We start from the raw sequence: 144179 nt of genomic DNA, 5'->3' as shown, positions 1-144179 counted from the left end.
AAAAGCTTCAATACATCTCTCTGCTGTCGTGAGCATGTGATACAACAGCCATACAACACAATTGCTTTGATTTGTGTCCTTGGTTGTTTCTGATAATTAATTTCCCTCCTTTGGCTCTGCTGTGATCTTCGTGTACCTGCAGTATATCTTGCTGTGCCACTATCCTGATATGGAAGCCATTCATCCCCTTATTAGGTCAGGGGATGAATGGTGAGGTCACTACACCTGATAGAGCAGCATTGGCAGTGTGGTTTGTGCATGACAAGAGAGCATTTATTGAATGTATGTTATTACTCAGGACAGTCACATTAATAATTGTCAATCTGTATTCCAGAGGGAAACACAGAAAGAATAGCGATTGAACAAGTGATGCAATGAAGGATTAATATCTGGAGTTATCCTGAGGAATTAATTATGAAAGAGCGTGCAGCTATTTTCTGAGAATAAAGACAAACTGAGCTTCATAATTGATAACAACCACGCTAAAAGATTAATAATTTTACTATGATAGAACCCTGATCTCTGGTGTTTGGCTTTAGGAGAGGCTGCTTGTTTAGGAGACACTTTGGATTTCACTCAACTCTTTTTCTGAGATTAATTTACAATACAAATCTATGTCGTCTTATTATTTTCTTATTGTAGCCCAGCTTTTTGATATTATTTGGCCATATTATATGGATGTATTTTCAAAATACAAGCAGAATATTTAGCTTATTGGTACTTTACTTGGGTGTTTGAGCTTCTGCATGATCATGCATTTACAAAGTTTGACTCCAGTAGGACGTTTTCCTCTGCTAGGGGGAACATTTCTCTGTGCTCATTTTAAATGTGAGTTTAAGAGCTGGTAAGTACGAGCATCATTTTATGACCTCACGAGTGGAAGCCAATCATAATCCTGGTAAAATGAACAAAAGCGAGTTTTGATAACAAAAAGATGGCAGCAAAAAAAACCCCATGCAAACCATGCAATTTACACAAGTGTGATGTGGAATCTTGAAAACTGCAGTGACGGCAGAATGGATTCTTCAGAGAAGTAGAAGACATCTTGAGAAGTTAAACTGCTGAAATCAACTACATTTGCATGTTCATGCATTCTGGAAGTTTTAATGAGGTACAATTCAATTTTAAGGAATTTAACAAGGTTTGTAATGTCGCTTTGTATTGTGGAAAATGCACAAACACAAGGTATTACTTCATTACAGAGTATTTTCATGAATACTAAATATATGGTGCCACTTTTCTTTTCACCTAAAAGTTAAGTTGGAGCAGTAATAATGCAGTAAATGTTGAGTTACTCTGAGAAATGAATGCATTATGAAACCCACGTATAGAGTATCAAATATTCTCACACAACCTTTGATAAACATGCAAGTCAATGTAGTTATGCATTGTGCAAATGCATGGGTAGGTCTACCGACTGTAACCCGGTGACATCAACTGTCATGTCAAACACCTTCAGTGTCTGCAAAGGAATATACAGTATGTACTACCTTACTGTGTACATTTACTGTAGCAAGATCTAGCCTGCTAATATCATCCTGTCTCTGTATAATCACTCCACCATCCAAGCAGTGTGTGTGGTGTGATTTCACATGTAATACCCTCTTGTGTTCACACATGTCAGGCAAGCAGAAACTCCTCCCAGGAGAAAGCCTAACAATAACCCTGTCTATCAGTGCAAGTAGACAACATCACTTCATAGGCACAAGTTCAACTCTTTATGTACATGGAAAGTGCCATGGCAGGGCCAACTGCTGTATAGGCAAACCAAGAAAAGCTAAATAATAAAGCTTGTCCAAAATGAATATGGACATCCGATCAAGACCTGGACTTTGTAACATGAAATGAAAACTGAACCTTGGTGCCGACATAAGGTTTCACTTACTTTTGTTTTGATACTTTGGTCTTTTTTCTACATGGGAGCAGAGGGAAGACAATGATGAAAGGCTAAAACATGTCCAACCATCTTTATTTATTCTGCCTGCTAGAGTTGCTGCTTTCATTCATTTTTACTTTGTGAAGTATGTTTTCAGGCTGCACTTTAAAAAAAAAAAGAAGAAAAAAATGTACTTTCCTTTTTTTTCCTTTGAGTCAGCTTTTCAAATCGAGAGCCAAATATTGCTGAAAGATTAATTGCATACAGCTAAACTTGTTTGTCTCTTTTTTAATCTTCAGATCAAAAGATAATAAAAAAAGATTCAACCGTATCATCTCTCGCAACCTTGTGGCTGTACTTTCAAATCCAACATGAACTTGGATGTGCTCTTTGAGACATAATGCATCATCCCAAAGGACTTGAATCATTCGATCGTTAAAGGATTGTAATAAATGCTTTCTGTTATTTACATGACCATGGGATTCTGAATAAAATCTGACCGGGCCTATATGTCAACTTATATACATCCTCATGTCTTATTCAGAAATACCACTGCAGAGACAGAACGAGGATTCACACAAATACTAACAGCAAGGGGGATGTAAGCAATGCAAAATATAATAATTTGTCCGGTTTTTCATTCAACCTTTCGGCCCTTTTTTAAGAGACAGATATGTTCTGGCTTCATTACAAGGCATGTCAAAGCAGTCATGTTAAGAGCCACAACGTTTACTCAGGGTGCCATGATAATTATCTATGCTATGGGGTCATTTCACAGCCTCTGGCTATCAAATTCCAAAATATGGAGACAGAAAGAGAGCGAGAGATCAAAAGAAAGAGAGAGAAAGAGCATTCTACAAGACTGTACCGTGGCACCTTAACTTTCACTTTGTGGAAGTGGCTGTGGATGTTTTTCATACAAGGTATATTACATTAGGGCTTTGAGGAGATGACAGGGAGGATTTCACAACACAATTCAAATTCATCAGAGAAACTTCGGTCTCTTTTGTTGATGTGTCAGCCAAGATAGAAGTTGTGTTTTGTTGCGAGACTGTAAAATAGTTCTGGCAGGTGTTTCCTGCCTCCTTTCGTTGACTTCAAGCTAATTACTTAAAAGTGCAGCAGACATTCACTTTTGTTGCAGCTTCCCAACTTCCGAGGGAATTTAAATACATCATAAGGCCCCGAGCAATCAAATCTGGACAGATGACACCGAAAACAAAATACTGCAGAAAAGTGAGTCTGAGCACAAGCCCTGCGATGTAAAAGTTTTAAAAAGAATTGAAGGAAGAAGTTTCAAAGCCCCCTGGTTTGTAGTCCTAATCCAGGATGAGGTGAATTTGAAATCAATTATGAACTCAGTGGGATTATTGACAGATACCACCTAATCATTACAGCATGTGAACAAAACGACTTTTCTTGGGAACTTCCATTAATTTAGCTGAAATGGAACAGTGTGCAGCAGCCCCGCAAAGCCATGTCTGGATCGATGAAAAGGAACCACAGTACAATCCCAATTGATCCCCTCTGCTGAAATACACCAGAAGGCACCGTTACGGTACAGAACGTGTTCGATTAGATTCCACAAATCCTTCACACAACTATGAGAGATCAACAGAGAGCATGTGTGATAAACAATAATGCCCTACTGGCATTTCTGAATTCACTCTGGGAATATAGTATGTTGTTTTATATGTGCTGTGGGTGTTTGTGTGTGTGAATACATGGAATTTTTTATTTGTAATGAGAAGTCATTTTTAGGAGATGGTGACATCTGGCATTTGTGCCAGATGTCGTTCATGGTTCCAAAGACCAGCCATAGTCACACTTAAACACACCCATTTACATTATACCATGATCTATGGCCTTAACATTTTTTATTTCTGAATTTGATCGCTTGTCTGACATAAATCCAAATTACCGTTTGTTGTATTTAGAAAATAGAGAAAATAGCGTGGTTTCTGTGTTTGTCAGTTTCCCACTTGGCACGACTACTTCTTCAGCGTTTGACTGTAAAAGAATCCAAATGAGCCCAATCAAAAAAAACACATCACAGGTGAGGCCAACAGCCTGAAGCCAATGCAGGCCTGTTCTGATACAGTCTGATATAGCAACCACTGGAGCGAATCCAGCCTGTGTTGTGTATCCTGCGACAGCCGCTGAGCACAGATAAAGATGCGTGTGGTCAAACGTGCAGACGTTGATCTGATGCTCCTGTCTCTATGAACAAGCGTCCAGCCATCCAAACAGCCGCATGCTGTGTATGGAAGAGTGGAGAGATCAATGCTAATGAAGCTCTCTGCATGAGCCATTTTATATTGAATAAAGATCCCCGATGAAGATTTTGGTCATTTTTCCCCATTGTTGTCAATCGTGTAGTTTGAGATACAATGGGGAAGCACGCCATTTTACTGAGTGACACTTGTAGCCTGGACCGCGAGATGGGGGAATCAATAAATGAGGAAGAACAGCAGAGAGGGCTGTTTAAGATCCCGATCACATAGTCCGGTGATATTGTAAACCCATAGACTCAGAAAGGCCATACAGGGGCCAACAAATCTTCATTCTCAAACCAAAACAAAGATAATTACAAAGCTCTATTTTAATTGCAGGTGATACATTACCTCTAGTCTCGAGACATTTTTTTTAATCTCTTCTCCAATTAGCTAACTTACTGCTTTTAACAGAGAAAACTTTGTTGAATTTGAATTAAAAGCCTTTGTAGGCTGTGTCAGAGGCCAGTCACTGATGTTGCAGTTCCCTGTGATTACTGATGAGGGTTGATAGAATTAACAGATTACCTCCAACCCTGTCTCTGTCTGTTTATGAGTGCGCATGCAAATGTACTTTGCCTCAGGCGTGTTTCATTATGTGCGTGAAGACGTGACTGTGTTTACCCATAAAAAAAACCCATCAAAACCCAACATCAGGTACCATAAAGCACACGTCTCCTTGTTATTGAAGATACTGTGGAGACACGATGGTGAGGGGAAGTAAATTCTAGTGAACACTGTGAATCATCTCAGAGGTTTATTGCCACTTCATGGTGATTAAAATGCCAAAAGGATGACTCTCAATGCCACATGATGAGGAAGAAAATCACTTCCTTCTTGAGAGATAGTCACCACGAGCATCAGTTACCACTTTCTATTCAAATTCATCTTTATATTGAAAAATATAACGGGGTATTTTTATTACATATGTCCATGTTATCCTTAGTACCATAATAACCTCCTTAAATTATGGGTGTGACTCCCGTTTATTCATTTCAGTGAACCTGCCTTCTCAAACTGCTTTTTTTGTTTCAATTTATCAAAAACACCGAAAAAACGTAAAAGACAGATTCATGTTTCAGTGTTGGAATCATAGTTCCCTGATTGGAATAGGCTTGATTCATTACAATCATGGATCAAATAGCAGATGTACATTTTACCAGCCAAAACCATTTTAATGAAATGTACAATATTTTAATTTGAATGAAAATGCACAGGTATTCTCATATGGTTTTCTTTTATAAAAAATACAAATGTTCTTACGGTTACATACATGACAGCAATATCTTAAAGGCCACTCTTTAAAAGAATGGCTGCTACATTTCATAATTTGCTAGCTTAATGTGGTAGCAAATATGAAGGAGAGGTTGGTTGACTTTCATTTTTAAATACTTTTAAATAGACTTTTAAATAGACAGAAATGCAAACACTTTTAGCTGAACAAATTTGCAACAAAACACAGCAATATAATAGGAAATCACTGCAGACAAAATGTGGACATTCATGCAAAATCTTTCTAGAGTGTTTGGTTGGCATACCCAACAAAGCAAATAAGGCATTCCAGTCGGATCAGAAGCAAAGAAAAAAAGTCTAAAAAAATGTACATCAGTTTTTCTAGTAAGGTATCAAGTCATTGGTGTCCATGCTCAGTTCATCCAAGAATCCAGAGCCACAAATTAGAAAAGTTCAAGTGGTGGCAAGTAAAGATACAATCGTCCATTTTGACTAAAGGAAAGATGGAGGTCCTTGTATCACAAATGATGGTGCTTTAGTTGTGGTTGGAAAAGTATTGTGTTTAAGAGTCATCATCGGTTTGTATGACATGGAAGAGGGTGACATTAAATATTACCTGGTGTCCGTTATTCCAGGCATACAGTGCTCTCTCTTTGGCGTTGTAGTCGAGCATGGAGATATGAAAGTACTGGTTGTGGAAAGGAATGTCTATGTATTCGTAGCTTGAAGTCTTCGTAGAGTAAGAGTAGTAAACTTTTGCCCCTGACAGGTGAGAGTTAGTGATATAGAGCGTCCCACAGATCATGAATGATTCACCCGCATTCCTTTTGGAGTATTCGGTGTTCCAAGTCTTCAGTACCTGCAGGGTGTCAGGATCTATCTGGGAGAGGACGACATTTCCAGCGTTTTGATTGGTCGCGTAAACAACCCACATTCCCAGTTCGTCAGCCATGACATCAATGTCGGAGTATCCCCCCCATGTATATGGGTACATGTTGTGGAAGCCGGCGAACTCCAAAGCCCGCTGAGCCAGCACGCTGCCTGTCTCGAAGCTGTACTTGACAATAATGTTGCTCTGGTACTTGTTGTAGTAAAGCGATCCATTGTAGACAATGTGATTGGTTCCCTCCCATTTAAATGGGAGGCTGTAGGTTCGGGAAACCACACCTGCTACAAAGTCGTCCATAGTCTTGAACTCACGCACAATCTTGCTGTTAGTGTAACTGTCCATATACCAAACCTACATCAGAGAAGATGGAGAGAATGGGCGGTGAGAAACAGCCGACATCTAATACAACCATCAAAATAAACTATTTCCAACCTCTAAATTATATATATTTTTTAAATGTATGTAATTCTCTTGCATAATGCAGAAATGCATTTCAAATGTGTGCAATTTTGGAACATCATTACAGATTAGCAGAAATCAAACCCACTCCATGAAACAGACAATCCCATCTTTAGCTGACATTCTAAAATCACAACACAAATATACACTGTACACACTGCACAGCCCCAGAAAGCAGCCCCCTACTTTCATAACTCACCCTGTTGTTTCTGGTTAATGCTGCAGGATCAGTCATCCATGCCCCAAACCGGGTTCCAGATGTCTTTATTGTAACAGGTCCAGTGATTTTCATTAATTTCCCACAAGCTGTTAATAAAGAAATGCAGCGATAAGATGTGCTGTGGTGGTTTTGGTCTCAAACTAGAATTCTCAAGCCAATTTCATGCCTGTGCCACCAGAGAGTGTGCCCTCTGTGCATACTAACATGGGACTGGCAGTGAGCTGCTTTATTTAACTTGAAGCATAATGGTGCAACTGCTGTTTGTAGTTTCAAGCAGCACAGCTTTCTCATGCCTAGCCCATATCGTTTCCTTTAATGCGCCTCAAGATTATCTATATACGGACCTCACATGTCTTACCATCAAAATCTTTTTTTTTGCGAGCTTCTTCATGTAATGTGTAACACTTGGTTTGAGCACAATAAACGAACATTTTTTGGAACAAAAATTAAATAAAATACTTCACTTACTAGATTTATTTACCACAATATGCACCTTTCATACAAACTTAACCAGTGCCACCCACTCGCATTCAAAACTAAAAACATAAAATATAAAGTCAACATATTTTTATATATCGCTATAAAAAGCCCCCCCCCCTCTCCCCTTCTCCCCCACACCCCATTTCAAAATAAAAGCCCCAGAGAGTGAATTCTAACTGAACTGCTTGTGATGAAGCCTGTCATTTAATAACCTCTGTTTATGTGTGTCAAACAATATGATTATGTCTCCTCTCCCCCTCCCTCCCCCACCCAGCCCCACCCTTTCAAAATAAAAGCCCCATGGATTAACTGTATGTAAACATTAAGCTCAAAATGAGGCTTTTTTGTTGAAATAATGAATGCTCTTACAAATACTGCAACAACTACTACTGCTGCTAATATTTCTAGTATTACTACTACTACTATTGCTGCTACTACTTCTACTACAACTTTTGCTGTTGCTATTACTAGTGCTATTACTGCTACCATCAATATTATTACTACCACTACTGCTATTACTACCACTACTACTATTACTTATACTACAACTGCTACTACTGCTATTCATGCTACTACCAGTACTAATACTACTACAGCTATTAGTACGACTGCTACTAGTACTACTGCTACTGCTACTTCAAATACTGCCATTACTTTTACGACTACTACTGTTATATTAAATACTACGACCACTACCACAGCTATTACTACTACTACTGATACTAGGCTACTACTTCTTCTAAATACTAATACTTCTTCTAAATACTAATACTTCTACTACTAATGATACTTATACTACAACTACGACTTCTACTACTACTATTACATATATCACTACTGCTACTACTACTACTTATTCTAATCCTACTAATACTTCTACGACTAATAATACTTCTACTTCAACTACAACTTCTACTACTATTACTACAAATATCACTACTTCTGAAATTTGTTTAAGCTACAGAAATTGTTCAAATATCAAAATGTTCAGCTCTTTCAAGAGAGGGGTGCTTTGACTTTTCATATTTGTAATCTTTAAACTTTTTGAATTAAGCTTTTTGCAATTTTCTTTTGAACTTTGGATTTCTTTTGGATCTCTACGGAGAAAATCTTCAAATCCTGTTAAACTTCTTCAACTTTCAAAGCCTTCTTCTTCCTCATACTTTTAGCTACAGACACCATAGTTAGACATTTCAACTAGAAGGTTTTTCAGCAGTGCAGTTTAAATGCTTTCGGGCTTCAACATTTTTCAGACAGATAGTCTCCCATTTCTTAATTTTCAGCAATTTTTTCAAAATTAATTTCAGCTTTCAGCATTCCAACGCATTTTCAGCAGGAAATGCATTTTCTAGTTTTGATATCTGACCCTGAAATTATGGTTGACACGAATGATGGACAATGTTGTTGGCATGTTGCATGGTTGTTTTGCTGTATTTTGTTTTTGTTTAATTTATCTATTTGTTTAAATGTATTTGTTCCTGGTCTTTTTTGCCAGGTGCATGAATTGCTAGTATTATTTCTTTACTTGTTTGGGATTTGTTTTTCTTTGCAACAAAAAAAAAACACCTTAAAATATTTAAGTATCAAAAAAAAAGATTTTAGAACATCTTAATGTTTGAAGAGCTGAAGGCTGTCAACACACCAAACAGTCCACAAGAACAAAAACAAATTGCTTCTTTTCTTTAATGGCATGGGATTGAGGTGAAAACACAATTTCATTGAACACATTTTTTAAAAAGGAGCATATTTTTGGTATGAGATGTAACACAACAGAGAAAAGCATTACAGCAACTAAAACTGGGATTCTAATAGTCACCTGCTGTACACAGGTGAAGTCTAATGAACACTGGTCATACTAGTTTGTGGTCTTATACTTCGTAACTACAAGGAAGTCAGGCTACAGAGTTGTCTTTTAACATCTACATTTCTCCTTTGGTTATTTTCTTCAGCAGCAGCAGCAACAGCCGTATACAATGAGGACATAAGACTATTATGATGGTGATGTAGTTTCAATTCATGAAATCATGCAACCGCTATTGTAACGCCACTAGTAATATTTATTCACCAGTACCATTGCCAGCACTATCCCTAATAAGACACTAGAAATCACTGCACACTCACACAGGCAGTGTTCACCACTTACTTAGTTTGCCCATACAGCTGCGGAGCCTGCTGTCCAGTCGTAGGACCCGCTGATAGAGCTCATCGTAGTCAAAGGCCCCAAGCTCCTCCTGGATACCTGTCAGCACTGCTGATAGGTTCCTGATCTCCTCCTTGAACTGGGAAATGAGCGCAGCATCCATCTTGTACTGCTCCAGTACAGGGATCAAGGGCTTCAGCTCGTCCATCTTGTCCTTAAGCTCCTGCAGAAGTGACAGTGACAGAATGGAAAACAGAGAGAGGCAGTACAATGTAAATAGGTGCGGTGGTCAGGGACAAACAAAACTACAGTTTGTTTGACAGAGGAGCAAGCCCCGCACATATTAAGTATTTTCTATCAAAAGAATACAATGCCATACGTACCCACTGTGGAGACTGTGCCACTGGTGACTGATTAGGAATTAAACACGTATCCCTTGTTGCTTCAGTGCTCTTTATATAATGTTAGGATATGTAGTCCCAAGAGACAGTAAGTGAACAGTGTTATTCATCAGGAGAAAGCAGACTGACCTTGTGCTGTATGAAGCACCGAATGGAACTATTAGCCAACCATGAAGAAATTAGATTTTCATTATTTATCCATGCATTTACCCTTTCAACTTGTGATAAACCACAATTATCCAGCATGTATTTACAAGGTTAACGAAAACATATCGATTCCTGTGTTTAACTATTTGTTCTTAAACCATGGCTTTATCTCATTCTTGCCATGCTGGTGGTTGTTCCACACAGTTCTCATTCAGTGTCTTGCAACTTGCCACATCAGAGATATCCCTACTCCCATACCAGCTGTCCAGTGCAATCCACACAGGCCAACTGCAGCAGGAAGACAGCTTCTGAAATAACCGGAGATTGCAAGCGCTTTCTGAATTAGAGAGCTTCTTTTGTGGTGTATGTATTCTTTATTTTCATCCACAGACAAAAGGTCTGCACGCTGACAAAGAAGTTATATAGGCTCCTCAGCTCTTATCCTGGCTATTCTCAACAGCTCAAATAGCAGGGACTATTATTAGCACTGACATAAAGGATGAGGAGACTTGATGACACCTTCATGGCAGGGCAGTAACTATGATTACTATGGTTTTAGGGGGATGTGTGCCGTTCTGTTTCTTGGCCAGGAGCAGTGACTTTCAGAAGTTGCCTTCAGACAGAGCCAGTCTGGTAGTTTCCCCCATTTCCAGTCTTTATGCTGAGCTAAGCTAACCAGCTGCTATAGCTGTAGTCTCATATTTACCATGAAGACATTGAGAGAGGTATCGATCCTCTCAAAAAGAAGTGTCATGGCATTTGTGAAATGAATGTCGCATGAAAACGTTTCAGCTAAATATCGAGAAACTAAGAAAAGATCGCTTGAACATTTGATTAAACCAGGCAGTGATTAAACGAGAGTGAAGAATACCTGGAAGTTTCGGGCGATGATGGATTTCCTGTCATCCTCAATCTGTCTGAACTTGGTCCTCAGGCCCTTCATCTGGTTTTCCATCTTGATGACATATTGGAAATCCCTCTGAGTGCGCAGGTTCAGCACCTCAATGGACTGAGACATGTTCTGCACCTAGAATAAAACAATGATCAAAAATCACCCCAAACAGGGTTAGTCGTCACAAATCAACATTTAGCAGTATAGTATAGTGTAGTTTAGTATAGCATAGTATAGTATAAACTTGACATGTGAAGTGAGGATGACTTCCTCTCGCTTCTTTGTTTTCGCTGCAACAAATTGAAAGACACTTTCATGTGTTTTCCCTGGCGAGGCTGTGTGTTGCCTGAATGTGTGACGGGCTAATTTTGAAAAGGAACAAACGCATTACACTCCTCAAAAGAACAATAAAGCTTGCAGAGCTTTATCCCTTCGTAATTCCCATCTTTAACAGAAGAGTGTGTGCTTCTGTGTGCTCATGCTGCACTGGGGTGGTATAAATCCCCTTTTATATATGTGCTTACCTTCTCTAGTAGCTGGCGGAGCTGTCTGCTCTTGGCATCTCTGGAGCACAGGCTCTGTTCTGGTGCCACCACTGTGCAGATGCAGCGCCCGTCAGCATCCTGGGCCGAGCTGTACACCTGCCAGCCCTCCTTTGGGCCGATAGTCTGCAAGCACAAATATATACGCAGTAAGATTAGATCGATATTTTAGATCATGTTTTGTATGTATTATCATTGAGTTCATATTTATGTGACACCTGTTCTCTTTGGAAAGCTGGTAACCTTAAGTAATTCTCAGCGTAGCAACAACGATATGCTGCTACATATGCGTCCACTTTGAAAAAACCTATACAGACAATGCCAGTGCTTTAGGATATACACCTAAAGCACATATACATACATTTAACAAAAGGTTATGGAAGACTTTTTTTAGGTTGAGGGAAGTCAAGCCTTCTCTCAGGTCTGGATCGTGGACAAAATGTATAGACATGTGACTGCCTCCACTCTAAAACACCTGTAGGCTGTCTGCCATTAAACTTGCAGATTTCTAACAGGTGAAACATTGTACTTAGTATTACATGTTGTGTTGATATGTTGCCTGGTCTTCTGTCTGTTAGAAGGGATTGACAAGTGCATGTCTTTGTTAACAAAGTCCTGATCCTCACTGTTTGGATGCGAAGCTTTCACAGCCTACCTGGACAAGCGGAACAGATATCCCTTCATGTTTTAATGGTTGTAGTCACAGCTATGTGAGACAACACTACAGTGGATGTGCCATCATCAACCAAGCTTGTTTTGTACCACGACCTGTAACCCCACAGAGTACGACATGTTCCTTGGCCTTTTAAATAATGTTCATGCTGGGTTACCACTGTAGCTAGTCAGCTATTAGTCAAACATGCTAACATCTACAGAACACATCCTTACACTGTGTTTTACGCCTTGTGTTTTTGGTTTCAAAAAGACCCATAAAAAGGCACCACCCTCAAACCCTTTATATTCAGAGTATCGCTCTTCATTCAGACTTCAACATGTGGCTTGACAGACCTGCTTTGCCAGCTTGGGAGGGGTTTTAGTATGTGGTCAATCTTGTGCAGTGCATTATTTTTCATAACGGCATGGGTCCGAGTACAATATTTATAATATGCCCATTTAAAACCAATCAAAATCGTAGTTTTGTTTATTTATGCGGTTCTTTTGACAATACAGTGTCTTTCTCAAACTCTAGCTTTAGTTATTTTCCTGTTACTATATTTCACAGTCACACCGCTATGTTAAAACTGCGGGGTTACGTAAAGACAATGCACAACATCTTTCCATTCAGAATCAAGTGTTCTCCATTTACATTACACAGTGCACTTTAAAAACTTCAGACATAAACTTTGAGTAACTTCAAGTAGTTTTTCTCAATTATTCATAGGAACTGTGGCCATGCACTCTCTAGCAATAGAGAGATTTAGCTGACGCTTCAATCAAGCAAAAACAGACAAACAGGCCTGAAGATGCTTTTGTACTCGTATAAACATTTATGTTCTTTGTCACCAAGGACTTTAATGGTAAGCCTGGACATCCACTATAACCCGAGTGACATATCTTAAGAAAAGGAAGAAGTAAGTTAGGAAGAAGGGGGGTTTATGAACAAGTGGAATAGTTAAAGAGGTGGTTATGAAGGAAAACGGTATGCTGAAAAAAACCCCCATGAAAACAGGACAATGCTGACAAAAACCAGGACTTGACTGTCAATTAGGGGGAAAGAGATAGAGGTAGGAGAGTATGTATACAGGCACGTCACGACAGAGAAATACGAAGGCAGCAAGCATAAGATGATGAGATGGGGTGAGGAATAAACAGGAAGGGTGCCAACGTGTACTGAGGAGAAAAGGATGGAAGACAGAAGTTAAAAAAATAGGAAAATATATGGCATTGACAGAACAGTCCATCTCACCGATGCTTACCTATTCAAAATCGATTAAAAATCACTTATTAATGCATGACGGCACAGACATAAAAGGGTGGTTCCATACAAGCACCGACTAGGCATTAGTTATTTAATTGGGCCAAATGACTAGTTTATCACACACAAGGAGCAACATGTTTTACCTTGTCTAGTTCAACAACATTCTATTTCACTCATGAAACTATGTTGTTGATGAGACAAAGACAAATTTTTCAATATGCTCTATCTCTCGCTACGTTAGATAGAAGAAGATCAGACCCCTAGGCTACAATGGTTTCACAGAGATTCACACCAAAGTCTGGTCATTAATCATCCTCACAAAACAGCATACAGCAGCTCAAAGCTCCCCCAGCCGCTCGGCAGAAGAGTTTTCTTCTCTGCACAGGCATGACTTACACACACACACACACACACACACACACACACACACACACACACACACACACACACACACACACACACACACACACACACACACACACACACACACACACACACACACACACACACACACATGCATGAGTGGTTACAAACAGTATGTTCTGCACACAGACACATAACAAGTTGCCAAGACACATGTTGGGGTCTGACCATATGGCTTCAACATGTGCTGTGGACAAAGAGAATCAGGCCTTCCCTTTTTCAAGCAAAGGTTTCATCCTGATTTGTAGTTTGATGAGAGCAAACCTCCTGTGAAGGAATTTCACACTAGGGTGTGAATTTCCCCCCCCCCCCAAAAAAACTATGGTTCCTGAAGTCACCTGAATGCACCGCTGCAATATCATTGGCCGAGGGCCAAGAGACCCCAGGACCCCTGTGGTTCAACCACTGTTCTACAAAACTGTCTGTAACTCACACCTCCTTGCTTTTTCCACCAATCCCTCTGGGGTAGCAGGAGGCACGCAAACGCTCTCTTCGCCCTGGGACCCGTCCTTGGACATATGAAGATCCAGCTTTCCCCGCCAGTGCGACGCTGGCCACGCAGGCCACGAGGAAGCAACGGCCTTCTCCCCTCCTCAAACCCTGACAGGTCACAAAGCCATTTCGCTGGTCGAAACAGCGTGTTTTCTTTTTCTGAGTTAAGGCCCCTTTACCCCGCCGAGACGAATCCCTCCCACGACCCGTCTCCGCTTCTTTTTCTTTTTGTGCACACAACCCGGCGAAGGAGCACGACTAAGCCTCCCTCCTTCTCCGACAATTACCGGAAAGACGGACGGACCACGCCGTCTTAGCCGAAGCGAGGAGAGATCACATCTGCGTTTGCTCCAGAGCCACGCCAACGGACCGAAGCCGCACCAGCAAAAGCTGTGCGAGACACAGCGCCTGCTGCAAGGCCGCGCTGCAAGCAGCCCCCTCCCTTTCTGACGAGGAAAAAGGACAACTTCCCCACGAACACTTTTCCCTTGCAACGACGCATCTAAAAGTAAGGTTCATGGTATCTGGGCATAGCTTAGCTTAAATTAACGTAAATTTAATTCAGGTCATTTATTTATACGTTGATATTCCCGTGTTTTTGTGTGTTTAAGTTACTGTCGAGCTGAGTGAGCTGAGGTGCGTGGCTTATCACAGCATAAGTTACCGGCAGTTCAAAGACGACAGCGGTATACTTATGCGTGATAGAACCAGCAAACTCAGGCTCCCTACAACATCGCACGCCGAAGTGTGATTCACGTCGAGTTCTCGCTCCTTTTTCCTTTTCTTCCTCTCACGTAACACGCACACACAGCTCCTATCTCTGCCCCTGGGGAAACCCCGTTCAAACGATCGCCTCACATCACACGTGTGCATCGGCACACGTGATTACATACAGAAGTCTCACCGCCATTTTGTCCGAGTCACTCGACTCCGCCATCTGGTGGTAGTTTAGCTGTAGTATCTTAAGGCCCCTCCCCTTTTGTCCACGTCACTCGACGCCGCCATCTTTGTAGTCTTTAGCAGTAGCTGTAAGACCCCCCTTCCTTTTCACCCACAGACCCACACACATGCACACACACACACATACACACACACTGATATACACCCTCACCCATTTTATTATTTTCTTTAGGTATTAGGCATATAAAATTGTATGATAACGTTTGTTGGTTGCAATATTAATTGATTTGATCATTTACTCTTTTGATTTAATAAACTCTTATACTTTAAGGAGCAGTCGTCTGTGATTACTTGTGCATGTGTATGTAATAAAACTGTATGTAGTAGCCTGTGCTCTAACTTAAAACCTTCACTGTCACTGAATGTACAGTCATACGCAGACTATTGACATGATGAGTGACTACTAATTATGAGACTTAGTTTTATCGTTTGGTTATTGGTCCCTGTTCGCAGGGTGGTGCCCCGTTGTTATTAATAATCATTAATAATTGTTACATACATTAATAATTCTGTTAATGTCAATAATTCAGTTTCTTAAATGCTGATAACCCAAACACGCTCCTTTACGTTCCCAACACACATTTGTGTTTTCTCTGTAATTCTCTTCTTGATCTAGTCTTTCTTGGCCATGGTTAGACTGATGATCATTTTAAGGCTACTGTATATGCAGTAGTCATCAATACCTTTGAAGAGAAGTTTCCAACAGACAATATTTTGCGTCAATATTCAATATGTAAACCAGAAAACAACAGCCAGATGTATCACTCCTCCATGTTTTATCAAAAAAGGGATCCTGTGGTTATCTGGCCACTAGCACAATCAGCACTAAGATGCAGCAACGCTTCTATAACTCATACCAGATTTATTACGTCAATCAAGAATTTACATTTATTTTGACTAGGCTGTAAACTAATAATTTCCCTGGTGGTTTTAGAAGTGTCTTCTTTAAAAAATGACACATAATAACGTGTTTCATTGCAGCCAACCAGGGTTCCCGTCAGTAAGTCCGGCGGAAGTTGACTCCCTGCTGGGGTCTAAGCATTGGGGAGATGATTTTTTAAATCTAAAATTATACAAGTAGCAAACTCCTCAGTGTATAGTGTGTGTAGCGTAACGTTAGCGAGTGTGCAGTTGAAAGAGGGAGAGACGATGAGTATGCAGTGACAGCGCTTTACTACAAACCAATTGTTTGTTATGGCATCCACCCAACATCGAACAGGGTTATCTGATATTGACCCGTTATTTGACAAACAGGCCTCTATTTCCCAATGATTGAATACAACTTACCGACTAAAAGATTGTAAGACAGTCCAATAGCCACTAATAATGAATGATCATGACTTTATTACTTTTATTGCTGCACACAAGGTCAGTCTCACTTATTGAAGCCAAGAGTGACATTTACAGTACACTATATCATGACTGTATTGGTCATCTGGCCAACTGTTACCTCTCCATGGTGGCGTGATTATACATCTATCTATATAACACAGGATACACTGTAATAGGCTGAGGAAATGTAATGTTACTTTAAGTTTTTGATACGATTGTGTCTGTGCATGCTGTACTAAGATCTTCTCTGGCCAGATTTGTGTTGTAATATACTTATATATTCAAGTAAGGACAACTGGGGTTCATAGAGTTATTCTTTTAACTCTCAGTGACGACTGCCTTGAAGCACAACTTTTCCACACCAGGACTGGAGGTATTCTTAACATAATCTGACGTGGACAGGCCACAGGTCTATTGTTTTGTGTTGTGTGACTGTCGGGTTTATTGCAGGACTAGTGCTTGACTTAGCCTAATATTGCTAAAAGGTTACTAAAATATGCTGTTGATAAATGTCTATATTAGTAGCATGTGTAGCCTGTGTACTCCTGTAATACTGTATTTGCTGTAGCTAATTGTAGTCTGATTGGAAGAAAGCTTTTTTTAATCGTTGTTTTACCACAGTCTAAAATAGCTTGGCAACCTTATCATCAATATTCATGGTCCCCAGACGATGAATCAGTTACTTTGGTGATCACCCATCTGAAAGAACTGAACTTGTATCTTGTCTCCGAGTTGTGCTTTTGGGCTCTAGTATCTGTAATCCTTACACAAATACCTACAAAACTTGTGTCATTCCCTTAAAAATAAAAAAAGATTTATATATATATATATATATACAAACAGCTAGCAGCCTATACGCCAAAGGTCTTTCCTTTACTCTGACTCTTTACAGCAGGTATCTCTTCCATCTCCAGTCTCCAATCGCAAGTATGCACAGATCTACTGGCTAAGTTTAGATTTTTTTGCACCAGTCTGTTGCAAAATAACCACAGAAACGTCTGTTCTTATGTGTACATCAAACAAATCATTTTGATTCATAGTTGTACAGTTTGTAATGTGGAGTTAAGAGTATGCACGGTTCCATCAATTAAAAACGTCTCTCCGCAGCCAGCTCCCTGAGGCCCATCCCTTACTGCCAGTCCTCTCCTGTGTCTCCATCCAAACCACCTGGTAACCAGGGCAACTCTGCATACGTCATTTTCTTTTCAATGAGTCTGTCCAAAATGTTGCCTGCAGCTCTGCATTTTCAACTGGTAGATATGCGGCCGTGATAGGCAACACAATTAAAAGGAGATTGTTTGTGTTACATTTCACAGTATAATTCCAAGAAACAAAAGATCATTATTTGTAAAAAAGCAATTTATTTGTGGCTCACTATCAGGATCAGGAGATAAAGCAGGCAACTTTCAAAGATTGTCAGCAAGTGTTTGCTGTTCTAAACACTGAAGATGAAGTATATCATTTATGAAATAAGATTGGTAGACTTGCCAACCTGTTACAACCTGTAATAGTTGGACTTCCTCATTGCCAGTAAGTACAAGTATTGAAGATGTTAGATTAAAATAGAAGATGTATATACATTTTCTTGGAATTAAAAATCATAAATCTGAGTAATAAACCTATTATATTGTCATTTGTTAAGTTCCATCAGCAATGACCAGCCACCACTGTTGCTCACAGCTGACATGCTGTACAAACGTGGACTTGATTTTCCAAATCTTGGATCACTTGGTAAAAACATGCAGAGTCAACAGCACCCACAAAGCATAAACAACAATTTTAATGAATTTCTCCGTGTGGAAGGTTTCCTCCTCTTCCCAGCAGGCAGGTATCCGGCCAATTACACACCTAATTTAATCCATTTTGCTGTTTTTTATTCTGCCATCAACATCTGTTTTACTTTGCCTATTTCACACTTAATAATTTCTTAGTCCTCGTCAACCTTTCGTGTGATTGAGGAAAACTCGGAGGGGGTTGATGAGCGAGTGAATGGATAGGTGAATATGGGTAAAATGGTTAAGACCGAGTTAGTGAATGATGTCAGGGAGACTTAGCTGCAGTCATCAGATCCGAATCACTTGCTTTGCCCTCATCCGTGACCGTGAGACATTATGATTACAGTTTTAAAAACACCGGTGAAAGAGGAGGAATATTAGGTCAGGTTGCTTCCTGCTTTACATTTTCATGCACATTATCAGTTCAAAGTAAATATCTTTGTTTTGTCTCTGTCATCTTGTCTTTTTTGCGTTGCATGCATTTTAGTTATTTTTTAACCATTTTAGATAAATGAGTTCTGAGGATAATCCAATTGACTTGCTATGTATACTTAAGAATTTTTCTACACTCGTCATTTTTCCTACACTTAACTACAGTAACATTTCTATAAAATCACAACACATCTAACTTGAAAGAATATATTTTTGCTGCAAAACTAGTTGGACTCTAGCAGATGAACTATTCTGTTTAGTGCTCAGTGAATTTGTTTTAGCCACTGCCAAGATTCACAGCAAGTCCATATACTGTAGATGACTGTCTGACCGTAAATATATCCGCGCCCTGCTGAGCATGGCCTTGGTCTCTTAAACTTATTTTGTTGGGTCTCATGATTGCTGATTCCATTTGCGATACTGTACCCCCCAGAGGAATACCACAGGTGAGATGTGAGGCTGCAGTGGCAGAAATCAATGTGTTATAGATACAGTCTAGATAAACAGCTTGAGAGGTATCCAAACACCCCAAGCATCATCTGGAGCTGCAGACAGGCAACAAATGGACACAAATAGTCTAATTCTAGGTAGCCATTATTATCGTTTTGCCAATGGAGTGTAACATATGCTAGTGCAAGCTTACTCTCAGAAGGCCATTCCTCAAGTGGCACCTTCCTCCCCACAGCTGTCAGACAAACTGGTGGATGGAGCTATAAGGTGATAGACTGAAAAACATCTCTTATAAGTCATTCATGCTTTTACAACTTCACTCACTTACATCATCTGTTTAGATCTTTAAAGCAGTTACCAGACAGGATAAACAAACGTGTTGGGAATTAGTCATGCATCTACTTTGCTTTGCATCGACCTGCTTTCAACTCAGCAGGTTAGAATACTGTATTGTGTGATATTAAAACTTAAAAAAAACAGCCCTATTAGTACATTTACAGACAAATCCATGTGTCAGTGATGCCGATAAAGCTACATCTTATATCACAGTTAGGCTGCCGTCCTGCCTGCCGCAAGACAGAGACCTAAACAGATGCTATCTATCCAGTCATCTATCAACCTGTCCAAACAAAATGCCGCCAGGGTATTGGAGGCAAGTGAAGTGGAATGCGCATGTCAGTTCTGTAACTGATGATCATACTGCTTAAATGAGTTAACATTTTAGCTCTAATGGCAGGGGAAAATAAACTTGTATGTGCAGCCAGCTCTGTAACCAGACTGATGCTGACATCCCAGACAGACAGCTGTGACAAATGGTAACACCGCTAAACACAGGCAACAGCGTTCCTGGCAACTATGAACCCGAGACCATGAAGGTTCCAGTAAGATACTGACAAAGAGCTGGTGCATACTATGGAGGGAAAGAGGGAGGGGTAAAATACAGCGAAAGAAAATGCCATCGCTTCTCTCAAATATGACTGTGATGAAAGGCGTGCAGGGAGATTAATTTCCTCGAGGTGTTCCCCCTTCTTGCCCATTTTGACCCCAGCAGAGAGAAGATTGAATAGATAATCCTGCAGGAGCTCGGCACATTCTGCCCTACAGTCCCTGAATGAGGTACAACATTATCTCGTTCCCATCCTTGTGCTTCTTCTCTAGGGTGTGCTTCAGTGAGTCTTCTAGCTGAACAAGACGACACGTCAGTCATGAGCACCACGGAGGATGATAATGAAACAGTCATCAAACATTATCGGTGAAGTAAAGCCAGTGGACATTTTCGGGCCACACTGAATGCTACATACACAAGCAGAATACTAAGCAGCTGTGACATTGCTCTGACGTAAATCTGTTTCTCAATATGCTGAAATTAAGTCAGGTTAAAAATGTCTCAAATGATGATGGGTAGTAGAGGCAGTAAGTCAGTGTTACCAAAATGAAAACCTCGGATTAGTAAAATAAGTATGGTGTATTTGATGACATTTTACAGCACCCTCATCTTCAGTATTACTCTTTTGGGATTCTCTTCACAGGAGGAGGCCCTGTAATTGGGATTTTTACTACTCTCAGGTGTCTTCCCACAAGCCCTAAAAACTGCAGTTATTAAACCGCTCCTAAAGAAGGCTAGTTTAGACTCCGCAACGATGAAAAATTATAGGCCAATATCAAACCTCCCATTTTTAAGTAAAATAATTGAAAAAGCGGTTTTCCAACAGCTGACCAACTTCTTGGCCGTAAATAACTGCTTTGATGTTTTCCAGTCAGGCTTTCGACAGCACCACAGTACTGAAACTGCTCTTGTTAAGGTTTTCAACGACATCCACTTAAACATAGACAATGGCAGAAGTTCAGTCTTAGTGTTACTGGATCTCAGTGCTGCATTCGACACGGTCGACCATGCCATACTCCTAGAAAGACTAAACATCTGGGTGGGACTCTCTGGCACAGCACTTAACTGGTTTGAATCCTACTTGAAGGACCGAGAATACTTTGTGTCTGTGGCTGATTACACATCAGAGCTGACTAAAATTACATGTGGTGTTCCCCAAGGTTCAATACTGGGGCCTCTTCTGTTCAACATCTACATGCTTCCACTAGCTCAGATTATGGAAAGCAACAAAGTGTGTTATCATAATTATGCAGACGACACACAAATCTACATAACTATGTCACCAGGGGACTATAATCCCATACAAGGGCTGGGTAACTGCATTGAACAAATCAACAACTGGATGTGCCAGAATTTTCTTCAATTAAACAAAGATAAAACAGAAGTAATTGTTTTTGGTACCAAGGATGAACAAATGAAAATCACCGCTCAGCTTCAGTCACTGATGTTAAAACCCACAAACCAAGCCAGAAATCTAGGTGTAGTTATGGATTCAGACCTCAACCTGAACAGCCATATCAAGACAATTACAAAATCAGCCTACTATCACCTGAAGAATATATCAAGGATTAGAGGACTTATGTCTCAACAGGATTTGGAAAAACTTGTCCACGCATTTATCTTCAGTAGACTGGACTACTGTAATGGTGTGTTTACAGGTCTCTGTAAAAAGTCCGTCAGAAAGCTGCAGCTGATTCAGAATGCTGCAGCTCGAGTCCTCACTAAGACCAGGAGGGTGGATCATATCACCCCAGTTCTGATGTCTTTGCACTGGCTTCCTGTCCAACAAAGAATTGACTTTAAAATCCTACTGTTGGTTTACAAAGCACTGAATGGTTTAGGGCCAAAATACATCTGTGATCTGCTGCTACCTTATGAGCCATCCCGACCCCTCAGGTCGTCTGGGACCGGTCTACTATCTGTTCCCAGAGTCAGAACTAAACATGGAGAAGCAGCGTTCAGTTTTTCTGCTCCACATATCTGGAACAAAGTCCCAGAAAGCTGCAGGTCTGCTGAGACCCTCAGCTCATTTAAATCAAGATTGAAGACTTTTCTGTTTGCTGCTGCCTTTAATTGAACCACATTCAATTAATATATTAATCAATTTCCTGCATTTCTGCATTTTACTACTGTATTTTATTTCTTACACTGTTCTTAATTGCTGTTAAATCTCCTTTTCTTTTGCCTTATGTTTTGATGCTTTTAATGGTTTTAAAAGGACTGCACAATATATCGCCATTTCCTCCGGGACCGAGTTCGTGCAAGGCGTACACTATAAAACGCAGATCGGCAGAGATCTTTTCCAGACGTGGTTTGTGTGCGAGTAATTGCAGAATTGCGGCAGTGTATGGTTGATTGCGTGCAGCGCAATGTCTCAGGGAGACATCGATTCAAATTTAGAAAGTGTACAATATGTCGCCATTTCCTCCGGGACCAAGTTCGTGCAAGGCGTACACTATAAAACGCAGATTGGCAGAGATCTTTTCCAGACGTGGTTTGTGTGCGAGTAATTGCAGAATTGCGGCAGTGTATGGTTGATTGCGTACAGCGTAATGTCTCAGGGAGACATCGATTATTGTTTCAATGTATGTTTTAAATCGCCTTTACTTTTTACTACTGAATTTTATTTCTTACACTGTTTCTTTAATTGTTTTTAAATCTCCTTTTCTTTTGCCTTATGTTTTGATGCTTTTAATGGTTTTATGTGAAGCACTTTGAATTACCTTGTTGTTGAAATGTGCTATACAAATAAACTTGCCTTGCCTTGCCTTGCCTTGCCTTGCCTTATTATGTTGGTAAATCTAGTGGAGCAGAGTACCGGGATAAGAACCCTTCTTCAATTGAAGCCCAAATCAAATCTATGTCATCAACATGCGCACGTCTCAGCAGCTTTTCGGGGTAAGTGTTTGTAAAGTGAGAGTATGGTCATTAGTATTACGTGAGAAAAAAAAGTTTTCTGAATCATGGAAATGAAAGTTACGAATGTAACTACGGTTCTATGAATCCTGGATGACCGCCAGAGGCAGTGCTTCACACTGGATATCTTCCGTCTCGCGCATGCGCAGGTCAAATATTTATATCAACAAAGTCACGTGTGACCTCGGATGACCCCCGTCATCTATAAGTTCCGGTGTCATCCTGAGCTCAGTCCTATGGAATCTTCTCGCGAGTTCATGGGATTCCGAGTCACCAAGAACTCTGGCGGTCATCCAGGATTCATAGAACCGTAGTTACATTCGTAACTTTCGTTCTATTTCATCCTTACTGACCGCCAGAGGCAGTGCTTCACACTGGATGACTTATACCAAAAGAGTCACGAGGAAGCACAGTAACTACCTCGTATAGCTCCGGCAGAGAAAATTGGCCAAAGAACCCTCCCCAGTGGGTGAGGGTTGGCAACGTTAACTCTGTAGTGTTTGGTGAATGTGGTCGGTGATGCCCATGAGGCCGCAGCACATATATCCCCCACAGGCACACCACTCAGGCTTGCCCTTGGTGTGGAGACACTCTTGGTAGTGACCCTTCACCCCGGATGGCCAAGCGCAGCCGCTTGCCTTGTATGTATAGGCAATGGCCTCCACTATCCAGTGGGACAGGTGCTGTTTTTTTTAAAAGGAGCACAGCCCTTCTTAGGCTCACCATAACTGACTATGCAGGCGTATGCAGGCGGTGGCTTCCACATAAGCTCTGAGGGCCCACACTGGGCACAGCAGCCTTGACCTCTCCTCTCCCAATGACGTGGGACGTGGGTAGGGTTGTATAGGTAGCGGTCCGGCCTCTCAGCAGGACGCCGAGGCCTGTGGCGGCTACTAGGGTAAGCTGGAGGCTGAGAAAACGGCCTTGTGGTGCCAAAGTGGGACCCCTAGGTCTGGGGGTGCAGGCATGTCCCTGCAAAGACCAGAGAACTGCTGCCTGGTCTGGCTAGCTGTAACAGATCGCTGAAGCGCCCGTATAGCAGCTTCAGCAGGTTCTACTGGGACAGTACGGAGGGTCCTCCTACATGTCTCAGATAGGGGTGACTGCGCCAGCCAAACCTGGCAGCGAGTCTGAACCAGGGTGGACATCATACGTCCAAGTTCGCTCGACATGAGCGCAAACGCCTGAAATGAAGCATCACTGAGCGGAAGCGTCGAAGTAGCCTGCTGCAGAGAATCTGCGAGGGAAAGCATGAGGTGGGAGAGGGAGTTGTCGATATGGTGCACAGCGCTGCTGTGTCATAAGCCCTGGATAGCAGGTCATCTTTGACCCGACATTGGGTCGAGGGCACCTGGCATCGGGCCTCAGAGTCTCCTCGGGGGAAACTATGATGGACGCAATAGTCGTCAAACTGGCTGGCATACGTGCAAGGCCAGATTTGCCACCTCCTGCATGGTCTGATGTAAGGCGGGAGAGAGCCCTGGTGTCTCCAGCATGCACGCAACTCCCTCAGATATTCCTCGGAGGGAGGAACAGAAAAGGTGGTGAGGGCGGGAAGGGAACGGTGTGTTCGCCGTTCGGACATCGAGCCCCGGACTGGTGGACGCCCCTATCAAGGAAAGAGGACTGAGCTCAGGATGACACTGGAACTTATCGACGACGGGGGTCATCCGAGGTCACACGTGACTTTGTTGATATAAATATTCGACCTGCGCATGCGCGAGCCAGAAGATATCCAGTGTGAAGCACTGCCTCTGGCGGTCAGTCAGGAAATAGAAAGGACATTCCTGCCACATTAATGTCACGGAACCTGCAGATTGTTCAAAAAAAAAAAAAAAAAGATTGCGGCAAAGTTAGTTCACTTGATTATTTCTTCTAACCTTTGAATTTTCTCCTTCTAATTATGCTCTGCAGTGGTGTCAGTAAGGGGACGTTGAAGCTGCGCCTGCAGACTCTTATAGACACTTCAACCTCCATTCTGATGTAGAAGCAGAAGAGTGTGCGGAAAATAACAATGCATAAATTAAGGATCTATGTGTTCACACTGGTTTGGTATCAGCGGGGCAATAAGCAATCATCGCAATTAGAGGATCTACTAGGATAAAACCGTCAGAGGAATACTTCAAACTCTTCGATACCATTTCATTAGTATGTGCAGTGTATTCCATGACAGTCCTTATATGTTATATGGCAATTTATTTGCAGTAATTACTTAAACTTATGTCCTATATTTTTACTTCAGTGAATGATTTTGTGTTTCTTAGAATACCTTTCAGCAACTTTAAGAGTGCCTTGTTGCTTCAAATGTGAGCATGTTATATAGAAACTCACAGGAGCTAGCTGGCTAACTAGTATATGGACTCTTTGCTGCACTGTATGAGTGGTGAACATGTGTGCAAAATTATGAGACAAGAAAGAAGCACTCTTTTGGGTTTGAAGATCAGACACCAAAACCGGATGCTTACAATTAACATTTAAGGCTGGTATTGACCTCCACTGTACAGCAGCTGCACTGGAAATCTACAATTGACCGTTCGTACAATGCTATATATATATATATATATATATATATATATATATATATATATATATATATATATATATATATATATATATATATACACACACACACATTTGTGGAGGGTGGTTTTCTAGCCTTTCAAAAAACAAAAATACAAGAGCGAAGATGCAAATGGATCAGAGAGATAAAGATAAGAGAGTGTGTTCATCTCATCTAACCCAGGCTGCCATTTTTAGAATGCATGGCTTCCAATCTTAATGCCTATAACGAAGTATTGACTTCCAATGAGCACATCAGCTAGTGTGTCAGCTAAGCAGCCAAGGCTTAACAAGCTGTACAATGCAATAAAAAATAAATGTGATGTTATTTTAATGTCTTCTACAAACATCAACCCCTGAGGATGCTGACTTTTTGCAGTTTTAGCATCAATTGTTTTGTATCATGTATGTAACCATCAAAATGATTATATACACACCATTTACAAGATTCTCGTTCTAAAACGAGTAAGCTAAAGCTGATCAGATCTGCCAAGTTGTCACTTCAGCCGTGAAAACTGATGGTTGCCTGCTACACAACAAGAATCAAGTAACAATTGTCTCCAAAATGTAGATTTTATTAATTTTGAGTGGTAAATTTGCCTCCAGATATAAGTGTATATTGCATATAAACTGTGCGAGAATGAAAGGCTTAGCAATAGGACTAAGAAAAGAAAAAACTTAAAATACAATATAGCCACATTGCAAGTATTCTTGTGGTATACTTTAAGTTTGGGAACCTACATTAAACTCAAACTAAACTCTGCTCTAGTAATTCATCTGCCTCTGCTAGTAAGAAATTAACAAGCAGGCCCATAATCATCTCGCTGGTTGAATGAGTCCAGTATCAATTTATTGGGACCACAAACGTCTTCCACTCCTCTCCAGTCCAGCCTTTCAGCTCTCATCCAGCGATATGCACGTGATATGGGCTCCGCTTGGGCTGTAATTACTGTAATCATGAGGGTAACAGAGGGAGAGGGTCGTAACTGTGCCCCCGGTAGTTTCAACATCATGTCTCAACTCCTGTAATTATGGCTTAGACTATTATTAACTGAGCTGCATTCTCCCAGAGGAGTGAAAAAGAGCTCAAAACAGGGGAAAGTCACTTTAAAGACTCATAATCATCGTATATGAAAAGACAGCGATTTTAAGCATTTCATAATGACACACATTAGTATAATCTCTGTTCATGTATATCCTTTTAGATAGAATAGTATGGACTTGACGCCAGAAAAGGGCAAAACGGCACGAAGCATGCAAGAACAGAGGACTGTTCAGATGTGCTTATTTGTCACTGTCAGTACTTGGACATCTTATTACTAATCAACAGGATTAATTCACTTGCCTGACAAACATAAGCTCAATTGAATTATTCATAAAATGTTCCTTCCCCACATACCTAACAACTGACATCCTAAAGCACGTCTTTAAAGAAAGTGACAGCAAACTCATTAGAACCTCACACAGACTCAAACCGTCTACCATCTGTCTAAGGCCGAGCAGAAAGCGCCATATATTTACCCTGCTGCTGCTATAAACAATTCACATCCATCATCGGTGGACTCTCTTTATTTCCAGTCCATCAGCTCTGACTACAGCGTCACAACTAATGGCTTTGCTGGCAGTCTTGTGGCTGGCTGTTTGCTTTGTTTGTGTCGACACATATGCTTTTAGAGGGTGTCATCTTTAATTTGGCCTCCGGTGTAAACGGTGATGTGAAATATGAAATGGTTGTGCGCATGTGTAGGTGTTCGCCTACAGCATCTCTCATCTTTTAATATGGCATCTGTGGCAGACAAATTCGAGCCTGAGTGCATCATCCGCGAAAATGCTAATGCAGGCTGGAAAAGAGTCTCAAATAAGCAGAAACAGCATCAGCTCCTGGCAGACGACACCTTCAGCTCAACACACAATCATCTATGAGAACGCCTTTTTATGTTTCAGATGATTAATGATCAACAGGACGTCCTATTGATGAGAGGACTAAACATTTTTCTCCGCGACCTTTGCAGCTGTGATCATATTTTAGGTCGTATTTTGATCACACACGATCAAAGCATGAAACATTTCAACAGAAGCTGAGGCTGAAAACTGTTAGGTGGTAAATTGGCAAAAGTTACATTTAGATTACAAGTGGATCGGACTTTGTGTGTGAGTGCGACTGCAAGTGTGTGTGTGTGTGTATGCCACCTACTCACTGTGGCTAACAAAGGGCAAGTGCCTACACAAAGCTCCATCCCACTGGCATTGGAACATAATCCCCAAGAGAAACTGCTTCAAAACATCCACATGATTCACTGTTACTCCAGTTTTGTTCAACGCGGCCATGCACATCATTTGTTTTTTATCCACCTATATTGAGGAGAATTAAGGTTTGCTAGGAACCTGTTTGCTGTTACTAACCAGTTGTTACTTCGTATCCCAGGGAACAACATGGCACCATTACTGTAAGCACAAAGCCCTGTCCTAACAATACATAGGTTTAGCATAGCTGAAATACATTAAGCCCCTCTACAGTATATCTACTGCTTCATTTCATTATTAATAAAAACACATTGAGTTGCAAATGTAAAGTCATGACTGCTGGTGTAACTGAATTTCAAATGAGCATACTGGAGATACTGTCTGTATGTGATACTGTAGGTACTGTGATACTGGAAATACGACTTTGGCAGCTTATTTCAGACTGGCATCAACAGGTCATAACAAAGAGTTATAATGAAAGACGATATTGAAAAACACAAATTAACGTGATTCAACCTAAAATCACAAAAAACAATGTTACCATTAGCTGTGATGATTAAGGAAAGATAGGTCTAGTGAATTTTAAGTAGGCAGTTGAATTCTGGCAGCGGTCTGACGTCAGACTGCTGGAGTCTATTAAGTCTCTCTCTCTCTCCTCCAATCAATACGTCCTCCAGGTGCAGGATATAATGTGTAATCATAACACACAAATTCCAGTCATCATTTTGATCATGATGAGAGTAACACATTGCCGTTAGCAGTCACTGTGTAATTACCCGGCTCGCACAGACCATAAGGGAAAACTAAATATGCAAATATTTCATTTTCTCACAAAGGCTCCTTTGGGATTGGTAGTGTACAATGCAGAGGTAATATCTGCCAGGATCATGCCACACTACAGCATAGGGGATTCCATACCATTCACCCCAACTTTAGAAAGTTCATCCAGAATAGATCTGTTTTAACAGGTTATTTATATATTTTGTGTTGCTAAACCGAACCTATGGGGGAAAAAACAAAAAGAGACATTGACTTACATACCAAGAGGCAGAGGCTGCCACCCCCTACTCTAATGAACAAAGCCTTGTGTACAACGTCTGACACCCTGTGAGTGACAGCTTAATCATTTCAAGCTTAGTGTATTACTGTAAAAGGTTTGCCTTCCCAGATCTTTTTAAACACTGACGCAGAAGGCAGCGTACTGGCAATTTGCATGCAGGTCTTGCTCCAGCCATATCACATATTCCTCAATGGCAGCGGTGTATTCTATTGATTTCATCAAAACCGATGAAAGATAGAAACTGAACTGAATGACAGTCATCAGAGGTAACCAGGGGTAACACTGCAGAAATGCATTTCTAAAATGTAAAGAGGATGACAGTAGATATCGAAAGCTTTCTGTTAACACAACGCTGTGCACCAGGGATGCACATGTCTGCAAAGATTATTCTCATTTCTGGTCAATGTATACATTACACTTTCACTGAATTGCTTAACCTATAAAGTGTTGAGAATAACAAAACTGCATCAAAATGCCTTTTCTGTAAGACCACCAGTCACAAAAAAAATGAATAATTGGAAATCATAAGAAACTGAAAAAGCAGCAAGACCTTGGTCTGAAAACGACAAACTGATTCATCACCTAATTGTTTAAGGATCAAGGATCTCAACATATAAAGAAGTATCTGGTATTGGGTGTACTCGCCTCAGCATCATTGCGCTCTGCTTAAAAAGGTTCAGACAACTGCATGCTGGTATGAAATGATAATATAATGATGAAATGATAATGATTTCTCCCATCCTGTGGGTTGCTGCATAGCAAGAGAGCTTGTGTGGTGAAGTGTCAGCACCAGAAGGCAGACAGCTCCACACCCTCACCACCAGAAGACCCAGAGTCACATATTGATTCCTCCATTCATCATAAGGGACTTTGAAATGAGTTGTCCTTAAGTCACAGTTATTCCAGCTTGCCCTGAACACTACAAATCACTGTCCATGCAATTCCCTCAAATTTACTTTATGCGATTTGCACAAAGATAAAGCAAATGCTGACAGGAACAGGAACACCGTATTTAATTCAGACAGAAGAGACTGTCCTCGGTGGACAACGAGTTTTTTCCTCTGAGACGGAGTCTTAGGCATCACCATGTGTTAAAAACAATCAATAGCCTGTGCTGAAATGATTGTCTTGCCCAATGCAGTTGCTCTCACAACACATATCTTAGAAATAAAAGATGATCCACAAGTGGGCAAGATGGGTGCATAATAGGCTAAAAGTGATTCCACAAAGGCATTGTGTTTCAGCATAAATCATACCTCAGAAATTACAATTAACGCAATGATATTGAGGGAAAGTAAGACGCAGATTCGATGTTCTGCCTTTTATATGCAGAATACAGTACTTTACATTTTTTTCTTAGAAATAAATGCAATGAAAAGCGGGAGTTAAATGTGTTCTTGGTTGTCAGAAAAACATGATTTCTGATATAACAGCATTTAAATACCTTCCTGAATGAATGGGGTCGATTTGCCAATTCGCCATACACATGATCGAACGCACTGCGTTTTCAAAAAGTTTTAGAATTGATTCATGTCGTTTCAGCCCACCTTTGTGGAGGAGCGCGGCATGCATACTGATTAGCCTACTCCTATTATATTTTTAAATCATTATTATCATGGAAATAAATGCAGCTTGGTGAATTACACCTACACCGAAGTGAAGTGCATGCTGTGGATTTGTGAAGCTCTTTAAAATATTGTCCAACCAGCTTTATATTACTGGTGGTAAAAGAAGCAAGATTAAACTGTGGGACTTTTGAGTGACGTTTGGCATGACATCTTCCGTAAAATAAACTGACACGTATCGGGGCGAGGGTTAGTCCACACTGGATAGATATAGGCTACCGGGTGAAGCCTATGTCCTAAAACCCGAGTGAAATACAGCCGAAAATAGTGAGCAACGATTATAGCAAGGCTCTGATATGAAACAAGTGGCAGTAAGCGATTATAAAATAACATGCAATAAGAAACTCACCAGAGAGGGGTATAATCCGAAGATGGTGAGGGAGAGGACGGGGTACAGAACGCTCAACAGGACCCGCATGATTACGGGCTCCTGGCAGCCACTTTTCTCCAAGGCGCAGTCCTTTACCATAGAGCTTCTGTCCTCTTGTTCACCTTACCACCTTACCACTGTAGTCGAGCCACAGAGAGAGCGCTCCGTCGGCGGCACAGGGTCCACACGTTCACCGGCATCACACCCACCGCTCCGTCAAGCACAGCCGAGAAAAAAAAAAAGTTTTGAGCGAGTGGGAAATATTCAAATATTTTAGTTCCAGCAGACTGCGGGGGAGGCGCACCAAGGGTGGATGTGTCGTCACTCGATGGGTTTATCTATCTACCCACCCATCTGTAGCATCTTTCTACAGTATCATCTTTCTCTGCCTATCCAACACCATGACACTGGGATTTTGATGCCCTTCATATTCACCTTCAGATTTTGTACAGTTGTCTTTTAAAGATTCTGCCAAAAAATGCAGGTGTGTGTGTCAGTCATTTCGCTTCTACTCAAATTGCTATGCATAGATGATAACACAACAAAAAAAACTAACAGCATTGTATCATAAGGAACTAATGGGCTAAATTCCATCAAAACAGAGTGTTTTTGAACGTGTATCCATGAACAAATAGTTTGCATTTGCACAAATGACTGCTGTTGGTGCAGGCCTTTGACACTTAAAAAGTCTCATTGATAAAGTGTTCATGTTACAATGGGCATTGTGCTGGCAGAGATTCAGAGCAGGTGCTTCGTGGATATGAACTTGCTCGACAATCTCATAGGTGCTTTCCCACTTGCTTCTCTTTCGCTCGTCTACAGTGTACTACCTTTAAGGAAATCAGGAAACAAGCAGATGGGAAGGAGGTGCAGCAACAACAAAGACCTGATAAGACTGTGGTGTCTCGCATTGTCTCTAAACAGAGAGGGAAGCAATTGAGGGAGCCTGGTTCTTTATGACTCTCATTCAGAGCTCGAGCTGAGCTCGGCATTTACAATGCCGACGGGTGGGTTCTGCACACATCTGTGGTTACCCTCATACTGTATAGTTTCATCAGTGGAGCAGCAGTGGGGAGATGAGATGCCAGTGCGGGCTGGTGTGAAGATGCATGTCTCTGGAAAAGCAGTGGTACAATGCCATGAGATGCATTGCTGCTGGCAGTTGTATTCAGTTGAAGTCTTGATAATCTGGTCATCAGCTGTGTGACATTTTGTCCTGGGGGTTCTCACACTGTGTCATGAAGAAGAATCTCTCCACAAATCTATCACAGCAGCAATGTATTTCTTACTTTCTGGCCTTTAGCTCCTTTATATTCAGTTACACGTCTATCAAAACATAGATCCACTCAACCTTTACATTGAGAAAGTGGGCTGAATGTTCTTCTGTCACCGGGCATGATGGAGGACTCAAACACAGACCAGACCAGAAGTAGAGTGAAACATGGTTTAATGAATACTTTAATGAGAACAGGACACTTACAAGAACACACAGGGAACCCACGGACGAGACAAGAGACGAGGGGGGAAATCCAGCAGGACGAGGCAGTATACTGCTGTCATAGTTTAAAGCGGGGAATGAAACTGCTCTTCAATACACAACTTTAAGCACTGCTTACCAATGAGCTCCTCAGAGCAATTTGTTTGAAGAGTAAACTTTGACACTGAAAAGGAAGCAGGCTTACATCAGTGTTTGCATGCTAATTAGACAAGTGTGACCTCGGATTTGGGTGAAATGATAAAAGGAATTTAAATCTAATCTACAAAGTAGATTAGAAAAAAAAACACCCAGGAGTGATGCAATGCCTATTCACACCAGTATAATGGAGTCTTAAGGGAGCAAGTTTTAATAGAGCTAGTTCAGACGGTTAAGTTGGAGTAATTCAAATCAAACAGACCTTCTACTGGAGGAGATGTAGACACTTAATTCTATATTATTTTGGATGATCATATTTGTGAACTGCAAGTTCTGCTATTGGTTGTATGTAATGCAGTTAAAATACAGTAATGTGTATTTATATATATGAATAATACATGTATGGCATGGTGCTATTTGTTTTATTATTAATCTCATCTCTGCTCATCTACACCTTGAAACTGATCAAAACTCTCTCCTTGTCATACCTCTTGTCTGGTGTCCTTGTCTCTTTTTTGGGGTTTATTAAAGTCTGTAAAAAAACAACAGAACTGAGATGTGTAATGTAACAATTATTTAAACGGACGCGTATACACAACGCCATATCCTGTGCACAATGTTGAATTGTTTGCAGGTGTCTGAATTTACCAGATTATCAGGTGCAAAGGTTTATCATGCATCCCTGAGGGATAAGCATGAGTGTATGTGAGTTGTGGCATGTCTGTCTGCATTTATTTACCCTGAGGTCATTTAATGAGTAGTCTGGGGGCTACGGATGCATCATGTGGTGGTAAATTAGAGTCTTGGTAAACAACATCTACCAACACTAACCACAGCGTTGTCGTCCAATGGCTTTCGTCCAAATTGTAGAACTCCCTTTAGCATTAGCTAAGCATGAAGGACTCTTTTTTATCATCTCATAACTGGCAAGAATTCACAAAGTTGTGGGGAGCAATGAGCAGCAGTCCAAATACTGTTGTTGTCACCATAACCTTTGCCTACCCTACATTTGGATTCCCATCTCCAACGCTAGTCGCTTCTGTTAAATAAGATCTGTGACACTTTAAAGAATATTTACATACCTCCTGAGGTAGCCAGTATCTGCAAAGAGACTTACAAGAAGCAGACAGTGAACACGGCTTCTGTTCACCGTGTTTTTGAATGGATTTCATCCACATTCAGCTTGTTCAAGTTAAGGTTAACCTCACCTTCACATCAGACCCTCTGAAGCATGCCACAGTAACTGAAAAAATATGTAAACAGTGTGATTTGGGATGTTGACATAATGGTTCACAAACAAAAACAGACAATAAATAATCAATTCTGTGTAGCTTTTGTTATTTCATGGCAGAACTGCAGAAGCATCAGACTTTTTCCAACAAATGTATTTTGAGAAAATCAGCAAAAGAAAATGCAAATAAATGCCAGTTTCCATCAACGACCATTATGTGATTATTAGGAGTTGGTTGAAAACTACCATACCATAGAAGAAGAGGGCGCAACACGATGGCATAATTATAAGACCGCAGTCAAATCTCAAACTGTAGAAAACACAAAGGAAATATGACATTGAGAAGTGTTGGTTTTGTGTATTGATGTGAGGAAGGCTGCATCAGATCTGTGTGGATCAATGAGTAGACTGCTTTAATCTGCCGCTATTTGTCATCTCTTCCGTAGAGCTTCCATATCAGTGGATATTAAGGTCACATGTTTCTTGTGTGTCATCATTTATTCGTTAGATCTTTTTCCATTGCAGTTTGTCGATTTTTTTGCTTTTATAATTTTTAGCAGTTGTAGAAACATTTAATATGTGAATTGAAAATGCGCATAAAAACAGTTGGATGGAAATACACCAGATGGTGAGACATAATAAAAGTTACAGACCCATGCTATATGTGAAATATTTGTGTTGTACTGAAGAATTATCTGCAAAACCAATTCTACAACCAACAGCAGTACCAATTAAGACCGTAATGACAAATTACAAAAGGTGGAAAAAGTAAGATTGTCTAAAAAGCAACATCAAAGATCAAATGTTCAGAAGAAAAAAATTAAAGGTCCAGAGTGCTCGGAAGTTCAAACAAGTATAACGAAGGTGGGGGACACACAAGTTTGAAAGAAAAGAAAGGTCCAAGGCACTCTTGTGACAAAAAGTTAAAAACACTTTAATCAGATGGCTTTTTCATGGTGAAACGCATGTACATGTTAAGATAGAGCTGGGTTATGACCCAGGCAAAGCAACACCAATAGCCTTATTCAGAGAATTCATTCTTAAGATTTTGTTTCTTCCATTTTTTGTCTTATTTTCAGTGTGTTTTTCTGTCAAATCGCAAGAAACACACAACAAAACATCTGAGAGCTTGAGCAATAAGCAACCTGACTGTAACGTGCCAAAGCCTCAACAAAGGAAAAGGAACAATAACTCCACCCAATCCCAGTCACAATCAAATCACTTCTTATCCAAGCATTGCTAATATACAGCTCGCCTCCACCAACATCAAACGCAGAACAAATTCCACAGAAAAACTGACCACTAACCCACATACAGAGAACAATGCACAAACAAATGTTTCTTGTGATATTATGGCAAAAAATTAAGCAAGAGTTAAGAGTCCCTTCAGGATGCCCCTTCAGATAAGTAAGGGTGTCATGTGCTGCAAGCTTTTGGCAGAAGGTCACACCATGGCAGCACTTGTACAAACCAGAGGCAATCAAAGAAGCACCTGGGGGGCACTTGGACTTTGAGGGGGTTTGATTTAAGGATTGCACTGGAGTGCAACTAAGTGCATCTTTTCTGTGACATGAAGCAAGGCAATACTCCCATAGGAAACATACTCTGGGCCAATGAATGATTTTGAAGGGGTAGTTTCCTCAGAGTAACATTTTAAAGTAATATGCTGCAGTATAAAATGGTGGAACAAAAAACAAAGCACAGATGAAACTCTACCTGTCATGCAGCCGACGCTCTTCAACATTATTGCTGATAGCTACAGATAATACAGAATAAAGCAATACAACTTTTCCACAGACTTCCATATTACATCACCTGTCATTACAAACGCATCATAAATGGCACTTGGGTCATAAGACAAAAACGTCAAGCACAAGGACTGAAATGCATCAAGACAATAATGAACAACCATCCACTCAGAAAACCACAGAAGAAGCACAGTTAACACAAACACACACAGAATGTTCCCTACAATGGCAGTAAACTCAAACAAACACCGACCACATCGATATGTGCAACAGATATATGTACAGTATGTGATAGTGTATGTCCTGTTATAACACATATACTTGTTTCAGTTAGAAATGCATTGATCATTACAGATATGTATTTCATGGACACTTTGGTTTCCTGAGCCCCTCTCTTCTTCCTCTGCTACCATAAGAGACAATAGTTTCCACAGCTCCTAGAAAAAGATATGCATGTGTTTCATGTGTTTCATGTCATAGCTTGACAGCATGGACAGACCAATATCCAATTTTGAATTAAAATTGTTCCCATTCGTGCTTACTCTACTCTTTTGTCTGTCTTCTCTGTTCCACAGTTACTTTCCTGCCCTTTTGCTGTTGCTCTATCGTCCTTCCTCTGTCATTCCCTCTGCTGTGATATTCCTTTTCCATTCTCCCGCTTGTTCTTTTCTGTCATTAGTTGCTCAGCAACATCAAGTGGTATTTGGTGGCACAGAAAAACAATGGAGGGGAAGAAACGTGAGGGGTCTTTTGCCATTCTGCAGTAGCTGGTGGATCTGAAAAGCACATGGTCCTTTGAGTGGGCCTATACCACGGCTGTCATTCACTGATTAAATAGTTCTGCTTCATGCCTTTATTCAAAATAATACATTGTATTTTAAATGGAGCTAATTAATGGTACCTTGTGGACGTCTTGCCAACGTGTGGTGCTTATTCTACAGTGCAAGACGTTCTTACTATATGAGCACAGTAATCTGTAAAAGGCTGTAAAGCATCATGAAAGAAAAAAAGACAACTTCTCGCTGATAATGGGACCTGCTCAGGTTGAAGGTGGGTGGAAACATGCTGCAATTATGTGATGTTGCCTGACTCCATATATCAATAAGGCAGGGTGCGCTCCGAACCGTGGTTTTCAACAATATATGCCTACTTTGGCCTTTGGCCCTGTGGCATGTAAATCAAATACCACGTCTCCCAGGATCATTCACAATACTGAGCAATTTAATACATATTTGACATGTCTTATTATAGCAGCTGAACCCAAATGATACTACTGTACTGTCTCTGTCAACACGTGAAAGCTGTGAATTCTGAATGAATGACAATATAGTAAAAGATGTGTAATCACAGAATATTCCTTCATGGAAGAAGTTATAATTGTAGAAAATGACTGTACATTACACAATTTAATAAGCCCTTGTATTGCTTATGTTACGATGAGTTATACATTTATTATTAAATGTTCAACATTTTAACATAACATACAACTATTAGTGAAGACTTAAGCCTCGGCCTGAGACTATACTGTCCCATCTTTCATGTCAACTGCTCTGGTGTGTCTTCTGCTCAGGTCTCTTATCTCTCCATGATACTGATTTGTCATGAAAAACTCTGTGCTGCACAATCTGTCAACCTTCTTGCATGACTCAGAAGACCTGGGGAAATGTCAGCTTGCCCATGCTGAACCACAGCTGAATCATAGTGCTCGAGTATGTTCAGGTTTAGCAAAAGTTCATTACAAAACTGTTTTGTATTGAAGCTATACTTTCAGCCTTCAATAACACTCACTGACTCTGATTCCCTGACTCATAGGCAGCAGTTAATGGCCCAATATTGTAAAAGGCAGTAAGGAGGATAACTGTTTCCCACCCACAAAAATGCTAATTTACTTGTCTGTACTATCATCACCAGCCCTCATGTTCTCTCCACCTACACTTTTTAAATCAAAAGCTGGATGCAACAAGTTGAGGCCTATTCTTTGATGATTATTGTCTGTCTGGGAGGCCAGAGGGAATCAACAACCGATGAAGAAGTAAATAGAAAGAGGCTCACAACAGACACATTTCATTCCAAAATGACTGCTGGCATATATTGATTATCACATGCTGATGAAGGCTAAAGGTTTTCATTAAGATTTAAGCTAATTTTTCAGAGCTGATATTTGTAAATTTATAATAATAATAATAATAATGATACATTTTATTTATAGAGTGCTTTTCAAGATACTCAAAGACACTTTACAAACATTAAAATCATCATAAAAAAGCTATACACTAAAAACATAGAACACACAACATTCGTCACACATTAAAAGCAGTTCTGAAGAGGTGAGAAGCACTTTCATCTTCATATGGAGACTAAGATCACAATGCAGAGAGCAGTGCAATCAACAAGGTGACCTTTCAAATTGTTATTGACATCTACTCTTCATGTTCATCAAAACTCATCTCTTTTGTATACTCTTGTGCTGATTTGCTGAATATTTGTTCTGACGCTATTGAATTGTAGTTTAACATAAATCACTTAAATGCTAACTGTGGTATTTATCAACCTGGACCCTATTTTCCCATGTTTTATGCCTAAGTGACTAATGGGGACAACAGCTTTTGAAATTGGTCCAGTATTGAGGGAGAACGCTGCAGACGGCAGCCATCTAAACAGGCTGCAATATCACTCGGGGCAACTCCTCACCTTCAATTTACATCCACTGAAAGTGCTTGTTTTTGCTCCCGACAGGTTCAGATTGTCTGGCAAGACCATGGAAAGCACTGTACAAAGAAATAAAACATTTTTCTGTTCCTTTTGCTTGATCCGGTCCGTTTGTTGTGTGTGTCTTGCTGGGAGAAGTCTCTGTTGGAAATCTTGTGTTCTGTCCTTACTAAGTGTTGTCCCCATTAATGCATACTCAGCTATACAGACAGCTAGAAACTCTCCAAATCAAGGTCCAATTCGATGTGTTGTATTTGGCAATTTAATAGGATTCAGTGTAAAACGATGGACAAAAGAGCAAGGCTATACAAAAGAAAATGCTCCATCACAACACAAAGTAAAATAAAGCTGAACTTAAGTCTTTAACCACAACATACAAATACAGGACCACGCTATGTTATAGGAGAATTACAAGGTAAGTCTGTAAATCCAAAGAATGACCATTTCCTCATGTCAGTAATACAATCAGATTTTACTGTACTGAATAACAAAATACGGTCAATCATACCTGGCTAAAGACGATAAATGTTCTAACAAATGATGATACATCCATGTCACTTTTATGCAATTAAACGATGCTACTGAAAGAAGATGCCATGTATAAACTGTGAAGGTGAGAATGACATTAGATTGTGGCCAGCAGTAACATGTGACTACCTCAGGTAGGATATAGAGAAGAAGTGAAGGACTTCCTGTTTCCAGGTTCATCAAAAGAAACTACACAAAATAACCACAAGTGGGTGACAAATGCAATTCTGAATAGATCTGGCTCCAGAACCCTGCCCACCTGGCATCAGGGTTATTTATTTGATTATACCAGTAACCTCAGCCATGTGTGAGCTTGAGGAACATTGCATAAAGCATCAGACTGTGTGTGTGGTGATGATCATCCACTCCCAGCTGCTTCCTATGTGCAAGGAGGTAGTTGTCCACTTGCTTTTTCCTGCAACCTCTGCAGTCAATCTGAAGTTATCTGCAGTCGCCTATAAAATTGGTTCCCCAGTCATATCTCAGCTATTTAACAGGCCCCCTAATTCTGAAGAAGCGTCTAAGAGCCTTAATGAAGCTGGATGAATCCATAAATTCAATGACCTCCGTGTGTATGGTGCACATGCTCATGCACATGAAGATGATTGCCCAGCTCTAACCGTTTGCCAGGCCTCCAGGTCAAATAAGCTTGTAAATAGCAAACCACGTCGTGTTAAGGGCTTTTCAGGAGCAGAAACTTAATAGGTCAGTGTGTAAGTGTAGCAAGGTCCCATCCATTCCTCTGCGCTGGGGAACAATTTTAGGCCGTCATCAACATAGCAATGTCAATGCACAAAGTTTGGAGGGAGTCAAGATGATTCTATCTTATTTGACGTGAAAACTTGTGACTTCTTGAGGGAATGGCCGTCATCCCAGCTATTGCCTCTGTCATAAAGCACATGAGGACCCCAAATAAAGTGGTTTTGAGGTATTGGCCCTGTTGCAGCAACTCATTCATTGCTATGCTCTTGATCTGTGGGCTTGAGTTGAAGACAATCCTCCTCCTTGCTTTTCCCAAAGCTTTGGAAATACCAATACTCTTTATTAGCCTCTGGTGGAGGAGCTGGCTCGACATGGTCATGTCTGAATATGTCCTCCATGAAGTCCACAAAATGGTGTTTCATCTCCAGATTTCTATTCAGGGTCCGACGGAGCGACATCAGTCGGCTGAGGGCTTGTTCTCTATCTTCTTCTACTATCTACTCTCTAAGGAAGATTCCCTTCTTGCAAGGCCAAAAGTAACTGGGTTTTTCAGGACATTATACTTTAACTCATTGACAGTTGTCTGCCTTGGTGGACCCCACCAAGGCAGACAGCAGTCAACTATGACTAGATCCAGTCGCTGGGCATAGGGTGCATTGTGATGCACATTGCACTGGCTGAGCACTTTGTGTACACAGATGATGTGTCTGTCAAATAATCGTAGAATTTCAACAGAAAAATCAAGAGGAGGAATCTTGTCAGCTCTCCAGCCCACAGGATGTCTTTCCTTTTTTTGGGAATAAAGTTGCACATAAGGATTGGCAGTGGTAGGTGAAGTACGCATTAGCTGACTCCACCGTGAATCCAGTGGCCCTCCTTCTAGCCGTTTTTGAAACTCTATGCATGTTTTGAGGGTGTAGGCAGGCAGAAGTGTCCCTCTAGATGTCAAGCATGTCAAAGAATGTTTGACATCATTGCTTTGATTATCTAGTACCACATATGTCGTCATCTTTTGCTCAAGGTGCCCCTTCAAGTAATGTTGAGATTGTCCTAAAGGATTTCCCTTGACGACTCTCACCACAGACCCCTGTACATCTGGAGTGTGTTCTGTTTGCTCCTCATGTTGTTCCGCAGCAGGTGCATTGAAACTAGCAGCCCAAGGTGCTGGTCCTACATGTAGTGTTGAGATGTGTCAGTCACTGCATTATGAGCAGCGGGTGACAGCTGTACACTGCTTAGCCCGGTGTGTTGTCGAAGCATTTATAGCAAATTAAGTTCTCTGTAAGGAAGCTCCTTCGATCTGCAAGACATTTTTCTTGAAAAACTTGTGACTTCTTGAGGGAATGGCTTCTCTTGTGGAGAGGACACTGCTTATCTGCATACATGACAGACCCTTTAGGGGAGTCTGTGGAGGAGGGGTTTCTACTTCAGATGTACTGACCACTATGGGTTTGGCTTTCCATCGTTTGGATGAACACCTGTCACCTTTGAACACAGCTAAACTGAAGGTAAGGAAAGCATGAAGTCTTTGAGGAACAAGAAATGGGTTATGGAACATGGTGCTCCCTCCTATACAGAGACTCCTCCGAGTCATCCACTGTTCCAAGATGTTTTTGGGCAGTTTCTCCAGAATAGGGTTTATTCCCTTTGCTGTATCTAGAAAGCTGAGTGGTAAATAACCTTCATGCTTTGCCTCTTCGATTTCTAGAAGCAGATCTCCAAATTCTTGAAACCTCTAATAATCTCTGTTTGATAGCCTTGGAAATTGGTCCAATCCATTGAAGAGAGAAGCTTCAATCGCCTACGGAGAGCCATGCACTTGTTCACCAAAGTTAGTATATCCCATAGCCCAGCCACTTAATGAGCAAGTCCATTTATTATGTTCCATATGTTTGTGATTTAGTCCTTCTACCGCATTGTTAAAGTTTACAGGATAGATAACTAGCAGTCTGGTTATCAAGCACTTTCAGAACAGTTTTGACAAGATCTTGACGTGCCAGATGTACACTATGTCAGATACACCTGGGGCCTCTGATAGGGAGCGAAGCTGGTTTACTGAGTTTGTGTTATTGTGTATATGTTCGGACATAATCACCAGTATGACATACTGACTGCTTCGGTGATGGAGAGCGACACACTTCTCTAAATCTGCAGCCTCAGCTTCACACTAATCTTAGCATGCATTCAATGTAGCCTTTATGCTTGCTTTTTCCACTTGCATAGCTATGTGACGCTTTGCATAGTTCGCTCGTGTGGGTGCAGCTTCCGCTTTGGCACGAGCTTGAGCAAGAGCTACACTGGTTGAAGACCTACTTTGAGTGCTGTGAAGATGAGGATGTCTCCAGAACATCTTGTATCACATACACATTATCGAATCACGTATTCAGCCATGACATAGACATTATATTATTTTATTTTACATTATTACTAAGCTATGCTGTCTGTACTTTAACACAACAAACTCTCACACAAACACCGGTGTCACATGACAAAATAACAAACGTTTTATTTCTCTGTAGGGTAATTTCCGTAATGTTGTCAGACATATACAACAACTATCTGAGCCAACAGTGGCAAAAACTAAAACTTTAAGTGGATGAATATTGAAAGAGAGGAGTTGCACCAAGCGGTTACATTGCATCCTGTTTAGCTCCTGACGTCTACAGTATACTCCCTCAATACTGGACCAGTTTAAAATATTGTTCCAATTGTCACATAGACACAAAAACATGGTACATAGGCCAAATGAAAGGATTGGACAGGCTTAATACAGTGCTGTGACAGCCACGGATACTGGTTTCTTTCTTTTTTGATATATTGATTTCTGTCAGGCTGTTTAGAGAATTTCTAAAAATAAAACAAAGCTGTTTTTGAAGGAGATTACAAAGCCGAGCTTTAATTTTTAGAACTAGGGATTTCATTTATAACAGGAGCAACAGCAACTGAAGGATAGGCCTACCTGTTCATCAGTTTTAATGTTCTTGTTAAGGAGGAAACGCCTCTGAAACAACAATTACAACTGAAACTTTAGAACATTGAAAATAAACTCAAATGAAACAGAAACAAGTATTGGCGAGTTCATGTAGAATTCATGCCGTTACCCCGAAGGTGGTTACGTTTTAATTGGATCGAAAACAAAAAAGAGACCCAATCACAGCTAGCAAATCAACTGTGTCAGGATATTTCTCCCACTCTATGGAAGTCGGTCCTGTATGTGCCACTTTAGTGGCTGATGTTATATTCCTCATTATACTTGTCTGTACTGCAAGAAACAACAACAACACATTGAAAGAGCAACACTGATTCTGTATTTGCATGTCTTCTGCATGGGTCATCAACTGCTGAGGATCCTGAATTTCTGCCTAGACATCTACTGTTTCCTCAACCTTAGTCTTTTGACACAATATCATATAACAGCTATGAAGCCATCATGTTCATAGATAGGACCTCTGGGTTCTTGTCTTATTAGGTAGCTGGAAACATTTAAATGTCAGACAGAGACAGCATTGTCAACCAACTCATTATTAAGCGTACCCTATCTAATGTCGGGCTATAGCTGACAAAATCAGCTTGAGGCAGTTGTCATTTCAGCTGACAAAATCAACAGCAGGAAAGAAATGATGAGCCTTCCTTTGTTTGAAATCAACCACCCATTGATTCCAAAATGACTATGAATTTAAGTTGTAAACCACAAATGTACCCAAACGGATTGAACAGGCATAGCAATTTCTTATAGGAAAATTGAGTGTAATTCTCAGAGAATGTTTAGTTTGTTGTGTCAGGGTCCGGTGGCCCGTCCTTTCACTGATCCCATGCGGTTCACTGCAGCTTAATACAGGACACTGACTCGTCATCTTCCCAGTGGTTACCCCCATGTCTCTCCTCCCTTTCAGCCTGCCCTGGCATGCATACAATGCAAACTTGGTTCAGGAGGATAGAGTGTGCAGTGGCCTCTCTTCATTATGTCAAGGCATCGAGCACACACATTCTCGCTGAGCCTGTGTGTCTGTGTGATCATGGTGAGGGTCAATTCATTCTTTTCAAAGGAGAGACGTGCTGCGACTCCTCCTTCAACAGAGCCTTACAGATGTAAAATGACCCCTGAAATGTGTCATTAAAGTGCAGCCTGGCAGGCTCATGGTCAAATGCTCAATATCTTTCAATTGACCTCTGTGCAGCTGAAGCTTTCAGTTTACCACCGTCCCTGAGCGGTTTAATTTCCGGTCTCAATGGGAATTGCCTCCCTAGTTTTTCACATTTAAAAGCAGAAATATTCTCTGCTTCTGTCAGCAATCTTCATTTACTGGAATTTATTGTCAATAGATGCAGTTACAGTCAGAGGTAGAGGGCTCTGCCTTTTTCTTCAGCTGTCTTTCATCAAAATGAGCCGAAGTGATCAGGCTGTTCAATGAAATTCACAATGGATGTGAAGAGTCTTGAAGGCTGGTACAAAAATGAGTCCTTATTCCAGAACATAATGTCCTCTAAACTCGTTTTTTCTCATCACATAAACAGATTTAGCCTTTTGTTTTGATACTGCAGAGTGAAGCAGCCATATAGTAATGTAGTATTGAATAAGTTATTATTTCAGAATTGATGCAAAGGTCACCTGTTCTGCAGATCAACAAGATTTCAATGAATTAAAAAACATGTAATGGGAACCAGGAATGCTTATCATTTTTCACAGTGGCAAAAAATAAGGGTCTCGACATAATGTGAGAGCTCCAGCACGACGACAGCACTTTGCCGGCGTATAGTTTCTTCCCAAATGAAAATGCCAATCTCCCAAGTAGAATATTTTCCATCTCTGAGTGTGACAGGACTTCAAATGGTTGTGATGCGAGTAAGGCTGTAGAGGAGATGTGGGCTAAATAGCAAATCCATCAGAGGCAGGTCGATAGGTGTGACCTTGTACAGAACAATCTTTCTAACTTGTCTCGAAGGGAACACATTTCTCATGACTGTGACAACAGAGCAGCATAATTCTAGGAGGAAACAGTGGACGGGATTGTCATGGCTTTCCCTCATTCTTGTCGGCTACACGGTGGTGTCTTTAACTTGAGTAAACGTGCCAATACTACTCAGGACAAATATTCAAGAAGTATTCAAAACAATACTGAAGTAGAATTTTTAGCAAAATGTACTTAAAAAACTGTATAAAATATAAAGTAATCATTATGCAACGGCCCCTTGGATGGCTATAGTATGACTACATTGTTCATACTGATGCATCAAAGCACAAATAGCGTTTTACTGTTGTGCTGTAGCTGGTTGAGGTTCTAATATAGCTCAGTTAGTATCGTGGTTCCAGCACTTTGGTAAAATGGGAAATCTCTCTTTAGTGAAACGGCTCAAACCTTTTGAACATCGAAATTGTTGTGCTCGTCTGCTCGTGCTCTCTGTCTGTGTGCATGACACTCTGAGAACGCGCAGCTTGGGGGGCCTAATCGTTTTGGCCCAAAAGAGACGGGTCTATGAAGCAGTTTAGCCAATTGCTGATTCAAGATATAAATGAGTGACATACAATTTAGCCAATCAGCGCCCTCAAATAGATTCAGAGTGGGGCCAGAACGATCAGACCCCCCTCGCTGCGCGTTCTCGTCAGGAGAAGTCTCTACAGGCGAGCACTCCTCCTCCAAGACCCGTTTGAGAGGAGAACTTTGGTGGAGATTCTGCAGCCAAAGAGCTGATATCAGATCAGCCTGACCTCACAATCAGACAGCAGACTCGCGGGAAAGGGAAGCAGTACATGCGAAGCTTCTGTACTAGCTGTACACCAGACAGGTTTGACTAGCTGGATGACGTTATGCTAATTTATTTAGCTTTTTAAAACAACGGGACGGATCCAGCACGGACAGTTACGGGAGTGAGGGATGAGGAGGTAAGGAAACATGAGAACACCAGGGTAGGGAGTGAGGGATGAGGAGGTAAGGAAACATGAGAACACCAGGGTAGGGAGTGAGGGATGAGGAGGTAAGGAAACATGAGAACACCAGGACACACATGGAGAACTCTGTCAAGCTACATATTCGACAAAGTGAACATCTTTTCTTCTACATAGCTGTCCTCAGTCTCATCTGCTTAACTTGGTCATGGAGGCATCAACATGTAATAGAGATGTTAAATTAACAGTGAAAACTCATCATAGCTTAATTTAACATCAGTATTCATAATTACACTTCATGTTTACTTCTCCTGATCTTTACCTCCTATAACAAGGTCCATAGGGGCATCTCAATAAATGAACATGTTATATTATATTATATTATATAAGTGTTATTTACTGATTGTTTTCGTGTTGGAATAAATGTTAAATATTTAACTGCCAAGTAGTAATGCGTGTTTGATACTTACATTTTTTTTGCATTAAATCATACTGGGATGTTTGCTGAAATTGATAGGATGGCCCTACCTAGAACATGTTCCACCAGCCGCCACTGTAGGAGAGGTTGAATGAGCTGGGAAACTGTAAGACCGTGTTGTTACCAGACCAACCAGGATTTAGCTCCACTACTCATGAAGTTTACTAATTAAAGTTATCTTGCCTAACACTGACAAAAGACAGAGAGCAACAAAAGAAGAAATGGAGAATTGGAATTTTACACGCATGCACATTATGCAGTGGTAATTGCCCAACCAACTATTAGAATCAGCATTTTTAAAGAATTAATAATTCACTGAATCAATTTTTCAGCCGGAAACACAATGACAGCAAAAGTCTGCTTCAAAGTCCTTAACTCAATGTTTTTTCTTTCATAATACACCCACGCCAGGGTGGTGCCAGTACAACCAAAGCAGTCTTATTGAATAATGATTAAAAGAAAGACATTAAGGTGTTGCTTTATTTGTATGCAGCTATTATTTATTATTGTCAGATTTGTCCAACATTACGAATTGATTGTTAGTGAAAACATAGAGACTTATCCCTTTCTACTGTTGCTTCCTTCTCCTCGAGTTCTATTTTCCTGAGATCCACTCTTAACCTTTCGAGTAAAGAAATGGCTTTTGGAAAAGTCTTCCTGTTAAATGTTTTAACAGGTGCTGCCAAGATCTATTGTGCAGTGTTTTCCCCGCCCCGAGAGATTTGACTCCCTTGTCCTTGGCTGGTAAACACAATCTTCACGCTTGTCCCTTACCTGCTATTTAAGAGCTCACCGGCTCGCTACCTCCCAGGAGATGCACCAGAATTTATTGGTAGGGAGGTCAGAGCGCCTGTTGTCCTGTTTGGGATTCAATGCCATGCGCAGATACAACACCTCCTGCACAGGATGGGAGAGTGGGGAACGGTGCTCATCTGAACTTATTCAAATGAGAGTCTGTCTTTGAAGCATTTCATGGGGTGAGCTTTGTTATGGGTCCCTGTGGATGTGCTGTTGACAGTCTCTCCGGTTTTCTAATGAGGGGAGCCTTGGCATGTGCCTCGGGGCTTGTTCACAATCACTTGCTGTGCGTCTCTGATCACTGCCTCCACTTCTTTATATTCCATTTCAAATATGGCCTTAAAGTCCACTTGAGGATTTTGTAAGGCAAACACAGAGCAAGACCGGATGCGCTAGGTGCCGTCATTTTGTCCACTGAATCATTAATGTCAGGCCAAGGTTTTTCTACAAGGATGCTCTGAGACTGACTGATGCCTGGAGTCCAGTCTGACTGAAACAATGCATTCAGAAAACTCTTTCCTGACAGTCACTATCTGTCACAGGATTACCACTTCAGGGACTGATAAATATTTCTCAGTGATGTACAGGAAGAGTTGATACCAATGATAAACAATCAGGGAACCATTATTGCATAAGTGTATTGGTACTTTTTGCTCTGGCTTTCTTCTGAAAGGAATAGTTCAACATGTTGGGAAATACGCTCATTAGCTCAATTTCCAAGAGTTAGATGAGAAGATTGACACCACTGTTGTGTCTGTCCTTTAAATCTGAATCTGTGAGAAGCTCAGGCAGCAGAAAGACTAGAATCAGAGGGAAACAGGTAGCCTGAAAATTGACCAGAGATACTCCCTGTAAAACAATTACCATGATGTACCTGCACTTTGGTTTTTGTACGAAATAAACACATGAGATACAACATGTTGATTAGTGAACTTCAGAATAAAACAGGAAACAAACAAAGATCATAAAAAAACACCAAACAAGAAAGCAAACAATTCCCTACAGTCCCTTTAAGGAGCAGGGTGTCCAAGAAATAAGACACAAAGACCCACAGAGTAAATTAGATAAGCCACTCAGACTAGAGATAATCAAAAAAAAAGAAAAGAAAAACTGTTCATCACAAAGGTAACCAAACAGCTTCAACATATAATACCTGCAAAGACATTTAGTGTTACGCACTCACATTTAAAGGGTAAGATTATTATTAAAGGGTAATTGTTAATCAAAACTCTAATTTATTTTGTGTTTATTTAGACTCCGCAACGATGAAAAATTATAGGCCAATATCAAACCTTCCATTTTTAAGTAAAATAATTGAAAAAGCGGTTTTCCAACAGCTGACCAACTTCTTGGCCGTAAATAACTGCTTTGATGTTTTCCAGTCAGGCTTTCGACAGCACCACAGCACTGAAACTGCTCTTGTTAAGGTTTTCAACGACATCCACTTAAACATAGACAATGGCAGAAGTTCAGTCTTAGTGTTACTGGATCTCAGTGCTGCATTCGACACGGTCGACCATGCCATACTCCTAGAAAGACTAAACATCTGGGTGGGACTCTCTGGCACAGCACTTAACTGGTTTGAATCCTACTTGAAGGATAGAGAATACTTTGTGTCTGTAGCTGATTACACATCAGAGCTGACTAAAATGACATGTGGTGTTCCCCAAGGTTCAATACTGGGGCCTCTTCTGTTCAACATCTACATGCTTCCACTAGCTCAGATTATGGAACGCAACAAAGTGTGTTATCATAACTATGCAGACGACACACAAATCTACATAACGATGTCACCAGGGGACTATAATCCCATACAAGGGCTGGGTAACTGCATTGAACAAATAAACATCTGGATGTGCCAGAATTTTCTTCAATTAAACAAAGATAAAACAGAAGTAATTGTTTTTGGTACCAAGGATGAACAATTGAAAATCACCGCTCAGCTTCAGTCACTGATGTTAAAACCCACAAACCAAGCCAGAAATCTAGGTGTAGTTATGGATTCAGACCTCAACCTGAACAGCCATATCAAGACAATTACAAAATCAGCCTACTATCACCTGAAGAATATATCAAGGATTAGAGGACTTATGTCTCAACAGGATTTGGAAAAACTTGTCCACGCATTTATCTTCAGCAGACTGGACTACTGTAACGGTGTGTTTACAGGTCTCTGTAAAAAGTCCGTCAGAAAGCTGCAGCTGATTCAGAACGCTGCAGCTCGAGTCCTCACTAAGACCAGGAGGGTGGATCATATCACCCCAGTTCTGATGTATTTGCACTGGCTTCCTGTCCAACAAAGAATTGACTTTAAAATCCTACTGTTGGTTTACAAAGCACTGAATGGTTTAGGGCCAAAATACATCTCTGATCTGCTGCTGCCTTACGAACCATCCCGACCCCTCAGGTCGTCTGGGACCGGTCTACTATCTGTTCCCAGAGTCAGAACTAAACATGGAGAAGCAGCGTTCAGTTTTGCTGCTCCACATATCTGGAACAAAGTCCCAGAAAGCTGCAGGTCTGCTGAGACCCTCAGCTCATTTAAATCAAGATTGAAGACTTTTCTGTTTGCTGCTGCCTTTAATTGAACCACATTCAATTAATATATTAATCAATTTCCTGCATTTCTGCATTTTACTATTGCATTTTATTTCTTACACTGTTCTTAATTGCTGTTAAATCTCCTTTTCGCCTTATGTTTTGATGCTTTTAATGGTTTTAAAAGGACTGCACAATATATCGCCATTTCCTCCGGGACCGAGTTCGTGCAAGGCGTACACTATAAAACGCAGATCGGCAGAGATCTTTTCCTGACGTGGTTTGTGTGCGAGTAATTGCAGAATTGCGGCAGTGTATGGTTGATTGCGTGCAGCGTAATGTCTCAGGGAGACATGTGAAAATTACCTTATCAAGACATCAAGTCTCCGGACACCAGGATTGTGGGTAGCGTCCAGTGAAAAAACATGATATCTCTGCTTAGAGTATCCTCGACGGAGTTTCTGTACGAGAGCGCAAATCTTGAGTTAACCGATGAATCGTCGATAACGGGCGAAGTTTAAAAGAAAGTAGCAGAGGACAGGTCCAGAGCAGAGGCCTTGCCTACTTCAATTATTGTTTCAATGTATGTTTTAAATCTCCTCTACTTTTTATGACTGAATTTGATTTCTTACACTGTTTCTTTAATTGTTTTTAAATCTCCTTTTCTTTTGCCTTATGTTTTGATGCTTTTAATGGTTTTATGTGAAGCACTTTGAATTACCTTGTTGTTGAAATGTGCTATACAAATAAACTTGCCTTGCCTTGCCTTACGCTAATGCTGATACTGAGTATTTGCTCTGACTCTATTGGAGTGGAGTTTATCAGAAAAAAAGGGTAACTTTGGTAATTTTTCTTCATGGAACCCTATTTTTCCATAATGTTTGTGTCTAACTGACAAATGGGGAAAGCATTTTTGAAATTGGTCCAGTATTGAAGGATTATGCTGCAGACGTCAGCCGGTAAACACGGCGTAATGTAATCGCTCAGGGCAACTCCACACCCTCAATTTACATCCACTGAAAGTGCTTGTTTTTGTTATTCTAAGTGTCTGACAAAGTCATGGAAAGAACCCCAGAGAGAAATACAACATCTTTCATTGCCTTTCGCTTCCTGTTTTGGACTTGTTGACGGAGGACAACGTTGGAATCGTGTGTGAGAGTTAGAGAGAGGAGTGCCACATGACATAATGTTTTCAGAGTTTGTTGTTTTCCAGTACAGAAAGCACTTTTAATGTCATGGCTGAATATATGGCTGATTTCAACAATGTGGATGCAATGCCAGATTTCAGGAAGAGACTTTTAAATGAGACTAACTAATAGATCGGATCAAGTGAAAAAGTAAAGGAATCCGTTGTATTTCTTTGTGGGGTCCTTTCCATAATGTTCTCAGACACTTATAATTGGTATCTGAGACGGTCAGTGGCAAAAACAAGCACTGTTACTGGACGTAAATTGAGGTTGTGGAGTTGCCCTGAGCAACATTGCAGCCTGTTTAGCAGCTGCCGTCTGCTGAAATGTGATGGATCTCACACAGATCATAGTCAACAACATTTAGATCATTTGATGAATGTGCACACATTGATAATGATACAATTTATATTATATTATAGTACAAAATAAAATTATCCAAGCAACTAACTAACTAGATCGTATTATTCTACTTCATGACATACAGAAGAAAGCACACTTCATAGACTTGTAGAATTTACAATTCTTCAGAGTTCTGTTTAATGCTTTAGAGGTATTGAGTGAAGACTGTCAGGACTTTTTTTTCTTGATATACAGAGATATTAAGTTAACTGAATTCATCTCGTCACTTCCTCACAGATAAAGGTTGATTTGTGCTAAGGTGAAGGTGTTTTTTTTCAATTCAAAACCAAAGCTCAGGTGAGTGATTTACCAAGAGGGAGACTGTTTATGCAAAATTGCATGTTCACTTAAATCCTAGAAAATGTTTGACGGGCTTTCATCCACTGTTTAGCTGATGGTGCCCCCTGAATGGGAGGAAAATGTTAAGGTGACAGTAACGCTGTTTTTGTCGTCTACCTCACATTTCGGTTTTCTCTTGGCAGGAGTTCAGAACTTGTTTGGATTCTTTTTTAAGGTTTTGTGAGAAAGGTATATAAATAAATGATTTTCCAGTTGCCTGGTTAGAGCCCTGCGCCTGTACAGTCCGAGATCAGATATGTGACACTAACATAAACAAATGTAAATTTCAAATGTTCTGAAAGTAATTTCAGCTCTCGGGCTCCCGACAGCAGTTGATCGGTAACACCAGGACGCTGGGGTTGCTAATTAAGTGAATCACAAAAATAGCTGAGAGCATGTTACATCCACGGTTTGCTAAGAATGGATGTGATGGTAACGGAGCGGTTGGAGTCAAGAAGTAAGATCATTCCCTGGTGTTTCCAGCCAGTCAGTGTGTTGAGCAGATTCCCCAGGTTCCTTTCTGAGGACTGCGTGTAGCTGAGAGCTATGTCCGTGCTTTAAAATGATTGCCACTATATCCCTATCTGTGCTGACCGAGCACTCTGCCTGCATGTTTAATGCACTGCTTTGGGTTGGAGAGTCTTTTTGGAACACTGAAAATGAAGTGTACATGTGGAGGCGATAACCCATCTGTCACGTAGAGATGCTGTGCATGCTCTGCAGCAAATGTGAGGAGAGATCAAGTATGGATGATTTTAAATGTGGTACCCTACATCAGTGCATTTGTGATGGGATTATAAACGTAGCACAAAAAGTTGGGAAATTTGTTTTTGGTAGATTATTTCTTTGTTGTAACAATGCTTCTTGGCAATCCATCTTATATCGTTGGAAAGCCTGTTTATTTCCCTTTTAAATGGTGCCACATTAACAAGGAACATACATTTGTGGGATGAGCAGCAGAGGTGAGTATGTGGGTTGCGCCCATGACTGCACTGTGACTACGTCTGAAAAATAAAACTTCTAAAACTTTGCACAAACTGTGTCTGTTTGAGTTCATTGAGGAAGATTTTAGAGAAGATCTTAAGTATCAAACATGACCTTTCATGATTAAAGACTACTTTATTACTTATTACTCGTATTTTTTTAACTAAGCAATCAATCTACTTCCTGTTTACACCGGCACCCACCCGCATGCCCAGTGTACGTGAAGAGTCACGTGATGTTTGTTTTCAGGCGTTTTAGTCTAACGATGCTGAAACGCTGTGTGGACGGAGATCGTTTTCAGTATGGATGTAGACTTATTTGTGTTTCTTTGTATTCTACATACAAAGTGGTATTTTCTTTGTTTTCCTTTTATTTTGCTTTTCCATTGTAAGTTTTCTTCCATTTACGTATGTGAAGCTGTAATACATCTATTCATAAGTCACTAAAACCCTATTCTTATGTCACAATGTCAGACACATTTTGACCTACGTTTGTAAAATCAACTTTGACCTGAGACACTTTCTGTCAAAAGGCCTGACACTCACTCTCCGGGTGATGAAATGGGAGTGTGACTGTCCCTTGGTGGGTCCGAATGGAGGATTGCTGCTGTCAGATGGGTATCCTAACTTAAAGCCCACTGTGACGGTCGGGGCCCTGTGTGGTCCCTCGGGTGCTGCATAATGTTTTCACATCCTCTGATCCAGAAGATGGTGCAATTTGGACAGCCATAAATGGGTTTTTTTTCTCTCTCTCTTCTGTTGTCGGGGCAACTGGGAGCGCTGCTGAAGACTGCATGGCCCTGGGAGTGATGTCCTTATAATAATTTACATACGGAACACTCAACTAAAACAGTCACTGACGATATAAAAGAGGCCGATAAGGTCAGGAGTTTGAAAAAGTACAAACTGAAAAAAATGTGTTTGTGTCAAGTTTGGACTAACCTCCTATGTCAGGTTGGTCACTGTCATCTGGATGATAGCCGTTGAAGACCGGATATAATATGTGAGAAAGACAGCTACTGGAGACACCAGAGAGAGCTGGATTGGATGGGTGTTTGCCTCTTGACATTTTAATGCGGCATCTTTCAAGAAGCCTATCTTTCCCATTTGTTGCTAACAGGCTATTTTATGCACCATCCTTCTGAGCAATCGTCAGTCAATCAAACAGTGGTGGTGTGATGATTTTTTCTCCATTGATTTACAATTAATAAAGAGGGCATTTCTTCAAGTTGATATCTTTGTCTGTTCAGCTGTGGCTTCTACTTCCTCTTCTTCTGTTCTTGCTTTATTTATTCTAAATAATCCAGAATGGTACAAGAAAATCACTTCCTGCGTGCTGACACTTATTTGTATGATAATGTAGGAGATTATTACTATGATCTTCCACAACAAGCTTGATTGCTTCATTTAAATAAATTGTATGTCCTGAATATGTAAAAAGAACTATTAAGGATGCACGTAGTGTAATCTTCAGAGACGAAGACCGTATTTACTCAAAAGCTTGTTGTAACATGAGTGTGGGGCTGAATTCTCCTCTGAAGCCATGGGGAGGTTTTCGTGATTGTTTTCTCTGTGTTCGGTTCCACGTGAGTATTCTCTTTGGTCGTTTCTCCAAAGAAAGAAAGATGAAAGGAAATTCCAAAGTCCATTGCTTTTGCTCAGCACAGACTTGTCAGTTGTTATTATGTGGATTTGTTTTGTACTCTTCGAAGAGAAAATAAAAGGTTTAGCGGTGGTCAATCCTTTGAGGTGACACAGCCCATCGCTTACATTTCTTCCAAGGAGCCTGAGGAGGACTGAACACTAATTAGGTCTCTTTTTTCCCCCCTCATAATTTCAAGGAGAGACGAGGAGTTGCAAGATTGCAGCGCTCTGGGTGTAACAACCAGCACAGGTTTAAAAGATTCATAATTAGAAACACTGTGGACACTCAGGATGAATCCAAAGAAATCTTGAAGATAGAGGGGCAGAGATGAAAACGTGAAGCAGTTGTTTGACATTTCAGTGAATTCGCTCATTCACTTTCTTGCCGAGAGTTGGATGAAAGATTAATACCACTTGCCTGTCTGTTCACTACATAGGCCTATGAAGCTACAGCAGCTGGTTAGCTTAGAATGGGGAAACAGCCGGAGGGTAACAAAATTTGCCTTCTAAAGCTTACTAATTACTCTACCAATTTATGTATCGGTTGTTTGATTCGTACAGAAACTGGCAAGCAAAAATAACAATTATTTTCATGACAGAGACTATGTGGACTAGTTTTGGCTCGGAGCAGTTACCAAGCAACCAGCAGGGATTACAGGAAATTACTGGTCCCATCCTGGAAAATGTGGTATGCCAAATTGTTTTTCTGAGGATGGCAAAATCACGAATCTCCCTACTGTGCCTCTGATTGGCTACTACTGTTGGTTGGTTAGGTTAAGGCATGAGGAGTGACATTGGTTCGGGTTAGGTTAAGAATATAAAGAATACCAGGATAAGCCAATCAGTGGCAAAGAAGGGCGGGTTATACCTTTGCCATTTTAGAAAAACAAAATATAGAGTCTGGCACACAACTCCCTGAAAATGATAAATTGTTGTTTTCACTCTTTGGTTTTTTTATGCTTTAAACAAAAAATATATGGAGTGCCTTGGTAGCCAAGTATTTACGGCGTGCATATAATGGCAACATCCCGGTTTAAATCCCTCCATGGGACAGTCCTCCATCAAAAATAAGATGAAAAATGCCCAAAAGATCTTTAAAAAACAAACAAGATGCAATGTGTTAATTAGAGAGTTTTACAGGTGCTGGTACGATGTTTTTGTGACCTTTGAACAGAAGCAGGCAAGATATTAGATAAGCTAACCAGCCGCTGGCTGTAGCTTCATAATACTGTACAAACATGAGAGGACGCTAACGTTTGGCAAGGATTAGAATAAGAGTATTTCTCAAAATGTAAAACTTTTGCTTTAAGTTTTCAATTCTGCCCCTTTACCCTTAAAATGTCATTGATTTTTTCCCGAAAGTGTTGACAGTATGTTAAATCATTGAGCTTCAGAGGTGCTGGTAGGCCCTGTCTTACCTTAAGACAGAGTCAGGCTCGTTATTATTAGCAGTTTTAGACTTCATGCTAAGATAAGCCAACCACTAGATATCTACTGGTCAGATGGGAGTGGTGTCACATCTCTATGTGAACAAGGCTCCCTTCCTGTGCTTTGCCGCAGACAACAAACTCTTTCCCAAACTCTTTTTGTCAGACACAATTTCCCAATTGTCTCACTCAGAAGTCACACATGCTGTTTTTCTTTGAGGAAACAATCAAAACACTCACAGGTAATTGGAAGGTGATGAAGACAAATCCCACATCGCTCTATCGTCAAATTGAAATTCAGATTTGGTTTGAAAGGTTTTTGTCATAGAAAAGAATTCCCATTTGTCACACATAGGCAAAGATTACTGTGCTAAAAAAACCTTCCAACTCTAAAGGAGTCTCCCTCCATTCTGTATAATAAGCCTTTATATTTACCACTATCTGAATAAAAACAAACACATATTCAGTGGCGTTAAAGGGCTTTGTGTGTGTGTGCTTCTTAGGCAAACACAGTGAGCTGTACCTCAAGTCCACAGCCATACCTTCTCAGAATGGAAATAAGAAAATATAGGAACATTTAAATAGGGAGGTCTTTTTTTTCGTTCTTTCTATGACAAACAAAAGGAGGCATTTTATTCACGTCTCCATTCATGTACTCCGAATGAGAAGAACCTAATGTCAGAGTCTTTGTTGAAGTAACAGATCTTTGATTTAAAGCAGTTGACATGTACAGTAGGTAGATCTACTCCAAAGTCCTCTTACACAAACCATTGAGACATTCAGCTCACTGTTGTTTAGAATCCAGTTTTTAATATTTAAATGAACTATAAAAAGCACATTAAAACATTTTCTCATTGTAGTTACAAAAAAATGGGTCACCTAAAGGGCTTCTCATTGCATTCACAGAAGGATTTGAACAGTGGATGTCTAACAGTTAACGTATTTCTCTGTTTAAAAAAAATCCCCACCCAAATATATAAACTTAATTGCTTAACCAAGGTATATACAGGGCATAACATCCTTGCATCTTACAGGTTATCAAGAAAGTTTGAGGTATACAACCAAAATAAAAAGCCTGTCAGAAAAATAAACGGGAAAAAACAACAAATAGAATTAAATAAAGGAAAAATTAATGCCATGATTGCTTCCTACTAGCACAGGATCACAACATTAGTGGGAGATGTTGTGGGATACGTGCTGCTGTGATACTTCCAGCTGTTTCACCCACGGTCACAAGGGCAAAACTGCAAATAACCTCAAGCTTTGGACTATCAATATATACAAAGGGAATACAGTCTAATTTAGCAATAGAGAATTGTTTGAATGCTCACTTTATTTGCTTTATGACAAATACACAGTATGTGTTGAACACAAAATATCATTATCAATTTATTTGATTGGATGATGTCTTTAACTTACACTGTATATCTTTGAACCAACATTGAAATTAAAGAGCCGGAAGCAGAATCTGATACACATGCAAGTTTTGAAAGTGGATTCAGAAATAACAGTATTGTACAAAATAATAATTACAGTATTTTTTTTCATATAATTATCAAAATACACCTTCTTTCTTAGCACCTCTTTATATTTTTGTGTGTTTTGAACAAGCACCATTGTAGTCGTTTTCATACAGCACCTGGAGAATCCAGAGAGGAGGTCTGTTTCCCCTTATGTCGCCTGACCTCCTCTTGGTTACCTCTGATTCACCCTCCTCTGCCACGCGTTTAATGTCCTTCACCTTTGCTTCATAACGTGGTTAAGTCATGTGGTTCGAGCCCTACAAGGGCAGCAAGTATTTTCCTGGGTTACACGTACATACATGGAAAGACATGTTTGCTACACCATCTCTTATTCAAAACTTGCATGTGGCATAGAAAAGGGTGGGGGGCTAGAAATGGGGTTTGGTGGTACCCAAAACATCTCAACTTGACTCTCTTTGCTTTCCCCATCAAGTCCTTTTTTTTTCTTTTTTCATTTTTATTTAGCCAAGGAAGCAGATGGGTCCAACTTCAAACCCAAACTTCTGGTTAGGGTCCCCAAAGTCAGTCAACATGACATCGATGATGGGAACCTGATCGATTTTGGGAGTATTAATCTCCATCACAGTCTTTCCATAGCCCTTCCTCGTCTGCAACAAGAGAGACACAGAGAGACAGAGGAACCAATTAGACATGCAAATCCAAAAGCACACATACTGTCACATGTTTCTAACTGCACAAAACACTTTTTCTGTGTGTTCATGCTGATCATTAGGTCAGTCCACTTCCTTTAGACCTGAGCTACTGGGAAAACGTTGCTAATGTGTCTGAGAAGAGTCGGGCTTTTCGAAGGCATCAGCTGTCATCAGCTACAATAATAGCTTCCTGCTCTTCCTTGTTTCACCACAATTGTGATACCATTTCAGGATAAATCGGTCTAGGGCAGGGGTGCCCAATACGTCGATCGCGGAGGTCGTGCGGGTAGATGGCATGCCATTCAAAATAAATGAGATGTCCGCATGGCATTTGCCACTTGATGTTCTAACACACGGGTCACCACGTATGCGCGGTCAACCGCGCGAGCTACTGCAAAACTCCGGCGAGCTAATTAGTTAGCCTTCCAATGTATTTCTACTAAAGAAGCTGCAGCGCCATGATTTGGGAAACTTCCAAAACCTGCCGTCAGAACTGGAGACTCAGCGGAAGGCGTGTGCGTAACTTGACAGTGCGCGCTGCACAGAGCAGGTTGACAGTCTGTCAGAGTTTGACAAACACTTTCCAGACTTTGCTTTACTCGAGCCAGTTGCTACACTTATGTGCTGCACATTTCGGGAAGATATTGAGGTTGATTTACTCGCATCAAAAATGTCAACGCTGTTTCACCTGAACTCGTCTGGAGTGGAGGATGAGATCCTGACACTGCAAGCTGACATTCAGCTGAAGTCCAGGGCTCATGGACAGTTTCCTCACAGAGGAAAAGTCCCCAAACATGAGGAAATGTGATACCTTTCTGACTGCATTATTCAGCTCTACTCATTTATGTGAGTCAGCCTTTTCCCACATGAAGAACATTAAGTCATACACCGTTCCACCATGACTGATGATCATTTGAAGTCTGCTTGAGGCGGATACCAGCAGCTACTGTCCGGACTGTGCAACTCTGGCCAATCCCATTCAGTGCAAGTCATCAGAGTAAGGTAATGACCAACAATGTACAGAATTGTATTGTGCCATAAGGGTTCATGCAGTTATGCAAGGTACGCCAACATATATTGTAAATATAAAGTATACTCATATATATATATATATATATCTATATATATCTATATATATATAGATATATATATACATATTCAGCATTTTTAATGTTGGTAGATCATTTTGACTTGGTTATTTTAAAAGTAGCTCGCAAGCCGAAAAAGTGTGGGCACCCCTGGTCTAGGGCTTACCGCACAACCGTCAGAGAGGGTCTTGATGTAAGGGTTATTGTCATAGGACATCTCCTCATCGTTGGCACCCAGGAAGCGCAGCGCCTTGTCGTAGCTGTCGCTGGTGGCGTCGTGCCACGCCACAGACTGGTGGCAGCTGTAGGTGAAGTTTTGCCTGGCAGAGGCTGTCAGTAGTCTGAGGAAGGTCATCTGTACCATGTTTATTGAGTTTCCATCCACGTCAACATAGGAAAACTGTTGGTGGGCAAAGAGAGAGTAAGAGGTCAAAGGAAAGAAGCAAACATGGCTCCAAACTTTTTACTTAACAGTTGGATTTATTCATTTGTTTAATGAAAAATATAATAAAAAAATACAAGCAATATAAGAAAAGAGATGTGTAAAAATATGGAGAAAAAGAAATACTGCTACTTGTATTATTACTCATAATAATAAAATAATAATAATACAGCAATTAGAAGACAAAACATTAAAAGAAAGTGACAAAATACCACAATGCTCTCTAATCTCCGAAAACTATCGGAGCAAATTTCCAAGGCTAGTGGCTAATAGTTACAAGGTAACATTAACCCTGTGCAGTCAGAGGATTTCTACACTTAGGCATCAGTTAGTCTTGTGGTACTTTAAGTATCACATTGTCAACATCATCTAATTACTGTATTATATCTGGAGTCGTCCTCATTAGATTGACTGGCAGTATAGAAAACATGAGTATAGCACTGTTTGTTAAAATAGTTGGTCTCCATGTAAAGTACAGTCAGAAAACAGGGTTTTCAAAAGGCTCTGAAAGTTGTGCAGAATACACAGCACGCAAGATACATTTATACATCATTGTATTCTTTTTTGTGTGGTCATTAAATACCACATATACAGCACTTTGTGCAACAGTATACTCTTCTACTTTTCTATCTCTTTTAACGAAGCTTGAATCTAGAGCAACAAGAGGTCTACGGAACACACATGTCTGAATATGTACTTTGAAAGAGCCACCAGGAGATGTACTGTGCTGTGTAATGTTCTGTCACAGTCGGTCTTTTAAAGTCTTCTCTTTGTTGAAACACATCAGCATGACATGTTTGATGGAGCAGGGCAAACTTGTTTCTTTCATTTCTGACTACAAGAACTAGTAGCTGATGTTTACGGAGATGATTCTATCTGTTCAAGGGCAGAGAGAGGTCTACTGGAATGTTAAAACACTGAGGCATTCTGCTTGAAGCCTCTGTAATGTTGTATCGATGCTCTCTTCTTTGTATAGAACAGGCTAAGAATTGTAATGAGTTGTAATGGCAATAACTGAAAATGAGGCACTAGTTCAAAAGGCTGTAGATTATTTCAACTAAAAGCCAATCTGTGCATTCTCTCTGCTCTGGCCGTTCCTAAAATATGGACACACTCGAACCATTAGGCAGTTTGGGAGTTCTTTATGGGAAGCAACTTTGGGTCACTGCCTCACAACTTCATGGGTGGTGCTGCTATTTGAGTCAATTAGCAGCTGCTATTTGAGTCAATTAGCAGCTGCTTGCCATTTTGCAGTGTCCCTGCACAGGTACATAGGAGAGATGGAGCAATCCATTTAGTTTAGCACCGAGTGAAGGACTTTCTCTTTTGTGTGGTAAACTGAAGGAGACGGATGAAAGAAGAAGAAAAAAACACTTACTATTTTACCACGCTTAAATTCACTGAACCATGTCCCAGGGACTTCCGTGGGCCATGAAGATAGTCTGACCTGTGGAAAACCAGACAGGGCGGATTAATACTCGACATTATCATGGGCATTATATTCAGTTGTGAATGATGATGTGAACATTCAAATGAAAGCTAAGCCTAAAGGGTAGCTTCAAAGTTAGTCACCTGGGAGCAGAAGATGAACCTGTATACTTTTTTAATATCTTTGAAATATTGTTTTCACAAATTTCATAGAGTCAAATCATTCTGCAGTATTGGCCTTTTGGTGGTTTTTGTGTTGTTTGCACAAAAGCGAATATCAAAATCTGTACACGCTTAGCCCTGAAGTAAATCAGATGGCTTCCTTTGACAACTTCAGTCTCGCGCTGTGCCGTTTGTTGATGTGTTGGTTTAACACGATGGCTTAATATTTGATGAGAAATGATGATTAGAAACAGGCAGTTGTGAATCTTGTGGGTACAAAGCCAAAGTCACTTACTCCATTAGACTTGTTATCTGGATAGATGCAGCTTTCGCCCCCAGCGGTGAAGTTACAGTAGACTTTGAAGGAGTCCCCAGAGCAGCCTTGGTTTGGATCAATCCAATATTCGCCTACGGAGAACCAAGCACACTCAAACACCCTGTTCCACTGGCGTCCACAGAAAATGGATTAAAGCTACTTTTCAGAATTAAGTGTGCCGAATTTCTTGATCCTATTTGAAATTGTGCTTGAAAGTAATGTACTGCTCATTGTTATGGCTTATTCACAGCTAGATAATATATTATCATGCCTGAAGAAGGGGAAAATTGATGTGCAACAATTTTTGTCAAAACATATCGAAGTAAAATGAGTGATGATATCTATCTGAGGGCCCAGAGGTCGTGTCGAATTACTTAATCAATCTGTAGTAGGCGGACATTTACCAAAAGACACCAAAGGAAAAATGGGAAACGTTCGAACACGGATGAGTCCAATCTTCTCTGAGCAGTGTTCTCAAGTTAGTTTTTTCACTTGAGTGTCAGTGAGACAACCAGGTGTCTTGACCAGAATCTCGAGTGTCTCAATCCCAGAGGGATATGACGCTCTGCTGCAGCCTGACTTTGTGATTTACGCTGACAAGAGGGCTGTGTTTTTATTTCAATTTCTCTTTCAGCATCTCTTTACTTTCACGTCAAACACTCCTGCTTAGATTGAGCTTACCATCAGGGAACTCTGGGTGGCAGAGCTGCAGATCTTTGCATGTCCTGGCAGGGTTGTTTTGCGTGCCCATGGGGTATTTCATGCGTTCGATGTCCTGTTTGAGGTTGTTGAGTGAGCCGAAGATGTCTTCCATGCCCTCGCCGTAGTCCATGATTGCAGCGGCTGCGTCTGACTGCATGTCACTGGAGCGCTTGGTCTTCCTGGGTGACTGGATGGGCAGGGGCTGGATGACTTCACCTGGTGGGCCCTGTACGGTGTGGTGGGATAAGCTGTTTAAGATTTCATGCCAAAAGACTGACCATAGATGTTGTGCAATGCTACAGTACTGTGCCAATTTTAACTCAGTGGTAAAATAGGCAACAGTCTTTAATACTCACAGGAGGACCAGGAGGACCAATTGTACCAGTGTCTCCTTTTGTACCAGCAGGCCCCTGAGAGAAACATGCATAGAAACACGTCATCTCAGATACATCGAACATACACACAGTGAGACAATGCCTTTAAAAACTCTGAGAGTACTCACACTTGAACCCTTGGATCCTTTGGGACCTTGAGGACCCTGCATGAGATAGGACATAATAAGACATTGTATCATCAGTGTAGAATCTGAACGAATGACTGAATCAGTCAAAGACTTACAGGCAGACCAGGGGAACCTGGGGGGCCGAGAGGACCGGAGGATCCACCGATACCCTGTGAACAGATGAGATGAAATCAGAAGTCAGATATACATCAAAGGATGATAGGAGACAAAATTATTATTGTGAGGCTTGAATGAGTGAAATGAAAAAGCTAGACTAAACTGGCAAAGGACCAGGGTTATGTATACATAGTTTATGAGCTGAACAAATGCATAATGAGCTTTCTTATGAATGTCTTTATTTTAGCAATCAAGAAAAGGCCAAACCCAGCAATTCACAATCTCATGGCTCAATTTTGTCAGAAAATAAAGACAAACAATATGAGGCCTATTTTCAGTCATTAAAATAGAAATGGTAAACTGAGTGGAAACCTTTTTGAAGCCCTTGAGCTCTGAGAAAAGGAGACGTTATGATTTCATTCGGCTTAATGTCCAGATACTTAATCGGACCCATCATCTTAAATCACTAAGCCAGGTCAGTACAAGGGCCACAGCAGGACAGAATAGCACATTCAGTCGTTCTGCAATGTTTATCTGGAATGGATGAAGGCTGTCATAAGTCCTTTATCGAGTCTGAGATACAACCTTCTGTCAGCACTGATTCCTGCTTTAGTGCAGGGCTCAGTGGTGGAGAAAAATATCTTCATTTTAATGAAAAGGAAACTCTTTTTTTTGTGTTTTCCACAATGCAGGTATATTATCACAGCGGGCGTCAGATACTCAGAAATGGATCACAATGGGTGGAAGTTGTGTTAACAGTGAAAGGTTCAAACGAGATGCCTCAAAGTCTTGTTAACGTTGTGTTTTTACACCCTTTGAGCAATGTGAACGAATAATCCAATCTGTCAGAAGCCAGAACCAACACAATGTTAGCTCTGCACTGCATTGCCTTTTTCAGTGGGTTTTGGTCAACAGCCTGTGCCTGTGGTAAGACCTTTGGCAGCAGTGGAAGGGCAGCAGGTGGAGGGCAAATGGCCCGAGGACCAACGAATGGACCAATGGAGCGTATCAATTACTTACACCATCGCCTTTGCCACCGGGAGAACCTTGGGGCCCGGGCAAACCTCGGTCTCCCTTCTCTCCTTGCTCACCAGGGGGTCCGATCAGGCCAATCAAACCTGGATGACCCTGCAGGACAAAAAGAGTGAACAGCAATGTCCCTTTGTTTACTTGAACTTTAAAGCTATTGCCTACATGTCTGACATGGGCAAAACTCGAATGGTTTTCTTCCCAAAAACGGCAAAGCACATGGGAGGCTGTGAAGAGCGACGTATCATTACAATACAACTCCTCAGGCTTTATAATTGAAATGTCTCTGCTGAAAGAGAAACACCAAAATAAATAACACAAAATACTCACAAACAATTCACGACACAAAGATGATGACTTTGAAAAACGCAAGCCCTCTTACCAGGGCCAATGATTTGACAGTATGAAAAACGCACAACTCGCAACACGGTGTCTCTATTGTGGGCTTTTAAACTGCTCTCTCTCAAGCCATCATGTCAGTGTGTGGGAGGCAATTTAGACAGAGTAATGTGTGCTGTCTGAATATCCTTTGTAGTTGTATTTCACCAGCAAATTTGACAGTGGCAGCGAAGAAAAGAGCAAGATTAGACAGATTGGAGTGATACATCACAACTAGCTGCATATTCAATCCTATTGAGAGTTTTTCTGATACAGCAGCTGTGGCAAAAACTACTTTTGTTTCCTAAATGTTAACATATGCGCTAATATAAACGCTGCTTTGTAATTCTAAAAGATGCCTTGCTTATGATCAATTGCAGCCGTGGAAGCTTTGTGCTCGTGGTGGGCAGCCTTGACTGGAGTCTGAACCTAGATCACGATCCCCAGGTTCCTTTCACCGCTTTCATGTTTGTCTTCTAGCCTATTTGAAAGTGGAAAGTGAAAGAGCTTGCAGTCAGACACAAGAAGAGACGCTATGCTCACCTTTTCACCTTTAGACCCAGAGTCACCTTTCAGACCAGGAAGACCAGGAGGACCCTAAACAGCAACAGCAGAAGAAAAGGGAGAAAAATTAGACAGGACAGGTTTCAGCTTTCTTCGTTTAACCTGACTTAAGGACTCCAACTCTAGCTGGATGGATAAATGTGAGAAAGACGGAGAGAGGGAGAGTGATTTTATACATACTAACCATCGGACCAGGTGGGCCATCTTGTCCTGAGGAGCCGGGCAGTCCTTGTTCACCCTGTGAAAAGCCATTCAATTGCAGTGAGCATTATAGCGTCCTGTATTTCCTCTGGCCTGCCATTGATTTGCTGTGCTCAGCATGATGATTAATAGCCCAAACAGGGGGAAAAAAAGAGTGCTGGAATAAACAAGCACAACTAATGTATGAGCCAAATGGGTGTATTGATTATTCCATGAAGTCTATCATCATACCTTTTTATGTGTGTACACTGTGGGTGTGTGCCTGTGCTTGACCATGCTGGTGTGTTTGAGAGTAGAGCTGCATGCATATGCAGTGTATCACAGGAAACGTTCGCTGTTGTATCTCAGACTTACGACAGGACCAGGGATTCCACGCAGACCCTCTGGACCGGGCTTTCCTGAAGGTCCCTGGGGTCCAACCGGTCCGGTTTTACCCGCCGGACCCTCGGAACCTGCCTCTCCCTGTATACAAAGGTTTTGAAAGCATGACTCAGGTTAAAAAAATACAACACAATTTAGGAACTGAAGCTTATTTTTCCTGGCGGAAAGTAGCGTACACCTGACATATTAATTGAATGTATTTGTGTCAAAGCAGCTGTTATTTACCGATATTTTGAGAAGCTTTGAAATACACATATAGGGATTGATGACATTTTATGAGACATTACAACTTTGAAAAAAAACATCAGTCAAATAAACAAAGTGAACACTCTAGAGGTAGATGCCATGAGGTTGGTATATCTGGTTCAAAAATCTAGATGTATAAAAGTGTGGTAGTGGTATCGAATAAAAAAATCTTCTTGTACAACTTCTAAAATGTGTTCCACATAAAGAACTCTTGATATGTCAGGTTTTTCCTGGAGCCTATCTTGGTATCCTAGAGTACTCGTATCAGCATTCAGCTGCAGGCTGCTTCTAGCTTTAAATTATGCTGAGATAGTATGCGGTGTGTCGATCGGGAAAATGGGGACAAAGAAACAAGAGTCTGAGTTATCAAATGAGAAAAAAGGCTCTTGTTCCTCCAAATGAGGTTGAGGACAGGCACAACAATATACGGTGCTACATCCTGCCGTGTTTTCATTCTCGGGTCATGATAAAATGAGTATGGCCTCAGGATCAGAGTCTGCCACGGCTGACGGAAAAACGTCAATATGCACAGACTAGACAGAGCTCATGAAAGCAAGTTTGAGCTGCAAGGCTTTCACAGGGTACAGGCTTATAGCAAATCTCTCCTTTACTGAGATTATTACAATCACAGCTGTAATTCTGTTGGTTTTTTTTGGAATTTCAAGATTCAGATCTATCAGCACAAGTTCAAGGCCATTTCATGAAGGTCGTCTTTCAATGCAAATATTTCCAAAAATGCAGCATATAAGCAGTTAATAATACTATCATACCACAGTAGTATAGTTTTCACTATACTACTATATTACTATAGTATAGTAATGTACTTTTGAACAGATTAGCTGAGAGGAGTGGGATGTTTTTGTAGTAAATGTCATTTATATTCAGCGTGCTCATGCTGCTGATGATTGATTCTGCCCATGCACAAAGCAACAGATCATATGTATAGATTTAGACACTGATGAAACAAGGAGATTGGTGTCAAAGAAGTGCTAACTCAGAGAGAAAAGCATGATGACTGAATACTTGGGCGCTTGATTGTTTTTGTCTTGAAATTAAGCCACAGTCCAATGCAAGAAACAAGTGAATCTCAGTTTTACTCAAATAGTCTGCATCCATAAATGTCCATCTAATCTAGGGTGGAAATTTAACTACTTCTGCGTTTTGGTGCTTTTAATTCAAATGGGGGAACAATGTGTGTACGGTGAGCAGCCAAAGGACTTCCTGAGACGACTCTAGTGTGAGAAGGACGAGTTGATTTTGTTACCTTAGCGCCCTTCTCTCCTTGCCTGCCCTCTGACCCAGCAGTCCCCGGAGGTCCCTGAGGAAGACGACAGAACACTTGCTTTAGCATTGTAACACAGCATCGACACACACCAACTGTACAAAACAAAAGTGAATGTTCATCGTTGACCTTCCACAGTATTTCAGAGGTTGACATCAGTAAGCAAAACAAATCATCAGCACTAATGAAGCGCCTTGGTACCCCGGTGGTTACAGGGCATGCTATGTAACCGCAACGTCCTTGGTTCGATTCGGGCTTTTTGACCTTTGCTGCGTTTCTCTCTGCCCCATCTCAACTGTCCTCAAATGAAGGTGGAAATGTCAAAAAATAACTCTGCCGCCTCTTGGTATTTCAGTTTAATTTCAGCACAATTGTCTTGCCTGATAAGTACTTGGTGGATGCTGTCTTCAGACGGATGATAATCCGATGGCCTTGAATCTGCACTACTTCAGGGATCAAGATCTATTTGAGTGACTTGGACTTGTCTGCGCACTAAAACATACAATCGTGCGGTGTAGTAATGTGCTAACACACACAGAAAACACACCGCCTTCTTCAGTCATGCTAAGGGTTGGCAGGTCGTCTTTTCTGACTGGTCAGGAGCTCTCAGGCCCACAACTATTTCTTTCAACTCCACCTCCAGTCGTCCCTCTTCAAAACCACTCTCCATCCAAATTCCATTCTCATCTTAGCTGATGGAAGCCTGAGTGCTATTGACTGGGAGGCTATGGAGTGAGCTCGCCCCCGTGCTTGGAGCTTTCATCTTCTCCTGATGTGTACCTCTAACTGGTGGGGAAGAGGTGGGCTCTTGACCAGCACAAAGAGCCATTTCAATTCTAGCGCGATACACAGCAGTCAACGTGTAGGTGTGTTAATCGCGTTCAGGTTGCCACGGCACCTTTTGTTGGCTCTGCAGCATCAGGAATATGAGACACTTTATTGCTGTTCTTAATTGCATAAAATGGTTACCAGTGACTTAGAACAGATGAAAGGTAAAACATTAAGTCGTGACCTTAACCAAAAGCCAGATGAGGCTAATAACTTTTAGATATTTATTTTTTCAAGCAGCAAAGTTGAATGCATATCCAGTGTTAAGGCAGATGAATATAAAAGGTGCTGCTATGCTAAATGGACTAATTCAGAATCAGAGGCTGTGCTGGGGAGATTTAAGGATTGTTGCAATTTTCTACAGGCGAAAGGCAGCGAAGACACAAAAAGAGCCAACAGATCCTAAACAACTCTTGCTGCGCAATTATGTATTCAAAGGAGCAACCTGCCGGGTAGCAGCCGGGATCATCGTACGGCCCTTTCTTTCTCTCAGCGATTAAAGACCTATGAGTGATAAAATAGCCCTTTCCCTTACCATAATCCCGAGGCCATTTGGTGCAGCAGATGCTGATACCATGCTAAATACTGAGAATGTAAATTTCATTGGGCATATTTGAAAAAGCAATCAACCCTGGTTTAAAAATGCACGACATGTCGTTCTTTGAAATGCAGCCAGTCACTTGAGATTGTGACTTTTCTTTCAAATTCAGCAGAATAGCTGCTTATTTTCATGTGGACTTTGAGCTCCACATCATATTGGAAATATGTTAATGTTCCACATCAGACGTGTGCATTCAAAGAGTAGCTTCCTGGCTTTGATATTTCACTCATTTATCGCCACCTCATACTGTAGGAGACGAGATAGAGTGAGAATGGACATCATAGAATCTCTCGTTAACTACTCCCTTCAAACTATCCAGAGTTCTATGGAAAAAAACTCATTCAGACACTACAAGTCCGTTTGTGTTTACTTTGAGTCCACTTTAAAGGGTATAATAATTATCACCATACATTACACTATATAGTGAGCAGTGAGTGATTTCGGACACAAACATCAACTTTCAATGTGTTCAAATATTTGTATTCGGATTCAAGTTTTTTTTTAAAGTAGACACCCAGTTCCGCTGGTAGGCTGACAAAAATGTGATGATAATCACATCACAATCGACACATTAAAGGTTTGATTTTATTTATTTCTTTTTTTGGTGGGCACTGCTAAAGCCCACCCTTCTCTCCTCATAACAACTTTACCACGTCCATGTTATGCCTTTGTTTTGCTCCGACTGTCAGTCAAGCAGCCATGGATCAATAATGTGTCAGACTCGCTATCTCTCTCTCTGCTTTCTTCCCACTGCCGTCAATGAGTTTGGAACCCGCGGCTCCTTTTTCCTGCTATTTTTCGGTAAGCCTTTTCAATTTCTTGCTAAGAGAAAAAAAATAAAGATTCATGATTTTCACATCCTGCCATTCATTTCTCAACAGGCTTTGAGGGAGATTTCTTTGCAGACAGCAAAACGGCTTGACCCCTTAAATCTCCCACTTTGTTTTCCCCACTCTTCTTTCAATGAGAATGAATCTCTCCTGCTTTACTGTCAAGATTGAGTTGTTGAGGAGGAGTTGTTGCAAAGCGAGGCGCGATACCGGCCTGTTGGCTATGAAGCCAGAATACAATGCCAACAGATGCACACTCCCTTCATCTATTTTAAAATAGAGCGAAGACATTTCACAAGGGCTTGTTGAGTCATGATTTTAACACGAACAAAAGCTTTGGTCAGCAAGAGATTTCATATCAAAGCAGCTCACTCTTGCAATGATAAAATGCCAACAATGGGGACCATCAGACTGGCCTATCTTGAGATGTGCAAATAAAATGCTGCAGTACTCTTAGTTTTAATGTTCACAGACTTACTCTCTTGCCAGGTGGTCCAGATGGGCCAGCTTCTCCTGATGGACCTGGAGGTCCCTGAAAACAAGCAAGGAGACAGGAGATGCATGATGCCATTACAGACAATAAAACAAGTTGTATTAACAAATGAGTCAGGGCTGGTATGAATTTTGATGAGAGAGCAGCATGCTTCACTAAATCTCTCGCTACGTCTGCCAAAAAGGACAATAACGCACAGAGCATATTAACATTTAGGGAACATTCAACCCGGGATAGTCCAAAAGAGTTAAGCCAAAACCAAAAGTTGGATGAGTCACTTTACTGCCTGAAATAATACGTGCTGTGATTCCTGACACACTCTCATCCAATTATCTCTGAGTTAATTGCAAGCAAATCCAACCAATTTTTTATCATTTGCATTGGTGAATATTTGGCAGTTATTGAGCTGTTTTATGGGTTGAGTACACAGATACGTGGAAATTCGAATAACAGGCGGATAGATTTCCTTTCAAAGAACACTGAGCCATTATATGAAGTTAAACATGTTTTAATATACCTTCTAAGCACAATTTTCGACTGCAGCGTTTCAGTATGCAATCATAAACATTCATTCATTCATTTAAAGTTCAAATGTGCAACATTCATGGAGTTGATAAACTATTTTCTGTGGTATTCTTTGGCAATGGCAGAGGCTCATTTACATTCATGAATGTTAATGAGAGATGTGATTAATTGCGCTCTACTCAGGGCTCGCACATTATTGTTTGGCTTTTATTTCTAATCAAACTTAATGGATCTGCAAAGCAGGTAAGTCCATTTACCCTACATCCAAGAGTATGGAGTAAATGTAATGATTTACAATCTGCAGTGTAAATTATTGACTGACGATGTAATTACAGCTCTTACTGCAGGAAACATTTTGGTGGACTACTTTAATGTAAAATAAACGTAAACAAGACACATTCATACTCATTCGTGAATAGTAGCTGATTGTTGAGCTCATTACATTGTATTAGGTGTTTGTAAAGCCTACGTGATATATACTCATGCAGTCATTTGTTTCATCCAAATAATGTGAAGATACAACAACTTACAGGCTGACCGGCTTCGCCATCGTCTCCTTTCTCTCCTGATTCTCCATCAGTGCCCTGTAAGAGAGAGATGTGCTGGATCATGTCTGTCACGGGAAATATTCATCCTCTACTTTAATAATCATACAGTTTCATTCATGGATGATTCCCATGACAAAAACCTCAATCATTGAATGTGTATGGGCCGATATAGAGTGAATATTGCTTAAGAGATTTCATACTTACAGCAACACCTGCCTCTCCAGGAGGGCCAGGGTCTCCAGGGAATCCAACGGGTCCCTTTAATGGAGAGATATGAAACGCATCAGTGGAGCAACAGAAACAGGATACAGGTATTAAGGACATGGACAGGAATTCAGACCGTGATTTAGTCCTGGCGTACCTGGTAACAACCGTTGAAGGCGATTTGATGGACTTAATGATGACGTTGCAAATCCATGAGAAAAAGCGTCACTTTATGCTATTACCACGCAGGCATAAAATATAATCCTCCCCAATAAAAAGGCTTTTAAGTTCTTGAATATGTGATAGAACAGAATTGCCTGCCTAACGGCCGGTGGGGGGACATTTCCTTTAAAGCAGTACATTTAAGCCTGTTAGACTGAGTGACAGAAAAGATTTTTTTTTTATTGATTTTGAGAGTATTTGGCGGACTTACAGGGTTGCCCTTTGGCCCGTCATCTCCAGGTGGTCCTTTGGCACCCGCAGGTCCAGCAGCTCCAGGGGGGCCAGCCTCTCCTTTCTCTCCTCTCTCACCTTTAGGGCCCTACAGTGATGGGGGGTGTGGGTGGGGGCATTCATTGCATCAGCACAGTACCACAGGGTGCAGCAACAACAGTCCACATTGAGCTGAGCTCAGTGTGTAACAAAGGACAACAACTCTGGATGGTCAACAGTGCTGATGTGAAATGAGACTGAAAAGTTTTTTCCAGCACCAAGAGCTCTTTAGATATGAAGGTGATGTGCCGCTACAGTCTTGTGCGATATTATAAAGCACCTTTGCTCTGTGGCATGAAGGAATTCAGCCGATTCTCTGAATTGTGATTTGGTGGTAAATCTTCAGATGATTTTCATAAGATATTGTCCTGTATGTCCCCATTTGCTGCTCTACTCGGTGGAAACTCCTGACGGGATGACATATGACATGTATAGCTTTGAAGCCACATTACATATCGAGCTAAAAGCAACATGTTAATCACAGTTTAAGCATTGTATTTAATGTTTTTACTCCACAAACACTTTTTACAGTACGGTGACATCCACATCTTAATAGTGTTTTATCACTTGTTGTATATTTGGCATGTATGTGGCTTCATGCATGTTTCATGTCTGTTTGTCTCGTGTTTGTCAGTATTGTGTGCAGTTTTCAGATGGATGATGGATGACGATGAACTTCAGCTGTTAGCTGTATTAAATTATAAAAAATGTTATTGCAGCAATTGTGTTAAATATTTTACATGGTGCCTTTCAAAATAAAGTTAATTAACAGTTAAATGTGTTCATTCATTTTTATGTTAGTAACTAATACAACATTATGTCTTAACACTTGTTAAAAGACAAAAGAAGAGCTGAACGGCATTGGCTTCAGATGCCTTAGATGAGGGGCTTAAGCTGCACACTGACTTTGGAAATGTCAATGACACCAGCAGTTTGATGGGAGCAGCAGGGGACATTATGAATGCTTGTCATCACGCTCCTCTGCCACTCCCACTGGAGATGAGCCATCTTTTCAATCTGCTGTTGTACCTCAATAATGATTAATGAGGGAGCAGAGCTAATAGAGCCATCAACGATGTGTGCTTGGTAAATGTTTAAAAAAAAGCAAATCAAATTGTCATAAATCTCTCTCTGGCAGTAACATGGAAAGCATATGGATATGGTAAACTTAAATCTTTCAGAATCTCTTCAAATTGAATGTGACATTCACTGTAACACTACAGCATATTAGAACAATCTAGCTGCTCGGTATTACAGATGATTTCCTCAATTTTTAAAGTATTTTACTTCTACACCTTTTAAGCCATGAAAACAGGGTAAATCACAGCTAAAAGCTGTACTCAGCAAAGTGGGTGTTTTGATGCCAACTTGCTTCATGGTGTCTGCAATGATTGCTCTTTAGGACAGAAGCACCATGGCGTATCCTCTTGGTAATTATATTTTAAGAGTCCTGGAAGATACTCAATTTGGCAGGCCAGGTGGACATGCGGTGCAAAGCAGAAGAGCCATGCTGAGATGAACTACCAGCCTCAATGTGAGGAGCAATTACTTTCAGTGTGATGAATACAAAGTGTCACACTGAAGAAAAAAAACCTTCTTGTTAGATTGGCTTTTGCACTATATTTGCCGAAAGCTATCCATGAAGCAACTGTTTTCCTGATGATGAGGATGAGGATGTCCCTTATATTGTTACCTACCTTGCATTGCAAGCTACATTTTAAAATGTTTTCATGTAGAGCCCGACAAATATTCATGCTAAGGCTGGGTGGTATGCAAGATGATAAGCAAGATGCACTGTACACACAAACACACACGTGGTGGCACATACATACATGAGGACATACAAACATTATAAGAGATTCCTGGAACACATAATAGCAAACAGCAAAAACAAAATCAGAGCTCACTTACCCCGGTTCCAGCCTCTCCAGGTGGACCTGGGTTTCCGGCCTCACCTTGTTCACCCTGCGGTTAGACAAATGTCAGTGACCGGACAGATACACCTTCACCCCTCACACATGGAGAGCTTGCAAATTCAGATGCAGCATTGGAAAAAAGCCCCACCTACTCTACCAAAATAGTTCTTACATACTAACACTTAATGATAGCAACAACCGCCAGACATGCAACTTGACTAAGTCTATAATTCTAGTTGAAACAAGGGGGTTGAAAGTTACTGTGTAACAAGTGCCCCCTTAAAGAGTTGGTAGCTCTTCATTTTTCATACTCCAGAAGCATTTAACTGCCGGGGTAAAGCATTAAGCATTTATAGTGCAGCCATCTGCCAAATGGCAGTAAAATGCACGAATCTTGTTGGAAGCGTTGTAAAATAGACATTAATAGTGTCCAAGCACTAACTCAGACAAAAAGCCTTGGCATATGAAGTGAATGGACTGCATGTGGTAACAAATGGATGGTCTGACGTGGGCTAGACCAGCAGGTTCTCAGTCCTAATGCCCACCATCACGTTAGGCAGGCAGAACACCCTGGGGTGCCGAGTTGTGACTCTTACCTTCTCACCCACAGATCCCATGGGGCCCACACCACCTGGAGGGCCTTGTGGACCCTGCAGCGGGGGAATAAAGAAAGAGATGAGTCATCCTCCATCACCTTGGGAGAGAGGACACCTGATGATGTCCAGGCATTGCAACACATTCTTATCAATTAGCCATACGTACATCAGCTCCACTCGGACCCTGAGGACCTCTGGGACCAGGAGGACCAGGAGGGCCCTGCACAAAAGGAACACAGTGTTGTTAAAGTGCATTCAACGATTATAAGAGTGCTTACAAGAAGCAGATGTGTCTCTTACCATGGGGCCCACATCACCGTTCTCTCCCTTCTCACCAGGAGGTCCAGGCAGCCCCTGAGGAAAACAAAAATGAATAAGTCATTATATTATCAGAAAAGAAAATAATTATGTTAAAAGCACAAGGTGATGTTGAATGAATCAGTAATGGTGTTTTTCATGATTTACATTTGTTTGTGCTTGTTAAATGCATTCACAACAGCTGTTCCTGTTTGATATTTCATTTTTTTAAATTTGATTTGACGAATGGGATACATTGTAGTGAAGCACTGGAATATTAAATATATCTGTGGGCCAGAACATGCATTAATGAATCACTTGAATCCATGTTTTAAGTGCAGTCTAGTCCCACTCTGTGCAATTAAATATTCAATGAATATGCTGAGCAAGGTCAAGAACAAGTCTCCTACCAGATGAACCACATACCTTAAAAAAGAGTCACGAAATGTAGTGAAGAAGTCATTTCAGTTCTTATCCATACATAATATACCGAATATTTCAAACTGCTCTTTGAATGAGGAACGAGATATGGTCGGGCAAGTATGCCAGGTATTTAAAAACGCCTAACTTAGCTTGCCTGTGAAGATTTGAATGATGTATCAGATATCTCCATAACAGAGGTTGAAGCTTCCTTATCAATACTCAGGCAAAGGGGAGATGAGTTTGTTCTGCAATCTGTCCCCGGATCCACTGACATGTAAGACGAAGACTCCTCTCCTGTTTGCTTTCCCTTTTGTAGTCAGTAACAGCTTCATCTGAACTCAAAGGTGCAGACATAGAGCCAGCTCACTTATGCACGGTAAATGAGCAGCGTGGTCAAGACCTCATTTTGTCCTTATTTGCAAGTATTTTCCGTGGGTGCTGAAAAGTGTGTGTAGCTGCATGCTGATTCCTACCGTGCTGAGAAATCTCATCTGTGTAAAGGTCTCCTCTAGTCTGAGATCATTAGCGGCGCAACTAATTATGCAGCGTGGTAAATGTGCTCAATGAGGAACTGACTATCGAGCAGGTCAGTCCACACAATTAATGGAATGGCGATGGGAAGTGAATTACTTCCAATTAAAAGTCCATTGAATACAATCCTGCGGAGATAGGATAGTACCTTGGAAGGATGAGTAATAGTCTATGTAATTTCATCAAGACAATGACCCCAATCTCTGCAGTACACTCTTAACGTGTTTATCTTAAGGAGTTGATTACTAATAAAAAACAGATAATTACTAACAAATAAGCTCCTACGGATGTCCTATCTCATTAAATTATTATTCTGGTGATACAAAACATCATTACGCCTGGTTGTACTGTAGATATATTTTGATCAGGCTGATCTGGATTTCTTTTACCCTAATATTACCTTATTCTTTTCAGTCTGGCTACAGACTATGTCCTTGGATCTGTAGAGGCTACTTTACCACACACTTCTGAATTACATTAAATGCTGTATATATTAAAAAGCAAAATGTATCACAGATTGCAAAGCCCTGTTCTAAAGCGGTGGTTTAGAATGGATGTTGCCTTGGAATAAAGGTGAGGAGGAAAAAAAAGAAACAATGTTACTTGAGAGTTTGAACCACGTCATATGACATGGCATGTGTCACTCACAGCACAAACCTAATGCATGGCCTAGTATGTCAACATAACTTGACCCACAAAACAAAGCATGTAAGATGAATATGAAGTGATGCGCTGCATTCAGGATCCTGTCTTCTGCTCTTTAAAGGCAATTCCTCACCTGAAGAGCCAATCTCTCCAGCCATACATGGCTAACCAGGAAATGTCTTTTTTAAAACGATCTTTATGAAGCCAGGGCTGTGGCTCATAGACATTTCTATACCACAATGATGAGTTTTTGTGACAAGTTACAAGACCACAGAAGAAAAAATGCTGTCACCGAAACGTCAAGGTACAATGGAAGTACAGTGGAAGAAGGTCTGAGTCACAGGGGTAGAACGTCCACCCCGGCCAATGTCTGCTTCCACATTTCTGTATTTGTTGGACTAAATATTACAAAAAATATAAAGTACAGACTAAATGTATCAGAACTATAGCTTCCCCTCTCGGCAACAAAATGCAATATCCATTATCTAATGACATTGTCTCATAATGTCTTGTTTCATATCACTGACGCGCATTCTAGAACAAAACTTCAGCAGAAACAAGTAGCATTACCAAACCTCGATAGCAGAACTATTCATGACTTCTGACTTATAGTCTGAATCGTAGAGTGAGTCTTAAAAGCACAGAGCTGATGGAGTTGTGGAGGCACGATTAGCTTTTGTTCTGGCTTCCATTTGACGTTCATTTTGCTGGTAGAAACAGTGCTGCCTCACTGTTCCCCTGTGTCTTAACAAAATGCCTTTCATGCTCATTTAAAACCATTGAAATTCCGACAGTAAATTCATGATTTCATTTTCGTTGACTGAAGGCCGCAATGTACCCACAACATTGACACAAATAAAAGTAGCTATATAGCACTACTTCAAAAGAAATGCATGTACACAACAGGAACTCGATGAAGACTTTTACTTTGTAAAATAACGGCTTGCAATACTGAGAGAGTTGTTGGAGATAGCCGTTTACGTGACACAAACTGGATCATGTGAATGGTACTAACCTGCAGACCGATGGGACCAGGGGGTCCAGGGAAACCTCTGGAGCCTTCATCTCCCTTCTGTCCAAACATACCCTGCTGACCTCTGGGACCAGGCTCTCCATCAGCTCCCTGGGTAAACATACGCACACACATTTTTTAAATGAATTTACATCCGCATAATCAACTTTTATTTCAGACTCATGAGTCCATATAGTATCAAAACAACAACAACAACAAACAAATACAACAACATATAAAATACAATCTGAGGACATAGAGAAGAACGATACAAGGACACAAATAGTAAAGGTGCCGTAGAATACATTCACAAAATCATGGACCAGTGACACAAACTTCACTTGTGTGGTCTTCACAAAATAAAACAGAGGCTTGGTGTAGATCTGTTTCAACAGTCTTTGAGGACAGTTGTACTCACAGCAGGACCTGGGGCACCGATGGGACCTTGGAGACCAGCTGGACCAGGAGGACCCTGAACACAAACAAGAAAAAGCAACACACTTGTAAAAGTTTTCACACATCACCAACTCTTAAATGAATGTGAAAGATATATGTGCTTGTACAAGTAAGAAATGAATGGACTTTGATCCGCATCGTGTACCTGTTCTCCCTTGTCGGCTTTGCTTCCTTTCTGACCAGGCTCTCCAACCTCTCCCTGGGAAAGAGAAAAACACACACAAACACAACATCCGTCTCAGCTGAGCTTCACTTCTTCTCTCAACATCAACCGTGTATGAAAAGATCATTGACAAGCTTCACCTTACATGAACACAAACCACCATTATCTGCATTGATACTCGAACTGTATGGATGCAGAAATATGGTGAAGTCACTTTTGTCTTCTTTGTTGCATTAACCTCTGGAGAGACATACGTTGGGCTGAATGCCTGATGCGGAATGCTTGATACCTCAAGGGGCACAATGATTGCAGGAAGTGGAACAAGCAACAGTTTTTCACTTTCACAGCTCCTCGAATTGCGTTTGCTGGCGCATTTGGTTATGAAGATGGATAAGCAACAGTGTTGGAATGAAAGACATATTGTCCATGCAGATGGACTAAATATGAACATGGGGATGAAGACTGATTGGCAATCTGGTTCAGTCCCAAAACATCCATCCCAGTTTGGGAATGGAAAAGGAGTTGTAACTGGGCCAACGGGGTGGGATGGTAAGATGGATGACTAACCTTGTCACCGTCCTCTCCAGGTGGACCCTGAGGTCCAGCAGGCCCGGGCAGACCAACAGGACCCTGGACACCATCACGACCAGCAGGACCTTGAGGTCCTTTCTCACCCTAGAAGACATTTGTTTGAATTATATTTAGAAAACTCAAACCAGCAGAACTAAAGGTCAAAGGAAGGTAAAGGAAGAAAGAAACTATTTCGGTGACAGAAGGATTGGTGTCGGCCACTGTAGCAGAGAAAAAAAAGTACTTACAGGTGCTCCCTTCTCTCCAGCGGGACCCGGGGGACCCTGAGGACCAGGTCTACCAGATAGGCCTATTGGACCAGCTGAGCCAGCAGAACCTCTTTCACCAGGAGAACCCTGTGAGTGTGAAAAGGAGAGGGAGATGGTGAGTGGAAAATGAAAGATAGAAGCCATGTTTTGTTTGCTGTGGAGAGAAGGAAACATATTTCAGAGTTTTGTTAGCCTGAAATAAATATAACCGAGTATGCTGAACAATAACCGTTGCCATTAAGACATCTACAAAGCAAGACCCAACTGAGTCCCACTGCTAATGGATCAACACACACACACACACACACACACACACACAAACACCTTTTCAGAGGAAACCTGAGGACACAGCAGGAGCAACACACAGTAGCAGGTGGCTAAGTTGTAATAAAGCAGTGCTGCTCCTTGGAAGCAGCACTGCTTTCAGAGGGCTGACGTCTCGCCGGCTATCAGCTCCGAGAAATGCTTCTCTGAATGAAAGAGGCCGCTGCTGTGTATCAGTGCTCATATGCAAGAAATGAGTGTTCACCTCAATCTATAGTGATGTTGAAAGACATACAGTATATTTTATATCTTTGCTGCACTGAATTAACTCAAAGTGTCCTCATAGATACACATACACACATTTTTTACATCCATATTAAACAAATGAGGAATAAATATTTTTTTATTTTCTACTTGTTGTCATTTATAAGGAATCCTACTGCTATCTGATAAGCTTTGATGTCCCATGGTAATTGTTGGAGGCTTTTCCATTCAGCAAATACAACAGATGTTAATGTTGAACATGAAAACAGCCAACCAGATTCAATGCTGGTGGAACCCTTTGATTTCTACTCTACAGCGTGAAGTAAGTAACACTAGCTATGATAACGTCCGACATATTTTATAATCTTCATCCTCACCACTGAATAAGTCATGAAAACTATTGCTGTCATACATACATCGTGTACTCACTCATGGAAGAGAGTGAGGGGGGGGGGGCAAGGAACACGATGTGTAATAATCTCACATCTAGAACATTGACAGTTTCAGACCCTTATGCAACCTTAAAGGTTTATATGGTAAAGCGTGTGGAAATACAGTTTGTGTTCACTGCAGGTTACTTTTTCTATTTTAAATGTTTGGCCTTGAGTAGGAAGTTACAAATTCATTCATTTTCCAGGGCTGTAATTACTGTAGCGGAGTTACATTGCTGCTAGAATGTTTTAAACATTTTCAATCAACATGTGCATACATAAGTAATCCGAAGTATCTCCTGAGCTGAACATTATGAGAAGGAGTGTCACAACTCACAATGTTTCCAGAACATAATATTTGCAACTTCCACAGTATATGTCACATTTCTAGAGCCACTCATGAGGGCCAATTAGATGATCTACTTTAAATGTATGATTTTATAGCAGTTGGTATTTTGTGACTTTATTGCTTAATACAGATGCATAATCACGTCCACGCCCATTATTAACCAGATTGAACCTTCCCACTGAGTTTTGTGACGAAGCTCTAGAGTCTCTGTGACAATCTGAGAAGAATGAACACAGCTGGCGTTAAGTGCCAAGACGCACCCTTTGGGACTGATGAGGCATGTGTAGGAGCAACGGCCGGGATGACTAGACACTGTGACTCACCATATGGACGCTCTCCTGGCTGCATGCTTTTGTTTGTGTCTGTTTCTGTGTGCCAGGAGGCAATGGTGCAAACAGTCTTAATACCAGAATCTTAAGCATGTGATCGTGGCAAAGACAAATCACTGTGTGCAGTGGGACAAGAGGAAATGTGGTGATGCTTTCATTGGAAAATGATGAAATAAAACACTGATTACGTGACCATGAGGGCTTAATGAGATTACTGTATGTGTATCGCACACGTTCCTCTAATTTACTGTTTGATTTTCTCTCATGTCTGCCTTGTGGCAGCCGGAGGGGCAACCTCAGAGGAGAAGTGGTAGAGGGACGATATTGCCGGACATGGAGGCGGAGCCCCATGTCAGGGAGTGGAAAAGAGCGCCAAACCACCATCAGCCCAAACAAGCAACACCTGAGGAGGAGAGCCGAGGGAGCGACCACACCCTATCGGAGGAGGAGGAGGGGACTATAAAAGGGCCCCGGACACAGGAAACTAAGAGAGAGTAGGAGTGGAAAGAGACGGAGACACAGCAAACGCATTGGAGACAACTGGCTTACCCCTTGATCACCCTGGAACGTCTGACTACCCGCCCGGCTCCCGACCCCTGCCTGTACGACTACCCTGCTCCTGCCCGCGCCCTGGACCGTATGAGGAATACCCGTTGTGCACCGAACCGTGGAAGTGAACCCCGACCATCCCTCTGGAAAGCGGACAGTGTATTGTTGAGTGTCTATCCTACCTCTATCCACTCTCTATCTTCAGTAAAAACCTCACTTGCACCATTTATCTACCGACTGGTTGTGTTTATTGGTCCGTGTTGTCGTGAAACCCCCTTGCCACCCCGGGGGCTGTCACAATTTGGTGGAGAACGTGGGCACAGTCCGGTTCTGGCAACACTGACCGATAGACCGACCAACCCAGTAAGCATGGCCACCCCGGTGCCATTTCAAGAGCTGCTAGCGGGGCTAATCGCTAGCAACCAGGAAACCCAAAAACGCCACGAACAAGCCATGCAAGTACAAATGCAAATCCTCCAAGCACAGCAGCAACAACAATACCAACAGCAAGTACACATGGAGCAGTATATGGCGGTACAAACCGAACGCGCGGAGGCGATGCAAAGCGACATCAAGGGCATGTTACAGACACAACAGGAGCAACGTACCGTGGAGAAAGCCAACCCAGCGCGCTTCCTTCTCAAGCAGACGGCAGCTGACGATGTGGAAATATTTTTTCAGATATTCCAGACAACGGCACTCCGGGAAAAATGGCCAGAAGAGCACTGGGCTGAGTTGATAGCCCCCTTTTTGATCAACGAAACGCAAGTAACGTATCAGGACTTAGAGCGCGCTGGAAAAGTTGACTTCCGGGTGTTGAAAGCGGAAGCGTTACAGCGATGCGGGGTCACGCTGGTACTAAAGGCACAACGATTTCATGAATGGACATATGACACCTCCCTTTCTCCGCGAGCCCAGATGCATGAGATCAAGAGGATTACGACGGCCTGGCTGCACGCAGAGCCCACCGAGGTGTCGCCCACCGATCGTGTCGTCATGGACAAATTCCTCAGATCCCTCCCGTATGAGGCAAAAAAATTGGCCGGCCAGAGAAACCCCCGCAACCTCGAGGAACTGGTAGAGATCATGGAGGGTTACCACGCAGCACAAGCGTTAGTGCGTGGGGGAAGAAACCCGAAAGTGGAGGGGTCCACCCGCAAAGAAAAGATGAGAACGGAGGAAACTACCTATGTGTCTCCCTCCTTTCCCCCAGGCTTTCCCCGACGTCGGCCGGCGGGTGGACCGGAAGAGAGGAGGTGCTACCACTGCGGCGAGATCGGGCACATCGCCTGGGAATGTCCTCACCGCCAGGACGCACCCATGCCCACGGCCAGTGAGGGGAGTCGCCCATGCGGACTGATTACCGGATGCTGGGCCACTCACGAGGACCTCATGCCCCTCACCCCGGTCAAAGTAAACGGCCGCGACGCCTCCGCGATGGTGGATTCCGGGAGCGCGATTACCTTGGTGAGACCTACGTTTGCTCAGTACCCGCTCCTAACCGGCACCCGAGCGGTCACGTGCATCCATGGGGAGACCCGCGAATACCCCACCACCGCCCTCGAAATATACACGACGAGGGGTAGATACGTCGGCACTGCAGGAGTAGTGGAAGGACTCCCCGTAGAGGTGCTGGTCGGCCGAGACCTGCCCGTGTTCCAGGAGCTGTGGCGCAGCCTGGTGGTGAAACCAGGTACGACCCCTCACCGAAAGTCCAAGAAGAAAGCCATCTGTGGGCTGGGGGAGGAGATCTCCACCGATCCCCTATCAGAAGGAGTCGCCAGTGCCGTGGCCCGGGCGTTGGTGGAGGCCACCCAACCCAACCCCGAGGACGTATATGCCACAGCCGTCGAGAACGACGGACCCTCCAGCCCCAGTGAGCCCGAAGGAGAGGCGCCACCCATCCCCGAGGAGGCAGATACCCCCTCCCTCGAAGAAGAGGAGCTGGCCGGGCTGTTCCCCCAGGACCCGGAGGAGCCCATCTTACCCGGGCCCCTCACAGGGAGGTTTGGGACGGCCCAGTTGGAGGACCCCAACCTAGCCCACGCCCTTCGGCAGGTGGCCGCCGTAGACGGACGACCACTGGACGGGGTAAGAGACCTCCCTCCCACACATTTCTCCATTTATAACGGGCTCCTCTACCAGGTAGTAATAAAGGACGGGGCCCCCCTCAGGTTGTTACTGGTACCACGTCCTTTCATACCCTCTGTCCTCCAGTTAGCCCACTCCCATATCTTAGGTGCCCATCTAGGAGTGGAGAAAACCCTGGAAAGGGTGAGGGCCAGGTTCCACTGGCCCGGAATAAAAAAAGCCGTGGAGGATTACTGCCGGAGCTGCCCCGAATGTCAACAAGTGGCCCCACAACCCCATCACAGAAACCCGCTGGTGCCCCTGCCGATCATCACCGTCCCCTTCAGCAGGATCGGGATGGACCTAGTGGGGCCCCTACCCAAGACCAACCGGGGACACAGGTACATCCTGGTGATAGTGGATTACGCCACCCGGTATCCCGAAGCCATCCCCCTACGCTCTATGGCCACCAAGGGCATTGCAAGGGAGCTGGTGATGTTGTTTTCCAGGGTCGGAATACCGGAGGAGATTCTCACCGACCAAGGAACCCCGTTCATGTCTAGGATCATGAAGGATCTGTGTGGCATGCTGAAGGTGACCCAACTGAGGACGTCGGTGTATCACCCCCAAACGGACGGACTAGTAGAACGATTCAACCAGACACTGAAGAAAATGTTGAAAAAAACCATGGACCAGGACGGGAAGAATTGGGACCAACTGCTACCCTTCCTGATGTTCTCCATCAGAGAGGTGCCCCAGGCATCTACCGGATTCTCGCCCTTCGAGCTCCTGTACGGTCGACGACCCCGGGGGCTACTCGACCTGGCCAAAGAAGCCTGGGAACACCAACCCTCCCCCTACCGCACCATGGTGGACCACGTCGAGGAGATGAGGGTGAGGATGGCATCCCTCTGGCCCATCGTCCGAGAACACATGGCCGAGGCACAGGCGGCCCAAGCCCGCGTGTACAACCGGGGAACCCAACCCCGAGTGTTTAACCCAGGGGATCGGGTGTTGGTCCTGGTACCCACGGCGGAATGTAAGTTTCTAGCCCGATGGAGGGGGCCGTATGAAGTAATGGAGAAATTGGGGCCGGTAAACTACCGAGTCCGGCAACCAGGTCGGAGGCACCCGACGAAGGTTTATCATGTGAACCTGCTCAAGAAATGGGTGCGTAGGGATGCCATGCTCTGTTTCTCTCTCTCTACCCTCCCAGGAAAAACGGAGCCAGTCGAGGTACCCGTGGGAGAAGAGTTGACCCCCCGGCAGAAGCAGGACGTCCGGGAAATGGTGGATCGGTTCCGGGACGTGTTCTCCCCGGACCCCGGATACACCACACTGGTGCAACACCGGATAATCACCGAGCCCGGGAAGAAGGTGAAGCTAAGGCCGTACCGCATCCCCGAAGCCCGCCGGGGGGCGATAGAGAGGGAGGTACAGAGTATGCTGGAGGCCGACATCATCGAACCCTCGACGAGCGAGTGGTGCAGCCCTATAGTGTTGGTTCCGAAACCCGATGGCTCGGTCAGGTTCTGCAATGACTTTAGGCAGCTCAACGCCATCTCAAAATTCGATGCCTACCCGATGCCCCGGGTGGACGAGATGATAGAGCGCATCGGGAGGGCCAGATACATCACCACCCTCGACTTGACTAAAGGCTACTGGCAAGTGGCAGTAGCCCCCGAAGACAGGGAAAAAACGGCCTTCACTACGCCCATGGGACTGTACCACTATAAGAGGCTGCCGTTCGGTCTCCACGGAGCCCCCCCCACGTACCAGAGACTGATGGACCAGGTACTACGTCCCCATCGAGAATACGCGGCAGCCTATCTGGACGACATCGTCGTGCACGGGGAGGAATGGGGGGCTCACCTCCAAAGACTGGAAGCCGTCCTGAAAGCTCTGCGAGGGGCGGGGCTGACAGCCAACCCCAAGAAATGTCGCCTCGGCCTCCGGGAAGCTGACTACCTGGGGTACACCATCGGCCGCGGCTGCGTCAAGCCCCAGGTAGGGAAAGTCGAGGCGATCCGGGAATGGCCCCGCCCCCGCACAAAGAAACAGGTACGAGCATTCATTGGGCTAGCTAGCTACTATCGACGGTTTGTTCCCCAGTTCTCTGCTCTTGCAGCACCCCTGACGGACCTAACAAAAAACCGGCTGCCAGATCGGATCGTATGGACGGCAGAGACCGAGGACGCCTTCGAGAAGCTGAAGGAAGTACTCTGTTCTGAACCAGTGCTGGTGACCCCGGACTTTACGCAACCATTGGTGGTACAGACAGATGCCTCCGAGACCGGGGTGGGTGCCGTCCTGTCCCAGCTGAGGGATGGAGAGGAGCACCCGATCACATACGTAAGCAGAAAATTATTACCGAGAGAAACGAGATACGCCACGGTCGAGAAGGAATGTTTGGCCATCAAATGGGCTCTGGGGGAGTTGAAATATTATCTGCTGGGACGACACTTTACCCTGGTCACGGACCACGCCCCCCTGGTATGGATGTCCCGTTCAAAAGACAATAACGCCCGGGTCACACGCTGGTTTTTATCCCTTCAACCATATGCTTTCTCTGTTGTCCACAGATCCGGGGCCGCTCATGGAAACGCGGACGCCCTGTCTAGACGGGACGCCCTAGGTTCCTGGAGCAGTCCTCCCCCCAGGTCGGATTTAAGGGGGGGGGTATGTGGCAGCCGGAGGGGCAACCTCAGAGGAGAAGTGGTAGAGGGACGATATTGCCGGACATGGAGGCGGAGCCCCATGTCAGGGAGTGGAAAAGAGCGCCAAACCACCATCAGCCCAAACAAGCAACACCTGAGGAGGAGAGCCGAGGGAGCGACCACACCCTATCGGAGGAGGAGGAGGGGACTATAAAAGGGCCCCGGACACAGGAAACTAAGAGAGAGTAGGAGTGGAAAGAGACGGAGACACAGCAAACGCATTGGAGACAACTGGCTTACCCCTTGATCACCCTGGAACGTCTGACTACCCGCCCGGCTCCCGACCCCTGCCTGTACGACTACCCTGCTCCTGCCCGCGCCCTGGACCGTATGAGGAATACCCGTTGTGCACCGAACCGTGGAAGTGAACCCCGACCATCCCTCTGGAAAGCGGACAGTGTATTGTTGAGTGTCTATCCTACCTCTATCCACTCTCTATCTTCAGTAAAAACCTCACTTGCACCATTTATCTACCGACTGGTTGTGTTTATTGGTCCGTGTTGTCGTGAAACCCCCTTGCCACCCCGGGGGCTGTCACAGCCTTTACTGCAGTTCCACAGCTCATATTCACCTCCAGCACCTGCTGTAAGGCTCTCTTTTATCTTTAGCTACAGTTTGTGATGTCTTTGAGCAAGGCACTACACTGGATTTACACAAAGACAGAACTATAGATTCATGTATGTGCAGCACTGCAGAGCTGGAAAAGAAAATACTGCTCACCAAACGTTATACGTTATAGTAAAAGGAACAAATAGTAGTGTAATGTAAAGTAGTTAAAAGGAATACATAAATAGGTGCCCTGCTTCCATAGTGGTGATGTCAAAATGAAAGCTATGATGAAGGTGGCCTAGCAGTTAGACAAGGGAAATTAAAAGTCACATGTAAACTGCCCTCTGGTAGGCCTCATTAAAACATGGAACATACTGTATAAGCCTTCATGCTAAGCAATACCACATACCAAATCCGATACAGAGTGGAAAGAAAGACACTTTGATCTCAGTGTACTTACAACGGGACCAGATGGACCTTGGGGTCCTTCTCCTCCCTTCAGACCTGCTGGGCCCTGAGGAAAAGAAGGAAAAAACGCATTAGGTCCTTCTTGACACAACTGTTAAAGACTGTGTAACTTTACAGTAGCCTAAGCCTTCTCTCTACAGCCCTGCATTTCAACACCTCCGTTGTCACACGCCAATCCAGCCTGGACAGTCTACCTTCATTTACTGGTTTCTCGCTTCAGCCAGACACTAGATATGTGCTTTGAGTGATATTAACTCCAAGAAATATCATAACATTTTCATCCTTACAAACTACCAGCATTAATCCCAGATCAAAAATACAATGCATGTTTAAAAAATCGATGGCACGTGTATAAAAATAGCATTCATTCATCATTCGGATACATGAGTCGTCAGCAAACACGACTGTGTGTGCATTTGGGAGTATACAATTATCTCAATCTACACATCCAATATTCTGAGTTTTAATTAGCACATGCCAGGTTGTGTATAATATGTTGTATGCGTGTGTCTTGTATGTTTGTCAAAGCCCATAATGTGTCTGTGTGTGTGTGTGTGTGTGTGTGTGTGTGTGTGTGTATGTGTGTGTCTGTATGTGTGTAGGTCCCTAGTGGGCCACAAAAGAGCACATGGCTGTCTGGGTAATGAGTCTCAGTTGGCTCTGGCTGGAGTAAATTACAATGGCAGAAAACAATCAGCAGTGCTGCTGGCCTGCAGAGTCTGACTGACCTTGAGGATACAGGCAGCACAACACTTTCTATCCCCACAGCATATCCATTCCCAGCCAGCACAGTCTAATTGCTCACATTCCCTCTTAATAATGTGTTCGGTAAATAATGCATACAGAGAAAAACGAATAACTTAGCTGTTCCCCAAAAGATGCTGGTACTGAAATATGAAAAACAAATCAAGACCTTGAGTTACACCAGGGAAAGATTTTGCAAATGGATCCCTTACCAACATTCCCTAGTTCTATAATAGAGGTTCCATGATGCATTGCGGCAGTTAAAACAGTGGTGTCAGTGGCGGTGGAGCGATACAGAGGCACGCCTGTTCATTTGTAAGATGTCGCTTTGGATTTCCTCTGCACCGGATTGATTGCTGAGAGTGAATTCCAGGGCTGGTGTTTCTAATGAAGTCAATGGCTCGAGATAGATGCTGGTTCATTCGTTATAGCAGCAATGTTCTGTCACTTTCTACTAGCAAACACATGCAAAGGGACGCTATGATGAAGGTGGAGTGTAGCTCTTACCGTGGCGCCAGGTAGACCTCTTTCTCCAGGGAAACCTCGAAGGCCGGGAGGACCGTCTTTACCGGAGGATCCCTGTGGTCCAGGGTCTCCCTAGACACACAAGCACACATGTTTGTGTTAAACTTAGTGTACTTCAGTGTACTTGCCATATTCCTTGGGTGTAAATGAAGTTCATTCAACAATATTTTTTGTTGAGCAGCAGAGAACATTTCTTTCCTGCTGGAAGACCAAAATACCAGCCCCACAAACTATATCTCACATCTTCACTTTTCCCGTCAAGATCTGAAAAATGTCTTTCAAGGAACGATTAAGTCTGCCAGAAACTATAGGAAGTGTCTCTCATCAGCTTCCTATTCAAACTAGCCATTAGAATGTTGCAGAAAGTGAAGCTTGATGCTGCATGGACTGTTGCTCACCTCAAATGTATCGAGAAACTGATTCTGGTTTTACTGTGCGATGAACCTGACAGTGTTTCTAGATCAGCTGTTAAAGCTGTTAAAGTTAAAGGCAAAGATTAATAATAAGAGCCAAACAAGTGGTGCATTCGTCCAATCAGGTGTACGAAGGGTGTCATCTAGTCTGCTGCCTACCTATAATGATGCCAACTAGGCCTTGCCAGACAATGAGCGGAAATTGAAAGCGATGCCAGACTACCGAGGTAAAATTAGCATTTAAAGATCAAAATGCTAGCCTGGTTCCTAAGGCAGGTTGTTACACAGGATTAGTTCAGTTATCAGTTATATAGCTGTTTTATACAGTAAACCGGTGGATGATGTGCTTTACTGAACAAATGCTCAACCTTTGACCCTTTCCTGTTGCAGATTAATTTATACTTAGAAAAGTACATAATAAATGTAAGTTTCAGTTGAGCCCCTCAGTGTCAGGGTCTGTCTGATAGAGCCTTTAGTCTTCAGTAATTGCTGTGGCAGCAGAGAGGCCTTGCAGTGAAACAGACTGAGAAAAAAGAGTCACAAATCTAGACTTTATAAACTCAATGAAGAGCTTGGATCTTTTATATTTCAGTTGGCCTTCGATGACCTTATTCTTTTATTTAAAATGTAGTTCTCCACATAGTGGTGTTGAATTGGTGTTGGTATTGTGTCGTATTGGTTTGAAGATGCAAAGCACATGACAGCTACAGCTTGGCCATCCTATTTAAAGAAACATCCTCCACCTCCGAGCCCTCTGGTGAAATGTGTACATTACAGGTGCGTTTGGCATTTATGTATGAAATAAAGTACTACACTACAGTTTGCAAAGAGAGAGCTATCTGATTGAATTTAGATTGAAGACTGCTTAAAGGCTAAAAAGCCCAAATCAAAAGTTGAAAAAATCAGGTGACTCCACGTACCAAGTAGATAAATATCTTTTATGACTGAAATGAGCAGACAAGGTGCTTGCTACAAGGACGGACAATAAAGATATCCAAGCAAAAATAATTTCAGCTTTTACAACTGTTGGCATGCTCTCCCTTTTCACGAACCCTTACCTCAGACACTGCAGTAACTTTTTAGAGTTAGTGCCAATAATTGCAGGGCAACTTCCTGCTTGATTTTGTAAACCGTATCTCCAAAACAAGAACATTTGACTTCAGAAAAAGTTACTTCTGGCTTTGTTTGATTTTCTTTTGTATTGGCAGGCTGACTTTATCTGCAAACAGGGAGACACAGCCGAGTGGGCTTGAGAGGTATAAGAGGATTTGGGCTTTGCTGACAAGACCTCGGCAAAGTGTCCCTGGCATAGTGATGCACAGGCCTGAGCGGAGTGGGGAGGAAAATGGGCTTGTGGGAGGCAGAGGGTTTGGAGTTAGCTGACGAACTTGAATTAAACTGTCTGCTTGGCGAAGACAGGAAGAAAATGAAAGCAGAAGACATGGGTGCGTGAGGGAGGGTATGGGGAGAAGGGGATGTTCAGTGGTCCTGGGAGTCAGGGGTTTGGTTTGGAGCAGCCCATATTTCTACAAAATGGCTACTGTCTGGACACTCAATTGCCAGCCGGGGAGAGCCAGGGAGGGAATCTACCCCCAACTCTCAACTACTGTATCTTCAGCCAGTCATTTGCCAGAGTCTCATGTAGCACAGATAGTAATGGTGAGACTTTGGTGTTTGCTGGGGTGTGTTTCTGGGTGAATTAATTGCTATAGATTTATTTCTGCTTTCTCCCACTTTTATCTAAGCACTCCAGCAGTCTTTTGAGGCTTGCATGCCTTCTAGAAATATAACTGTGTAAAGGCAGCTGGCAAAAATCTGCAAAATCAAATTAATTGCGGCTGCATAAGTTCGATTGGCTGCCCACTTCTATACTGTTGATCTCTCTATCTACCTCACTGGCTTCCTCTCTTCAGTATCACGAACACACATCTAATAAAGCCAATCAGGAAATCTCAACTCACTCTGTATACTGTATCTGTTACCATAGAAGAGAAGGGGAGCAATGGGGCCATCTCTTGCATTATTACGATACAAAACAAATGAGAAGACTAAATATAAGGAGTACTTCTCTCCCCCTGCAGTATAGTACACTGGACACATACCTTCGCTCCCTCCTTGCCAGCAGCCCCTGGAAGACCCTGCTCACCAGGTGGGCCAGGGGGTCCAGGGTGGCCTCTCTCACCAACAGGACCAGTCTCTCCAGTAGGTCCCTGAGGTGCAATCACACAGTTTGATATCAGTTCATAGCAATGATACAATATGGAGAATACAGTTATTCAAGGCATATTTCATTGATGATGTGCATCAATACCATTAGTCAGTTGCTGTCCAAAATCCAAATAAAAAAGCATCTATTTCCAAAATGACAGCTGTTATAAACAGATCCATTATCGCTGAGTTGTCTAGACTATTTATTTTTCAAATAATAATAAAGATACTGATCATTGAAGAAGGGGCTCCACATTACCACTGACACATTGCTTGCTTTACATCGATATACATTCATATTTTAGCATTGCTTTGAACAGCAATAGTTATTTTTGCAAACTTACGACATGCTGTATTGCCTTATTCCCAAACGATAAGCTTTTATGGAGGGCTATTTCAATACCCTCCAGATGTCGCATTCAAAGATGTATTCTTTAATAATAAATCTATTCTTTTAAAAATTAATTTCTCTTACCTGGGGCCCGACAACACCTCCTGGGCCTGGTGGACCAGTTTTTCCTTGGAAACCCTGAAGAAAAAACATTACAAAGTCTTATTCATACGGTTTATAACAACAATAAAACACACAGCTTATCTATCAAAACCCAGGTAGAGAAACCATAAGGGATTCCAATTGAACATGTTTCAGATGATAAAGCGGGATTAAGGTTTTGGCTTTGATAGGAACAATGAGTTTTCAGGTTATATTCACGATATCAAGGATTGATTCTATGACATCACAATGCTGACTAGTAAATGACTCTAGGCACATGAACAGTTTTTTAATACATTGTATACCTTGATCTCTTCATTGAGAATACATTAATATCACATGGAAATATATTATAGCTTTTAGCCTTTACTGATAAGTAGAAAAGTAGATAAACATGAAACAGACAGGGAGATGACATGCAACAAAGGTCTCTGGCTTGTATCGAACCAGGCTATCAGGACGGATCCTGTACCTTACACAGTATTTGGACAAAACATTACAATGAAACTTCCACCATATATTTCTGATATCTTACCAGCAATGCTAGATTCATTAATGCGGCATCTATCTCTCTGGTCTTTTCTATCATTGCACCACTAGATGAAGTATCACGTGACCTCAGAGTTTGGCAGTTGCAATTGGGATTGACGAAGCCGACAGGCAACAGAGGGACGCAAAGCAGACGAAGGTCACTTGATATGTCATTGACGCGTAATTATGAATCCCACTGCCTTACACGTAGCTGGTCTTGCAAAGCAATTGTACACAACCTGCACAGCACCAACTGAGAAGGAGCCAAAGCAAATAAGTAGCTGGGGCCACATTAAACAAACTTCCTCAGGCTACATCCACACCATTCTATTCCCATTTTAAAAGGCATTTATTTTGTTCTGTTTGCACTGAGCGTCCACACTACTATGAAGCTTTAGAGCACCGAAAACAAAGGAGCTTAGAAACGCAACCGAAAGCCGGGTAAGTTTGAAAACTCACCAGCCTTGATTATCGATCGACTAGCAGTGATTTGTTTCAACATGAATGACGGATTACAGGCATTGCTGACCTTGATGTCTATACTAACAGCTGTTGTGCAGTTCAATTCTGCATTTCATATTACCACCACTGCCGACATGCGGAGGAAGCAGCTGTTATTTGAGCACTTAGCGAGCGGACGTTTGCAGTCACGGTTTGCGGCTTTGAGGACTTTCCTTTTCTTATCAATGCTTATTTTAGTCTACACATCTATTGTGACATCCACACAGAAATTGTAAACAAACGAAAGCATTAATTGCTCTCCAGTGCAACAGGGACTTCAGCCATCCGGCAAAGCTACAAGTGTAAAAACAGACAAACGAGTAAACGAGTAAGACACGTGTGTTGACCAAATTTGTTGACCTGTAATCGAGTAAACTTTTATTTGTAAGAGTTGATTTTAAAGTACATTTGATGTGTGTGTGAGAGATAGAGCAAGACCTTGCAACTAAGTTTGAAAAATACAACTTTCCACGAAATCTTTCTGTTTGAGTCCATAGAGGAAGATTAGAGGACATTAAGTCATTACATGACTCTGTTACATAGAGTAGAGGAAGAGTATCAAGCACGGCCTTTTATTATTAAAGACTACGATAATATTTTGATGTATTTTCTCCAACTAAGCAACCAATCTACGTCCTGTTTACACCAGCACCCGCATGCCCAGTGCACGTGAATAGTCATGTGATATTTGTTTTCAGGCGGCTAGTATGGGCGCGAATCATTTAGAAAATGGAAACTCATTTTCGTTTAAAACCCCGGTTATGAACGAAAACTATTAGTTTAGTTTAGTGTGGATGTAGCTTAAGTCCGAAATCCAATCTTCTCTCAGTTTAGGATGTCATTTAGGATTTTTTTTGTATGATAAAAACATGTTTCCTAACTGCATTTAGGGAAAACTTTGCATTTAGCTATTACAGAACTGTCCTAACGAATGAATTCAAAAGTAACACCAGCACTGATATTAGGTCTGTATGGCAATGCAATGAAACTGGAAAACACATGAACACCAAAATCCAATGATTGAAAGGCTCTTCGAACTGTTTGATGACACTTTATATTTCCCGGACCATGTATCGCAACCGCCAGGACAATGAATTTTGAATTTGATAGACGTGCCGTGTCCAGCTCTGGAAAGGCCTACAAGGAGGCTCTGCTAGTGCTTGTACAGATAACAGAAGTATTTTGTGAGGGTTGACTTCCAGACTGAGGTTGCAGATTTGTCTTCAACATCACAGCCTTGCATCTCACGTATCATCACAGAGGTCACCAAAGCCATCTGTACTTGTTTTTGTCCATGATGGCAAGTTAGCGAGCCAATGAGAGCCATTCAAAATATGGCTTGTCCATCTCGAGAGGTCGAAGTTAAGATAGGACAAGCAGTTATGATATTTTTCTGTAATGAGGCCCCTGGTGAATAAAGTAGTGTGTCGAACATCAAAGGACCCCTTTAAGTTGCTGTGAGAGTTGATGCGAGCTGAAATGCCAGGGAATATTGAGCTTACTTTAGTCTGTAGCAAGACACCTGACTCCAATGGGACGATAATGTTGCTCTAACTCTGCTGAATGTGTAATTAGGCATCTGGCAGCTCATAAGCCGTTATAAGGCGTTATCATTCCGCCAATGTGTTTTGGAGTTTCCCCGCTTCATAGCTGTCAACAACTGCATGCAGCTTTAAATTTACAAATCTGAGTAAGAAAAAAAAAAAAAACGTTACCTGATGAAAATATATAAATAAGCAATTGCTTAATTTTGCTGTTCCCTGCATCAATCCAAACCACTTTGCTGTCCATTGTTTGTTGCACAAGTTTACATTCACAGTATGCGGTTGATTTGCATTGCAGCATTCCCCATGGATATGCTGAAGCAGATTCAAACAGCCAAACAGGAAAAGCAAAAAAAGACAGAAGTTCAACATCTCAAGAATCCAAGAATCCAAAACTGCAGCACAAATCAGATGAACTTCTGTCTCCCGGGGAGAGCAACAATCCGATCTGCATTGGCTTGTGTCTTCTTCCAAGTACTCTATAGTATGGAGATAAAAAATGTCTGGTATCTTGAACATATATTTCATAATTGAGACATATCTGCCATCTATATCGGAGTTGCTTTCTTCCCAGACATATAAATATGTAATGCTTTAAGATAGAATGTCATGAATGAAACAGTAAGACTCTACTAGTGCCAGGGAGCGATGAGCATGAAGCAAACATATCAAACTCCAAGGTTAGAGTGTCGGGTGCCCACACTGACTTTTCTACTTTGACTTTCAATTTTCTGCTGATTTTCTGCTGACATTTGATCTTTGAATCCCTCAGTCATCAAACTCCATACACAACCTATTTTCACTGAGGTATTGCATTTCAAAATAATTTTAATTGCAACTTATTATCCTACAACCAAACAAAGTTTTCAAATCCAAGCTCTTAGAAGAACGGTCCTGAACGACTTATGACTCCAGGCCTATTGATCACTGTGTTGTGATTGATGGTGATGTATTATTCAACGGAAACCCTCAGGCCATGCTGTTACAGCATCAACCTTGATTCAGAGACACCGATTCAAATCTTTATTTGCGCTTCCTCAAATGCAACTTCTGTTGCAGTGAATGGCTGCCTATGAGCATCTTTATTATTCATATTGGATGCTTGTGGAGTATGTTCATCAACACGTAGACCCACAGCCATAAACACCTTGATGAAGACTCTATTGTTGTAGCTTGAACAGCAGCAAAAGGCAAAGGGAAGCACTCATGTGTGGCGTATTACATGATCTATAGGGAAGAGGCAGGCGGAAAGGGAAGCTTTAACGATAGAGGCGATGATCTGTCAAGCTTTTAGTAGAATTTATTGGCCTCTGAGCCTCGTCAAACCAAGGTGCACTGATGCATACCAAGTACGGACGAATCGAAGTTGAGAGCAGGGATTGCAACCAGATCGAATCAAAGTTTGCTTTGTTTTTGTTTGTTGTCACATAAATCTTATGTCCCATGGGATACACCATCTACGCATCAATACATCTTCAGTTCAGATTTAGTATCGACATTTCTCATTAAGCTCATCTGCATTTTGAAAAAAAAAACGACATGAAGCATCATTCAGTGCTGATGCAACACATTTCAATTCTGCTGGTTTTTGTCATACTTCAGCTACAATATTGTTGCTCAATTATTTCAGAGCAGGCAATGCAACACAAGGACACCTTGTTGCAACTGGACAATCTGACTTCAGCATCCTTCCATTGCATATTTGTGAACTTCAAAAATATAACAAGATAGGAACTGCATCAGGGAGGGATGGTTCCCCAGCTCCCTCAAGTCCATCTCTATGAGATAGGAGTCTGAGCCATCTGGATTTACTCAGACAGAATGAAGTGTGTGTGTGTGTGTGCGTGTGTGTGTGTGTGTGTGTGTGTGTGTGTGTGTGTGTGTGTGTGTAAATAGAGACAAGACAAGCAGACAGACTCAGAAAATGTTCGCAGGGGCTTTGTTTTTAGAGTTCTGCTTTAAGAGACATGTCTGCCCCTTTGGCATTCCACTGAGATGTTGTGTCACTGATTGTAATCACCTGCATACAAGGACAATAGAGATACGATTTGGAGGAGGAAGAGTGGGGAGATTCAATTGAAGTGCAGCCCACTGATTGGGAGGATCAGATCCGTCCTTCAATCGAAAGGTAATTTGAAGAAGGAGAGCTAAAAAGCTCTCGTTGGCAACTTTACCCTTAAAGGCAATAAGCAACTGAGTACCATCCATTAACACAACAAAAGTCATTTTTGCAGGATTAAAACAAGATGAGCCTGAGCACTGAGAGGATACTCCTGATTAAACGTTGCTGTCACACTCTTGCATTCGCCTTTGCAGTGGAAATATACCAAATCTGTCCAAGTGTGAGAAATGAAGTTGTATTGTGTTTCCAGGTCGATGTGAGGTCTTCAGTTTGTACACTCAGCAGGACGTTAGAGGCTGAGCCAAACAGGAGCCACACAGGTGAGTGAAAGCTCAAACAGGATCTTTAGGACTCACCGTCTCACCACGCTGACCAGGGTGCCCGGGCAGCCCGTCCTTTCCAGGTGGTCCCTGTTAGAAATCAAGAAACACACTTCGTAGGAAGCCAAGTACATACATCATAATGACATTCACATCGTAAGTGAATGATGGCACCATGACTGACATTGGCCCTATTGCTGAAATAGAAGGGATGTTTTCCAAGCAATGATGTCTTATTATTGCAGTATTGTGTAAATGCTTTGTAAGCACAATATATGATATAAACGGACAGTTTTCGGACAGTAACGTCATAGTTAGACTACTAGAACACTAATGAAAAAATAACAGGTTCCGTTGAAAGGAACAACATCATTCGCTGACGGCTCAGAGCCAGCTATGTATCTAAGCTGAATCGATAGGTGGAAATGAGCCCTTGTCTGGGGAGTGAGAAAATGGGTTCTACTTCAGTAACAGTTAGACTAATGATCCCCGCACAGAATTAGGGAAATTGCTGTGTTACTGCACCCCTGAACTCTTCAAATTCAATCAATTCTGACTGATAATGTTTGCAAACTAGGCTAATTTGCTACTAATTTGAACAGTAGGAAGAGGAGAATAGACACTGAACACCAGGAACTAGCGGCACAACATACAGCCTCACTGTTGTTTTTACACTACATTGATCTATGGAGTGCGAACACTGTGCAGGAAGGACAATTACTTACAGGGGGGCCTTTTGGTCCAGAGAAGCCCACTGGTCCCTGAGGTCCTTGAGGCCCCTGCAGTAGACAAACCAAAAGTCAGATTAATAAGAGATGCACAAAGAATGAAGTCCTGAGGTGGCTTAGTGCATCATCAACATAACAGTGACAAGTTTAATAAGTTGGAAGGATGTACGGCTGTCACGCTTTTCCCTATCAGCCATGCCAAAAGAATTCACAATAACTATATTATCGGATTATCTACAGACAATTAGAAAATAATAATGCTATCAATTAAATTCATCTTTATTTTTGTTTATTGTGTGATTCGTCTCTTTTTAATTACACTCAAAATAGTAGCGAGTCCATATTTTCATATGTGTATTATTAACAGGATTTGCATATTTCATTTCTTTAAATATCACAGTTATCATCAATATGTTCCGGTATATCACAACACCCCTAGAAGGACATCACGTGGACTATGAAATATGACTATTTTCAGAGGCGCTTGAGAAAGCAAATTAAAGCTATTCAGTACAAAAGGTCATCTAAAATAATTGCTGTCAGGTGAGTCATTGTTCACCAGGTCATTGTAGTGAGCACACTGAAGTGGCACAATGCTTCAAAAATCTTTTTTTGGTGGTAACTTAGTGGCTCGAGTCTGGGAGGAGCATTTAAAAAGAAAGATTCTGAGTGACTACACGACTTAGTAAAATAGGGTAACTTCCTGTCAAATGCCAAACAATGATATCGCAGGGACATGAATCATTTTATACAAGCCAGACATTCGGTTTGTTTTCTATTGAAGGCTTTAGCTGAAGCCATTAGAAAACTGATAATTAAAACATATTGTGTCCCTTACTGTACAGAGTGAGGTATGTTTACATATTTTATTCAGTGTATGTACCCCTCTAAGCTGAAGTGCATTTACATATTTATTTGATTGGTGTTTTTAATGATGCAATGATGGTTGAGCGAAGTGAAAAATTAGACAAATGAAGAGAGGAACGTGGGACCGACATCATCACACAAACGGTGAGAATCTGGAATGTGAAGAAAAAGAGGTCAGTGTGCCACTTATACAATGTTACTGAGAGAGATGATCCTATTCAAAAGGTGTGTGCTGCAGTTTGTTAAAAATGAAATATCTTGAAGTGAAAAAGTGTTTTTGGAAAGCTACATAACAGTACATTGTTGAGGTAACATGACGGTTTAGGATTCAGTGGTATTGAATCATTTACACAACTTTGGCTCTGTCAGGATCTCACGCAACTCACATAGAATCATACATTTCAAAAGTCAAAAGCGGAAAGTCCAGTAGATCGAAGTAGATTCCAACCAACCCAACCACGAACCTACACCTTCACAGTTGAGTATTCGTAGAACTTGGGCCCTTAATCAAATGATGCTCGTGATTTAGACTCCAGGATGACGTTGGAAGTACTGAATGTGACTATTTTAGGCAATGAGGAGTAAGATACTGTACTTTACTGCTGCCCTTACATTCTTGTTTTTGACTTCATCTTACAGAGGTGAGGCTCTTTTTTCTGATGAACTTGCTTTGTCACAGTTAGAAATTTCCATTTCTCCCCCTGTAGTGTTCAGAAAATGTCTCTGCAAACTGAGCAATCGCTGCAGCTGTCTTTCTTGGTTCATGCCTTCTTTGGCCTTCACTAGATTCCAATCAATGTTTCACATTTGCTTTGTTACACAGCAAAATGAAATTGCCCTAAAACTGGAAATCTAACTAAATCAAAAGAAATATTTAAAATGAGGCCGTTTAATGTGAAGCAACTGCAGAGACAATTTACTTTGCCACTTGTTCTTGTAGCTTCAGTTTAAAACTCTGTAAATGAGAAGTGCACTTTATTTCAACTCTGAGAACCAATGTCAAAGCAAAGGGATAAAAAGCTGAAATGCTGCTGTCTGTTGAATGAAGATAGGAACAGGAACATGGCATGAAGCAAAAGCCAAATGACAGCAGCTGTTCTACATAACAGTATGTGTACAGTGTGCTAAGCTGCCCTAACCAGTCAACTTATGAATTGCTTTGGGGCAAGTAAGACTTAGAGCAAAGAATTCCTTCATGTCGATGAAATGAAAGACACAAACACACAATCAATTAAAGTGAATTAAATCAAAAGCTTTACCAGCAAAGAGTCATTGATTTTGAATGACTTCATTATTTTCAGTTAACCCTAACTGATCTTCTTGCCTTTCTAGGAAAAGTGGTCCAGCGAGTAAAACACTGTCTTCGTCTTTAGTGACCTCTCAGAACTTCTTGTGGGAGCAAAAAATGTTTAAGTCTAAATATCATCATATTGGAGGTGGATTACACTGAATGGCCGAAGACAATGTAATAGACTTACTCTCTCACCAGGACCGCCTGGAGGGCCATCGTTGCCTGCTGTGCCCTGCAACACACAACCACAGATCATCATCAGTCGATATTTAGATGTTTAAAAATGTATCATGTTTTCATTGGTCAAGAATCATTTCTGCTTGATAGTACAGCCCAGTAAAAAGCCAAAAATCTGTTTCGGATATCTGGTGTACCTTGGGACCAGGTTTTCCTGTTGGACCTCTGGCTCCTCGGCCCCCACGGGGACCCTACAGAGAGAGAGAAAACTCAAGAGTCAAACAGAAAGCCTGGTTATACTATGTACAGCAAGTTATAGCAGTCTGATGTGAATGTGTCAAATCCTAAAACGCAAATAATTCAGTTGGATACAAGATGATTTGATGCTATATTGCAGTTGTTTCATTAATCATGGAAATCATGGAGTGAAAAATACGTACCGTCGGACCTCTTTGCCCTCTTGGACCAGATTTGCCTGCAATGCCCTGTTACATAACAAAGAACAAAACATTTGAGGCACCCACAAATACTTCCTGTTTGTCATTATTCAACAGTAATCCACTCCTGACATCACTATAACACCTGTACAACAGAATAGGGCTCACTTAACTAAGGCCAAACAGCCACAGAACAATTTGTTTCCTGTTCTACATAAACAGCCTCAGACTCCTTCATTTTAAGAGATAAACTACAGTAGTTGAGATGAATACAATTTGTCTTATGTTTCAGTGCATTGATACACATCTTTACCCAACGTGAGCTTGGTGTATTACGACTAATGTCTTTGTTCGATATAATAAGGAAACAAAAGGTTACATTCAAATGACAACATTGACAAAAAGTAGTGGAACAACATGCACTCCTAGAATAACGACACAGAATATGGTAAGTGATATTATTTCTACCGGTTGGCTCCCTAAAGCAGCAGAAACAGCCTGCCAACAAATGCAGCAATGTTTCTGCGATAGCTTAAAATGGTTTTCTGGTTTTAAGCCCACACTGGACAAAGTTTGACTTCATGGAAAAAAGTATTGAGTATATGATTTTGGCGGCTAGTCTCGACATAAGTGAGATAATGTACTTCAAAGTGTCCATTAAATGATTTTGATGTACTCCACATAGCTCATTTCTTACCACCGCTACATTCATTTGAAATAGATACTTTTTCAAACACTAACTCCATGAATCAACTGTTTTATTAAGGCACATTAAGCAAGGAATATTTTGGCCATCTCATACTTAAGTAAAAGCTGTACCATTAACTCTTTCTCAGCAATTCTTAAAATTGTGTGTGAGCACCTTCCTTTTTCAAGCCTAGAAATGGTGAGAGGGGCTCGATGAAAGGCAAGGCAAGGCAAGTTTATTTGTATAGCACATTTCAACAACAAGGTAATTCAAAGTGCTTCACATGAAACCATTAAAAGCATAAAGGCAAAAGTAAAGGAGATGTAAAACATACATTGAAACAATAATCTATAATAAGAATAATAGTCTCCCTGAGACATTACGCTGCACGCAATCAACCATACACTGCCGCAATTCTGCAATTACTCGCACACAAACCACGTCTGGAAAAGATCTCTGCCGATCTGCGTTTTATAGTGTACGCCTTGCACGAACTCGGTCCCGGAGGAAATGGCGACATATTGTGCACTTTCTAAATTTGAATCGATGTCTCCCTGAGACATTGCGCTGCACGCAATCAACCATACACTGCCGCAATTCTGCAATTACTCGCACACGTCCAGATCGGCCTTTGGGACCCTCAGGACCATCCTCTCCACGGGACCCAATCATGCCGAGCTCACCCTACAAAAGCACAATTGTTTCCACGTCTTTTGTTCTCTCCTCAACATTGATTTTGCTGCTGTTATTTGTTCGTGCCAAGTCACCATACAGATGCCTTTATAATAGGAATCAATTTTCCTTTGTGCTGGGAATTGATGGTGTGGTGATTTTCATACACAAACAGGCAAAGGATGTATTCTCAGTGAGTGTGTGTCTTCTTACCCTGGCTCCTTTCTCGCCGTTGGCTCCAGGGAACCCAGGGAAACCACTCGAGCCCTGTTATTAGGAGAGGGAGATATCATGGAGGGGAAACAAGGGAGAGGCTGTACGGGTCAGGGCAAGCATGATAATGAGGGCTCATCCTGTACTGTGTCTATCTGCACTACTGTTTGATATCTACACTGTAGTTTCACACAGTTAACACAATGGAACCTTGTATCAAATTTTATGCATTTTTCACATGTTTTAGAATACAAAACGGATCACTTCCATTACCGTAGCACTTGTCTCTATTCCAATTGAGCACCACTATTTCATTCAATGAACCTTTTTTAAATTATAAAGCACATTCTCAATATTCCTGTGAAGTGAAAGTTTCAAATAAAAATCACCAAACATTCAAACTTCACAAACTTTCCCCACTCTGGTATCTCTGTTTACCAAGCTGGCAGAGTAGAGGAAGTTTCTGGGGCAAATTCTCTAAACTCATATGATTATGTGGGGAACACACATACATACAAAGAGAGAGTCGGACTTTAAAACAAAACAAAAGGCTTCGCACAAGACCCCTGTATACACAAGACCCCTGTGACATGATTTTAACTTTAGTCAAACTCTGTTATTAGGGGATTAAAAAGCAGTTTACCCATTCTGCACCACCTTACCACACGTTGCACTGGGACATTCAATACAAATGTAATCAATGACAAACCATAACTTCCTCCAAATATGTTTAATACATAATGTGTTATCAGCTTTTGTAGAACTTTGATTTACTTATTAATTTAGTTCATTATGTTTTCAGATTGGAGGATAAATACAAGCCAGATTTTGTTTTTAAACCTGGCAAATCTAAAGTTGTTCTTAGTAAATGGAATATAGTAATCTTTAAAGCATGATGTTAACTACCCATTGATGAATCAATTAGTTACTACTTATATGCCCTTTGTAATTTGTGCTTTATTAAAAAGTGGTACCAACATTTCTGCAGGTACCGTCCCTAAGAATGATATAGGGCGTGCTTGATTTTCAGAACGGTCACTTCCAAAATGTTTCATCAAACCAGCGTGTATAACATGTATTAGAGAAATGATCTGCACTAAAGCCCTCATTCTCCACAGGAATGCAGGTAACACTTATCTTCTGTCACGCTCGACTGGTTCTGCACTAAGATGCTTTATCTTCAAAATCGACGTGTTTTCACGATAAACTGTTTCTAATAATTCTATTTACGGTAAATCCATTTCATGTGAAATCATCAGGCTGTCCAGTGGGGCCGTTTCGGTTTGTTGTGTTATGCCAGTGTACAGTGATCACTGTGATGCCTTCACAGCTCTGACAACAGAGCATACTGGTGCAGTATTGTTGTTACCTTCGGTCCTTGTCTTCCTGGATAACCTGGCAATCCTGGAACACCCAGTTTACCCTGAGAGACATTAACAGCACGAGTCATCAGCGCAGCAACACAACTTTAGCACATTAAGATTCATTCAGAAACACAACTGAGATGAAAACATATGATTCTTCGATTGGCTTTTTAACACCCTTGGTCATTGAGCCCTAATACCTTTTCTCCAGCAGGACCAAGGGGACCTGAGTCTCCGTTGGGGCCAGATCGGCCTTTGGGACCCTCAGGACCATCCTCTCCACGGGACCCAATCATGCCGAGCTCACCCTACAACCCAAAGACATACAGAGACTATCACGTAATGTACAGCAGTTGCCTCCATGTAAAGACTAAAGATCTGACAGGACATGTAGGGAGTTCATTTGAATGACAGATGGTGGTCCTCACCCGGTCTCCTTTGATTCCCATGTCTCCCTTGAAACCTGGGAAGCCATCCTCGCCCTAAAATTAAACAAAAACAAGTTTTGCATTTGCCAGCAATCATTCTTTTACATCATTATATTGTTATTTAAGGCATTTGTTTATTTCCGACTGAGAGACATGACAATGGACTGTTTTCTTCATTTCACTGAACTTATTAAGTCTCTTGACGTTTTCTGTTCACGCTGCGATGCTGCTCCCTGCTGGCCAGATAGAGGAACAGCATAAGCAAAGAACTCTTTAAGCTGTTGGGCTGTGCTTTATTTACATAGGCTCTATGTTTAGCACCTGCACCAACTGATTTTAGGTATTTGGAACATATTGATGTAATAAATTAAATGTGATGATCAGATAGAACATTTAAAAAAAACATTTTTCAGCAAAACATTGAATGGAGCAACCATAGAGCAATTTTGTGATTTTGAATTGAACCAAAGTCCTAACTATAAGCCAATGGACACTGAGGGGCACTACTGACTTCAGCAGGACCTCTGTCTCTTTTCTTGTGCACTCTCTCTCTCTGGTCTGTCACTTGTCCATGTTTTCAACCCTATCTGATGCATAATGCAGCGCTGAGCATGTCTGTTGCCAGCAACTCGCATCATGAAGACCACACACACACACACACATACACAAACACACACACCTGAGGTAAAGAGCATCCTTCATTCATAACAAGCCCCTTCTCCTCAAGGTTTGGCTTTGGAATATCTTGCTACAGTATAAATAATTCAATGATTCCAAGAAAATAAGAACAATGATATGAATACTTTCATTGTAGTGAGAACAACACCCCCTTAGTCAGACAATGGCTTTCATACAGCTGAATAACTGTATTGATCTTAAATAAATGTCACGCATATTAAAAGGCAGCTTAGTTTAAATTCTACATGGCGAAACATAGTCTCACACTTCAAAAGTGTTTGACATGGATTGCAGTGTTCTTTGAAACCAAAAGCCTCAAGCATGACAGCTTTACGTTCAACAACTGATTGAGGGTCACTCCAAGAAAGGCTCTGTCTTCACTGAAGATGGCTATCGACTGACCTCTGCACGGTTCTTTCAGGCTGCAGCAGCCGTCCACTCCAGCTCAAAAGAGCCAAAACACAGTTGGAAGGACAGGTAGACAGCCACCGTTACAGACAGAATATCTGTGACATGAATATATTTACGGGCTGTTCCCAAACTTTATTTTGCTGTCTTCACCTTCATCACAAAGTGAGTGAAGTTTGGACAAACACATACAGTATTTGCAAAAGCACGTTTAAATTAAACTTGTCAAAGTACTTCTTAAACAGCACTTCCAATACAAGACAGAGATCTTAATTGGATCGCTGTGCTATTAAGAAGATCACATTTTAGCACAGCAGTTGAAACTAGAAAATGCATTTCCTGCTGAAAATGCTCGGAATGCTGAAAGCTGAAATGAATCTCAAAAACATTGCTGAAAATAGACATCCAATTTTTAAAAAATTGCAAAAAGCTGAATAATTCAAAAAGTTGAAAGATTACAAATATGAAGTTATATCACCCGTCTCCTGAAAGAGCTGAACATTTCGATATTCGAATGGTTTCTGTAGCTTAAAAGAATTCCAGCGGTAGTGATATTTGTTGTAGTAGTAGTAGAAGTTGTATAGTTGTAGTATAAGTATTATTAGCAGTATAAGTATTAGTAGCATTTGAATAAATACTAGTTGTAGCAGTAGTGATATTTGTCATAGCAGTAGTAGTAGAAGTTGTAGTCGAAGTATTAGTAATTAGAAGAAGAAGTAGTAGAAGTAGTAGTATCAGTAGTCGTAGTAATAGCTGTAGTAGTGGTCGTAGTATTTAATATAACAGTAGTAGTAGAATAAGTAGTAGTAGTAGTAGTAGTAAAGTCAGTTTTTGAAGTAGGAGACATAATCATCATGTTTGACACACATAAACAGAGGTTATTAAATGACAGGCTTCATCACAAGCAGTTCAGTTAGAATTCACTCTCTGGGGCTTTTATTTTGAAATGGGGTGTGGGGTGTGGGGGAGAAGGGGAGAGGAGACATAATCATAATGTTAGATAAACACAAACCGGTTATTAAATGACAGGCTCATCACAAGCATTTCAGTTAGGATTCATTCTGTGGGGCTTTTATTTAAAAATGGCATGTGTGTGTGTGTGTGGGGGGGGGGGGGGGGGGGGGAAAGACCTCTAAAGATCCCTAAGACCTGAATGTCTGTATGAGAGACACGGAGAGAGAGAGGGAGAGGAGTGTATGTGCGCGTGTGTCTGTGAGTCTGTGTGTTTATCAACATCACTAATTGGCTCAATCGCAAACACCTGTGTGCCTGAAGCCATTTCATGGAGATAAAACAGGGAAACACCTCTCAAACAAATCCTCAAAACTCCCATAACCGTAGCTCCTATTTCTCCGATATTAATAATTGAGGGGAAGGATGAGTTGAAGAACAGATTCTGTAAAAATGGGTGACATCACGCACTCTAAGCTGCGCAATACACACCCATTATAAAGTCAGAAAAGGGCTGAAAAATCATAAAAGTTAAATTTCTGCAGTTCCAAAAGTTTAGAAGATATCGGAAAGCTGAATTACGCGGCAATAGTTCAGGGTTTTCTCAACATTTTAAAGTTGAAATGGTGTCTTTAGCTGAAAGTATGATGAAGTTGAAGGATTTGAAAGTTGAAGAAGTTTAAGAGGATCTGAAAATCTTCTCCATAGACATCCCATTCAAAAATAAAGTTGCTAAAAGCTTAATCATTCAAAAAGTTTAAAGGTTAGAAATAGAAAAAATCATAGCAGAGATGAGCTGAAGGAGCTGAACATTTTGATAGTTGAACGGTTTCTGTAGCTTAAAAAATGAAGAAGAAGAAGAGTTGCAATGAAAAATGGGGGGGACGGAAGAAATAGTGGAATAAAGAAACAGGATAACAATAGTTGGAATGCTTAACAGCATTCCAACAATAAATAGCTTCCAGTGGCGTCAGGGGTCCGAATATTTACTTAATCTTTGTTGATACATTAACATTCATCATGTGATTCGTATCCTGTTGGGGCTGCTAAGTGGCTATAATCTGGGAGGTACATTGAAAAATGATGTGGAAATAATTTAGCATTCTAAGAAGCTTTTACCTTCTCTCCCTTTCCTCCCTTGAGACCACGGACACCATCAGCACCCTATTGGAGAGGAAAGAGAGATAACAATAACATTACAAACATAACAGAATGCAATACAATACCATTATGTACAATATGTTAAAAGGAGGACTTTATCTGGTGAGGAATAGTAAATACGGCTGATCAATGTGGGCATTTGATTGACCGAACTGAAACCGTACCTTGACACCACGAGGGCCAGGATAACCAATCGGACCCTGTGGACCTGAGGGACCCTGGAGAGTAAAATAGAGCATGGTTATGATAGTACATGCGTTACAGTGAGGAAGGTGGAGGTGTTCACACATGGGATGTAGCACATTACCGTATAAATAAATTAAATTCTACATTTATTCTAGCTCCTGTAATTTAGGAGATGATGAATGATATAGCTCAATTGAGGTTACTAATGATATTTTCTAATACATTTACGAATGTAAATACGTTGTCTTGAATTAACTGTGCTCTGCATTACAACGGCTCTCTATTATAATTGTATCAGAAACTGGCCAATGCTCATAAAACTTACCGTACAATTAAATATGATTGCCTGACGACATATTTATTGAGCCAAATGCAAAGACAACTACTTATCACTGGCTCTAAATGACTATGTTTACCGACACTATGAAAGTCAAATGACAATCACATGACACAAAAAACACATACTTCATTTGAGAATCTTAACTTCATTCATGAAAAACATACAATTTATAATGTCAAAAAATATGTTCTTTTTCCTTTGACAGCTAACCACATTATTATCACTTGTGTTGGTGTCAAGATAGTTGGTTAAATGTACAAACGAGTTGGTGAAGTAAAACTAAAAGGCACATGGCGATGCGTCTGAATGTGAGTATTAGAAATAATCAATAAAAGTAATTTCATGTATCTATGTAGACAAACATGTGAAGTTACCCTTGTGTCCTTTTAGATTACATGCAGATAAGACTTACCTTTGGAGTTGCTGTACATGTTATACTACCTTTTTTTTAAACACTACTTTTAGCCCTTCAACTGCACTAAGACATGTTGGTAGTTTTCCACAGCATCAAACATATATATAAATATGATAAATACACCTACCAGGGATCCTTTCTCTCCAGGTGGACCCTCCTTACCAGGATGACCCTGTGAAATAAGCGTTCACAAAGTGATTAGAAGTGCTAGTTACAATGCTGTTTCCTAAACTAAACACTCAACACAGTGTGAACAAATGTTTGTTGTTCAGCTAGTTGATGGTAAAATGTATGATGTTGAAGCGTCTGTGTCTGTGAATTGGCATTGGCATCATTATCTACAGGGGGTCAGGTTTGTGTTGTCCTGCTCTCGATGGCTTTGCAAAGCAACAAACATATATGAGAATGCCTTTTGAAACCAAAGCGGAGCCGTGTTGGACCCATATAAAACATGGTAAATAACTTCAGCCTTTTGTCTGATTCACCCAAACAACGCAGGTTTTTCCCTGTTTCTTTATGTGAAAGACGGGTTTTTTTCTACTGCACAAATTCAGTTCTGTGCCTTAATAGCCACTTGTGTGGTGGCCAATGGTGGTGTCAGAGTGATGGGGCAGGTAAACATGCCCAGACAGACAGCTTGAAACACACCTTCACACACACACATATGGAAACCTTTAGCTGAAAACACCTGTCACTTCCAATTTGAGGTGTGAGGTTGAGGCAGAAGGCTGTAAATCACTAGGCTCTGGGGCCCGAGGGCAACTAAGGGCTGCTTGCTCCTTGAATTTACACACCTCTCCGAGCGAGGGCAGAAAGGGAGGAATGGCATGAGCTACTGCAGGTCTAGAACAACAAAACTCAACGGTACATTTCTTATATGTCTTCGCCTTGAGAGATTTCTGAGGGACAGTTCCGCAGTGTTTCACAAAAGGGCTCTGTGTGTGTCATACACCAAAAGGGTAAACCGATCAAAATAGTCGATCTGCTTTTGTTGCTCAATAGAATAGCTTTGTTGGTGGCGTAAAGTGGCATCATATTTCTGTTTGTGTGTGTTATACTGATATACTGTATGTACGTATATAGGTGATAAGAGCACGCACAGGAGGCCCATCAGCTCCGGGTAATCCAGACAACCCCGACCTGCCGTGAGGTCCCTGTATGGAGAAAAAAAAGATCAGAGGTTACAAACAAGAATTCTCTATTACCGAGACAACAGCGCAGAGTTCTGCAGATTCCGATATCATTTTTTAATGACCTTTCATTTGTTACCTGAAGTTGGTATAAGAGAGCAGACTGATTTAACATGGCTCGTCAAATTATTTCACTACACGTGTTCAGTTTAGGTTAAAAAGCAGAACAAAGACACAATGACCAGCTCTATTCGGTCGATACAAATGAGTGATTAGCGATTTATTGTTATCCTTATTGTTATTTACATTATAAATAACATTGACTTGACTTCACTAAAACATCTACATTTTGTCTTGATACTTAATGAGAAAAGCCAAAAGATGTGCTATCTTTTCTAAATCTAAAAACTACAGAAATCAAGAAACTGAACAGTTTTGAAATGTAGATTATGAATCAACTTTGGCTAATTGATACTTTCTTGCGATTGACTGATTTTTTAAAATTTGATGTCATTCTTATTGCGCTTAAATTTTGTATGTACATTTTCCACAAAACAATGACAAAAAAGGGGTTCCATACTTTTTCACCAGGTGGTCCGATGGGGCCTTGAGGACCAGGAAGACCCTATGAGACAGAGCCACATAGAAATGAGAGTATGTTGCCATGGCACCAACAAGCATGCTTAAACACACACACACACCCACACACACACACACACACATAGACACACACTAGCAACTGAAGAGTTTGTTGGAGTTGTAAATAGTTGAGCAAGTGAGGGATTGTTAAACTGGTACCTATGTGTGTGTGTGTGTGTGTGTGTGTGTCCTTGTATAGCTGTCTTTGTGAGAACCATTCTTAGCTTTAAACCGTGAGAGTGAGGACATTTTTCAAAGTCAAGACATTTTAGCCAGTCCTCTCCTTCAGACAGTCCTTCAAAGGCCTGTTGGAGGGTTCAGACTTGGTTCTAAGGTTTAGGATAACATTTGGTGTGGGTGTGGGTGAGAGGTAGGGTACAGGTTAGGTTTTGGTATTAACTTGTGAGGTTAGGGTAAGGGGCTATAGAATTGGCATGCATTACCTCAATGAGTGTCCTCACAAGTATAGAAGTACAGAGTTGTGTGTGTGTGTGTGTGTGTGTGTGTGTAACGAGAGGGGTCTGTAGGCATATTCGCATCTAGCATGCGTGTGGTACTGCATGCACTTAAATATTTGTGTTTCTATATATGCCTTTTTATGTGTGTGTGTGTGTGTGTTGCAGGGGTAATTTGAGGCACTGAAGCTTGCTCCAACAGGTGTGGCAGCTTTGCAGGAATTCCACCAACATGAATAAGATGCTTTCAACTGCACCAACCCCGAAACATTCCCCTTTCTGAGGTGCTTTTGGAAAGCTGCTTTCCTCTGTGTGTGGAGTTTGTGGTGGGTGATACAAGGCAGCAATGAGGCCTAAAACAAGTGTGTCTGTGGCCACCGTACTGTATTAACACATCATGGTGCATGCATCAACACTGCACTCTGTCTTTGCCGTTGTCATCAGGTGGCATGGGTGCGTGATAGATGAGTTTACCTGTGTTCCGGGGATTCCCTGCTGCCCAGGTGGGCCTGGTTCTCCTTGTGGTCCCTGAAAAAAGGTGGAGTCTGTCAAAACTAAACACTAGTCCCTGGGTAATCCTCTGTCCCAAATACTGCCACTTGAATTACACAAATGATTGTCATTGTCAACAATCAGGTGGGTTCCATCCAACCTTCTGCCTATAAACAGCATAAACTATGACGGCGTGTAGACATGTTTCATTTTAACAGAATAAGTGCTTCTTCCTAACCGAGACAGTGCAAAGTTATAGAAACAGTAGTTTACAGCTCAGACAACCTCCTAAAACTCTGCAGCCTTAGGATCTGAGCAACATATAAATCAGTTTAGTAGGAGAAAGTTTGGCTCATACCATGTTTCCTTTGGAACCAGGAGGCCCGTCAACCCCAGCAACACCCTGCGAAGGACAAGTCAGAAAAGACCCATGTTACCTGATATACATGTTTTTCACACACAAACTAATATCAGAGAAACGGGTAATGAAGGTAATGGTACGTACAGGAGATCCAGGGGGTCCAGGAGAACCACGAGGTCCCAGCAAACCTCTAGGACCCTGTGAAGAATGAGAAGCAATGATTTATATTCTATGCTGAGAACAATGATGAGTCATTCTCAGCAGGGCAATCGTGTCCTCTGGTGGATACTTTTGTCAAAGAGAGATCAGATATCAGAGATCACTTGCAAAGCAAGAATTAGGAGAATATTGTTGCAACATGTTGGAATCCCATATGTTTGGGATATCTTGATGAAACAAAACCAACAGCAGCCTTACGCTCTCGCCAGCTAATCCTCTGGGCCCGATCTCTCCATCCTCGCCCTACGGGAAGAAAAAGACATGAATCAGACTTGTCATTGGAGGGGTTTTCTAATTCACGCTCTGTCATTTCAACAAATACAATCTGAGGTAAATACTGGCATCTTTTACTGAAACATGAACTACCTATCACCACCTATAATCGTAAGCTCTCAAAAGCCTGTATTAGCGAGGGCTTAATCTCAACCTAACCAAACATTGTTGAATGTAGTAACCGCCTGAGGGTGGAGGTGGAAGGTAAGAGTGGGGTAGTTAGTTTCATGGGGAGTAAAGGTTAAGCACAAACCCTCCTCCTTCCCAGTTGATAAGTTTACGCCCAGCTGATGCTGCCTGGGGGCTGAGTTGATGGACCACCTCTGATGTAACTGAACAACACTGGTTCACCTCAGTTGAGTGCAATTTTCTTCAAATTCATTCAGGGTTTCGGTTGAAAGAGGAAGAACTTACTCTCTGTCCATCCTCTCCAGAGGCACCCGTGGGTCCCATTGGCCCGAGCTCCCCCTGAGATAGAAGAGGAAAGAAAGAGATACAGATGTGGGTCAATTCATTCATTTATTAACTGTCCTTTTTCACTCTTGAGTCCAAAAAACTTGAACCAATCAGCCATAGGCTTGTGACATGTGTGATTCATACCGGACATATTCTGCATCATTCTGACTGGTATGCTGCTTTTATTTTGATAACTCTTATTATGCTGTATTTCATGCTTTATTTATACATTGAAATTGAAATTGAGTGTGATTGAAATGATTTGCAGTTCATAATAAAATGAAACATTTTAATTTCCATTTCATTATCCTCCACAATGAAGTGATCTGTGCTTCCAATTCCACTTTTATAAACTGCGGCTCATTCTACAAAGTTGAAATGCATCAAATGTGGCTACCTGGCTTCACTACAACGCTGCCACGACATGTTTCCATGTCAGTCTTAACAATGCAGGTACATTAGTGGAATGAAACAAATTACAACTTCTTGTTCCCTCATGACATTGTAGTTATTCACTCATCACACTGAAATTCATGCAAGTCACTCAACGTGATCTCTGACCGCTGTCCGCAGCCAAATGAATTTCATCCAAAGCATTTGCCATCTAAAAGATACGCAACCCTTCAGTAAATAGCAATCTGAGAAGACAAATCCCCAATAACTGAAGGATTTTGTTTTAATGGCAGTTCTGTGACAGTATTTTTCTCATAAGCTTAAACACTGCTCTGCTGTTCATGAGGATTCCTTCATTGTGTCTCTCAGTGGACAAATCTCGAAGGTATTCCACTTCAGTGGCATTTGCAACAGAAAAGCAGATTTTAAGAACATCGAAACTTTAATACTTTGACACATGATTTTGACAAATTGAACTGCTGACAACTACCATACTGTACTCACCCTGTGTCCCTTTTCACCGGGCAGTCCGGGCAGACCATCGAAGCCTCTGTCACCCTGTATAGAAACACAGCAGAGCATGTCAGCAGACCACACAACATCACCATGCATCAAAGTTAAACATGGGCTGCAGTACGCTCGTAGCAAAAGCTTTATGAAAATAATCCTCAATTTCTCATTTGTACTTCGTCACATGAACATGAAAAGTTGTGTGATGGCATGTGGTACCTTGGAGCCTGGCTCTCCGGGCATTCCCCGGGACCCGTCAGCTCCGGCACGGCCCTTAGAAACAAAGCAGAAAAATGAAGCGTATCCATGAATGCTTATGTATTGTAGTAGTCAGTTAGTAAGGTGAGTTTAAGACAAAATCCTTGTATGTTTAAGATAATGAGAAGTCGCTCTTTGTGTTACATGTGTTGTCTGGTCCGGCTGGTTTGTTGGATGGTGCAAAGTCTTGCCAGTAAAACGAAAAAACATATAGATATCTGGAAAAAAACACTTTTAATATTTCTTGAAAAAGTAAACAACTGAGTAGACTGGGTTGGCCCCAGAAAAGCCAGCAGAGCAAAAATAATGCTGACGAAACAAAAACACTGGTTGACAAAATATTAAGCAGCAACATACGAACAAAATCAATTCATAACTCAAGAGGTGAAACTGATGAATACTGGGACTCATCGATAAAGCCTGATGCCAGTATACTGGAAATATTCTGAGAGAACTACTGAAAATAATATTATATCTAACATGCAAACAATTATAAATGACTCATTTGCTTATGACTGGTTTATGTTTATTCGTAATCAAGTAGGTCAAGATGTTTGGCCCTGCAGAGTGACTACACCCTGACACCAATTGTGTCCCACATCCATAGCCAGTTTTAACATTTTGGCATTTTCAGACAGATTGAATGCCTGGCCATTGATCCGAGGATTGGAGGCCTTTAAGCGCATATCAAGCAATTGTTTGTTGGTCTGGAAAATAAGCCTCTCAGCATTTGAGCAGTGACCCCAAGTACAAACATTCACACAACAACAAACACAGGCATGTGAGCACACACGCACGCACACAGTGAGAGCGGACCAGGTCATTGAGTTCACTCACCCTCTTGCCAGCCTTGCCAATTTGTCCTGGAGACCCTTGGATGCCACGGGGACCCTGTACAGACCAACGAGGACCACTGAGTGACAAATAACTAATAACCTGGGAGTCGGTCTTCAGTAACTGGTGAAGGATATTTTATCCGCATTATTATCATCATCACTTCATACTGACCTGAGGACCATGGTCTCCACCATCACCTTTCAGTCCAAGAGTACCAGGTAGACCCTGAGGAGAGCACACAGACATTAATACTTTGTATGCACGTCTTTGTGACGCATGCAGCTTGCTCTCTGAGAGAGGAGTAAAAACAATTGTGAAAAGTAAACAGCAGATGGCGATGTTGAGCTCAAGATGTACATTCTATTTGTGTGACATCTAAAGAAAAATGAATCCACACATTCTTGTTTCAACAAATGCACACTTCCCAGGTAGCTCATACCTGGGAAGTGAGGACAGTCAAAGACAATAAGATCCTTTAAATTCTTATGAATTCTAGCATGACTCTATGACAATTAATATCTAATAATGGAGTATGTGCAGCTGGCACAAACTGCTGTTCATTTGGATGGTTAAGGCTTTTTTTTAGCATATGAATTAATAGAATCTGCTTTAAAAATGATGAAAAATTATCCTGATAGCGTTAATGTTAAAAGGCATGCAAGCACATAAACACAACTGGGTGTTTTTTGCATGGACTGTGCTTAATTCTAAAAATGCACTGCTAATTTGGGGCATATACTGCAATCTGTCTGCAGGTAAAGCTGGTGATTTGGTGATTGCAGAAAGACATTTTAGAGTCCTGAAATAGCTTGAATGTCTGAAAAGCTGGGGTTTAATCAATCAAGAGGGGGAACTTTTTAGAGAGGTACATATACAGATAAAAGCCACACATTCCTTATATCATCCACTGCTCTTTTTATCTGCTCATTGATATCATTTCTGATCAGTATACTTGGCCTTTAGCCTGAGAAGAGCAGATTAAACAGAGGGTGGTTCTTTGTGTTGTTGGCAGGGCCTTCTCCTGCAGATAAATAGTGGATCGTGTATCAACAAGCCCAAGAGAAAGGAGGCGGGGGAGGACCAACAACAGAATGAAATATGCTTGGCAACTGGTAGCACAGAACAGTCAAGCAGTGTGGCCACTGAGCCACCAACCGCTGATGCAACACAACATTTTTTAAACAAGCAACCAGGTTTGTGGTCTCTTCCAATTCATTTGACCTGAAAATACGACAATGTTTTTTGTCACACAATGCAGAGCTGTCAAGAGCATTGATTTCCAAGTCTATTCTTGAAATATTGGTGAAATACCTTTGCCATCAAGCTTTGAGTAATTGTAACTTTTGGTGTCATAGTATTGATCCGAAAGGATGTCATGTGTGCATATGACAACTTTATACGTATAAAATGCTGGAAATCACAAAAAGTAAATTGGCAAATTCTGACAAACAACCACAGAAAACAAGCAAAAGAAGGAGACTCACCACTGGCCCTGATCTTCCTGTCAACCCCATTGGCCCTGAGGGACCCCTCATAGCCAGCTGCAGGGCAGAAACACAGGCAAGAGCAAGGTTAAATCCCACTGAATGAAATCCATTCAAATGATGTTCAGTACAGCCATTCAAATACAATGTACACCTTGTTTCTCTTACATGCTATATACTTTCCATTTTGTTTCTTGCATGTCCATGTTCCATGCTGAAACGAGTCCGTGTTTTCTTCAATTTTACTGAATCAACTGTTTTTCTCACACATTGTATTGTACACACCAGAGCACAAAGGTGAAATTGAGCCTCTGCATTTAACCCGTCCACCTAGGATGCAGTTTGGGGGTCTGGAGGCCCGGGAGGCAAACTGACACCTGTCAGCTACCGGTCCACACTCCATACTTGTATGGGGACTTGAACAGACAACCATCTGGTTCCCAAGCCAAACACGTAACACGCAAAACACGCAAGACAATAATTTCACCACATTTCACTATCATGTATGTGATGCCTTTGGGTCCATTTCCATTTTGTACGTCCTCTAACTGCTTTCTTATTCTGTTGTCTCTGGTCCAGCAAACTCAAAGATTTATTTCTACACTTAATGTCTTTGTTCACTGTGGTCTCTGACTGTGTAATTAATGTGGGATATTGTGCAGAACTTCAAAATACCAAGTGCAGATTTCCCTCTATCCACCCAAATCCTCTGCAGCATATACACAAGAAAGATATTTTCTACACGTGGGTTCAGCCCACCCGCAGGACGAGAGCCCCGAAAGTATTTTTAACAGTCTCTTCTGTCTGTCCATCTGTTTAAAGTGGCATTTTTATGTTGTTGCTCTTCAGCCTGCTTGGCATGTCTCCTTTTAGCCTTGCAAGGCCAACAAAATGCAGCCCCCCAACCCATCCCTCCCCTCCTTTCCCCCTACAGCTGTGTGTAGGGAGCAGTCTGGGGGTTTGTCTACAGCTTTTTGGTTTCCTGGTGGATTTTTTTGACCTTTTCTACTTACTCTGGCCTGTGAAAGGATTGCCTGAGCTTGGGCTTCTTGGGCAGAAACCACTGGACCCTTCTCACCATCCCCACCAAAACGGAACTGTTGAACAAACACACACACAGACATTAAAAACGTTCTTCATTCTGTTTGTCTGCACTATTCAATACCCTGGAAATTAGTAAAACTATGGAATTATATGGTATAAGGTGGCTGGTATGTACTTCTGTTGTGTTATTCTGAGCACTTACTGGCAGCATCAGCATGGTACCAGGGGGTCCTGCCAAACCATCAGCACCAGGCAGACCAGAACGACCAGGAGGACCCTGTAATACAGAAGAGAAGCCACCAGATTCATAAAATGATCAACTTTGTAAGATTAACTGTAACATGTGGAGGAAAGAAAGCAAAGTGTAAAAGGATAACGTGATGATGGAGATTTGGATTTTCTATTCCTTCGTTGAATCCTCAGTGATCATTAAAAAAAATACATGTCATATAGCTGTTTTCTATGTATGTAATGTATATATTATCATATCTAAATATCTAAATGAATAACTAACATGGTTTAAAGTGATTTTCAGGTAATAACATGTACATCTTGGTGGACGTTTTAAGAATTTATGATGGTGTAAATCACTCAAAATCGCTACAAAAAAGTTAAAAAAGAATGTACAAACATATGCATACGTATGCCATGATATTGCTTATTGCCTGATCCTGAATCCTTTTGCTTGAGACCCCTAAATTGTGCCACTACATACGCTGTTATGGCAGTGATATGGATGGAAAGACAAACACAGCCACACACTTACACAAGCACACACACACACACACACACACACACAAGCACACACGAGGAGACGCACAGATGGAGCAGTGCATGCTGGAGGTGTGCTGTTTGTTGGTTTGATCAACATGTGCTCCTCCTCTTCCAGCACACATAGACGAGGCCTGTCCATCTGTAAACCACGCTACTGTCTACAGTCCAAAACCAACATTCGTTTCCATACATTCTCGTGAGCATGTTTGTGTGTGAGAGTTCGTGTTACAAGTTTGTGGAACAGGGAGTCCAAAGAGCAAATCGTTAAATCATTAGATATGGATACCTTTTACCAAGGGAAACAGGACAAACGTCATTCCACATCTTCAAGAGGGCATAACAATTTACGTATGATGGGTTCAATCTCACTTGCTTTTCGCATCTATAAGGTCTCACTGTGTTTAGGAAGTATGCCATAATGCTTAAGCAGTAAAAGTGTGAAAATAAGATGGAGCTCAAGCCAAATTCCCTCCACTGACTCCATTCTGTTCTACACTGAGGCACTTTGGAGTACATTACTGTGCTTAAGGGAGCTGCTCACAGCGTGGCTGTGTTCAAATTGACGTCGACTATTAAAGGCAAAGTCAGTTCATAAATATTGTTGCGCATGCTACTGCAGTGCTTCCACACTGATTTATAATGGTGGTTGAACTGTTTATGTGGCCATGGTATAAAAAGGCTTTCTATGATGGTTCTATGCTGCAGCAACATGTAATATAATGTGGCATAGTGGCATAAGAGTCTCTTACAGGTTACCTTCACAATGATCAATACTTATACACTCAACCCTTTTTTGTTGCCTATTAGTTTATTGCACTGCGTAGCTGAGTCAATGATCTCTCAGTTTTACTTTGGTTCGAATTTTAGTCTCTACATCGAACAACTGAACAGGTAAGCTGATCATTTTGTGCGACAAAACTCACATTATATTTACAGTATACACACATTTAAACATGTCGCTTGTTTGTGGGCATAAATGACAACTCACCCTGTCACCAGAATCTCCAGAGGGGCCTGGGGGTCCTTGTAGCCCCGAGGGACCTGGAAGACCCTAAAAAGAGAAAGCTCAGTCAGCACACCACAAGCAGACAAGCTCATGAAATGAGTTATTCTCAGGTGCACAATGCAGACTTATATCTTTTTAACAATATACTCACAGCTGGGCCATAAGATCCTGGTGGTCCTTCAATCAGCATGCCCTTTAAAAAACAAACACATTGTTTCACACCACAACCACTGTCCTGTGCTACAGCAGGTTCAGGATAGGTCAACACATTTGGGGAGAAACTCTGCTGCGAGTGTTGGGTGTTTGACCAGTGCTTTATAAAGGGTCTTAAAAGCAGTAAAAATGTAGTCCAGGAGTTGACTTCATGTCACCATTTGCAGTGAGAGAAAAATGAGACATCTCACCAAGTAAATGTAATAATTTCAGCAAAAATGACATGATTATATCACTCACAGGCTCAATGACAGCCGGCTCGCCCTTTTCTCCCTTCTGGCCAAAGGCTCCTCCAGCACCAGCAACCTGTAGTGACAGAGCAGGAACAGAGGAGTCAGCTTCACACAGCAGCTGTAGTCCACAGGTGAATAGCAATGCTGAGCAAGGAGGAGGCCGTTCAGCCAGTGAACAGAATGTGTGTTAGTGCTTGAACAATCCCATATTCAGTTGCATCTACTGTGGCTATAGAGGCAGTGAATCAAGAATAACAGAAAGTGAAAGAACATGATGAAACCAAACCAGCAAAATGTTAGTTGTACACGGACCTCGATGTGCTTGAAATGGAGCAATGCTGTCATTGCATTGCCACTGTGCTGTCATGCAGACCTCACACAATAACACAAATCGATAGATATATAGAGAAAGAGGCATGAAGAGATATTGCCCTGCAATGTACAGTTTCACACTCTAATCTTTGTGCAACATTGCAAAGGATTATATCGATAATCTACAATATAATATATTGCTGAACACAAATGTATTTCATGAGTGGCAGTGAATTAGTTCAGCTGCATTCTGTATTTCTTTGTGTTTTGAGGGTAGCGGTGGAGCAGTTGGGGTGAGGATTAGGAGTGGAGGGCGGGCAGTGTGTGCCTAGAGGGGTACTATTATATAAGAACATTGTCCTCACATGGTAAAAATACCCACAGGTACACAGACACAACATCATGTCTGATGATGTCCTGACAGTGGGTACATTTACACAGAACTGGGACTAAAATGACTAAACATAAAGACAAAGTGAAGAGAAGTTAAATATTGAGCTGTGACTGTTGTTTGGTTGGAGAGGGCAGAGTTCAAAGGTTTGGGAGGGAAGTGAAAAGAAGCAATAACACCTTGATTATTGTGTGTGAGTGTGTGTGCACTGTGCAGACAGCTGCCTATGGGTCATGGGCTAATTGCTGAGCATACATATGTCACAGACAGGCTGCTTGTTAAAGTGGCAGAGGAAGAGAGGGAGGGATCTGATCCGACTGCTGGGATGAGTGGGTGGGGACGGGGCGGTATGTATGGGTGGTGTACAGGCTGGGCCGATGCTGACTGAATGCTGTGTGCGGAGAAAGATGAAGTTTGAAGAAAGAAGACAAAAATGTGCGAGTGTGAATAATGTCAGAATGAGATCTACCAAATGAAAAGGTAATCAGCTCTAAGAAAACACAGTTGCATGCATTGACCCTATCATAGATGTCAATCATTACATCACCAATAGAACACCAGTGAGACAGCAGCAAGACTCCACACTCAACATGTCAATGACACATTGCCAAGCAACCAACTAGGAAGGCGTGCACTGGAAGGCAGAGTGAGTCCACAACACAAACAGTTTAATGCGTGCCGTTCATGCTCACACCTGTCAGTCACCAGGCCAGGGTGTGGTACTTACGGTGCTCTTAGAAACGTCAGTTTCAGCAGCAACCCCATGCCCCACCTCATCATCTTCAGTCGTGGGTTCGGGCTGGGCCCTGCCATACTCATCATATGTCCCGTAATCATACAACCTGTTGTCAACCCCGTCCATATCATCATACTCCTTTAGGTCATATTCCTTCATGCCATATTCCGCACCAGTGTCCAAGTTGTCCACCGTTTCCGGGACAATGGGCTCCGGAGCAATGGGAGTGGCCTCGGTGACATACGCACCAAAAACATCCTCCTCCACGGCCTTCCAGGTGTTACCCAGGCGACGAAGAGGGGAGGTAATGGTGAGCAACCAAGGAAATAAGGATGTTAGTTAAGCAAGTGAGGCAAATAGTCTACTTTTAGATGTTATTAAAGCAAATTGAAAATATATTCAGCATGATATGCGGAAAACACTATTCTAAATAACAACGGTAACACCTTATTTACTCAAATAACAATTACAATCTTGAGCTATCTTGGAGGAATGAAGAAAATATCTGACACATACTGGGCTGGCAGTATTGTGTGATAGTAATTTGAATATACCCAATATCAAAGGGCTAAACGATGTACTGTTATGTACTGAATCATGTTATTAATTATGTACTGGATTAAGTATGTGCATTGACAATCTTAGAAAACTGGTTCAACTGATTAAACGTTTCCAAAATGGATATGTTACAAATACTATATGCTCTGTTAGATCAGAGATTCGTGAAATAAAGTCGTGCAGTAATCCCTACAACACACATCACGTTAGAATACAAAGGAATAAAGTGTTACCGTTAATGCCTGAATAAAATCAAAAGTGTGTTTGTGTCAAGACAGCCTTGATCTCAGCCTTCTTTTCTTTCTCATCGTACGACTGATACAGAGAGTACAGAAAGGCTGAAATAGATGTCTGAAATGACACAAGCAGCGATGTTTCATGGACATATCATGAATCATCAGATTGCAGCAGCTGTGCAGATATACAGAGTGCACCAAGAGACATACAACTCAAATTGGCATCTGTTGGTCAACAAATCCGTTTGGATAGAAAATGTTTTGAGCCGCTTGTGAGTTTACCCCGGTACACTCTGCATGTGGCACAAGTACTGCAAGCACAATCACCATTCATTTCAAATTGATCATTGTTTAGCGTTGGAAAGCAACAAAACAGATGCAATTACAAAGTAATTATTGACAGTACCCCATCTTGCCAATTTATATATTCAAAATGACCTGTAGAATCACATCCACTTTGTCAAACACTGCGGTAGACAATGCACATTCAAAGCTGGCTGTGAGGAGATGATAGACTTGGTGATCATAGTTCTTCTAGAAGTAATTAGCGGAACTAGTGATCAAAACCAAGCTGAAGATGTGATGGACAGGGCATATATCGTTTAAAAAAGAATCTCCACTATCATTTTCTGTAAGTGGCAACTTCTTTTAATCCTGGATAAGGCTGCAAATCGTGTCATCGCTCCACTCGTAGTGTGGGTAATAAAAGCAGACAAGTCAGAGTGACTGAGGCAACAGTTCTGAGCAAACAGCACTATCTCTAAATATCAGAGGACGTATTATTGGCTCTTGGTAATGGTGCACATGTTTCTTCACTAAAAGTCTGAGTGGTTTCTATTAGAAGGGTTGCATGTTTCCCGAGCAAATTTCATAATCATAATAATCATAATATTAACATACATTACAGCGAACGTGGCATTTGCTGGTTTTTCATCGATACTATCCAGACAACCTCACACTTTAAACCCACAATTACTTCCAGATGACACACATTTTCAAACAACTAAGTTAACTTGCAGTGTCTGAATGGGTCTAATGAGAACTAACAACATGTGCAGCCTCAGCCAAAAATGTATGACGTGACATAAAGCTACAAATAACCTCCTCAGTGTCCACCGCATTACTTCTGAGCATGCAATGCATCCCTAGGATCCACATGGTGAATTTAGTGGGTTGTAGCTTTTAAGTAAGAAAAAAAAAGTCTTTCCCTGTCCATCAGTTCTGCAACACTCCACACTCAGCAACATTTTTAGAAAGTCAAAAGACACATCAATTCCTGAGAGTGGTTGTGTCTTTGTCATTTCATACCAGATACTTCCTTGGGCAAAATCATCCTGGCTCCCATTTCCCAAAACACCTAACACTGGTTTTTAGAAGTAGATGAGAATGAAGATGAAAATTACCTCATTGGGTCCGCTCGTGGCAAAGGGGGACTGAGTTTGAGTACCATCTACAGTTCCGTAGTCAAAGTCTGTATTGTAATCTTCTACATTGTTTGGCTGAGTCATGTTGAAAAAAGGAAAAGAAATATAAAGCGAAGGTTAACATAAAGGCTCAACCCAGGGGTTATTTGCTAGGGGCTCCTTTCAAGCTGGCTACTTCTACACAAAAGAGGTTAGGGAGCTCTGAGTCTGTCATCACAGATTTTCCTTTCAAGGCAGGAAGATCTTGATGGGATTTGGTCTCATCTTTACGTGGACGTTTACCCTAAAACTGCCTCTGGGTCGTGCTGGCGCTGTGGCCTGGTAGCCAGGCATCTGTCGCTTCTTCTTAGCGGCAAACTTTTTAGCTGGTGATTTTTTGGCAGCAAAGAAGTTTAAGGGCTTGGCCTTAGTTTTACTGAGGGACTTTCTGGTCCTCTTCTTTTTCATGGAGACACTACGTTTCTTTCTCTGGAAGAGGTGGCGGCGACAAAGAACACCAAGACAAACATGGAACATTCAAAAGTAGAAATTATTTAAAAACACAATCCACAACTGTTGAACAGAGTCTTTCCCAACCCAACTGTCAAATGTGCTCAACTTTGCAGTATCAGCCCATGTACAGTAGTTGGTCTGCATGGTGTGAATTAAAATGTTGACCACGAACATCAACTACGAGGGCTGCAATCGCTGACAATGTTGGCGATAACGTTAGATTATGTAACAGTTGGGTAAAAAGAATGCTGCACAACAATCGAGGACTGGGCCTTTCATGGAACACAGGAGAGCTTCAGGCACATATACGTAGGTATCTATCTGGGACAGATACAAAACACACAGGATTTGCTTTTCAGCAACTCTTTACAGCTATTGCAGTAATAAAATAGTCAAAGTGCTTCTGCTGCAGTTTCCAAACTAAAAAATGTAAAATGTTGCCGATATCCATATTAATATATACATATATATATATATATATATATATATATATATATATATATATATATATATATATATATATATATATATATATATAATGCATACAATAGTTTTAAAGACATGCTGGAATGCATAAAAGTAACAACAATCAAAGCAGATGGCATTCTCCAAATAAAAGAAGGCAGCAGCCTCATAAAACAGAGAACTGACGCACTGAGAATGTTTACATTGAACATAACATTGAGACAGACAACACAAGACGAACTGAGGGATGGAATGCATGACAGACAGAAAGAGACATCACAGGAAACACGGTTTTTTTCCGCTTCTTTGCCTTTTTTCCATTTACCTGTGGTTCAGAATACTCATCGGTTGGAATGGTGTCTGTGGCTCCCTCTGAGTAATCATAGAACTGAGAGTAATCTAAATCGTCAGTAGTGTACTAGATAGGTTGGGAGAGAGAGAGGAGAGAGACAGGAACGAAGAGAGGTCTTAGCGTTAGCATTAGTGGCCTTCCGGGAGGAAGATGATACATATGGTACATATCATCATGGCCATGCTACATGTTTAAAAGTTAAAACCTATAATGCTATAAGGTATTATAGTGTATCATTTATAACATATGAACATATTATGAGTTATCGAAACCTTTAGATAATCAAAGCCAAGTGTTACTGAATTAGATAATGCTTCTAATATGGTGAACAAAGGAGTAAAATAAATGCTGAAACTAGCCAATTGCTCCTTCAAACATGTAAGCAGATGGGATGTTTAAAAGCTTGTAAAACACAGGAAAATAACAGTGAAAACCTCAAAGACAAAAATACCAGCTGCATTTCAGGGATATCGTAATGGAACTTTCTCACTGCAAAGCGTGTAAATTGTACACTTCATGACTTGACGTGAAGTTCAGCAAGATTAAAGGGTTTGATTGATGTCGTCCTCTTGCAGTTTCTTAACAAGGACAGAGAAATAAAACTATACAATATAATAATACTGAAGTGTAGGGGGAAACCCAACTTCTAGTCATAAAGGTTTATCACTTCATGCTGCAACATGGAAGTGACGTTTGAACATGATTCCATGCTTAACTGATATAAAATGATAGGTCCTGGTATTTGGCAGTATATGTGTTTCCAATTATTAACGAAATATCGATGGATCTCTGTGGTTAAGCTTTCATTGACATATCATCTTACAGCTGGGAAGTGTCCATGATTGTTTCACCCTGCCCCTTGTAATCATCTTTATGATTAATGGGCAAATATAAAAGAAAGGTTAACTCGTTACACATATTCCACTGTGTCCTTGGATGCTGCTTGTTCTTGTTTGCAACTCTTACTCACCGGAGTAAGAATTATAAGTAAACAATTGTGGTTAATAGGCGTTTATGAATTGCAGAAAAATATCAGAGAAACAGAATAGATATCCCTATCAGCTGCTTTCATTATTTTCAAAGATCTAATAAATAACTTGCCAAAATATGACAGAAATATACGTTTTAACATTAATCGGTTTTATTATTAATTAACTCAGAACTAAACTTATTTTTAAATAAATAATTAGACCACTAAGGCTGCAAAATCTCTACCTCCAAATTGAGACTAAATATCATATGCAAATAAGAGCTGACAGCTTTGGTTTCTTTGCCTATCAAAGACATCCGCAGGACATGAATACGAACAAGAAGCAATACACAGGTGGAAGTGAGGCTCTTCAATATCTCCTGTTAAAAACAGAAATGAATCAGGGCCCTGCATTGATCGAATCTCCCCCACCCTCCCTGGTTGGCTGACCTCGTCCTCTGGCTCCTGGGCCTGCAGAAATTCACTGTGGGGAGTGTCACAGTCTGGGCTGTAATGTTCACAGTAGTCATATGCTGCTTTGGGATCAGCCACAATCAGGAGTTGCTGGATGTCGCCCTGCAGAAAACAGAAAAAGAAACTTGTGTTACTTCACCCTTAATTCATACGGGAACATATTTCACCCACATGGAATCGTCCATGACATTTTAAAAAAGATATAGTTGACATTAGAAATCACAATTTTGAATTAGATCTATTTACAAAGGCTGAAACCAGATCCCTTGAAACAGACAAGACAAGGCTGCCCACATACACACATACAACACATTTTTTGAATCCTTGCCTAAAATGTGATGTGATACAAATGTCCTTTGTGTCTTTCACTCTCAAATAACAATCGTTACTGGCCACCAGATCCGACAAGCTCCAAATCAAACCTAACCTGTTCAGCTTTTAATTCGACGCCTTAGCCTTAGCCCGCGAGACATCTCTAAAATGTCACCTGAAAAAAATGTATACATATATTGAGCAAAAGCCCAAAATTGACAATGACTTTGTATAAAAACCATTGAAATAGCACACAGGAAAGAGTAAAACCTCAGCCATTGTTTGGGAAAGTTGCTCAAACCACAATGTTCTCTATGGTTGGGACAGGACACCCCACAATGCTTGACACTGCTCCAGCAATGTCTCGCCTTGTTATCAGTCCTACAGCCAAAGCACACAGCTCACTGCAAGACAACAAACATATTGGCGAAAGCATCTGGATTTTTCTGTGAAGTCTGTAATTGCTTGAACCGAGTTCCTGCAGAATGGTTTTTGAGCCTTTATACACATTGCGAAGACAGCTGAGGGGGGTTCTTGGGAGGTGGAAAAAGGGGGCATGTCTTTGGTTAGGATGTTTGGCAGACAAGCACACAGAGCCCAGAGGTAAAATCCTGATGCACTTATGTGAGCAGGGACAATATACGTTGAAGAGCAGAATAGACGATTGGCAGAAAAACACGAGAGAAATTAAGCAGGCTGCAACTTGTCAAGAGAATGTGAGTGAGTGTGTATCCTCCCTGTATTAAAACAAGATCTATGGATCCCGAACATGTACCTTAGTATAAACATCCATGTGCTAAGCCTTGTCCCATCGGAAAACAAGCAGTGCTTCTCCTTGAAACTTTCTCTGCGTAACCATCCATCAACATCTGGCTGCAAAGCTTCAGTTTGACAGTGCAGAGAGTTCTGTGACTCTGGGTGGGTGGAATGCTACTTTAACTTGATTTCTCTCATCAGTGCATCTCTGGTCATCTCTGGTCAGTCAATTACAGGTAAGACACAGTGCATCTACACACCAAACTTGAAACTAGAACAAGCAACCCATTCTGCCTCGCTTAGTCTGCCACTACATTGAAGGGTGTTTGGCCCATTCCTCAGATTGCCAAATACCTGAAACTGAGATACATTTCTTGTTGAAATGCACAATGCAATTTGGTGTCTGAGTTATACTAAGAAGTGTGCACCATTCCTGAAAGATATATCATTTAACATCTGTGCCATTAAAAACTAACATTTACTATAATGACTAAGAAAAGACACAATTGACCTGCCAAGTGGGCATGGGACAGCAGTACACCTAGGTGGCAAGTCTGGAAAGGCCTCAGCTGAGTGTCTTCCAGTGTGTATGTGTGTGTTTGGGAAGGCTCGACAGAGAAAGAGAGATCAAGCCTTGCCCTGAGTCAAGTTGACATGTATTACCTCATGTGTCACCCTAAGACCAACAGTAAATGCTTGAACCCTGCCTAGAGTCAGCTGTAATTAGTCCATGTCTGAGAGCCACCCGTCTGCACACAAATAGGCTGTGGAGACGTGGTGTTCAAATCAGTGTACAACTTCTGACTGAACAATACATGTACACGGGAACAAGAAAAGACTAAGTGAGCCTGTACCTGCAGGTTATACCATAAAACACTTTTGAAAAGTACTAACGTTGACAACTTAAATGAATCAGATAATCATCTTAATACTTGCCAAGGGTACTACAGTAATAGTCATTTTCTTGTAGAAATTGCACTCCTATGGGCAAGTTTCTTCCTTGAACGGTGCATTAACTTTCCAGTTGAAAATAACAAACAGGCATCAATCCACGAAGCCAAAACAAGGCAAGTGAGAAACTGATGTCAACTCAGGAAAGGGAACACCGACAGGGATCCAGAGACCGACAGGCAGGGATTTAGAGAGAGCAGCTGAAATGGTCAAAGATGTTTTGTGCTGGGAAACAAACACCTGGGGAGAGTTATGCTGAGGCTCTGGACCTGTCTTCCATTGTGGACTGCTGAGATAAAAGCCCGTGGCAACTTGGAGCAAAGCCAGAGCTCCAAAAATATGCCCCTCCTGGCTACAGCACAGCATAGTACAGAACAGAAACAGGCCAGAGGTCAGAGGTCAAGGAGAATAGAGAGAGGCTGAAAGAGAGAAGCAGGGTCAAGATCAACAAATGAAACTTGTGAATCCTTGTGGAAATTACTAATCCATACCCGTTATCTCCTCTTTTTGTCATGCATTTTTAGCATTAGCATTTAAGTGCATGATCATTCTTACGATCAAAGGATGATAGAGTATATAATGGTAATATATTAAACCGATTTTTGTTGAGAATTTGTCTAAAAATCACATATTTTTCTAAAAGGATTATCCATCTTGACCTGGCCACAAGGCACAATGGGATATAAATACACATGGAGAGGTCAAAGGTTACAGGAGTGCATTGTACCCATATTACCATACTATGTAGTATGCCAGCAGAGGATTCAGTATGTCAAATGCAGTACGCCAGAAATACCAGGATGTCCGACTGCATCTGGTCGCATTCAGCACTGAGCAAGCCAGCATGCTTTTCTGGCCAATAGGACCCACAATCCTCTGCGCAGTGGATATATGAACACAAGGGTCAAGGTTCAAAGTGCAACTTATGACTATGTTGGCTTATGACTATGTAGTAGATCCCAATTGAATGCATACTGCATGCAACAGTACATACTTTGTGAAGGCAGCTGCAGCAAACTAAAACTAAAAAGCAAAAGAATGCAATTTGAATTCCAGCTCGTGCTCCCTCAGGGGTGCTGCATGAGGACAACCTCCATGTTGTGAATGGTCAGTACACAGCACTGTTAAGATTTTCTGTGATAGATAGCTATCATGTCCTTTCTCTACTAAAATGTAACCACATGTTGTAATTACAGGGCATCACTGGCCAAATCAAAGGTAGTCGTCACCATTGGTCCTTTGACATACCTTTGCCCAGGGCAACATACCTTTAGTCCAGCCATAGCTAACTGTAATTAGACAACCCCGTACAACAATTAGTCACTTCCCAAAAGCCTATACAGTACAGTTTCTCTGGGAAGGTAGGAGAACTAAGAGATCAAGAAAGGCAAAAGGAGTTTCCACATCAGACAGTGGGAGGATCAACTCTCCAAAACACAGACAGAAAAAGGGATAATTTGAAACATAACACTTTAGAAGGCTATTGCAAAGCTTCTGTGTGTTATTTGCATGTTATTAAAATACATTGGAAGTTATAAAAACAACTTTGGTATGCAAAGCAAAGTTAGAATGCTGTCCTGAATAAGGCTTATTTTACTATTGGCTATCCAGGCTAGCAGACCTGCTATGTAAATATCCAACACACACCAATGCTATCTTTAGACAAGTGCATCTTCTGTCTATACTGGTGGTGTGGCATGGAAACATAGAGCACCACAGCTCCACCAGGGAATAGGCAGATATGTATATGAGTGTGCTCGATTCAGACAGGTAGTGTCAGCGAGGCATGAATAGACGGTCTCATAGCTTTGGCAAGGTAGGGAGGCCTCAAGGTGGGGAGGGTGGGGAGGGAGGACGAGGTGGTGAGCAGGGGAGTATATGCGGCTGAGGGGGGGAGGAAATGAGGAAGGACAATGAAAGACTCCCATTCATCTAAACCAGATCCCTTCGCGACGGTGGTCGCCTCAAACCTGGGGCAGGTATGGCATGAATAGACGTTTATCAAAAATATGGGTCCGATTCTGAAAACGAATGTCAGAGTTTGAATAATGGAGCAAATGTTTTATTATTACTGTTATTATCAAATGTACCCCTGAAAATCAAGAACTACCACTGTGTTATAAAGGGGAGTAATAACTTAACTTTGGAAGAAACTGTATAGTCCCTGCTATTAGCTAGTCCATGTATTTTTCTTAGATTCCTCCAATTTTCTAGATCGGTTACACTGTAATCAAATCAAATATGATCACGAACAAAAATAATAAAAAGAGGTAAGACAGAGAATCTGCTGCGGTTCAACATTTCCGCAAAACTGATTTGACCATTCAATTTATTGTCTAATTATAACCACTGGCTTGAATGCAGAAGGCCAAGGTATTTTCTTCTTTCGTATATCCCAGCATGCATCTGTGGATCTCTGAGGAGAGCAGGGACAGAGAACAGACAGGAGACCTGTTCCAAAAACCACACAGAGAAGACCCTGTTAACTGACTTATGGCTCCTATTTTCAGCCCTTCCACTGGCCGACCTCTGACTGGACACACTGTTTCGTACAAATGCAGGTTTCAGTGCCCTCTCATGAATCTAATCAAAAGTGACAGGAGATATGAAAGCAGATCTGCTTATACAACTTTGCACCTCTAGCTTTGTTGAGTCATATGACACAGTAATCTCATTCAGTCTGCAATTAGATAGCGGCAACATCATACTGCTAACTGATTTAATAGTTTTCCTAAGAAAGGTCAATTCAAAATTAACACTGTTGTCAGTCTACTACTGACAGAGGCTAATAAGAGACTTTTTAACGGCTCATTTTTTTATTGATTAGGCTATGTAATATTTATTATACACTATATAGTATATATATATATATATATATATATATATATATACACACACTATATTTTAACATCATTCTGTGTACTATCAAACTGATGTAAGTTATATGTACAGTATTTTATATTTTCAAAAAAATACAAAATCAATGCTTTTCTATTAAAAGCAATTCATATTTCTTTCATTTGGGCATCCAAAATGATTACAATAGCCACATTTTAATTTAACTCTTCATCGGGGAAATTACCTCAGTGTAGCACTAGGTCAGACAGAGCAAATACTGCCAAATACCAAAGTACAATATTAAGAGCAACACAAGTTTTAATAACATATGCAGGGCCCTCTCTCATCAACAAGGTGTGCAAAAAATATAGCTTTAAATCAAGAGCAGCAGCATCAATCATTCAAACTTGGCATTATCAGAATAATGACTAGGCATTCCTGCTTCCCATAAACAATCAGCACTCACAATCACAAGCAAACACAGCCCCTATGCAGCCTCTTTAGTGATGCGTACTTCCCACGAGAGAAGACCATGTGCCATGACAATTCAGTCATTGTTATTATTTGCATCCGCCTGACCCTCTGCCAGCATCCACCTCTAGCTGAACTGTGCCTTAAAGCATCAAATCAAGCATCAAATCACAGACTATGCCCCAGGATGTTGCCCATATACATTTCATTTCTATACATTTTTATTATTTTTTATTATTTATTTTATTTTATATAATTATATAATTATTTGTATTCGTTTAGTCTCAATGATTTGCCATTGAGAAACAGTGTTGGCAAAATTGTGGCTTATATTGCAAAGAATGTGTCCAATACTGTGCCAACATTTTGCTTGGCTTTTATGTAGATGAAGTTGTGTTTCTGTAGGTGGCTCTTTACGTCTGTTCAGTGATTATTGGTGCTCAGGTTAACAATCTAGTTCTACTTATGCTACAGCAATCTTGTGGCAAAATGGATCTCTCTCTGGACATCAGAATGTTTTTAGACATGGGGTATGTAGGACAGCAGTTGTACAAACCTTCACGAACTTAATGTTTGAAACGTATACTGTGTTAACGTATTTCTTGACAGATAGCACAGTGAGAAAACTAAATTCAAACATTTTGATCAACAGAAGTTGGACTTTTCCAGAAGCACATGAACTATGAATAACAGCAATGGATAAAAGTCAATAATGTTATTGGAATAATATTGTGAATCATGACGCAATTGCAATACCAGTCAAAACTAGAAAAAGCATTTCCTGCAGAAAATCCGTTGGAATGCTGAAAACTGAAATTAATCGCAAAAACATTGCTGAAAATAGATATCCAATTCAAAAACAAATTGCAAAAAGCTTAATTATTCAAAAAGTTTAAAGATTACAAATATGAAAAGTCATATCACACCTCTCCTGAAAGAGCTGAACATTTTGATATTTGAACAATTTCTGGAGCTTAAACAAATTTCAGAAGTAGTGATATTTGTAGTAATAGTTGTAGAAGTTGTAGTTGAAGTATTATTAGTAGTAGAAGTATTAGTAGCATTAGAATAAGTAGTAGTAGTAGCAGTAGTGATATTTGTAATAGTAGTAGTAGAAGTTGTAGTTGTAGTAGAAGTATCATTAGCAGTAGAAGTATTCGTATTTAGAAGAAGTATTAGTATTTCGAAGAAGTAGTAGCCTAGTATCAGTAGTAGTAGTAATAGCTGTGGTAGTGGTCGTAGTATTTAATATAACAGTAGTAGTCGTAAAAGTAATGGCAGTATTTGAAGTAGCAGTCGTAGTAGTACTAGTAGCAGTCGTACTAATAGCTGTAGTAGTATTAGTACTGGTAGTAGCATGAATAGCAGTAGTAGCAGTTGTAGTATAAGTAATAGTGGTAGTGGTAGTAATAGCAGTAGTGGTAGTAATAATATTGATGGTAGCAGTAATAGCACTGGTAGTAGTAAGGGTGGGGCTGGGTGGGGGAGGGGAGACATAATCATAATGTTTGACACACATAAACAGAGGTTATTAAATGACAGGCTTCATCACAAGCAGTTCAGTTGGAATTCACTCTCTGGGGCTTTTATTTGGAAATGGGGTGTGGGGTGTGGGGGAGAAGGGGAGAGGAGACAGAATCATAATGTTAGATCAACACAAACCGGTTATTAAATGACAGGCTCATCACAAGCATTTCAGTTAGGATTCATTCTGTGGGGCTTTTATTTTAAAATGGCGTGTGTGTGTAGGGGGGGGGGTGGAGGAGGGGGGAAAGACCTCTAAAGAGCCCTAAGACCTGAATGACTGTATGAGAGACACACAGAGAGAGAGGGAGAGGAGTGTATGTGCGCGTGTGTCTGTGAGTCTGTGTGTTCATCAACATCACTAATTGGCTCAATCGCGAACACCTGTGTGCCTGAAGCCATTTGAAAATATTCTCCATAGAGATCCCATTGAAAATAGAAATCTTAATAATTCAAGAAGTTTAAAGGTTAGAAATATGAAAAGTCATAGCACCCCTCTGGTGAAAGAGCTGAACATTTTGATAGTTGAATGGTTTCTGTAGCTTAAAAAATGAAGGTGAAGAAGAGGTGGGACGGAAGAAATAGAAGAAGTTGAATAAAGAGTCGAAGAACAATTGTTGGAATGCTTAACAGCATTCCAACAATAATGACAATTCGTTATTTTTTCAAAATGCTTCAGTTCGAGTTTTATTCTCATCAAACAAGGTCTCCTCTAGTATACACATCCTTCCTCAAACCTCAAACCTTACAACTGACTTCTCGCCTTTGGATCCAAGTAACATGTTACATGACAATATCATATCATCAATCATTCCAACTAATATCTTTATCAGCTTCAACAAATAATAACACAATAACTGCTATTGCACTTAACACTTGGGACTGAAAAACTCCAGCTCAGTTTAGTGAGTTTATCTTCTCTCAATCAATATAATACCATCATCATGGCTGCAATCAATCTCATCGAGTTAGAAATTGGTGGTTCACTTCACCTCAATTCGATGCAAACCATCAGATTGAAAGTCAATCCAAGAGAACAATTCAACAAAGCCAGTTATTTTTGGTAAACCTATTACACATGAAACTCCCATGGCACCAAATACCTCTAATTACAAGGTAAAGAGAAGCTTTAACAAAGGATCTGAGACGTCTGAGAAGTTAACCGAGAGCCTGTGTGTGGTTTGCAGAAAAACACAAACAAACAAGGTGGCCACGTTCAACTACTTAGACATGGCTCAGATCCAAATCTTACCAAATATCACAAAATGCAGTCAACCAGGTAAGGACGATTGTGAATAACGTCTCACTTAGCCTAGAATCCATTGTATCATCCTCTGTCTGCTGGGACATTTTGGGTAGAAGGCCATCTGAGTATCAGTCATCCATCTGTCGTTGATTGGATGTTTTAGTTCTTGCTTGCAGTCTGTGTAGATTGTGATTTTTATCGGCTGCCTATGTGCCTCTTTGATCCCTAAATACAGTATAACCCGAATTTCTCACACCAAAATAGTAAGAACAACACATTGACCAAATGGCTGATGTGGTCAAGCAGTAGGTCAAAAACAAGAAAAGCTGTAAATCTGTGAATCTGCTCTATTATCAAACTTTACAACGACACTAACAGCCAAGTGAAGAGGCCTCAGATATTAGATATATATGTATGATATTGATGTGGTCAAATCTAAAGAATTGAACACATCCAGACCCACTCTGGTTTCTATCATCTCAAGGATGAGTAATCCAGCAATGGCGTCAGCATGCAGCAGAAGCAAATCAATCACAATGGACATGATCACCACCACGCTGAAAACTTTACCTGGAAAACCTCCTCATCCAGGATCCTGGTGCCGAACACGGTAATACCATTGGTGTTGATGGAACCATGGTCACTCCTGAGGAGAGGCTTGGTGATCTTCTTCTTACAGTCTACAATGATGGTGACCGTCTTCTTCTCCACACTGATGGCCACACGATGCCACCTGTTCAAGGACAAAACAAGGAATAAAAGAGGCCACGTCAGTCAGTAATGAGACTCAAGTGCACATTGTGAGTGTACGATGTATAACTACTGAAATCAGAGGATGATGTAATGTAAACAACATGCATGGATTCGGACAATGAATTCTTTGTGGTGTTTAGTCAATACCATGACGCTCGTTCGTAGACAATTTTGTTGTGGTTGATTACGTTCTAAGGAAATCTTATCAGCACTTCTAATAGGATTATCAACCGCCTTTTATACATCACAACACACCTCAAGGCGAGAGAATGCTCACGGAACCAAATGCTCTCAGAAACATGGACCTCAGAGTAATGCATGGTATATGTCGTTCAACAACACCCATAGATGCAAAGGGTCAACCAAGGTCACACATGAGTCTGACACCTCCCTCACCTCTGGACCATTTTGCCACTGCACTTAAGGGCTATTGCATACCAGGCAGCAGTGGACCACATTCTTGCCCCCACACTCTGGCCCTGTTTAACACGGGATTACACTCATTAAACTCAAAACTTAATCCTCCTACTGGGTTACTCGGCATGACAGACATGGTGAACATTGTGGAAAGTGTGTGTCAGAATCCAGGAAGGCCTGCCTTGCCAGAGGAGGAGACACACAGTCAAAACATTGTTCTGAGGTGGAAGATGAGACCTGGCACCACTGTAGCTCAAGAAGGCAATACAACAAGAGTGTATTACAGATATATATATATATATATATATATATATATATATATATATATATTTTTTTTTATATATATATATATATGACATCATATTTGTAAATCTGTATGGTAAATCTTGTCATCAGAAGAGGAAACATGTTCAATTCATTTGAACACCGCTAGATCATACAGACGCATTCTATGGTAGGCAACATAGCTTAGAGGAAACCAAACGGGCAACACTCGCTGGGTTTAGCAGTACAGCAGGAAGGATTACTTGTCACCTTATATGGCAGAAAAGCAAAAATTGACTTTGATAGGTTTAAAAAGTTTCTCAAACTTTTGATGTGCATACTGATCAAAAGAAGAAGAGTACGATTATTTTTGAAAACACAAAGCGATTTAAATGCAATCTTCTGAAAAGCATGTATAACGAGATGAAATAAGATCAGACTGAGGATGTACAGTGTAACAGCTCACAATAAATGCTCCTATTCACCCCCTCCCCCTTCCCTTTAGAAGAAAGGATAATGCTCCTTTTCACCTCATCAATATCATCATTGTGATTGTCTTTTCAAGCTTGGCATATGCTTCTCACTAACGATGAATACATCTACAGGGATTGCAGAGTGTACACAGCCTGAGCTGTAGCCAATAAAGTTTTAGACAAGGCCTGGAGCTGGAATGGTTCCAGACCAAGAAGTGTTAAAAATCCTCTACAGAGAACACTGCACCTTAGACACTGGACAATGCAGCCCCACTAGACCAACACAAAGCTGTCTGGGTGCGTTAACTCCTTCCCTTTAAATGATTCCTGACATGAGACTTTTGAAGAGCCAAGCTTCCTTCATTCATGATAACTGTGTACACAATAGATCTCATTAAAGCCAATTTGAGTCACATAAATATTGTGACCCGCGTTATGACGCTCAGAAAACGAACTATCCTCACCTAGCATGTTCAGCGAGTGAAAACACATTTTGATAACACTGAAAGAAAAAATATACGATTTAAAATGATGCATTTTTCTCAACAGCCTATCTGTTTATTTATTCCACCTGGCCCCAACACATGGGCTCATGTCAGCTAAACCGCAGCGCTGTTTCTGGTTGGGTGAGGTAATCTAAGGGGGTAAAAAGGAAGTTTACGACTGCCCCTTTCCCCCCTCTCTAAAATAACAGAGGCACTGAGTTCATGGATGAGGTCAGGTTGCCCACAGCAGTCCCTGCTGTGCCCCAATAATCCAGTGTCTCCCTGTCTCTGACCTGTCTCTGTGCCCACGGACACCCGATGAGATAGATAATCCGGTCAAGAGCACCTGTGGTGCAAAAATGGGAAGATCTGGGTTGTTTTCTTGCTTGCTTGTATCTGTCTTGCAGTTACTTGGTCAAATTGTAACAGCTGCAAGTAATATAACTTCTGTATCAAGTATATTCAGTGCTATAAATTAGCACAGCCTGGATGGTATGGACAAGTTTGAAGTCCATTTGGATTACACTTCATATGTTCCTCTTGCACCATCTAGCATGTTTATCTCAGACCCTCAGTACACCTACAACAACTGCACTGCCCTCCCTGCATGCTGCGACACCCGTTCCTTCTGAATCAGCTTCAACCGTGAGCCTGAGGGTGGGTGGGTTAGACTGAGTTATTACGTGAGTGGATATTTGAGATTTGACGTACTTTCCGTCAGCAAGGTTGAGAGTACGGAACAGAGGGTAGTCCTCCGGCGCTGGCTTGCCAGTCTGATCCTCAAACAGGAAGACAGGTGAACGTCCCACTTCCACGCCCAGCTGCTGGACTCCCTGCTTGTTGTAAATGGACAGCAAGAAGGACTGGAGGCCTGACTTGGGGCGCACTGTGGTCAGGATGGAGAAGTCCTCAGGAAAAACACCTCCTGCACGACCAAAAGAGGAGGGATGGAAAAGACAGGTCAATGGGTTAGAGTTATTGTAACAGAAGACACGAGAATCAACTCATTTTGATGTTATGTTCTTTGCATGTTTGTCTCTTTTGCCTCTAATTTAACAATACTAATTAAAGAATCCAGTGTCAAAAGTGTGTGTTTTAAACACACTAACCAGTTTAATCTCTTTCGAATACAAACTGGTTTGAAAACGTTTCTCTTACCAGGGAATAACTGTGTGGTGGGGGCACTGATCTGGACCTGCTTGGCAACTCTGTAAGCTGAGTCCGGCTTTGATGCTCTTCGGTTTGTGCAAAGTCCTGATGTTTTCGTCACTCCTTCGGGGTAATTTTGAAATTCTAATACTTTTAGCACATCCACTGGCTCTGCTGATCATGGGAGCAGAGAAGACATCAGTTAGGTCATAGCATTGGTTTCTGAAAGCTACATGTGGTTCAGCACATGGAACATTAAATGCATACTGTATTTTTTCAGTTGGTTATATTGCAAATTGTCATCATCAGGTCCGGTTCTGGTAAATAAAAACAGAACAATGAGAGAACCAGTGCTTGATTGAGGTCAAAATAGACGGGGACGATTAACCCAGGTTGTGGAGCAATTCACAGATTCCCTCATCATGACCATCCCAGAACCTGTGTCCTCAAAATGGCGCTGTGACACATTGGTCACGGTATCATGGACACAATACACCCTATCTATGATATAGCCTTAGATAACAACACATATCGAAATAGTTAAATGTTGCCTTCCTGTGGCTCTGCAGGCTCATCTGATAGGAAACGTCTCTGTCAAGGCCAACCAAAGAGCATAATGAACAATGTGCCAACAGATATCTAGTTCTATAACACCTGGATTGGTTTACCTTGATAACGGTCACCAGAGGCTCTCTGGCTTTTCCATTCTCTTCAATCTGATGCACTTTATATAAAGGAGCCTGTGTGGCGATGGTGCTCATAGAGACCCATGGGAAAGCATTATAATTATACCTCTTCATTAAAACACCCTCTCAGTATAACACATTAGCTTGATGAACAGGATATGGGGGAAATCAAACTGCTGCAGTATATTGACCATCTGTTACCAGAGGCCGTTTGAGCGTGAGAGATGTTTTACTATAATAGGTCTAATAAAAAGTTAAATTCATGCAAAATGAGACTATAAACATGATTTCCATGCCTCATTTTCTAACAATAAAATCCATACAAAGTGAATGTTATTCTATTGTTGCAGACCACATCTTGAGAGAGAGAGGTCAATGGGCATATAGTGTGTCGTACTATAATTGTAAGTCGCTTTGGATAAAAGCGTGTGCTAAATGACTAATGTAATGCAATGTAATGTGTGTGAGTACTATAAATAAAGCCCATACATCAAACATATCATATATATAAAAACAGGTGCTCACGTCACTCCACAGAATATAGCAATATCCGACGAAAGCAGGCAATACAATGGCAGACTGTTAAATAGAATAACACTAAATAAGCATGCCAAGGTGTCTGAAAGCATCAGCAAGCACCTTTTCTGACGGCTGTAAAGTCCCTGTTTTAAAAAATGTCTGACGCCTCACTCAACACTCTCTGGGCAACATTCCATCGGTGGCAAGGAAAAGGCAAATTAAAAACCTGTTTCATTCTCTTTCGAAAAGCACGTGGTTCCAACACGAATCTATGCTGACTGAATATGAAGCACTTCTCAGAAAGATGATATACACGATCACCAGATAGTCAGTGTGCATTACACTGCTATTTGAGCACACTATTCAGAAAAAGTAGACAGAAATCCTTCCATTGCTGTGTTTGTCCCACTCAAGGTTTTTAATTTTATGGAAGACACTAAAGGAATATGTTAAGTTTATCATGCTGAAGGTATTTTCACATAAAGGACCTGGCCTACATCTGGTCTCCTTATCGTCTAGCGCCTTATACAACACCTGCGATGGACCAGAACAGATGCATCACGATGAAGGCAAAGAGAGCTGCTCTGCTTCAATCCATAGTACTAAACTCTGAACTGTACGCAGTCCAATAAAGCAAACACCACCAGCAAGCCACCTTACAAACATCATCCACTTACTACCTGCTAAGTAAGAATAAATGAGTGTCTTACATGGCAACCCTAAATCAAACTCAACAGAGGACACAGAGGAAACAAAGTTATGTAAAAATGTGAAGTTGAGATCAAGATCAGCAAACTGTTACTCCGTAGGAATGCCGTTACCGAGGACAACTTGGCTTTTTTTGTGGCTTGTGAGGATGAACCGGCTACTTTCTTTGGAGAGTGAACTGAGGACCTCATTGTGAGTTCCTGCGGAGCTGCTTTCAGTTCAAACAGGACTCATATGTTCCAGATGTGGCCGGGCTACGACCCTCACATGGAGGTGCTGAGAAAACGTCAATACTGGCCAATCCATTAAGGTGGCCAAATGAGTGTGCACAGGTTTTAAAAGGGTGCATCTGATGAGCTGGTGTGAGTTTGCCCTCAGGGCTGAGCAAACAGGCCATGTAGCTACCAGCCCATCTCATGGCATGAAGGGATGGACCTTCTTCAGTCTGGAGAAGAGAGTTCATGCAAGCCAGCCTCTATTACTCAGTTATTGGATCATCTGAACATCATTATGCAAGTTGCAGCGGCATGCGTAGAAGGGAGGAGCAGAGGGAGACATTTCCATAAAACATAAATGGAGTAATTTGATATCACCTCCTGCATATTCACAAGTGTACATCCATGTAAACAGTGTGTTCCAAGAGATAACATACAACACTGTCTGAGGACAGAGGCCAAAAAAGTCAGCTCTTCCTTTATGACATAGTATGTAAGGCTTGAGCAAACTGATATTATATATCCACCTCCTGTTGTGTCATTTTCAGCGCTCACTTTGTTAAACAAATGTGAAATTGTCTAATAAACAGAGGAAGACCTTTTCACCTGCAGCTCCCTGAGACTCTAATAATATCTTCAGCCAGAATCTCTCTCTATATGTCCCCCCCCCCCCCCCCCACCCCCCCCCCCCACCCTCTCTCTCCCACTCTCGCTCTCTCCTTCCTTTAACTTCCACCATGCATGCACAAGACAGCTTTATGCTGGTGTCATACCAAAGAAACTTCACTGAGACCTACCCAGTGTTTCAAAGCTTCCCCACCCCCTCGCTTTTCCTCTCATGACCTCCTTTTACTGTATGCCTCCATATCGTATGAGAACAAGTGATCCCACAGTGTTTTTCTAAGTCCAAACAGGTCAAGAAAAAGAGATCGCTTGTGATCACCCCTATTTCAGAATTTTTGTATAAATGTGCAGTTATAGCGCAGTTTCAAGCTGTGGCCTTGTGAAGAGGAAGAGATGCTTCTCTCAATGTCATTCTGCAACTATGAACATGTGCCAGCTACGCATGACAAATGTCCAGCAAGGAGCTGATTAGCTGACACTCTTGGTTGAACATATTAGGGAGAGGTCTCTGGAAATGCTCGCTTTGCCTGCTGGAATGCACATGCCTGCACCCTGGGGGCTGAGAAAACGTGTCTGTACACTGCTAGAGGAAGAGGGCACCCTGCAGAAACAGCTTTGACTGACTGAGACCCCGGAACACAGAGCCTGCAGCTAATTGTTTGAGATTTGTTTTACAACGAGGCAGGAGTTGGTTGGTGTTTGGAAAAGTGTAAAATGACATTCCAGTATCTTCTGAATTGGCAGGTTGTATTCCTCGTAGGAAACAAACTGCTGTAAAACGAGGAAATGTTAAGTTTGTAAGCGAATAAAAAGCTACATTATTGATTTGTGCCGTATAAATTAAAATACGAATGACATTAACTGCAACAACAGATTTATTTTAGATGTCTAGCTTTAACTTTACTAAATACTTGGTTGAAAGGCAGAGACTTATAAAACCTTTTCAGAACTCATATCATAAGCTATTTAATCTCATGTTAAAAACAAGGCTGCATTTCCATTCTGGAAAAGTGTCATTATGGAGATTTAAAAAGAAGTATCCTAAGTCTCTATACCTGTATCTGTATGCAACAATAAATCCATACAGAGCTGTCTAAAGGCCAAGGTGTGATGCCTATCCTGAACCCTACGACTTGCGGCCATTGTGGCTGCAGGCTCGGCCAATATGCAGTCCTGCTCTTTGAAGGCTCTGAAATCATAGGGAAGTGCAACAAGGACCATCATCAAATAACTACTCAGTACTTAAAAGGGAAGCATTCTCACCGCACACACAACAGAGCCTTGTCCCGCAGCCAACGAAACATCGAAGTGCAAAGTTGCGGGGAAGAGCTGGGCAGCGTGGGGGGGGGGGGGGGGTGCACAAAGTCAGCTTTTGGGCTTCAGTGTGGACCAGGGCAGTGTGGAGATAGGGTGAACCTGCCTGACCACTTAGCCCCCTGCAGACCCAGAGGGGCTTTGCACTCTGCACTGACTGATCTGAGATCCTGTAAGGCCTTTGTGAAAATGCACTTCACTACCACATGTATCAGCACTCTAATGCTGTACCCCAACAGAACATCCTCATGTCTGCAAACAACTGTGCTGTGAGCCTCATAACCTTCAATCAGCCATCTAACCTGCAGTCTTTCCTCTTCACATAGGATCACATGCCCTAAATCCATTCATGAAAAGTAGGTCTACACTCAGTTCAACATATACGGACGATTACAGCACTCCACACTATCACACAAGTAAATATCCCATCAGCCTGAAATGAAATGTAAAAACACTTGTCAGCATGAGGCATTTCAGTTATCACAGTGGAGGGTAACCCGTGTCGCCAGGCTGAGGAAAAGCCACCCTGCTAACCGTGTCCACATCCACCTCGCGGACCCCAGTCCAAACAATGAGCTTTCTTTCAGGCTAAGTGAATCTCTTTTCCCGAGCTCCACAGACACATACCAGCTGCGGAGGATGAATTGAATTGGGCGAGGTGTTTCATCTTCCGAGGGGACGCTTCCCATTCATGCGTAACAGCAGCCCGCAGTACATTGTGGGATACAATATATATATATATATCATGTCGTTTTTTGGCCAACGATATATGTGCACCTCAGTACTGTATACGAGTCCTGTCGGGGTTTAACCGTCCACTTCACTACAGCAGTGAGGAGGGCACCGTTTTACTGTTCCAAACGGTCCGTTTACTTGGTGAACATCAGTTGTTTGTTGGAGGCTTTCACAAAGCGCTCCATTACACAGGTATATGGGGAAATCTCGCTTCAATGTAAATACTCTGGTTATGGAACGTTGAAGTAACAAACATACAACTAACTACGAAGCAAACGTGACGCCACTGTGTCCAGGTAAATCTGTTAATCCCCCAATCCCCATCATCAGTACCGAGCTTTCCTAGCCGGTCGCCGCTCCGTCCCCTTTCGGCCAGATCAGATCAAGTTTATTAGAGAAGCTTGATCCTAAGAATCTTACCTGCTCCGACATTGGTAGCGTGTAGAACCAGGGTTAAAGTGATGAATGCAGTTACAGTGGAATCCATAAACCAACTTTTCGTTTTCCACCTTGTGGACCACTTTTGCATCTCCATGGTCGGGCGCCGACAATTGAGTAAAACTTTTGAGCGACCGGTGAATTTGAACGACGTCCCTTCCACAATCCCAGTGATGATGGAAAAATGTCCTACAAAAAAGCCATATGTGAGGAGTTTAGTCTCTTCTCTCAGCCACACCGAGGGCCCCGATCCTCCTTTCCACTGCCCAGCCTTCACAGTGAAGGTAGTCGGGCTTTAACCAAAACGCACAGAGTGTACACAGTCGGCACACTTAGTGCGTCCACGGAGAGGAGGGCTGGGCAAGCTCCACAAACCGGAGCCACGATTACAGTGAAATGACAAGGGAGCCAGCCCCCGATTAGCAAATCACGGGGCTGGAAATTCTCCTTCGGGTCCACCCATTAGCTTTGTAGTGCGCCCCCAAGTCTCTCCCGAGGGGTCTGAAAAAAGAGAAGCGAAATAGAACCGTGACAAAGTTTGTAACGACCTGGGCATGATGACACGGCAGAGCTGTATATGCAGGGTGTTTCTATAACAGGCTACTGATAATATCACATCTTACACCACCTGAGCTGGCGCAGATGAATGATGTTATTTGCAGCATAAATACAGTATTTAGTGAGTAAAACAAGGAACTGTTTTAGAATAGCCCACTCTTCCTCAAGTCCTTCTTGACAGTTAAACATGGGCCTAAATCAATTCATGACTAAAAAAACTAATATTGAACCTTGACAAATTGAAAATAGCAGCCATATAACACACCCACACACATAGGAACAAACGTGCCTCGATCATATGAAATTGAAAATGTAATGCTGAGTTTAATTACAACTTGGCATTAGTGTGGTGTGAGGAAATCAGTGCAGCTCACTGTACCACTGTGCAATCACTGGATAATCCAGCCGGTTGAGAATTAGCATCAATTGACTATTCCAAACCCTTATGCAAATGTTAATTAAATATCAATTTCACAGAAATAAGAAAGAACAGGGAGAAGTGAAATTTGATCTTGCAGGGTCTGGGTGACAAATTAAAAGTAAACACCTGAATGAATCAGGAGATAGGACGATAGGATACGATTTACTTCATTAATCCCCAAAGAGGAAACTTTGCCACCAATGAGACAACATACACAATACGTCATCTACACAACAGATAACACCGGCAGGGTCATTGAAGGGAAACACTACGAACGCAGATGCTGCCATTCGGGGCATGAGGGATCACTAAATGTTTTGACTTTGAACATGATGCCAATATGGCCTTCACTCTCAACAGGGGTCAGATGTATAAAGGATATGGAGGCACAAACACGTGCATACATCACCTCCCACACAGTAACTGGTGAAGGAATAATTTGCAGTGAGAATACTTCAGACTAGACGTCCACACATTTTAGAGGTAGCTGCGGTTGAAATGATAATATCAGCATGAAACTGCAGTAAAATGCAAATTTATGAATTTCACATTGTCTATGAATGATGAATTTATTTTCTTATTTACATTTGAGCCAATATTCATCTGTCAATAATCTTTTAATTCTATCCTTTAGTAAAAAACACTTTGTAAAGTCTCTTTCAATATGAACTCCATCAGTGAAACTGACTTGTGTTATGAGTGGTGGAGCTGGTATCGATATGAAAACAGATTTAAGGGCATTTCTACATCCATTAATGGCAAACAGTGGAAGTGGAAATGAGGCCTGTGCATGTGCAGCTTTATAAAACTGACGAAGAAATGCGTAAGCATATTTCCATCTTAGTGTGGACACGGTTTTAGTTTTTTGTACACAAAACAGTTCTTTTCTACAACTGGCATTATATATTTCGGAAGAATCGGTTTCACACTGCCAAAATGCAAAATCTTAACAAACATCACATAACACTTAAGTGAAGACAAAATTGCCTAACAAGTACATTTTAGTGAGACACAGGGACTTGTTTTTAGAGAATGTATCTTGAATATCTCAAGTGAAAACAACACTTCTTATCAGCATACAGGCTTGTTGTGAAATACAGCTCAAAATGAGTTTTCTTTGCTGATTCCAAGGTTTCTTTTTATCTTGAATGGCATAAATAATACATCTTATTTCAAGAAATTTTACCAAGCAACTTTCAGATTTGTTTTTACTTATAAAAGCAAAAACCTTGTATTCCTTGTTTTTTTTATAACTATATACTGTGTACAATTACAGATCCTCCCTGACTGCAGTTTTTATAAACCATAAATAATTCATTTACAAACTGACATAGCTAAGAGCATAGCTAATTGTATTATTTCCTTTTTGATTCCCACCATGTCGTCAATGTATTTCTCTCAATAAAGACTTTCCTTATCATTGAATAGGTCTACAGGGTCACTATGCCTTTAAAAGCTACCTGCACTGAGAACAAATGCAATCGTCTGCCAACAGTGTGCGGAAACTCCACTTGTTCCCAGTGGTTGTTTTTAGACAATGTATCTTGAATACAAGATACATTTCAAGAGTTTTGTGCAAATAACTATGTGATTATCCTGAAACAAGACACAATAGGACAAGTTGACCAAAACGCACTTTAAGAAAACTCTAAAGAGTGATTTCAGGGGGCCAAAGGATTCCAGGGTTCCTCATCTAATGTCCTTTTAGAAACAGGGGTCAGTCCAGCAGACAGTCAGCTCCTTGTATCTCTTGGCTCACTCCAGTGAAGTCATGGATCCTGACCAGGCTTTGTCTGTCAGCCAGCTCGTCCTTCAGCCATGCCAGCTCAGCCTGTTTCCTGCCAAACAGTATCAGATGCTCCTCCTGTATGGCCAGTGGCAAAAAGCAGAGCCATTTCTCTGGGACGGATTGGTGTCCGGGCAGGGAGGGTTTCATGCTACATCTCGTCTTCTCATGGTTCAGGGAGCAGGGGCAGTCATTCTCATAGTGGGCTCCAGTGTGCTTCATTGGCTCTTGTGGAGATCCAAGTTGTCACAAGTAAAATCTCTTTACACGGAAATTATTCCAATTATAGAATGCAGACGTGCTTGGTAGTGCTTTGACTTTTTCACTCTCTTTTCTATCATCTTCTACATATTCAGAAAATAATTGACAGCTTTTGCTTTAGACAGTCAGGTGTGCACTTCAAAAGAGATTATCTATTGCAAAGCAGTCAGCAGTTGGTGAAGCACTTGAAAGATGCTGCGGTGACATCAGTGATAATAAGGTGTGCATATGATTTGACTTAACTTGCTGGTTTGATTTATTGTCAGATGGGGGGAAAAAATAGAAAGTCTCATTTCTCCTTCATATGCTGCCAGCTTGTGACAGCTAATGCCCAATGGTCACCTCCCAGTGGAAGTGTTCTGGGCTTGACTTGATCAGAGCTGTTGAAGACCATTCAGGAAGAAATTTAACTTAGAAAAGGACTGCTCTGTTTGATCGTTCAACACCAATGATAGAAACCAAGTCTCAAAAGATTGGATGGGTGGAACATGTCATAATGATCAACTCTAGTTTTACATCTGTATGAAAACAAAGATGCAACTTCACACACAATTGCTCCAAACAAACAGAAAAATACGGGATTGGTCCATGCCCTCCAAAAAGGCACACACTGTGTACATGTAAGCATTTTCAGATCTGATGACGTTCGTCATGATAATAATATAAAAAATCTGACATTTGACAGGAAACAGATCTCCTTTATAAGTTTGTTGTTTTGTTGAGCCATGCATCCACCCGGACCTTTTCCCTCTGCAGACTCTGTGACTCTACAACAACATAACCTGACTTTGCTCCAGACAGACAAGAGTCATAATCAGGCCTCAGACTGCATGTCACTTTCTTTATGAATGAAAACTGAAGGAAAGCAACTTTTACAGAGGAATGCCTCAATGTTTTGACATGTGTTACCAGCGCACTGTTCCATGCTGTCTGTATGGCCTGGTCAGGAATGAAACCAGATCAATAAATGTAAAATGCCTAGGAGCAGCCATACAATGCCTTACTGTTCAATACACTGATTACTGTATCGTTGTCGGTGTACAAGAGGTTATATC

General features: G+C 41.5%; 2 protein-coding genes across 3 annotated transcripts; both read right to left on the bottom strand.

Annotated features, from left to right (window-relative positions):
• Positions 1-5314: 5314 nt before the first annotated feature.
• Positions 5315-31204, bottom strand: olfm3a (olfactomedin 3a). Its single transcript, XM_079292274.1, has 6 exons — positions 30974-31204; positions 11535-11678; positions 10990-11145; positions 9574-9793; positions 6930-7036; positions 5315-6622 (listed from the first exon to the last, which is right to left on the bottom strand). The coding sequence occupies exons 1-6, from the start codon at positions 31091-31093 to the stop codon at positions 5945-5947; spliced, it is 1425 nt and encodes a 474-aa protein (XP_079148400.1). The 5' UTR covers positions 31094-31204; the 3' UTR covers positions 5315-5944.
• Positions 31205-56009: 24805 nt separating this feature from the next.
• col11a1a (collagen, type XI, alpha 1a) lies at positions 56010-140460 on the bottom strand. Of its 2 annotated transcripts, none has more exons than XM_079291914.1 (67): positions 140081-140460; positions 134869-135030; positions 134422-134635; positions 131889-132051; positions 123197-123322; positions 121750-121842; positions 120447-120542; positions 118241-118519; positions 116818-116883; positions 116516-116557; positions 116347-116409; positions 114787-114861; positions 114554-114637; positions 113541-113597; positions 112228-112281; positions 112057-112110; positions 111181-111234; positions 110956-111009; positions 110017-110070; positions 109528-109572; positions 109255-109308; positions 109108-109152; positions 108732-108785; positions 107744-107788; positions 107134-107187; positions 106161-106205; positions 105257-105310; positions 105051-105095; positions 101895-101948; positions 101667-101774; positions 101472-101525; positions 100103-100156; positions 98533-98577; positions 98290-98343; positions 98103-98147; positions 95755-95808; positions 95066-95119; positions 89994-90047; positions 89413-89520; positions 86880-86969; positions 85621-85674; positions 77618-77725; positions 77367-77474; positions 76782-76835; positions 76599-76652; positions 76184-76291; positions 73573-73626; positions 73439-73492; positions 73273-73326; positions 72672-72725; positions 70702-70809; positions 70269-70322; positions 70047-70100; positions 68977-69030; positions 66222-66275; positions 64685-64792; positions 64314-64367; positions 64109-64162; positions 63179-63286; positions 62158-62211; positions 62042-62077; positions 61896-61949; positions 61519-61765; positions 60817-60929; positions 60310-60378; positions 58656-58889; positions 56010-57356 (listed from the first exon to the last, which is right to left on the bottom strand). In XM_079291914.1, the coding sequence occupies exons 1-67, from the start codon at positions 140193-140195 to the stop codon at positions 57210-57212; spliced, it is 5424 nt and encodes a 1807-aa protein (XP_079148040.1). In that variant the 5' UTR covers positions 140196-140460; the 3' UTR covers positions 56010-57209. The 2 variants fall into 2 exon arrangements, with proteins under 2 accessions (XP_079148040.1, XP_079148039.1); XM_079291913.1 differs by having other exon boundaries at positions 134869-135033; positions 140081-140459.
• Positions 140461-144179: the final 3719 nt, after the last annotated feature.

The sequence above is a fragment of the Melanostigma gelatinosum genome (assembly GCF_949748355.1).
Source record: "Melanostigma gelatinosum genome assembly, chromosome: 20".
Taxonomy (NCBI): domain Eukaryota; kingdom Metazoa; phylum Chordata; class Actinopteri; order Perciformes; family Zoarcidae; genus Melanostigma; species Melanostigma gelatinosum.
The sequence above is the reverse complement of the archived record's forward strand: the minus strand, read 5'-3'. Positions and strand labels throughout refer to the sequence as shown.

Bases quoted from the DNA above. Each gene is read 5' to 3' on its own strand.
- olfm3a (XM_079292274.1), bottom strand. From the start codon at position 31,093: ATGGTAAAGGACTGCGCCTTGGAGAAAAGTGGCTGCCAGGAGCCCGTA. The intron at 11,679-30,973 runs GTGAGTTTCTTA...TTGTGCTTGCAG, and splicing joins TCGGATTATACCCCTCTCTG to ACTATCGGCCCAAAGGAGGG. The intron at 6,623-6,929 runs GTGAGTTATGAA...TCTCTGATGTAG, and splicing joins CATTAACCAGAAACAACAGG to GTTTGGTATATGGACAGTTA.
- col11a1a (XM_079291913.1), bottom strand. From the start codon at position 140,195: ATGGAGATGCAAAAGTGGTCCACAAGGTGGAAAACGAAAAGTTGGTTT. The intron at 89,521-89,993 runs GTAAGAGAAATT...ATTGCACCTCAG, and splicing joins GAGGTGTTGTCGGGCCCCAG to GGACCTACTGGAGAGACTGG. The intron at 73,493-73,572 runs GTAAGAGACACA...CCTTTTGTGCAG, and splicing joins ACGGTGATGTGGGCCCCATG to GGCCCTCCTGGTCCTCCTGG.